Below are 143,227 nucleotides of genomic sequence, written 5' to 3' on the forward strand. Positions count from 1 at the left end.
CAGTGTGTGGCGAGAGGCGGATGAGCCAACCAGATCACGCACAGTGGGTTCAAAAGGCGACAGGGGCTCCGTGCCAGGCTCATGCCCTCCCTGGGAACAGCCCCAGCGTCCGCCCCAGGGCTGTTAGCTGACTTCTTTGCTTTTCAGCTCAACAGTGACATCGTGAAACTTGCACGGTTTGCCCTTTCGGCCCACTTTACAGGAAGAGGATATCCTGCAGAAATTAAAGAAAGGTGGGATGTTAAACAAAACCCCATAAATAAGCCCCTGGCATGCCTTGGTGACTCCTCCTGCCACTAGGTCCAAATGTCATGTTTTATTTCCAGTCAATGGTCAGAAAGGGAAATCACTTACGAAATGCCCAACCCCCAAAGTAAGTCCCCAACATCATGGCACTGTCCTGAAAATAATTTGGCAAACTAGCAATATCTACTGAAGCCGAACATGTCCACATCCTATGTCCCATCCGTAGGGACACACCCAGCAAAAATGCAGCTGCATGCCCAGCAAAAGGCATGAACCAGGATATCCCCAGCAGCCTTATTCATGTAAACTACCTCAATTCCCATCAACAGCAAAGTTGATTAGAGAAATTGTACATGGAACACCTTGCCAGTAACAGGAATAAACAATCTTCAAGCAACAATGTAACATTGAGTGGAAGATACCAGAAACAAGAGAATACACTTTGTATGATTCTGTTCTCGCCAAGTATAAAACCAGGCAAAACTAACCTCTGCTATTGGGAGTCTGGCTAGGGGGCACCGTCGGAGGTGTTGGGGTGACTAGGAGACCCAGGTTCTCCTGAGGGGCTGTCACCTTCTGTTTCTGGATGTGGATGCTGCTTACATGGGTGTTTTTCACTTTGTAAAAATGTATTCTATACTTAGGATACTTGCATTTCATGGATGTATATCATTCTTTGATAAGAAGTTAAAATTTTTATTGAAAAAGGGAAATCCTGGGGCTCCCAGGTAGCTCAGTCAGTCAGGGTCAGACTACGCAGTTTCTGCTGAGGATCATGAGATCAAGTCCAGAGTCAGGCTCTACAATCAGCAGAGTGTCTGCTTAAAATGCTCTCCCTCTGCTCCTCCCCCACTCACATGTGCACTCTCTCAAATAAATCTTGAGAGAGAGAGAGAGAGAGAGAGGCACCTGGTGGCTCAGTGGTTGAGCATCTGCCTTTGGCTCAGGTCATGATCCTGGGATCCTGGGATCAAGTCCTGCATCGGGCTCCCTGCTTCTCCCTCTGTCTATGTCTCTGCCTTTCTATCTGTGTCTCTCATGAATAAAAAAATAAAATCTTTAAAAAATAAAAAAATATATGTTAGTACATAATCCTATACCAAAGTGCTTCCTTATGTGTTCTGAGCACTTGACATGGATTAAGTCATTTTTCCTCAAGGCATTTTACAGATGGGGAAACCAAGGCACAGAGAGGCCAAGTAACTTTCCCAAGATTCCCCGGGGAGTAAGAGACAGCGCTTGGATGTGAGCACAAGACTTTTTCCCAACAAGCCAGGTGACCCTGGAACCCGGATCATAATCCATACCCATGACTTGGTGGTATGTGGAAGACACACATGTAAGGAGGAAACAACGGTTGTCTCCAGTGCCCAAAGAGCCAATAAGACAATCCCCCCAACCAATCTAATGAGGAAATGACACAAAAGCTCCTCGAATGGTGTATGGGTGAGAAGGAGGGGAGTGCATGGATCTGGGAAGAGAAAAGGAATGAGTTATCCAATTAAGATTTCACTTTCAGGAGTGAAACCCCAAATGCAGGTGGCACACGATGGCATGAACACTGCAAGAGCCTGGGTTGATTTTTTTTTCCCCTTTCCTTTTTCCTCAAAGCCACGAGGCGCCAGAGGGGGAGGGAGGTGAGAGCCCACACATATCCCAGCATGCCAGCCTGTGCCCTGCAGAGCAACCTGACTTGTCTACCGCTTCTAAACAGCTGGAAAAATGTCAAACTGTCATCAGTGATTAAAGTGGGATTTTCCAAAGGTTTCAAAAATATTTCAGAATTCAAGACCTTATTCCTCTTGCAGAAGATAAATCCAAGCAGCATTCCTTTAGCAGATGCATCATGGGACCCGTTTTCCCAGCTGGATGTCTTCTCTGGGTTCCCGGGGTAGTAGAGGGCAGGCTTGGCCTTTGCTGTAGTTCTTTTAAAGATTCAAATAGGTCTTGTTGGCTGCTTCCAACCAACCACGATGCATGGGAACACATGCAACAGGCCCCAAGCTGCCCCAGAATGCATGTAACTCTGAAATGTGTTTATGGTGGGCCCATTTGCCCACTTCAAAAGCCTACAAGGCTCCTGAAGAATGGACCTGTGCCTTGTCCACTTCTGTGTGCAAGGTCAATTACACCACCTTCAGGGCTCAGTGCCAAATAAGAAGATGGGCTCCTGGTTCGAACATTAAGAATTTCAAGATTGCCGGGGTCCCTAGGTGGCTCAGGTGGTTAGGCCTCTGACTTGGTTTCGGCTCAGGTCGTGATCTCAGGGTTGTGAGATCTGGGCCCCAAGTCGGGCTGACCAATCAGAGTGGACCCAGCTTGGGGAAGGCCTTGCTATGCTATGCCTTGAGCCCTTTGGTCACTGGGACACTGGACCAGGGAAAATACAGAACAGCTGGGGCAACAGGAGAGCTCTAGGAGGCTGAGGGTAAAGCAGTAGGAATGTTGCCATATTTTAACAACCAACAAACTGTGCATGTCCAGACCCGCTGGATACCTGCCTCCTCATAATTACAGAGTCCTCCAGGGTGGTCCAGACGGTGCACTGCTAATTCCAATCCCTAAAAGCCAATCTAAATCCACAAACATTTGGCATACCTACAGTGTACCATAGACTGAGGAAGTACCTGAGGAGACAGTAGACAAAGAACAGAATGGGGCATTCTGGAATATGATTGAGACTGGGCCTGGCACACAGTAGATGCTCAGTTAATACCTATGAAATTAAGCTAACTGAAATCAGAAGCCCCACCCAAGACATCCAAGCCCTATTAGACCCACTGTTCTAGATCCACAAGGCTTTGTAGTAGTTACCTATCATTACAGCACAATTATTCTAAAATACATCAGCTTAAAACAGGGATCGGCAAACTTTGCCTTAAAGGGCCAGATAGTAAATATCGCAGACTTGTGGGTCATATGGTCTCCATTGCAACTACTCAACAACTCCTGCTGATGGAGCAGGGAAGCAGCCATAGACAATGTGTACACCAATGGTCCGTTTCTCTGTCCCAATAAAACTTTATTTACAAAGACAAGTGGCCAGTCCACAGGCGACAGGCTGCCGACTCCCAGCATCCAACAGCAAACATGTATTATTTCACAGTTTTTGTGAGTCAGGAATCCAGGTGCAGCTTAGCTACGTGCTGGTGGCCCAATATTCCTCACAAGCTTGCAATCAAGTGGTTAGCCAGGACTGCAGTCACCCGAAGACTCTGCTGGGACCGACTAATCTGCTACCATGCTCACCCACACGGCTGCTGGCAGGCCTCAGTGCCTTGTCCTGCGGGCCTCGCACAACGCGAGGAGCTACTTGTGTGTGAGAGATTGGGAAAGAGAGATTCAGAAAGTGCCCAAGACAGAAGCCACAGTCATTTTATAACCTAACATAATCTCAGAAGTGGCATCTCATCACTCGGGCCATATTTTATTCAGTAAAAGTCAAAGTAAATCAGTAAGTCCAGCCCACACACAAAGGGAGGGCTCTCCAGGAGGACAGGAGCTGGGGATTAGTGGGGGTCACTAGAGGCTAGATGCTGCAGTCACTCATCTTGTCATTCATATAGTAAACATGCTTTTGCACCTACACCCGCTCAGGGTAAGCACTGGGAAGAAATATCCTGGAGACAAGACACACACGCCCCTGGCACTGCCAGCTTATATTTTTCTTAGAACTGACCCTGTTATAATAAATGAGAAAGTGAGGGGTGTTTGGGTGGCTCAGCTGGTTAAGCCTCTACCTTCTGCTCAGGTCATGGTCCCAGGGTGCTGGGATCAAGCCCCACGTGGTTGGGCTCCCTGCTCAGCGAGGAGTCTGCTTCTCCCTCTCCCTCTGCCTCCTCCCTTCTGCTTGTGCTCTGTCTCCATCTCTCTCTCTCTCAAATAAATAAATAAATAAATAAGTAAAATCTTTTAAAGAAAGACAGAAAGAGAAACAAAATTAGAAAAGAAAAAGAAAAACCAACCTGAGAAAGATTCCTGCATAATAAAAATGATTTCCCAGAACTCACAGATGTCTATCTAGCTCAACCAACAGTCCTGATAATAGAGAGCAAAACCGCAAATGCCTTCTGGAGCCAGAGAGACAGCATGAAAAAGTAAAGACCCCGCCCTTCCCACCTTAGAGCACAAATGTGTTCAACAGAGAACCTTGGGTCCCATCTCAAGAGAGCTATGACCCCCATTCAAATCCAGCCTGTTGGGCTCTGCCAAAATGTGGATCCAGTGCTGTTGGAAGTGATTTTTCAAGAAAAGTCTTAGAATTGGGATTTTATGTTAGATCTCTTAACTTTTTAAATATGGGCGATGGTGAGAGACTGTGTATGGCTTCTTCTATTCTCTGTCTCGGCTAAGCTTCCCCCCGGTCTCAGGTCCTAAGGCAAAAGCTTACATGCAGGTGGTTTACATGGAAAAGGATTCCAGAGAGCAAGGACAGGGAGTGAGGGGGGACGGAGGAGAGCCACACAAAGTCTTGCTCTTAGACTGACCATTGCTGTGGGAGCCAGATGCTGCTAACCCTTCTGAGGCACTTAGGGCCACTGGACATCGCCTGCTCCAGGACGGAAGGTGTCAGGCATCCGTCCGCTGCCTCCCCTTTGATCAAGGGAGCCCCACAGGTGTTCATTCCCCTGCACTTCCAGCTGGCATGCCCCTGGGGACCCACAGCTTGCCGCTGGCACCCCAAGCCAATGCATCAGAGGAGCAAGAGGTGCACTGTAGGGCTGTCAGGTGAACCTGCTCTTGCCTGTGGAAGCAGCGACTGCAATAGGGTGAGGCTGAAAGTATTTGAAGTGGGTGCAAGACTGGTCCCGTCCAGTGGTCCCCCTGCAGGAGGCACGTATAGCCTCTTGCTGTTGAAGTCAAGCTTGGCCACGTGATTGTCCTGGCCAATGAAAGGTGATCAGGAGCAACAGGTGTCACTTCCAAGCATTCGCTTCGAGAGCCACTATGTGACTCATTGTACTCTCTTGATCTCTGTCACCGGCAGGCAGCAACACTCCAGATGGGAGCTGCTCTGTCACCCTGGGTTCAGGAGTAAAAATGTCACGATCGGAACCATCGCTAATGACACGTGGCCTGGGTGATTATCAGCCATTCAGGTTGAAGGATAGTTTGCAACCGCAGTAGAGCCCAGCCTAACCTGACTGATGCAGCAACCAAACCAAAAAAGAATGTTAAAAGTGTGCAAGGTGATCGAAGAGTGCAGGCGTTAATGCCCGGGACACCACAATTGTGACCTCTGTCTTAGAAGAACAAAGGTCTAGCTTCACAAGTGAACTACTGTGGTCCTTGAAGCTCACTTTGCCAGCTGTGGGTGTGGGGAATGGAGGGCTCTGCTGCGGACCCTAATACCGTGTTCTTAATACCATAATACCATCAGCAGACAAGAAGGCTTTTGGAGCTGGCCTTGCTCCAAGTTGTTCATGCTAACAAGCACACAGAGATGATGAGATGGACATACCAAGCAGAAATGATGGGCAGAGTTTAGGCCTATGAGAGTACATGGGGTTGGAAAGTAGAAAGGAGGCATCAAGCCAAAGGGCTGAATTTCATGACCTCCCTCACCACTGAGGAAAGGGACAGAGACTCACGTATTCACTTCCTGTAAGTTCAGCAGGGCTTCCCAGATCAGCATCTTAGGTTCAGCAATATCATCAAATAAATATCAGCATGCAGGCTGAGTACAAAACACTTGAACACAAGGACTTCTTCCCTCACCACAGGGCCTTTGCACATGCTGTTCCTGCTGTTCAGAACACCATGCAATGGAAATACAATGTGAACCACAAATGCAACCTTAAATTTTCTGATACCCACATTTAGAAAGGTAAAAAGAAACAGTGAAATTAATTCTAAGAGTCATCTTTACTTAACAATATATCAAAAATATCCTCCTGGTTTCTCTCTCTGTGTCTACTTCTATGTCTTTTCTCCTCTTCTTACAAGGACACTAGTTTTATTGGACTGAGAACCCATTCCACTCCCGTAGGACATAAAACTCCAGCATACGTTTCTTTTTTTTTTTTTTAAGATTGTATTTATTTATTCATGAGAAACCCAGAGAGAGAAACAGAGACATAGGCAGAGGGAGAAGCAGGCTCCCTCAGGGAGCCTGATGTGGGATTCGATCCCAGGACTTCAGGATCATGCCCTGGGCTGAAGGCAAACGCTCAACCACTGAGCCACCCAGGCGTCCATCCAGCATACATTTCATTTTAGCTAATTATATTTACCATGGTCTGACTTCCAAACGAGGTCACATTCTGAGGTTGTGGGAAAGAGATGAATTAGAGGAAGACACTATCCAACCGGGTACACCCGGTATTACTGTGTTGCTTTATAGTACTTGATGCTATCTTAATTTGTCCTGCTTGTTTTCCTGGTTAGTATTTCATTGCCCCACTAAAATGCAAGCTCCAGGAGAAAAGCTAGCTCCTCACTATCTGCTGCTCTTAGCACTGTTTCTAGCCCACAGAAGGCACTCAATAAACATTTGCTGCCAAGAGAAATGGAGAAAAGGAGACAAGGAGAGAAGAAGCAGACCTTCTGGTTTGATTTTTTTTAAGGAGGACGGGGAGAGGGAGAGAGAGAGAGAGAGAGAGAAAGAATCTCAAGAAGACTCTATACCCAAAGCAGAGCCCAACACGGGGCTCGATCTCACAAACCTGAGATCATGACCTGAGCTGAAATCAAGAATTGGTCGCTTAACCGGTTGAGCCACCCAGGGGCCCCTGATTTGATATTTTTAAGATGGTCCATGGGAATCAAGAAAGGGCTGATGCTCTGGGGGCTTCCTACAAATGGTGGTTTGGGGACAAGCCTTCTATTCTCTTCCCAGAAGATTTAGAACAGGCCCAACTAGGGCTCTCGGACAACCTCTTAGAGCTATTCATTCCAGTGTCTCCTAGGAACTTGCCCTCAACCTCCCAGCTGTTCACCAGCCCCCCTTGCCCCCCCTGTCCCCCCTTGCCACCCCCTCCCCGTGGAAAAGCAACTGCCAGCTGACCAGAAGAATGGCAGAGACAAAAGGAAAAAAAGGGACACTTGCAACTCCTGCCCAGGTGACACCTTGTGCCACTTTCTTCTCTTCAGAGGAGCAGTGTCTACCTGCAAGGGTGTCTGGTTCATACAACTGAGAATGCAAGCAGTACCAACACTCTGCTGCCTACAGGTCATTGACAGAAGGGGCTGGGTAGGGACTGGAGTACCCTGGAATGTGTCCAGGTAAACGGGCAGCGGCCATGAACTCTAGGTTATGTGTTCACAAGGGAGAGGCTTGTGTTTCTTAGCCCTCCAGTGTTTCAAACAAACTGGGATCTAGATTTTTTAAATAAAATTACCTAATTAGCAAGTGTTGGCAAGCAATTCAATTTTTGAAGAACTCAGTGGAAGCCAACCTCACCATTCCCTCCCCCCTAAAAGTATGCCTATGGCCCCACTTCTAGGGAATGGGTCCTCAGTGTGTCTTTAACAGTCCAAAATTGCCAATCAGTGTGGACAGGAGCAAAATGGTACTCTGGTCTATAGACTCATACAGGTAAGGCTCAATCAAAAAAAGCAAGGAACAGGTTCCAATACCTACAGTTAGGCCTAGGCAAGCCAGAACACTTTCACCCCTTTCCTAAGCAGAGATAATGCAGCCTTGACCCAGGTCCCCTCCAAATATTTGCATGAAATATGAGGATTAAGGTGAAGGGAAAGCTCAGCAGCCTGGCTGTCCTTTTCTTTCCCTCAATCCAGGGACTACTCTTTGCTTATCTCCCTTCCAAATTCCCAGCACCAACCTCCCGAAGTCCCCAAAAAACCTTCCTCCCAGAGGGATCATAGTTAAGAATATCAGATAAGTCCAGTCTGGTCTGGACTCTCTATGCTTCAGTTTCCCCATCGCTAAGATTAGGGCTAGGTCTTACCCAGCTTTGTGCAAATTAGAGACAAGCACTTTTCTCCCAGGGCAGCCCTAAGCCAGGGCACCAGCTTGATGAATGCAGAAGGACTGGACTTCAGGACCCTCTTAAAGGCCCCTCAGCTGGATGCCTTTGTTCAGTGAGCAGCCTGCACAATCATACATGGCCACCCTGGATAGTTTTTCCTTTGTAGACCTTCTATGTGATACTGTTGAACACACATTATTTGTGATAATTAATAATTAATAATTATATTGCTTGATAATTAATGCTTGATACAATTATTTGCAAATTAATTATAACTCAACATTTTTTTTAACCCTAATTTTTTTTTTTACATACTCTTCAACAGAGTATGAGTTTACATTGGTAAATCTTAAACCAGTGCAGCTTTTAGGGTCCTCAATATGATTTCAGGTATCTTGGAGACAGAGAATTAACATTGTTGAATAATAAGAAGCATTCCCTCTTCAATTCTCTCATTTTCTTCCGAAAGAGATTCGGTATTTAATACTTCCAACACTTGCTAATGATTACACACACACACACACACACACGCACACACAGGTCCTCTAGAAGTCCTTCCCAAGCAAGCAACATGGCTCGCATGTTTTAGATTGCCTGGTTTTAGTTGTTTTTTATCTTTCCCCATTTCCCTTATGGTAAGAGCTACTTTTCAATTTACAGTAGCAGTATCAAGTTTTCTTTCCAAAAACATGTATGTAAGTATTGAAAACGAGTCAACTGTAGGGAAAAAAAAAAAGTTAAACAAATAACAGTAGAGGTGGTAGTGGAGGGTTTGAAGTTTGGGAAACCCGACACCACCCTATTCCAGACCAGGCCAGATCTGGATGTTTTCTCAGCTTTCCCGGCTTGAAGTTGGGAGGAGAATGAGGGATCAGTGTAAACGTCTGACACCCCGAGGTCCCCTGCTCCACTGTGTCTGGAGCTGGGCCTCCGCGCCCTCCTGACTTTCCAGGACTGGGTTCCCTCCGAGCTCAAGTCTTCAAGCACTTGCTCCCTGGAAGCTCCTGACTCTCATAAACCTCCACCTCTCCGAGAGGCATGCCTGGGTCCTGTCTCTTGAGCTCTGGGGACCTCCTCAGAGAGGGACGTGCCCCTCGAGAATGAATGCGCCCTCGGGGTGGGCTCGGGAGGGCCCAGGGGCCTGCGCGCAAGCTGCCCAGGCCCGGCGACCGCCCCGCGCGCTCCCCGACGACGGAGGGAGCCGAGCAGGGCACACAATGCGGCTGTGTTCGATCCCGCGACGTGTCACTCACAATCGCCAACAATTTATTGCCATTAGGCGTCGTTGTCAGGCGCTAATTTCCTGGTGGCGCTCCATCACAGGCCTCGGAGCACCAGGGGAGGGGGCTCAGAGGCCCACGGGCCCGGGGGCGCGAGGGATCGGGCGCGAGCCAGGCGGGGGTTCCCGTAACGAGGCTTTAATGAGGGGCGCGCGGCCGGCCTTTGTGGAGGAGCCCGAGGAGGCCGCGCGCCCCCGGAGGTCACTTCCTCCCCGGGGCCCGAGCACCCCGCGATCCCGCTGAGGGCCGGCTGCGGCCACCAGGCTGGGTGCCCACTGCGGGCCCCCCGGGGGCCGCGCCACCCTCGCCCGCCGCGGACTGCGGCCGGAAACGCAGTCTCTCCATGCAACAATGCAAACGCGCTCATTACCATCTCCTCAATATGCATGAAGAAAATGCGCGAGGCTGGCCGAGCCCCATCACCCGGCGCTGGCCTCGGCATCCAATAAGGCGACAAATTCATCTCCCAAGATGGATGAGAAGGGGGCGCCGCGGGGAAGGAAGATCCACGGAGGGGAGGGGGGGAGACAGGTCCTGGAGAGGGAGAGAGGAGAGAAGAGAGAAAAACACACGCAGAGGAGAACCCGAGAGCCAGACCGAGGAGCGGAGAAGCACGCAGACCGGGAGGAAGGGGAGAGAGGGAGAGAGAAGGAGCGCTGGGGGCGAGGCAGGGGGAGCGTCACACCCGCAGGCAGAGACAGAGACAAAGTCAGGGCAGGGGGGAGGAGCCCGACGGAGAAAAGTGAAGCGCAAAGTGGTCCAGAGGAGCAAATAAAACCCCGGAGGTGGGGGTGCAGGAGGGAGCGGGGGAAAGGGAAGGGAAAGGGATGATCGGGGAATCGAATGCCTAGAAAGTGGGGGAGACAGACAGCCGGGGAGCGAAAAACAAAGGAGAGGGCGGCAGGGAAACTGCTGCAGTCAGGTGGAGACGAGGTTGGTCGTGGGGAGGTAAAGGAGAATCAGATCACTTGCGCTGCGGGCCAGGTTTTCCATCCCGGCCATCCTGGGCGCGGCGAGTGGCGGGCCGCGGCGGGGCCCGGGGGCGCCGGCCGGGCAGGGGCCGCGCGGGGGGCGCAGCGCGGAGCCGGGGGCCGCCGGCCGGCCTCGCGCTCCTCCTGCGGCGGCCCGGCCGGCTCCCCGGTGCCCGAGCCCGGCTCGGGGCCCACCGCGCGCGTCGCGGCCCGCAGCTTCGGCGGCCTGGGCCGGGCGGCCTCTCCCCCGCCGAGAGCAAAGTTGGCAAAGTTTCTTGCAAAGTTTCCCCGACGCTCCTCGGGGCCCAGGGGCCGGCCTCGAGGCCCCGGCGACCGGCGGGGAGCGGCAACCCGTTCCGGGGCGGCTCTGCAAGGCCGCGGCCCCGCGCCTCCTGGGATCCCCGGGGTCCGGATTCCGGCCTGATGCAAATCCCTCCGGGCGCGGACGCCGGGCCACGCACTCGGGCGTCCGCGAGGCTGCTAATAGCGGAGAGAGAGAATGCGGAAGAGGGAGAGAGAGGGAGAGAGAAGAAAAAAATATTCTCAGCTCAATTTAAGTCTCATGGAAAGGGCTTACAACTGTAATTAAATCATTAAATTCTTGTCTACGCTTCACAGAGCGGAGAGAAATTAACTTCCCACCAACCTCATTTTCTATTTGAACATGAAATAATGATTTTCTGCCCGTCTAATTACAAAGCCAACATCTGATCAAGCCAGCATCCAGAGGGGATTATCGCATGCACGAGTATTAGACCTCATTACCAGCTTGAGTGCAAAATTATTACATCTTGTAATTGGATGGTGAGATTTATATACAGATCGGCCCGGTTTCTGTAAGATTGTAATTACAAGCTTCGTTGGTTAGCTACTTATCAGAACTTTGCAGGAAAACAAAACAAATGACTGAGGAAAACGAGCATTTCATTAACCTGTAACCCGAGCGCGGGGGGAGGGAGCGGTGGGAGCGTGCGCCGCGGCGTCTGCAGGCAGCGGAGGGATCGCCGGCCGCACTGCAGCCCCGGGACTCCCGGTCTGGGAGGGAAGGACAGAAGATGGGCCTCCGCGGGGAGACCCAGGGCTGCAGCGGCGCCCCCCGACGGGGACGCGCGCGCGCCGTGAGGCTGGGCGAGGCGGGGGCCGAAGGGGGCCCCGGTGGCGAGCCGCTCGCGTGCAGCGCGTGGCGCTGCCCCTGAGCCTGGAGGGCCGCGGGCCCTGGGCAGACGTCGGGCCGCGCGGCCCCAGGTGCGAGTCCAGCGAGCGCTGCCGTGTGCACCAAACGTGTGCTGCGGACACCCTCTGCGTGCACTGCCGCGCTCGGGGCCCGCGTAGAGAGAGCGTCTACAGCAAGCCTCCGAAGCGCTTTGTGCGCTGGGAACGTTGGAAGAAGGCAAAAAGACGGAGAAGCTTTTGTGTGCGGCGGTTTGTGCGCGCATGCCCTTCCCAAATCAACTTCCCGTGCACCTGCTTCTCCTCCCTGTGCGAGTGTCACTTTAACCTCATCCCTTGGATTAAAAATCTCTGGAGATGGCTTGGCTGTCCTCGAACCCGCGAGTTCAGTCCGGGGGCCGAGCGCCACTGGCCGGTCGAGTTGCGGAGCCAGGGCCACGTCGGGGCTCGGCCGCCTAGGACGCTGAGTCCCGACGTGAAGTGCGAGCTCCCGGGCCAGGGCAGGGCCGATCTCTGCTGGACATTAGGGTAGTGGAGAGGCCGCTTCTGCTCGGGACCTGGGGCTCCTGGAGGGACCTAATGAATGGAGGTTCTCGGGTACGCGAATGGGTCTAGGGTTCGCCTTCGGAGCCACGGGCGCCCCCGGACCTGCGTGGTTGGTTCGCAGAGAACAACCTCGCCCGGTCCCTGGCCTGTTTCCCACCTCCCGCAGCTCGACGCAGCCCAGTCGATAGCTGGTTAGGCGGGAGAAGCATCTCCGAGGCTCATAGTTTTCTCTTTTCCTTCTGGAAGAGCGGAGTTAAATAGCGAGCGTTTCATCCGGGCGTTTACAGCGCACCCCCCAGAGCCCCCGCCTCGGAGTCTGGCTCCTGGCTTGCTCCGTCCGATGCCACCGCTTTGTGCAAGCTCAAGGGTTCAGGGCCGTCGAGGCTCGAGGTCTGACGCCTAGGAAGCACTCGGGGAAATGATGTTACCCTCAATTTTGTAAACCCTGAGATCTTCCTTGAGAAGCTGAGCCCAGGATTCCCGAAGCCACTTGGCTGAGAGGTTTAACTGGAAACGAAATCAGGCGCCGGGGAAACATTTCAAAGCCAGAGCTTCCCCTGGTATCTCCCCCTCTGGGGGAGATTCCAGCTAAGGCGAGTGCCAGGTATCAGACAGAGAAGCAGGTGGGGAGGGGATATGGGAAAGAGCTCAGCCCAACGTGAGAAGGCCACACGTCCGTTTCCCCAGTCGAACCCCAGACGGGTCGCCCTCGAACCCCAAACTGGTCTCCCCCAAACTTTCCCGTCTCCTCACCACCACCACCACCACCACCACCACCTGCATTTTTCTCGGAGCCGCCGCCCTGTGCGAAGACCGGTGAAAGGAGCCGGGAGTGAGGGGTGGGGTCAGAACTGGGAGTTCATTCCAGAACTGCCCAGAGCTGCCCAGACCAGAGGGACAGCCTGGGGCCGGGACTCTCCGATCCCTCCACTCCGGTGGAATTTGGATTCAATTCCTCCATCAATCGGCGCGGCGGCCAGTTTCCGCCTCGCAGCCGGGGCTGGCCACTCCAGAACAGTCACCGCCTCCGGCTTGTCCCCGGAGCGCGGCACCGCTGCAGGCCTGGCCTGGGCGGCGGTCGCGGCCGCGGCCTAAAGCTTTCAGCCCGCAGTGGCCGCGACTCCGGGAATTTGAATCCCGCGGTGGGCTGCACGCCCTAATCCGTGGAGGCGGGCGTTGGGGTACTGGGATTTCAGGTTTGATTTAGGAAATATCCCACTGTGAAACTCAAAGCCTTGCCTCCCATCCCCACCCGAGAGGGCGATAGGATCTTTGCAGAGAGAAAACAGTTGGGCACGGTGGCCGGAGAGCAGAGGAAGGGGCAGGGAAACGAAGGGTGTCTACGGACCGAAAACACCAATAGACAAACTTGTCGAGGCGCTCTCGGAAAGTTCCCGGAGCCTTCGCCACCTGGCTTTCTGCTCCTCCCCCCACGCACAGCCGCTTAGGGCGCCGCTGGGCTCCGCGCTCCGGTCGTGGCTCCCCGGGATCCCCAGGGGTCCGCACTCCAGCCCCTCCGAGGGCAGAGCGAGCCATTTCCACCAGACATTCGCACCCGGACACAGGCCGCGTTCAAGGAGCTGATTTCAGGGTTTGGTCCTGGGGGGGAGGGGGGTGCTGCTTCGCTCCCCCGGGCAATGAGATGGCCTCTGAAGCCTCGGCCAGAGGCACCCCTTCCCCCCTCGCACCACTCTTCTAGTTCCTTCCTCTACGCCGCTGAGCGTGGCCTGGAGTCTAGGGGTGCGAGACGAAAAGGGGGCCCGGAGCCGAGGAGAGCCCCAGCGCCGGCCCCGGACCGAATTCTGGTCCCGACCCAGGCCCCGCGCGGCGGCGGAGGGGGGGGGCAGGTGCCGAGGGGCAGGCAGCCGGGAGGGGCCCGCTGACCCCGCACTAACCCGCCGCCCCGCGCCTCCCGCGGCCCCTCCCCGCGCAGGCCGGAGGGGGCGGGCGGGGACTCGGAGCGCCCGGGCTCGCGGCCCCGCCCCGCCCCGCCCCGCCCCGCGCGCAGTATCCTCCGGGGTGGGCGGCCTCGCCTGGAAGGCGCCCCGGCGATTGGCGACTCGGGAAGGAGACGCGAGGAAAAGTCGAATAAGAGGGCGCGACGTCAGACCCGAGATTTGGGGAAGGGCAGGGGAGGAGGCGAGGGCGGGGACGGACACACAGACACAGCCTCAGACCCAGATGCACGGACTCACACCCCCCGCACGGCACCTTGAGTGTCCCCAACTTTAGGCCGCCTGAGCCCGGGGCGCCGAGGCCAGGGCTGGGGGTGGGGGGGAGAGCCGTGGGAGTTGACAGAGTGAGATAAAAACAGGGGAGAAGAATGAGCGAAGGGGGCCGACAGGGGAGAAGAGGAAAGGAATAGAGAGGACGGAAAAGCAGGAGAAGGAAGAGAGTTTCCGAGCGTCCAGGAGAGTGCAAGAGCCCGAAGGAGCGGAAGCGATCCTAGGGGGAAGAGGAGCGCGGGGAGGGCGGGGAGGGGAGAGGAAGGGCGAGGAGGAGGAGGAGGAGGAGTGAAAACTAGAGGAGGGCGAAGGAAGCGAGGCGCGACACTGCTCGGGGAGAGGAGGGCAGAGAGGAGCGAGGCGCGGGCAGAGGCAGCTCCGGCTGCGAGAGGAGGGAGCGCGGCGCAGAGAGGAGGGGCTTGCGGGCCCGTAGAAATGTCAATCAGAGCCCGGAGCCCCGGGAATCTCCGCCAATCTGTTCGGACCTGACCTGGCTCCTCGCCGCCGCCGCCGCCGCCGCCGCCGCCGCCGCCGCGGAGCAGATCAATAGGCGAACGCGGAGCGCAGCAGCGCGGGAGGCAGCGCGGCCCCAGCCCGGCCCAGCCCCCGATGCGCGCCGGAGCCCGCGGGCGGCGCTGAGCTGGGCGGCCCCGGGGGCCGGGCCCCCTCTCCGTCCGTGCCCCGCGGGCCACCATGTCCTTCCCCCAGCTCGGATACCAGTATATCCGCCCGCTCTACCCACCCGAGCGCCCGGGGGCCGCCGGCGGCGGCGGCGGCGGCAGCGCGGGGGCCCGGGGCGGCCCGGGAGCCGGAGCCTCGGAGCTGGCCGCCTCGGGGTCCCTGTCCAACGTGCTCTCCTCCGTGTACGGGGCGCCCTATGCCGCGGCCGCAGCGGCTGCCGCCGCCGCCCAAGGCTACGGTGCCTTTCTGCCCTACGCCGCCGAGCTGCCCATCTTCCCGCAGCTGGTAAGCGCCCAGGGAGCCGGGGGGGGGGCGGGGGGAGGGTAAGAGTCGGGGCGCGGGACAGGGTGAGCGCGCGGCAGTAACGAGCGGGGCCCAGGCCGGGAGGGTGGAGGCGGAGACGGCCGGGGCTCACCCGCGCGCCCTCCGCGCGTGTCCCTTCCCTCTCCATGTGCGTGCAGGGCGCGCAGTACGAGCTGAAAGACAGCCCGGGGGTGCAGCATCCGGCCGCGGCCGCCGCGTTTCCGCACCCGCACCCCGCCTTCTACCCGTATGGCCAGTACCAGTTCGGGGACCCGTCCCGTCCCAAGAACGCCACCCGGGAGAGCACCAGCACGCTCAAGGCCTGGCTGAACGAGCACCGCAAGAACCCCTACCCCACCAAGGGCGAGAAGATCATGCTGGCCATCATCACCAAGATGACCCTCACCCAGGTGTCCACCTGGTTCGCCAACGCGCGCCGGCGCCTCAAGAAGGAGAACAAGATGACTTGGGCGCCCCGCAGCCGCACCGACGAGGAGGGCAATGCTTATGGCAGCGAGCGCGAGGAGGAAGACGAGGAGGAGGACGAAGAAGACAGCAAGCGCGAGCTGGAGCTGGAGGAGGAGGAGCTCGTGGGGGAGGAGGAGGACACGGGGGGCGAGGGCCTGGCGGACGACGACGAGGACGAGGAGATCGACCTGGAGAACTTAGACGGCGCGGCCGTGGGGCCTGAGCTCGCCTTGGCCGGGGCGGCGCACCGGGACGGCGACCTCGGCCTGAGACCCATCGCAGACTCCAAGAACAGCGACTCGGACGACAGCTCGGAGGGCCTGGAGGAGCGTCCGCCGCCGGTGTTGAGTCTGGCCCCAGCGCCACCGCCGGTGGCCGCGGTGCCGCCGTCCCCGCCCTCGCCTCCTGCGGGCCTGGACCCCTGCGCTCCCGCGCCCGCGCCCGCCTCGGCCCTGCAGAAGCCCAAGATCTGGTCCCTGGCCGAGACGGCCACGAGCCCGGACAACCCGCGCCGCTCGCCCCCGGGCGCTGGGGGCTCCCCCCCCGGGGCAGCCGTCGCGCCCCCAGCCCTGCAGCTCTCGCCCGCCGCCGCGGCCGCCGCGGCTCACAGACTCGTCTCGGCGCCGCTGAGCAAGTTCCCCGCTTGGACCAACCGGCCGTTCCCAGGCCCGCCGTCGGGCCCACGCCCGCACCCGCTCTCCCTGCTCGGCTCGGCCCCTCCACACCTGCTGGGACTTCCCGGAGCCGCGGGCCACCCGGCCGCGGCCGCTGCTGCCTTCGCTCGGCCTGCGGAGCCCGAGGGCGGAGCAGGTGACTACGGGGCGCGGGCCGCGGAGGGCAGGGGTGGGCTCGGGTCGCGCGGGGGCGGGCGGGGGCGGGCGGGGGCGGGCGGGGGCGCGCAGGGCCCCGGGGGCGCAGGGCGCTTTCCGCGGCCCTGACTGCGGGACTGGAGCGCTCTAAAGGCCCTCCTTTTTCTTCCCGGCTCCCCTTAGATCGCTGTAGTGCCTTGGAAGTGGAGAAAAAGTTACTCAAGACAGCTTTCCAGCCGGTGCCCAGGCGGTAAGAGACCCCGCGGTGCGGGGGGGGGGGGGGGGACGGGGATGGTGGGATGGGCGAGGGGGGGAGGGCCAAACGCGGAGGCACACGCGCGCCTTTCGCCCCCGGGGGAGCGCAGCCGGGACGCGCTTTAGAAAGGGGCCGGAGCGCGGGGCCCTGGGTAGTCCCCGCGGGCGCACAGCCGGCCCCGAGGTCCCGGTCCTGGCCCCCGGGCGCGGCCCAGGGTGCGGCTCGCTGGGCACCCGAGCCCGGCGGGCCCCTGGAGCGGGCGGCGGCTCCGGGAAGCCCACCTGCAGGCCTCCCGGCCGGGCCCCGCGATCTGCCGCCCTCCCGCCCTCGTGTCGGTGAAGGCCGACGTCCACAGCTGGCCGGCGTCTGACACGGAGGCGCCTCCCAGCCCCCGGCCTCAGCCCCAGCCTGGGTCTCCGGGCCTGGGCAGCGTCGGTGCTCCGAACTTGCCTTTGCTACCATTGCTTCTCTCTTCCAGGCCCCAGAACCACCTGGATGCCGCCCTGGTCCTATCGGCTCTCTCCTCGTCCTAGTACTTATTTTTAAAAATTTTAAATCGTTGTAATAATTGTAAAAAAAAAAAAATCGCTCTGTATAGTTATGACTTGTAAGCATGTCCGTGTATGAATACCTTAAAAAGAAAACTAAACAAAAAAACAAAAAAGAAAAAAAAATAAAACAAGTCCCCCTGAGTCCTCCCCAAGTGGCTTCTGTACCCCACATTAGCAGAGTTTGTGAGGGTTTTTGGTTTGTTTTTGTTTTTGTTTTTGTTTTTTTGGTTCGGTTGATTTTGGGGGGTGGAGTCTCCGTGAGAATAACCGTGTCTGACTTTTTTTGTATATACAGAAAAATGTACATATGTGTGAACCAAATTGTACAAGAAAGTATCTATTTTTGGCTAAATAAATGAGCTGTTGCCACTTTGACTATAACCCGCCTGTCTGCCCCCACCCCACCCCCCACGACCGATGGGCTTGGTTTTTGTTGTGTTTTGTTTCATCCACTCCCCCCACGCCCCCACCTTTGAGGAGTCGCCGGGATAAGCGGAAAAGGAGGAGAGTCAGGACCGTGTGATCGGGAGAGCGCAGAGGCCGAGGAGACACAGCAGTGGCGGGCCCTGGGGTTGCCGCTGGAGGTGAGGCAGTTGGAGGGAAGTACGTGGGGCGCCCCGTGGGAAAGGGCAGGGGAAGCCTCAAGATGCCCTCCGAGGAGCCCGGGCAGTTGGGCCCACCTGCCTGTCCGCTGGAGCCACCGAGGGTTCTTGGGGCCTGCTCCGATGACAAAGCAGAAAGACTCAGAGAAGGGTCTGGATGCAGAAGGGTTAGGCTGGAGGTTCTCATCACTCTCGGCCCCATTCGTAGAGACAGGCACAACTGAGGGGTTCTCAGTCTTCTGTAAGGGCATGTGCCGGCTCAGTTCAAGCCTCTTCCAACCTCATTGCACCCTAGACTCCTCCTTACAGATGAGAGGGTGCCGGGTGGTGGTAGCAGAGGGTGGGTACCAGGAGCCTAGGGATGAACATCCTTTCCTCTCAGGGACTGCGCCCAGGGCGAATTGAGTTGGGGGACCCGTGTCCTGGTAGCATCGGTTTGTCTTGGCACCCCAGGGGGTTTTCCGCAAGTGCTCCAGAACGACGGCTGTCTGGGGGTCCCGGTGGGAGGGGGGCGGGGGGGTTGGGCCGCTGTACCTCTGCAGCCGGGACTCAGGCTCCCAGCCGTCCAGGGGTGGGCGGCCTGGGGGAGGGAGCCGAGAAATTTGGGGCTGGAGCTCCCTCTACAGGACAAAAGGGCCACTCAGCGCCTACCTCGGCGGCCTCTCCAGCCAGGCCGGCGGCCACTAGCCCCCTCCTCCTCCTGTTGTTTTCTCTTTCAGTGGCCGGCGGCCCAACTTTGACTTGAACAAGTTGTAGGGAGCGCCAGAAGAGTGCCGCCTCGGGGCATGAAGCGGAGGGTACCTCTTTTTGCATCTCCTTCCTCGTGATTAGTTAGTAAATTTAGAGGGTGGCCAGATACCAGGCGTTTCTCACCCACTCCCACCCCCTTGTGCGGAGCCTGTGACAATCCTGCAGGTCTCCTGGGAGGTTTGGGAAGCGCTTGCATGCCTGAAGCCACAGAACAAGGCAGGCATTCTATTTATAGTACCCCTTCCAGGTTGGGGAGGGGGAGCAGACCTGGATCCTAAGTGCCCAGGCAGCTGCCTGCATGGCCCCCAAGGAACCTCACTGAGGCTGGGGAGTCTGGGTGTGGTGGCCCCCCAGGGGCAAGGGGGAAAGAGGGTCTGTTGGCATCCCGTGTGTTAGTAAGTGGCCTTTCCCAGAGGACTGGTGAAGCAGAGGCTGCTTTCTGAGCACAGACCTTCCAAGCAAGGCTGGGGGCTCCCCCTCTAGCCCTTTCCCCAGAAGTGGGAGATGTCTCTCCGGGCTCCGTCCCCTCCCAGCTCTTTATTAATGGTGTTCATGGGATTCAGATGCCTTCCCAGATCTCAGGTGGAGGCTGTGGTTCAGCTCAGGTCCTGGGCAAGGCTCCCTGCCCCATGGAACAGGCTCCAATCGTCTGGGCCTGGAACCTCAGAGACCAGGGCCCCGGGCCAGACAGAGGTCTCTGCTGTTAGCCTGAGTGCCTATAGGTGGGCAGCCCCCCCCCCCACCCCGTAGCCTGTCCACTAGTGCCACCCGAGCTCCACTGTGGCACAGATCTAGTTCCCCGGTCTATGTACGTCCTGTGAAACTCTGGGCAGATAATTAACTTCTCTGCACTGTTTCCTCATCTGTAAGATGGGAGTAATGCCACCTACCTCGCAGGATGTGCGGGTGAGATAAAGCTCGTCCGGGGCTGGCCTGGGGTCACAGGGGTAGATAGCCCTGGTCTGATTAATACTCTATTCCAGAATCTCAGACGGCTCTCTTCAACTCTGGGCAATATTTCTGCCCATACACAGCCTTCAGCCAGAAGAGTGAGGTGTCGGCCATCAGGCACCACAGGACCCAGTTCAAACCAGGGAGAAAGGAACATCCTAGGTCAGGGTGGTCAGGGAAAGGGTGAGAAGGCAGGCAGCCTCTCTGCCCTGAGCACCCACCAGGGGAGGAGGAAATGCCTCTGTTCACAGGGAGGTGGGTGTGGAGAGGCCAAGCTTGGAGAGATCTGACTCCCTGTGCTTGGCGTCTCTCTGGTGTAAACCCTGAGGCTTGCCCACTTCGTCAGGATGGTGGCCCTCCGATGAAACAGTCCTGCCTCTACGGAGCAGGCAGTGTGTGTGTGTGGGGGGGGGGGGGCAAGGACAGCTGGCAGAGATCTGGGAGTGGCTCCATGTAGCTGGATCTTCTCCATCCCACAGAACACATGGGCCCTTCCCATGGCCCCAGATTGACCCCCATAGGATAACTTCGATCAAAACAAAAAAGATCCCATGGGCTTTCTAGCCAAAAGAGGGAAGAAGAAGCAGCTCCCCTGCCCATTTCACCATTTCTGCATCCTCCTCCCCAAGCCATCCCTTCCTCTCCCTCCTCTCAGGGATCCTAGGAACTCTCTCCATCCATACTTTATTGTGTGGACCTAAAATTTTAAAAGGGAAAAATAGGCTGGAGGGAGTACAGTTCAGAGAGAGAGAGAGAGAGAGAGGAGGAAGCCAGAGAGAATAAGGAGTAATAGAGAAAGAATGTCTGGGAATCTTATCCTGGGTCCTGATTAAGCTTCAATTAGAAATAAAATATGTCAATCACTCCTCCTGGAAGGGGTTCCTGCTGTCGGGGCTGGTTATGCAAAGCACGCCATGGTGTGTGGGGATAATCAATTAGGTCAGAGGAAGGAGTGTATGTCACCGCTTCCCTCATTATCTGCACGGAGCTGGAGGTGGGGGTGCATCACCGAGCCAGAGAGCCAGAGGAGAATAAAATTATCTCCCTAAGTGATGGCCCACCTCTGGGACTGGCACATTCATGATTTCCAATTGAATTTATTTTCACTGGAATACAGGGAGGAGGAAGCGGGGTCCAGTCAGAGGGCGACCTGGAAAAGCTACTGCGGTAGAGGCTTCCCCGGAGAATAAAGGGGGCTCCAGCCACTCACCTGCTCCAGGGGAGGCACGAGGAGAGGGCAAGGCCTCCCCAGCTGGGCCGATGGTCTCCAGGCCACCTGGAGAGTCCACTGTCTCAGGCCTGGGTTTTGGAAGGTGAGCCATAGGGATTGAATGCTTGGATAGGAATTGGATGTCAGACATCTTCACTGATTTGTTGGGACTTTTCATCAGGAACTCTGGCTGTGGGCCTAATATTTGTATCCTTCTAGAAATGTTGTCTGTATCTTCTAACTCCTAGCTGCATGTACCCTCTACTTCTGCCAAATGAAAGAGGGCAATCACGGGTATGTACAAATTATGTCTATGGGGCAGAGCTAACTTGAGCTTGAGGGGAGGCAGTGTCATCCCGACCTGGGCCTCCACCCTCACCATCTGCAAGGTAGAGGGGATTGGAGTCGATGAATCCAAGGTTGTCGCATGTTGGGCGTAAATAGAGGGAGCCCATAGCCTCTCTGGAGACTGCCTCCTGATCCTGATTAGCCACTGTCAGCGGATCCAGCCGGCCAACGTGACCACATTGAAAATGTCCATCTATTGAGTGGCCAACCTGGCTCACTTGCAGCTCCTGCTTCCCTCTCAACAGATGCTCCAGCCCCTCTGAAGACCATCCAGATTGTTTGCACGGAAAACCTCACAGGGCACCTCTTTTTGAGCGTGGGAGAGGTGGGTAGCCATGGCAAGAGGTCCCTAGGTAGAGCAGGGGTTCTCCGCTTGGCGATCCCCCCTCTCCCAGGACATATGACCATGTCTGGAGACACTTTCCATTGTCCTGACTGTGGAAGGATGCTGCTGGCATCTCATGGGTGGAGACCAGGGATGCCGCTGACACCAGGGATGCTGCCCCACAGACACTGGCCAGCCCTGACAGCAGAGAATTAGGAGGTCCGAAATGTCCATAATGCCTCGGTCAAGAAACCAAGAGGGTGAGGGAGGGGAGAGGCATCTGGGGCCATTAGAGCAGCGTGTTTTCTCCCAGAAAACTCAGCTGTGTGGAAGGGAAACATTAGGGGAGGATGCTAAGTGGGGCCACTTTTTGCTCTTTAAAACTCTGGGCCCTGGAAGGGGGCCGTGGGGATGGGCGAGCACAAGCACGCAACTTTGCCAGCCCGGGAAATAGAAGAGTAGGTCTCTGCTCCCTGAACCGCTGGAGGTGGGACCGTCTCAGGAGGGAGAGACAGACTCCTCTCCAAAGAGGATGTGTGTCTGGAAAGTTGGGGCCTTTCTCCCTGGATATTTATATCAGGAGCAGGTTACGGGAATGTTCTCGCAGATGAAAGCCTAACTCCTGTGGTTTGGCTCATAATAATTGCCACCTCTTAACTGCCGCCAGCCCTTCCTACGCATAAATGTCTCTATTTATTTACTTGCTTATTTTACCCCAGAGTGGGTGTGGGCGTGTGGGTGTGGGTGCATGGGTGTGTGTGTGTGTGTGTGTGCACGGGTGTGTGTGGGTGCATGTAGGAGTGCGGGTGTGCGTGCATGTGGGGTGGGGGGTGCGTGTGGGTGTGTGTCCCGTGTCAGGGAGCAGGAGGGAGACAAAGGCAGGGTAAGGTCTTACTCTGGCCCGGCCTGTCTAGGACGGGAAGGCTGTGATTTCATGGCTTTTGTGCTGGTGGGGAGCCCTGCATTCTCCCACTGCTCTGGGCCGCTAACAAGTGGGCCCGTAGCCCTCCGGGACCTTTGGAGTGCACTCATCTGAGAGATTGTGCTTTTCTCAGCCGCTCAGATTTATTTTGCTAAAGTTACAGGGCAATTATGGAAATGCGCCCTTTGAAGCTGGGCTGATTTCTCTTTATTTTCTTCTCCCTGACAAAGCAGAGCTTCCCTGCCTCTTGTGGGCTTTTTTTCCCCCCTGCTTGCTCTCTCTCTTTCTCTCTCTCTCTTTCCTCTTTTTTTTTTTCCTGATAATTATTAGATAGCGGGAGTTTCCAGGGGTAATTTTAAAAAAATCTTTTGAACAGTGATAAAAATGTGTGTAGATTAAAATGACGTTACTATTATTTTGATATTATGTTATGTTTTTTTTTTAATGGGATTTTGACGGCCAGCAGGGGAGAAATGAATTAATGATAGCAAGAGATAGGCCTCATGCTCAGATTGTGGGCCTGTGACATGCTGGCCTGCCTGAGGCCCCGAGTGGGGAGACCCTTGGCAACCTGGCAGGCCACCTGGTTGGCTCGAAGACTGGCCCAGCCTCCTGGGGCTCCCACTGGGCCCCCCAGAATGCAGAGCTCCAGGAATTTAACAGGATGAACGCCCTGCTCCCCCTTTCCTCACACCTCGGGGAGAAAGAGGCCCAGACTCAACAGAGCTGTGTTTTCTGGGCTTTGTACATTATTTATCACTGTTGCACAGAATCTGGAGGCTCTGTGTGAACCAACCCAACTTATTTCTCTCTTCCCACCCCACTTTGCTTGACTTGACGCTGGGGTGTTGAGGAAAAGTGTCTGAAGCCAGATGGTGTCCACCTCAATGCCGGGGAGGCCTTCAATGCGGAATGGAGCCTGCTTAGTGTTGGGGGTGGGGCTCAATTTCTATTTTTTAGAGTGGCTTTGAAGTTTTCTTTGTCCATATTTTTCTTTGCTCCTTCCTTCTTCCATTCTTGTCTTTGGGGTGAATGGCTCATGATCTGTACACAAATGCTGACAGGAAGTCTCGCCCCCTTCAAGAGCTGGGCATTGGCCTCAGTGGCCGGAGTGGAGGCCATGTCACCTCCTATTTCCTTCACCCTCTTTCACAAAATAAAATAACTAAAATAAAACAAATAAAATGGGGTTGAGTGCTTATTATTTGATAGGCCTGACCATTAACCATGCTAACTGCTTTCTATGAATTTTAGTTAATGCTCACAACCCCTCCTCAGGGAGACCTGATAAAGAAATGAAGGCTTAAAGAGGTCAGTTTAAGAGACTCTTCTGGTATGAGGAGAACATTCCATAGGTATGTAGCTGTCTGGATTAAAGGGGTAATATAAGGGCACCTGGGTGGCTCAGCTGGTTATGCATCTGCCTTCAGTTCAGGTCATGATCCTGGGGTCCTGGGATAGAGCCCCATGTCAGGCTCCCTGCTCAGTGGGGAGTCTGCTTCTCCCTCTCCCTCTGCCCCTCCCCCCTGCTTGTGCACTCTCTCTCTCTCCCCCTCTGTCTAAAGAAATAAATAAAATCTTACAAAAATAAATAAAAATCAAGGGGTAATATACATTTGTTTGTACAAGGAGCTGGTGTGATTGCCTCGGGGAAAGGACCCAGGCAGCTGAGGGTCAAGGACAGGAGGATTGTTTTTCAGTCTCTATCCATTTGCTCCTTTTGAACCGTGTGACTGTGTTAATGCCTCAAGAAGCTTTTTAGATTTTAAATGACTAAAATGCGTGAGAGAGAGTGAGAAGATAGACAGGCACACAGAAAGCCACTTCCCTGGATCCCACAGCATTCATTTATTCACTGACCCCTCTGGTAACCCTCCAGTACCACCCATATGTGCCAGGCCAGGCACCTTGGGTGCGGTGGTCCAGAGGGTGGGCCCCGCCATCAAATTGTCTTGGTTTAAATCCCAGCTCCGCTACTCCCTAACTATGTGACCTTGAGCTATTGACTGCACCTCTCTGAGCTTTGCCCCCTCATAAAACAGAAAAAAAAAATCATTATAATTTTACCTCCTGCATAGACCATTGGGAGGATGAAATGAATTCATGTGCACTTAGAACAAGGTACCATGCAGAAGGATTTGCCTCGTGCATACTAATTACCTAGTCTATTACAAATGTTATTTGCGTTAATGGTAACAACAACGACCCTGGGCAATGGGCATGATTGTCCCCCACTTTATAGGTAGGTCAGCCCAAACTCAGCCACTTGCTCAATGAAGCCGATGAGGGGTAGAGTCAGCATTCTGACCCCGTGTGCCACTTGCTTGGGATTCAGGGTAGAGTGCCCATTGGCTGTGACACCACTTTGCTCCTGCCCCACCTGCTTACCTGATCCATGTGGACCTGACCCTGTCTTGCTGGGGCCAAGATCCTAGGAAGCCCCCACACCCCGCCTCCCACTGCAGCCCCCCATTTCCACCACAAAGTCAGCAAATTGCAAGGGCATGTGAATGGCTGTGTCACAGACACCACCTTGAGTCTGTGGCCTTTAAATTAAAATTTTAAAGTAAGTACAGGACAGGATGAGGATCTCTGTCCACCTGTTCAATTCCTCCTCACCTTCGGTCCTGGTGGAGAGGGGCTCTCAGGACAGTTACACGCCAGTGGCTTGTTGTAAGAAGTCATCCTTCCAAATCTCTCTGCATGTGCTCCTTGCAGCAGCAGCAGCAGCAACAATCTGGGAGCGGTTAGAAATGCAGAAGTCCAGGCCCCTCACAGCTCCACTGAATCAGAATTGGTATCTTCCTAGATTCTCTGGGGGACGTGGGTGCATATGAATGTGTGAGAAGCACTGGTCCCTATGCCTTTCAATAAAACATGTGGCCCTTCCAGAACGGAGACAGGAACCGTCTCTGAGACTTGGACCTCTGTGGGATAGGCAGGATGGAGGATGCACGAGGGAGGGTGGAGCAAAGGGGAGGAAAGGAAGGAATGAGAGGGGTCAAAGGAGAAGGTACAAGGCTTCAACATGAGGCTGAATTTATCAGGACTAATGACATATTGTGCCCCTTCCTCTATTTTTAATCATGTTCAAGGTTGGCTGTGTGTAACAGCAGGCTCCTCATGGCCACAGCTTCTGCCCTTCCAGATATTTCATGGCATGTGGATATATGTAATTAGAAAATGTGGGACTTTATTAACAGGAGCTGATTCCTAACAGCATGCTTCATAGTGATCCCCACTAAACTTGGGCGATCTCATGAAGGGAGGGGTGAGTCAATATGTTGGCATCTACTGCTACATAACAACCCCCCCCCCCAAAAAAAAAACACACGCAGTGGTAGGAGAGAACAAGCAGTCATTCTGAAACATGTTCTGTGCATCCGGATTTCAAGAGTAGCTTAGCTGGGTAGTTCTGGCCTGAGGTTTCTCATGGGGGTTACAGTCAAGATGTCAGGGCTGGCTGGAGTCATCTGGAAGCTTGGCTGGGTCTGAACATCCAATTCCAAAACAGTTTGCTCACACAGCTGTGGGCAGCAGTTCTCAGCTCCCTGCCACGTGAATCTGTCCACAGAGCAGCCTGAGTGTCCACAATATGGCAGCCCTCTGCCCCCAGAACAAGGGGCCCCAGAGGGACTGAGATAGAAGGCACAGTTCTTTTTAATCTCTCTTCAGAAGTCACACTGTATCATTTCTGCAATATTCTACTAGTCAGCCCTCTTCCATATGGAAGGGAACTATGAAAAGGCATGAATATCATGATGCAGAGATCATTGGGGCCATCTTGGAGCCTGGTTTCTACAGTCACTGACACATATGTGTGACTTAACTCAGCACCAGCTTTCCTTTTGAAGAAAAGACATTCCTGAGATCCTGAGCATCTGAGTGCCTGGGTGCCAGAGATAGAAATCCAGTTCAATAGCCTTTTCTAAAAAAAGTTTTTGTTGGTTCATGTAACCAGGGAAGCCAAGAGTGGAAGAAATAATAATAATAGTGTTTATTGATCACATGCTATGAGCTAAGTGCCTGCTTTAACTCATTTAATCCTCACAAAGATTAAGAACTTGAAACCATCAGTACTTTATTTCTTTCTTTTTTAATTTCAGCATCTACATCAGTGTTGGCCATCTTCTCAGAATTTCCCAGGTGGCAGGTATACCATCACCATTAACTCAGTGTCCGTGGCCTTGAGAGCTGGTGATCCAAACAAAGGGAAAGAAAGAAACAGTTTCAATTGCTTCATTTCAGTTATAAAATCCCAAGGAAGAACTCTGATTGGCTCAATTTGGTCATGTGTTCATTACTGGGCCAATCACAATGGCCAGGGGTGTGGCAGGAAGAGGAAGTCCCTTGAAGGAAGATAGGGTACATCGTAGAAAGGGCAGATGGAAAGGGTGCAGGATGGGAGAGGGAAAGAAGATCTGCAAAGAGGTTTGGGATGCAGGTGATGAGAGAGCCATCCGTCAGTACCTCAAAGGCCAGGATCCCAGGCTGGTTACTGCACGAAGGCCAAAATCAAAGGCAGACCACCTCAGCCCTTTCCAACCAGCAGATTCCATCTGACCGAGATGGACATGAGTCATGGCCCAACTTCTGGAGCTTCCCCACCTGAGTATCATCCCTAGGAAAAGAGCTGAGTGAAAGTACACCTGGAGATTCTGACGTCAGACCCAAAGTGGGGTACAAAAGTGCACATTCCCTTACGTCTTATTTTCTATCTTAGGAGCTTGCAACTCCGTAATATTTCCCTGTTTGTCTTTTTATAAAAGTAGTTTTTCTTGAAAAGATCTTTAGAGCCCCCATGGGCCCTATGGCTTTGATACCTCCTGTGGAACTTCTGGGTACCATGGAGGTCTGCTGATGTGACTCAAGAAACTTGGAGGCAGGGGTCAACAAGAGCCAGATCCCAATGTCTTGGGAGGGTGACAAGGGAGAGAAGAATGGGGTTGGTCTGGGGGAGCTCCTAGGGACTCGTGTTTTGCTTAAAGTCAGTAGAATTTTAGGGCTTGGCATCCCCCCTTCTCTTCATGGTCCCTCTACCTCTTTTCCCCTCTGACACTTGAACCTGAGCTGAGGGATACACTTTGTCCTGGGAATTCTCTCGGTGCTTGGTGCATCCCAGAGCCTCATGTTACTGAGCACTAGATAAATATTCACCAAGTGACTTGCTGCGTTGGAATTTGATGATAAAATCAGGCTCTTCCTAATTTCCTTTTGGGTCGTTAGGACAATCTTTTGCAAATATTTTCTAAAATAAGAATTATTAAATACTCTAATTATAAATACCATTCTATAAAAATAGCTTAATAAGTGCCAAATAGAAGAAGTTTAAATACAATTATAAAGTGTAATCATTCTATTTTAGTACATGTGCTGCCGAAGTGAGCACTAAAGTGTCATCATTATAAAAGAGTTACTAGGGTACTAGAGTTACCCTTTGTTCAGGTTTGCCATATGACAGTGACTTGTTGTCATGCTTTTCTTTGCCAAGTCAGCAAGAGAGTCTGGTTTGAGGGCAACAGTTATTCCATTTGTCCTGTGTCCTCTCCCTGCCATGCCTGAGCAACCTCAGATATATGCCAGCCCTTCCCGAGCTCCCAAATATTAAGGTGGAGTCAGGACTGTTCTTGAGGTCACTCAGTAAGGTTGGGACTTGGAGTCCCTGTCACATGCTCTCACTGATTTTCCTAAGACGCTCCCTTATTGTCCACATAACAGTCAGGCCAAGAGGTCTCCACACCAGGGTCTGTCTTCCCAGCAAAGCTCCTGACCTTTTGTGTCCTAGAATACAGCAGAAGAACAGGATGGCACAGCCTGGCTGGAAATAGTACTTGGGAAAAGGCCATAGACTCAACCACTTGCTCCACAGCATGCAGAGGGGTCATTGCCAAAAAATATAATTATCCAGAAATGTGGAGCAGAGACACTGCAGGAGAGAGGGGCTGAGCAGAAGGATGAGAGGGGAAGGGAGGCAGAGGCAGTGCCGATCTGATGGGTGGGCAGTGTCCCTCTCCATCAGTGGTGAGCTGTGACCAGGGGCGAGGACACATCCACAACTAAGGTAGACTGGTCTGTCAACTATGACCTTCTAAGAAAGCTGTCTCGATGATTCAACCCTTCCAAGAAAGAGGCCCCTTCCATCCTGCAAAACTGTGGATGTTCATCCTCACTCTGCAAAGGGAGAATCAGACAATCTCTCCTAGAGGAACCCACCTGGGTAGGGTCCCGGATCCTCAGATGGGATATTTGTGATGGGAGCAAAAGATGGGTGACCAGTTTGCCTGTGGGGAAACCACAGTGGAATATTCTCATCTCGCTGCCTCTGAGGTCTTTGGCTTATAGATTTTCAAGCATCTGCTGAGCTTCTTCTGAGTCAGGTTCCACTCTTGCTCTGGTTCTCATTGGTGTGACAGTTACAGCACATTGGTATTTCTCTTTGCTCCAGCAATACCTTCTTGAAGTACAATACAGGAGTATTAGTGGCAGGTTATAGGACCTCTCTGAATTGATACTAGTGTCTCCAACCCTGAGAACACGTCATAACACACACCAGCACATAAGTGTGACATTCAAAATATTTAACAGCTGGGACCTCACTGGCATCAGAGCTGGCAGGGTCCTGAAGACTCCTGCTGTGTGCCAGGCATTGACAGGTCAGTCTGTGAGTCATGGGAATGTCTGGGAGGTCCCAGGGTAGAACCAGAGCAAAAGAGGGGACACTTGGGGATCTCAGGGCAGCACTCTTTACCAACTGCCATGGAACTATTTCAGGATTTTCAAAACAGAAAGAATTGGATATCCACCTACAGAAGAAGAAAGTTGTATCCCTTTCTTATTCCATACATAAAAATTAACCCAATATATCAGAGACTTGACTATAAGAGCTAAAAACTATACAATTCATAGAAGAAAATATAAACATAAATCTTTGTGACTTGGGGTATGCTAAAGCCTTCTTTAGATATGACTCCAAAATCACAAGTAGCAAAAGAAAAAAAAAAAAAAGAAAAAGAAAAACTTGACTCCATCAAAATGTAAGACTGTGGGGATGCCTGGGTGGCTCAGCGGTTTAGCGCCTGCCTTTGGCCCAGGGTGTGATCCTGGCGTCCCGGGATCCAGTCCCACATCAGGGTCCCTGCATGGAGCCTGCCTCTCCCTCTGCCTGTGTCTCTGCCTCTCTCTCTCTCTCTCTCTCTCTGTGTATCTCTCATAAATAAAAAATAAAATCTTTAAAAAAAAATGCAAGGCTGTGCTACTATAAAGGACACCATCAAGAAAGTAACCAGAGAACCATAGAATGGGGGACATAATATTTGCAAATTATATATCTTATAAGGGAATTGCATCTAGAATATATTTTTCAAAAACTATTACAACTCAATAATGAAAGAAAAATAACCCAATTTAAAAATGATCAAAGGATCTGAATAGACTTTTCTCCAAAGATAATATACAAATGGCTGATAAGCATGTGGAAAGATGCTCAACATGATTGATCATCAGAGAACTGCAAATCAAATCCATGATGAGACATCACTTCACACCGTGAGGACAGCTGTAATCAAAGAGTCGAATAATAACAAAGGTTGGACAGGATGCAGAGAAACTATCACCTTCATAGTTGGTGGGAATGGTGCAACCTCTTTGAAAAATAGATCAACAGTTATTCAAAAAGCTAAACATTGTTTTTATATGACCCGATTTCCATTCCGAGATATATACTCCGAGACATGAAAGCACACATCCACACAAAGCTCAGAATCTTCAGAAGTAGCAGTATTTGTAACAGCCAAAAAGTGGAAACAGCCCAATGTCCATCACCTGATGAATGGATAAACAATATGTGGTCTGTCCATACAATGGGAATACTATTTAGCTATGAAAAATATTGAAGTCTTGACATGTGCCATGATGTGGATGAACCTTGAAAATGTGTTAAGTGATAGAAGGCCGTTGTAAAAGATTGCATACCATATGATCCCATATATGTGAAATACTCAGAATAGGCAAATCGATAGAAACAGAAACTGGTTTCCTAGGGTTGTTCCAGCTGGGAAGAAATACAGAATGACTGCTAGTGGGGCAGGGTTCCTTTTTGAAACAATGCAAATGTTCTAAAATCTATGTGGTGATGATTGCACAACTCTGTATTTTAAAGTCTGCTGAATATTGTACATTTTAAATAGATGAATTACAATCCATGTGAATTATAGCTCAAGAAAGTCACTGGATATGTCCCACTGGGGCAACACATAAACATACTACTTAAAGACACTCTCCAAAATGTTCAGACACGCATGCCTACACGTATGCACACATACACACTAAGCAAACACAAGAAGAAGGAGAAAATTGGTTCGACACCAATAGCTGTGAATATTCCCCTCTAAGGCTCCTCTAAGTGAATTTTTGTTGCGAAGCTTTGGCATAAGAGGTCTTGTTGAAAACACATAGAATTTTATCTCCCCCAAAGAATAAAAAGCTTTTATAACCTCAAATAATTATGTTCTGGAACTTTCTTATATGGCAAGCTCCCTGAGTCGTCTCCATAGCCTTCGTACAGTAACAGGATTCCATAGGACAGTATTTGCAGGGAGACCTGCCAGGGGCTTATAAAAGCCTGGTGCTGTTATCCCCTCAAAAAGCAGACAACTTCCCCCCGAAGCCAGCAAACTGCTGTCACCTCACACTAACCTACGAGAGGTGGTAGGGGAAGACGTTTTCCAGAATATTACAGTGCAGGGATGCAGCTCTGAGTGCAGGGAAGATGGAGGCTTCAGTGACACACCCCATGGCTGGGGTCGGGAGCCCCCAGTCACACACCATGTGGGAGACTTGGAGAAGGCTGGTCCACAGGCGGATGAAACCCATGTCTTCATCAGGAGGGCCCCCCAAAGCTCTGAAATGCACTCACAGGTTAACTGCCATTCCAGGCAAGATGGGTCCAGGTTGGAAGGAAGGCCTTCCTTCTCAATGGCTCGTCCTTGGTACTGCTGCCTGAGGTCACAACCATACACTCTGCTATGATGACAGCTGGTATCTGACATTTGTTGAGCACTCTGATAAGCATCTACAGGCTTATCTTGTTCTAGCCTCAAAGCCACTCACTCAGGTCAAAGCTATCATCGTGCCCCCTCTGCAGGTGGAGCACCAGAGTCTAAGGGGGACAGGGTGAAGGTCTGGGCCCAGGTCTCTGCCTAACACCGTTGCCAAAGTCCTCATCACTTATGCTTCAAAGGCAGGTGCTCTGACCCATACTTACAAACTAATAAATAGGGGAGGGATGGCAGAGGAGGGAAGAAGCTCGTTCTTTTCTTTCCTTGGCCACAGTGAATTACTGCTGAACTCAGCTTTCATTAGTGAATTACTGTCAAAACTCTTGAGAAGCAACATTTTGGAGGACAGAAGGGTGGGGGACAAATAGCCCCTCCAAGATAAAAGGAGAGAACAAATGGAGTGGAGGGTATCTTTCACTGAAGAAGTCTTCCTGCAGGTGTTTAGGAAGACAGGAGGACCAGTACGTTAAGTAAGATGGGGGAGCACAGACGCCCTCAAAGGCTGGGCCAGCCCCTTGCCCTTGGTCGCACGGGGACCCAGATAGATGCCTCCTCACCTAAGGCTCCACGAGCTGTCCCCTGACAGAGGGCACCCCCTCCTTTTCTCTTCCTTCTGCCTGTGCGCATGTCAGAGACCCGTCCTGTAGATGAATGAAAAGGGGTTGAGGAAACCCATTTGCCCAGCCTTGACCTTACCCTGAGTTCCTCCATAGATCCACACGAAATGGCAAGGAGACCGCAGGCCAAGAAGGAGCCCCAACTGGGGCCAGACACACTGAATTCAAGCCTCATAATCAACCCTAACAAGCCGTCCACTTGGGTTTCTTTCTTTTCATGTTTTTATTTTGACATACTTCTAAATTTACAGAAAAATTGCAAGGATCGTACCAAGAATTCCCGTAAACCCTTCACCCAGATGCCTCAAATGTAAACATTTTACCATATTTCTCTCTTTCTCATCAACGGATAGATAGCCAGAGACAGGCAATACTTGTTTTAGGTACTTATCTTTCACTTGTATAGATATATGAGTATATCGGTATTTAGATTTATCTATATTTACACAAGTGATAGCTATGTAAATACAAAGATCTCCACATAAAAATATTTATATATGTATACAGTACACATATACAAGCCCATATCTACCATATACACATGGATGTGTATATATGTCCAAGAATATATGTAATTTACACTATGTATATATATATATAAGCTGATACTTCCAATTCCAATCCAGCAGGGCCGAGTTCGTCAGATCCTTGTGCTCTCCGTACACGTCCCTCCTTTGTCAGCGAGAAACCTGGCTACTATGATGCACCATGTCTTCCCTTATTAGCCCAATCCCAGAATACACAGCATTTTCAGAATTGCTAACCTCTACGATTACAAAAAAGGAACCAACTTTCAAGAGCTAAAGATTCACACTGAGCTCTTTTGTCTTTCATCCAAACGCTGTTTCAAAACCACCGGGCTCTGCTCTCCCAACCCTTCCTTTCAGTGTGGTTTATTGTTTCATTTGAAATATAGTTCAGTTCATTTGTTTTCGCTTGTACCTCATTTTAAGATTTGCCGCCAACCTTGATGATTTTACTCCCTTTTTTTTTTTTGAGTACATGACATTATTATCATGGTTCCCAAAGTCAGAATTGAACCAAAAACATATATTAAGAGAGGCTTTACTTCCTCCCATTCTTTCTTTTTTTTCAACCCCCTTCCCACCCACTTCCTAGAACTAACCAATCTCATTAGTTTCTGTTTTATTCTTTTAGCTGTTGTTTTCTTGGCTTTGTACAAATATTTTCTTTCTCCCTTCCTTTTCCTACACAAAAATAGCATCCTGCTTGAGCAATAGGTCCTGGAAATCACCCCCACCCACCTAAGTCCCAGATGTCATCTTCATTCTTTTGTACAGCAGCGTAGAACTCCACTGGGTGGACAGCACCACAATTGTTCAGCAAGTCTAGTAGTATTTAGATTGTTTCCAATATTTTGCAATTACAAACAATGCACCAAGACATAACCTGGTGCATTATTTTCACATTATTGAAATGCCATCCACTTTTAAGTGTTATGTAACAGTAGGGATTAGATCCAACTCCATGTAATAGAAAATCCCAAATAACAGAAATATATAATGGGTTATTCCCATATGCATGACAGAAGTCCAGAGGTAAGCAGTCCAGGGTTGGCACAGTGGCTCCTTCAGGGCCGTCAGGGACCCAGGCTCCTTCTGTCGTTGTATTGTTCCATTCCTAACGTGTTGTTTCCATCACCATGGTCACCTCATGACCCAAAGTGGACCTGACGCTCCTGCCATCACATCTGTGCCCCAGAAAGAAGGAATCAAGGGCAAAGAAAAAAGGGAGGGCCTTCCTCAGGGATTATTCTTTTATGAAGACATTCTGGAAGAATCTCTCAGCAATGTCTACGTGCATCTCATTGGCCAGGATTTAGTCATGTATGTACAAGGGATGTTGAGGAAAATAGTCCTATAGCTGGCCACAGTACTGCCCTCAGTGATTAGGGCTCTTTTGGTGCAGAAGCAGGAGAGAATGGGTATTGGCCGGGCAACTAGCAATCTCTACCCCATGTTACTACAATTAACTTTGTAGCCCTTCCGTTCTACTACACAACCTGTGAATCTTCTGTGAACAAGAGCAAACAGACAAAGTCACCTCCCTCCCTAGAGTAGTTTGGGACAATCTTAGGAGCACTTTCATCACACCCAGCCAGTGTGAGGCCCTTCCCGCTTGGGGACCAGAAGCACCCTGGAGAAAGCAGCCACTGGGGACCACCTGTTATCTACGCCACGAGGAGGGTCAGATGTTTTCACGAGAAGAGGAAATACAATGATCCTTCAGCAAGCAGAGGAGATAAGCCCAGAAGCCAGATGCCACTGTCTCTCACCAGGCGCGAAAGGAACAATGTACTCAATGTTACCCGGAGAACCAAATGTATCAAGAGACATTAAAAAAAGTCCCCCGGTTTGTCCCAGGGGGATAGGAACTGTCCTAGGAAGCAGCATTAAGTGTAACCTGAATAATGTCAGAGGGGCCAGAGGAGGCAGCGCTTCTGGGGTGAGTTTGGGAGCAGAGGTGGGGAGGGAGGAGCGTCGGTTGGGACGAGCAGGGGACACAGCTGCCAGACTCAGACTCAGAGACGAGGAGGGGAAGGGGACTCCCAGGGTGGCACGGCGAGAAGCACCGGGGTTCTGGTGGTCAAGGGACCCCGCCTTGATGGGTGACAACCATAAAGTCACTTCCCCTCTCTGGGACCTCCGTTTGCTCACCCACAAACTGCTCTCTAGTTTGGAGCAGGTGGGAAGAATTCAGTGATGGATTAAAGCCCAGCAAGGAGGTGGGGCTCATGAACAACTAGCCTATCTTGTAGTGTGCCGGCTGCCGGGCAGTCCTCCCGCAGGTAGCAAAATCCGGTCACCAGACCCTGCTACACTGGACGGAGCCTTCGAGAAGGCAGGAGAGCACGCGCCTTCCTGGGGGAGGCCAGAGTCCCCTGTCTCCCTGGGACACAGTTAAAGGATCTGCCTGTTCTCACGGCTGAGCCTCGTTACCCCCTGCTACGTGAGGCCGGAGCAGGATGGCCCCAGGGGCCGAAAGAGGCCAGTCCACCTCAAGAGGTGGGACATTTTCGGTTTCCTGTTTCCTGCTTCAACATGCTGGTTCTAAAGGAATTTTGTCCCCAAGGCACTGTTCATTAAGAAATCACTTTCCTCATACTCAGGACTCCTAGGATGTCAACCTGTAATTTAGCCTTGTCCCAGTGTCCACTGGACGTGCAGCCCTGGACATGTCTCAGCCTCTGGAAGCGGCCCTCCCTTCCCCCTCAGGGTGTTTTGAGAAGCCAACAAAAGCTCTGCTCTCCATGGTTAAGTACCAGAAAGTGCTCATGCCCATAAAACCAACTCGTGTGAAAAAAAGCACATTCATTCTTGTCCATTAAGCTCTTGAATAAGCCAAAAAGAAAGAAAGAGAGCGAGAGCGAGAGCGAGAAAGAAGAAAGACAGAAAGACAGAAAGACAGAAAGAAAGAAAGAAAGAAAGAAAGAGAGAGAGAAAGAAACTACCATGTATTGAGCACCGATAGGTCACCGATCTGCTAAATGGCAGAGCTGAGATTCAAACCCAGTGCTCCATCACCCCAAACCTAGACTCTTAAAAAGTTAGGCCTTCTGGCAGAGGGCCTTTCTGAAGCAAGGGCGCAAGATGGGTATCCTGTGGCGTGGGTGTCCCCAGGAGCCTTCCTCCTCCTGGGCGGTGCCCCCCTCCCTTGAAACCCACACTCCTCCCTTCACTTCTCGGCCACAGTAAAAACCAAAGTTTATTTTCGTTCCCTCCCTCCCCATGTTAAAGGAAAGCAGAGCTTGGGCTCCACATTCCATTCTAAATAAGGGATCGGAGGACTGTTCAATCTAATTAAGATGATTTGGCAGTTTGGAAAGCCATATTTCACACACACACGTGCACACAGGCACACACCCTGTGCACACGCACACACACCCTGTGTGCACACACATGCATGTGCACACACCCTGTGCACACGCGCACACACGCACACACCCTGTACACACGCGCACAGACCCTCTAGGCAGCCCCGGCCCATCATCCCCAGCTAGGAGCTCTGCCGCCAACCTGGGGCCGCAGAGGCGTCTGCCCTGCCACTGCTCCTCTGCAGGGTCTGGCGACGGTCCGCATGTCATTGCAGGGACTGGTCGCTCAGATGGGGACAGTGAGTCACCCGGCTCCTTCTCCCGCCTATTGATTGCCTTCTGGGACTTCCACGGCTCCCGGGCCCCTTGCGTGCTCCAGACAGGAAGGCAGCTGTCACTTGTGAGAAACTAGGGTTCCTTTTTTTTTCATAATTGAGTTTTTATTGGTTGTTCTGAGGATCAGTACAGACATTTCAATTTGTACACAGTTCTTAACGTAGGTACCCAAAATCTAAAAAATCATGTGGTTGTGATTCTTTTCTAAAAGTTATTCCAGTGAACTTCCAGCTTAAAATTTGGAGGCAAATTTTCCTTAACAGTATAGAAACTAGGGTTCTGCCTCTAGGACGGCATCAGCTGGAGGGCAGGGTGCAGGCGACCACTACCAAGGGCGGCGATGGGCTGTAACCACCCACTCAGTCTGAGGCCTCCCGTGCCCTCCTTGGTGATCAGCCAGCGGAGGAAGGGGGTCCTCTAAGACCGCCCTTCTCAATACATGGTCTGTAGACCAGCATGGAGGCGTCACACAGGAGCTTATTAGACGTGCAAACCCCACATTAACACATGCATAGGAAAGTTTGTGAAACTCTGCTCTCAGATGAAAACCTGGAGGCCTCTGCCACCCACCGCCCCAGATGCAGATTCCTTAGCTTTCAGGGCTGACTACCCTGCCAAATAAAGAAAAAGCTCTGCAGGAAGAGAACTTTGGGAAATATTATATTCCATGTTCTTCTCCAGAACACACAAAACCTATCAGCACATTAGAGGCACTGATAAGTCCTGCATAAAGGAACATTTACTTTTTTGTTTAACTGAATGCCTCCTAAATTTATTTAACCACTAAATATTATTTTCATAGAACACCCACTGATGGAATATATTTGGGGAAATATTACCCTTACTTGTAAGAGGCAAGCACAATTCCTCGTATTATCTTTGGGAAAAGAGCAGCTGTGGTGTCCTCATGACAGTACATCTTAACAACCAGGTCTGAGACCTCAGGATGTCCAAATCAGGAACCTATTTCATTTTTTTTTTAAGATTTTATTTACTTATTCATGAAAGACACAGAGAGAGAAGCAGAGACACAGGCAGGGAGAGAAGCAGGCTCCCTGTAAGAAGCCCGATGCAGGACTCAATCCCAGGATCCCAGGATCATGACCTGAGCCAAAGGCAGATGCTCAACCACTGACCCACCCAGGCACCCCTCAGGTACCTATTTCAAGGGTGACAGGAACGTTTACATCACTTACCTTTGACTAGGGCCACACCCAAGCCTCTTCAGGATTCCAACCTGGATTCCCATGGTCCCTCAAACTTAACATGCCCAACCCAACTGCATTCCAGAATACTTACCTATACCAACAGGAATCTTCTCCCAGGCTCCAGAACTGTGTCTTTACTCCCCTGACCCCTTATTGCCCCTCACTCCTCCCCCACCCCCTTTGCCTTGGCCCCTCCATCTGATCAATTGCCAAGCTGACTCTATTTTCTCTTTGTCACGTTTGTCATCTCTTCCCACTCTGCTCCCTCTCCTTATGACTAAGCAGGCGTCTTGTCCCTTAAGCACCTCCCTGTCCCGATTTCTCCATAATTCATCCTGCCCACTGTGACTAGAAGGATTTCTCAATGCATGGATGTGCTCTGTCATTCGCCTGCTCAAACAAGTTCAAACAATATCATCACCATCAGCATCCTTGGGGATGACATTTACAAAGCGCTTGCTTTGTTCCAATTCTCTTCCCATTTTGAAGAGGGGGACGTTGAAGCACAGAGAGGGTAAGTAACTTGTCTAAAGCTCCACATGAAGTAAACGGTCCCAAGAAGATTTGAGGTTTAGGAGATATGGCACCAAAAGCTTGGTGGTTCCTCCTTGCATGGCACTACCTCCCTTCACAGACCCTGGGCTGAGGTCTCCCTTGGCCTTCCGTTAGCCCTGTATGTCCCTCCTCTCTCACCCAGGCCAAGCTGCCACCATAGTGGAGTATGGCACCATTACTCATCTCCATCCATCAGCACCACCATGAAATCTTTGCTGAAACACATTTCCTCCGCTCCCAGCCCCACCACCCTCCATCTGTGTTTACTAGAATCCTCTCTCATCCCGAAGAGATGGCCAACTTTTAGAGGCCCTTAGCCTCAAAAAGGCTTAGTTTACCTGTGTCTCCTTTTGCCAAGCCTCCCACAGGGTCGGTGGCCCTCTGTCCCCTCCAGTCCATCCTGCACCCTGTTTTAAAAGATCTGGAGAGAGCTGGAAAACTTCTTATTATAGAAATTTTCTACCATACACCAAAAGGAAATAACATTTCAATTCAGCACATTATTTGTTGGGCACTGCCAACATCTGGAGCCGGGTGAGAAAAACTTACAGCCTGGAAAGACAGGGTGTTCTTTTATTTAAACCCCATAATATCCCGTGAGGTCATTAAACCATGATCATTCTCTTTCTATAGAGGAAGACTCAGAGAGGCAGAGACAGTTTGCCAAGGTCACACAGCAAGTAAACGATAGAGCACAAAGTCCCTCCTGAGCAAATTGCCTCACGGGATTTTTTTAACGTGTTATTTTTAATTGCAAGAGGAATATAAATGTGTAAAAAATAAACCAAACAAATCTCAAACAATACCAAAGAGCATAATGGCAAAATGCCTCCATTCGGATTCTGAAATCACTAATACTGTATATTTCTAGGTGTTTGTATAGATCTATAAATGTACACGTATATCGTATGTATATGTGCTTATATCCTACGTACATACCACCCACCCACATAGGCAGGTGTACGAATACTGAAGTAGTCTGTGCACGAGCTCCTGAACGTTTGCTCTGTGCACTCAGCAGTCTCTCCCAGGCATTATTCTAGGCTGGCCTGTGTGCTTTGCACCAAGGCCAGGATTAGTGAGAGCGGAGAGGCGCTGGGCACCTTCATGACGTCATGAGCACCTCCTGAAATTTTGCATCCGAGGCAGGTCTTTATTTCCACCCCAGTTCCCCACCCTGCCTTGTACACATTTTATTTAATCCTCAGAGGGAGTCCATGTTGTCAGAAAGTATTGTTGACCCTTGAACAATATGAGGGTTAGGGGTGCTGAGCTACCACACAGTCGAAAACTCAAGTATAGGTCTGACTTCCCAAGAACGTAGCTACTAATGGCCCACTGTTGACCGAAGCCTTACACTCGCAGTTGATAACGTGCATTTTGTAGGTGACATGTATTCTCTATTGTCTTCCTATAATAAAAGAAGCTAGAGAAAAGAAAACATTATTCAGAAAATCGTAAGGGGGTGCCTAGGGGGCTCAGTCAGTTAAGTGTCTGCCTTCAGCTCAGGTCATGGTCCTGGGGTCCTGGGGTCCTGGGATCGAGTCCCGCATGAGGCTTTCTGCTCAGCAGGGAGTCTGCTTCTCCCTCACCCTCTGCCCCTCCCCATCTCTTTCTGTCAAATAAATAAATAAAATAAAACAAAAAAGAAAAGGAAAGAAAGAAAAGAAAGAAAGAAAGAAAGAAAGAAAGAAAGAAAGAAAGAAAGAAAGAAAGAAAGAAAGAAAGAAAGAAAATCATAAGGAAGAGAAAACACATTTCCGGTCCTGTACAGTCTGTATCAGAAAAAATCCACATGTAAAGTGGACCTGCAGAGTTCCAACCCATGCTGTGCAAGGGTCAACTGTATGATGATGATGGTGGTGGTCTCTGTGTCACAAATCGGAAAATAGAGATGCAGAGATATAAAGAGATTTGCCCAGCTTGAGTCCAGGCTGAACCTCAGGCTGTATGCACAGTTCCTAAGTCCTGGTCTACACCATAGGGCCCCATTGGAGCCTTTTTAAAAATGTTTTATTTATTTATTCATGAGAGACACAGAGAGAGAGGCAGAGACATAGGCAATGGGGAACCTAATGCAAGACTCGATCCCAGGACCCTGGGATCATGACCTGAGCCAAAGGCAGACGCTCAATCACTCAGCCACCAAGATGCCCTCTGTTGGATCCCTTTAAGATTGAGGAGTCGCACCAGTGAAGCCTCCCCCTGGCAGACAGCTCCCTGAGAAAAGCAGGGGGGCCAGAACACTCTCGAGGAGGGAGGGCTCACAGAGGAGGTGGCATTTGAGATGAGTGGTGCAGCACGGCTGGGATTGCAACAGGTGGCACGTTGGGGGCGGGGGGGGGGGGGGTGGCGCCCAGGGGAGGGAACAGGAGACACAAGGGCCTGGAGGTGAGGAAGGACCGGAGCTGTTCCAGGACAGTCGGGTTTGGCTAGATGGGGTCAAGTGCTCAGAAGGCAGTGGGGAGGAGGCAGGAGATGAAAGGCGTGCCAACCCAGGGGCCCCCCTGGGCGGGGTGGGAGGCCTTCACCCTGTTGTGCGCAGGAGCAAGGTGACTTCTCTTAAGGCTGGAGTGGGCACTAAGCCTCTGCTGTGCTGGCAGCTGCCCACATCTGTGTGCCTCGGCCTGGAGCAGGCCATTGCCTTTTCTCACTGGAGAAATAGCAAGAGAAGCAGATGAGCCCCTTGGGCTGCTGGCATCTTTCTGCCTTATATTTTGGCACAAAGGCACTCAGCTCTAAAGCATGACCCAGAAAGTTCTAGTGAGTCACGCGGTGCGGGCTGAGTCCCAGGGGTGCAGCTGGGCGGTCATATGGCAGGCGCTGGTGTCTGGGTCCCGGGCGAGGCCAGGGCAAGAGGCAGGTGTGAAGACAGGGCGTGCCCCGTGCACGTGATGGTAGGAAAGGGCCCCTCTCCTCCCTCGCCCTCCACGGAAAAATCTTCACTTCTGCAGCCCTCGCAAGCATGAGAATTTCTTCTGAGGGAGGCTGGAATGCCCAGGTTTTAGGAGAGCAGGCTCTTTCTCAATTATTTGTGTCCAGACTGCCCTTTCTGTGGATCATCTGTGGAAAATTGTTAATCCCTTAATGGGCTCCAGAGCCACCCAGCTTGTTTTGCTGCTAACCCCCATCATGCACTCGGCGTGGCCTCCCAGAGTGTCTGTCTGGCCTCTCCTTTGAGATCTGTATCCTCGGCCCAGAGAGGCGTGTCGCGGCCAGGGCAGAAGCAACTGGATTCACAGCTCAGCCTCACACAAACAGCTTCCCCCCATGCCTCCCCTCGGCCCACTCAACTACCTCGTGGCCCTTCCCAGGCCACTTCCGGCTGGAGGTTCCATGGGAGGAGGCCTGCCGGTGCCCACCCTCGTGGCCTCACTGCCAGGCATCCAGGAGGTGCTTGCTAAATTACTAGAAGAAATGAGATTTTCTAATGGGGCCGCTGCCAAGCTCCCCCAGCACTTGACACCTCGGTCACCTGACAAACACCATAGGCCTCTCCTGGGCGTATAGGGCCAACTGAGTTTTCTAGGAACTCCCCAACAACTGTTTCTTCTTCTTCTTTTATTAGATTTTATTTATTTATTCATGAGGGACACAGAAAGAGACAGGCAGAGGGAGAAGCAGCTCCTTGCAGGGAGCCCAATGTGGGACTCGATCTGGGACCCCGGGGTCACGCCCTGAGCCAAAGGCAGACGCTCAACTGCTGAGCCACCCAGGCATCCCCATTTCTTCTTTATTATAGAAAAATATGTATAACATCAAATTTACCATTTTACCAAGTTTAAAGTACTACTATGCAGCCATCAAAAAAAAAATGCAATCTTGCAATTTGCAAGGACATGGATGGAACTGGAGGGTATTCTGTTGAGTGAAATAAGTCAATCAGTGAAAGACAATTATCATATGATCTCACTCGTATGTGGAATTTAAGAAACAAAACAAAGGATCATAGGGGAAGAGAGGAAAAAAATAAAACAAGAAGAAATCAGAGAGGGAGACAAACCATGTGAGATTCTTAACTCAGGGAAACAAACTGAGGGTTGCTGGAGGGAAGGTGGGTGGGGGGATGGGGCAACTGGGTGCTGGGCATTAAGGAGAGCACGTGATAAGATGAGCAATGGGTGTTATATAAGACTGAGATATATATATATATATATATATATATATATATATATATATATATATCACTGACCTCTACCTCCAAAAATAATAATACATTATATGTTCATTAATTATGTGTTAATTAACATTTCATGTTAATTGAATTCAAACAAATTTAAAATAAAATAAAATAAATAATAAAGCACACAATTCAGTGACTCTAGAATATTCAGTGATACACAGTCATTGCCACCATCTAGGTTCCAGAATATTTTCGTCACTGCCCACCCTACTCCAAAAACCCTATAGTCCAAAACCCTAAACCAAGGCAACCAGTTTCTGTCTCTATGGATTTGACTATTCTGAAAATTTCATATAAATGGAATGCTACACTATGTGTTTTTTTGCATCTGTCTTCTTTCACCGAGCATACTGTCTTCAAGGTTCATCTTTGTTGTAGTGTCTAGCAGCACTTTGTTCCTTTTTTGGCCAAATAATATTCCATGGCATGGATGCACCCCAGGTTGCTAATCCCTCCACCCACTGGGGGACTTTCGAGCAGCTTCTATCTTGTAGCTATTGTGAATGCTGCTGCTATGAGCCTTCGCACACAAGTTTTTGTTGGAATATTTACTTCCAATTCTTTCAGGTATATATACCCAGGTGTGGAATTGCTGGGCCATATGGTAATTCTATGTTTAATTTACTGGGGGAACTGCCAAACTCAATTGCCACCTTTTCCTAAAACACATTCATGTTGATCCTAGGACATTCAGAAAATGCCTGCACAGTAAAGCAGAAGTTAAAATCACCTGAAATCCTGGCACTGAAAGATACATATTGTCAACTTTTCTGAACATTTCCCACCATGATTCTTCAAAATGCCTTAAATATGAGGCACCTGGGTGGCTCAGTTGGTTAAGCGTATGCCTTCGGCTCAGGTCATGATCCCAGGGTCCTGGGGTCGAGCCCCACATCGGGCTCCCTGCTCAGCAGGGAGCCTGCTTCTCCCTCTCCTTCTGCCCCTCCCCACTCCCAATTGGTGCTTCGTTCTCTCACACTCTCTCACTCTCTCAAATCAATAAAATCTTAAGGAAAAAAAAAAAAGAATGCCCATATACATGGTACACCTTCTGTTGAAAAGTTTTTACAAAGACAGAAAAGCCACTTAATGCCACCTTCTTGGTGACAGTCAAGGCTATTTAAAAGTGCAAGGTCACCACTCCTCTCTTCCTTTCCTTTATTTTGCTCCCTAGCCCTTCCCTGTCTTCCTTATCTCAATAGCGCTTAGTGTAACCTGTCAAGGCTGGAGTTCTCAACTGTTTTGCTCACTGCCCTGCATGCAGTAGGGACATGGTAAGTGTTTGTCGAATAAATTCATATTCATGAATAAACAAAAATGCAGTGGCCAATTTAAGAGTGAACACTATTTTATTATTTTTTATTGTTTTTTAAAGATCTTATTTATTTATTCATACGAGACACATAGAGAGAGGCAGAGACACAGGCAGAGGGAGAAGCAGGCTCCTCATGGGGAGCCGGATGCAGGACTCGATCCCAGGACCCCGGGATCATGCCCTGGGCCAAAGGCAGATGCTCAGCCACTGAGCCACCCAGGCATCCCTGAAGAGCTATTTTAACTGTGTTTGTCAACGTGCGGCAGAAATGGTTGTGTATTATTCCCCATGGGTGAGCAGCCACCCTGGAAATCTCTGCAGCCGGCCTCCTCCTCTGAAGAAGGATGACATGCCTTAACCTGGCCTTGGACACGGCCCCTGGGAATTCCATCAGCTGGGACCAAGGCCTTGCCCGCCCTTGAACATTCTGGGTTCTGTTTTGCAGGAGAGGCCCTGCTCATTTCCATCACAGTCCTGGAGAGGCCTGGAAAAGACGGTCCCGAAAGATCTCCTAACAGCCCAGAGCCCATTTGGTCCTAATTTCAGGACGGGCTTCTTCCGAACTCCAACCGAAGTCAAGGGTGCCCAGGGGAGACCATGTCTCTGCCTCCACCTCCCTGCCCAGGTCAGAGCAATTCTGCTGGCCACCTTGTCACGGGCCCGCTCCGCTCCTGATATTAGTTACAGATGATGGCAATTAGAGGCCGAATCTCCCTGGCTCCTGGTCGAATATTGAGACAGGGCTACAGCTATTTTAAGATTTTAAGCAGATTTATACTTAGCGCTTCAAAGACGGCCAGGCAGCAAGGAAAATATGGTAACTGTTGCTTTAAATTATAGCTATCATTACTTCAAAAGGAGATTCAATCAGAAACCACTGAAGACTAAAACTATTTACATCTCCTGACACTTAAAAGCAAGCGAGCAGTTTTAGCCTGTCAGCCTTGGACATGTTGGCTACAAAGAGAGAGGTACCTCACTGGCCAGCGAAGGAAAACATTTGCAAGGAAGCAGGAACCGAGAAGGGATCCTGGGGGTCCTCCCACTTGCCTGCCTCTCTCTCTCCCACGGTCTCGGAGGAATTCAGGGTCTGGGGCCCGCAGCAGTCTCCAAACGCCTGCAAACCGGGCTCTCCCCAAGGCAGGGCAACTGCCCTTTCCTGTCTGGCCTCTGGCCTTCGGTCCCAGCCCTGGGGAAATCCTGTCTCATCCCATTAATGTGAGTCCCAGGACAGGACGGTCCCCTGCTTCTTCTGGGCTAAGCTGCACAGACAGGACAGGAGGGCTGGGTTATGTATCAATCAGAATCTGAGCCGCAGACGGGGCTCAGAAGTGTGGGCGCTGGAGACGGACTCCTCCGGGATAGACTGTGGGCTATTTAATTTACTAGCTGTGTGACCTCAGAGAAGCCACTTAACCTCTCTGAGACTCAGCATCCTTATCTGTAAAACTGGGGTATTGCACAGGATTTCTGAGAAGCTTAAACGAGACGGTGTGCATAAAGCATTTTATTAACGAGGATAGCGCTAGATGCCGTAATACATAACCCCTCTAATTGCAGCATCGCGACACAATGAGATTTATTTCTCACTCATATGACAACTCAAAGAAGGTGCTTATGGTCCCTAGGCAGCTTTTCTCCCTGTGATGATCTGGGGATTCAGGATCCCTCCATCCTGTGGCTAGACCATCTCCTAGTGTTTCAGAGTCCCCCGCGGCCGGTCTCAGGCAGGGCAAGAGTGAGCGTGCCAGGTGCCAAGGACACATCTTGGAAGATCCATGAAGGCAGCAGTCACCTTGCCCTGTGTGTTAGTGCCCCTGAGAAGCCCCCCTTTCCCTCCCAGTCTGAATTAGAGGTCCTCCCTACATGCTCCCTAGCACTTGTGCTTCTCTGTATCCGTCGCAGCCCCTGGAATGTAACTTTGCAGGCAGAGCCTGAGCCTCTGTTGCTCACAGCCAAATTCCAGAGGGACTTTGCACCTGGCACACAAGAGGGGGTTCAATAGACGCTGGCTGAAGAATTTAAGAGTAAGATCCAGAACCTTGCCACATTCCTGCACACGGCAGATGCAGATCAGCGAATGGTGCTTAACAGGTGATTAGTGAACATTAGTAGCTGGTAAATTTAGAAAAAGGATATACAGGCATTCTCTATACTAGAGGCTAACTATGGCCTGTGGGCCAAATGCAGCCCACCACCTGTTTTTGTAAATAAAGTTTTATTGGAACACAGACCCCATCTGTACATGAGGAGGGCTGAAAACCATCCCTGGATGGGCTGCTGCCTCCTAGGGGGAGCTCCACACAGGAAGAGCTCACTTGTTGGGTGGACAGTGGCTGTCACCCGCCACAAGCACTTAGTATACTGTTTTCCATTAACATTGATATTATTTTACTTACTAGTGTTTTATTTTTTAAGATTTTATTTATTCATTCATGAGAAACACAGAGAGAGAGAGGGGGCGGGGCAGAGACACAGGCTGAGGGAGAAGCAGGCACCATGCAGGGAGCCCAATGTTGGACTAGATTCCAGGACCCCAGGATCACGCCCTGGGCCAAGGGCAGGTGCCAAACCGCTGAGCCACCCAGGGATCCCCCCTTACTAGTGTTTTAAAGCAATCTTGGAATTGCACAAAGGAGATGCAGGGAGATGTGTGATTACTGCAAGGTTACAGCTGGTACACGGCAGAATGAGGATTAGAACTAAAGTCTCTTGGCCTCTGACCCACCCTGGAAACTAGGAGAAAGAATAAGAAGTTTTTACTTTGGGGCTTTTTTGCTTTAGACAGGCAGGGTCCTTGGAAGTTTCGCTCTAGGTTTCAGGAAGCCGATGTTTCAGGGCTGCTGGCCATTTTGCGGGTTGGAAGAAGGTCAGCTCTGTTTTTTCTGGGTTCTGGAATAAAACCTTCCCAAACTGCAAGGCTCATCTGCAATTCCTAGCCCAGTATCACTTGCCCCCACCACCTATGTGATCTGGACCCTTTTTCCAACAAGAAAGTCATGGCAGGTGCTGTGGCCAGGTGGTGTTCTCCAGGTGAGAGCTGGTGCCTGCCCATCCCTGGTGAGAAGGTATTAGAAAAAGGCCTCTTCTCCCTGCCCTGACCCATGGCTCCCTCTGCCTCCATCCTGCCCTGGGCTCAACCCAGCCCCTCCCTTGCCTCCATGCCCCGGGTGGCCTAAGTAGTCACACACACACACACTACATGGCCTAAAGGACAGCCACAGTGGGGCCCGTGGTGGCAACAGATGAGTCCCTTTCAGTTCTAGAGTTTTTTAAAAATGAGCAGTGTGGGGGGCAGCCGGGGTGTCCCAGCGGTTTAGCACCGCCTTCAGCCCAGGGCCTGATCCTAGAGACCTGGGATCGAGTCCCATGTTGGGGCTCCCTGCATGGAGTCTGCTTCTCCCTCTGCCTGTCTCTGTCTCTGTCTCTGTCTCTGTCTCTGTCTCTCTCTCATGAATAAATAAATAAATAATCTTTTTTAAAAAATGAGGAGTGTGGGAGACAGACCCCATTCTCTAAGTGGGTGCAGTTGTTGGCCTGTTTTTCTGATGGGACGCCTTCATTATCATGGAGACACACCCTCAGGCTATCAAGGGTGCACTTAAACTCAAGGAAGCCTCACATCCTGGCTGTTTTCTGGCAGAGGAGTATCACTGTAGAACCATCAGATGTCCCTGAGGGGCAGCCATCGATTCCCAGAAGGAGCCAAGCCAAGGCTGAGACCCCGGGTGGTCCAGGGTACTGGCTCTCACCCACACTGCTCAGGGCCCTAGGGAACTTAGGTGGACCTGGAAGCACAGCAGGCAGGGAAGATGGTCTCCCAAACAACACGGCTGTAGGCAGAACCGGACAGTGCTGGGCATCCGTGTGTCCCGTCCCCTCAAAGCTGCTCCCCACTCTCCCCTCCCTGCTCTATGGCCCAGAAGGCTGATCCAAATAGTCAGGATCGTTCCCACACCCTCCCTGCTCATCTGTCCCTCGAACCCCCAGCTATCAGGAGACTGGGGCAATAGGGAGCCCAGTGAGGGACTAGAAGGAGGGAGGCAGAGAGGAAAGGAGGAGAATGAGTTGGGGCAGTTACCTGCCAGCTCCCTGTGGGGCATCCAAGACAGGCCGGGAGGGGGCTCAGCAGGTGGCTCGAGAAGACCCTGCCTGTACAATTCTCTCATCTGGATTCTGATAACGGCTCCCTCCCTTTGTCCCTTTGGGCTGAGGGGCGCCACAGCCCTGCTGTCATACCTTGCGTTTCTCAGCATCCTTGCCCACATCCTTGCAGATAGTGCCTTGTGAAGCCTTCCTCAAATGATCCTGAGTGTCAGCTGCTGCAGGCCTGACCTGGTGGTGACAGTGCCAGCCCTCGCCAGACCCTGGTTTCCATCAGCCCCCGTGACTGGCACAGCCCTCCCAACCTCATCAGGGAGATGGCTGTGAAATACGCCCCCCTCGGGAAGGGATCAGGGAGACCAGGGAACCCCGCCCCTGCCAGGTGGGCAGGAACCCCAGGCATTCCAGGAAAGGCCACTCTACAAGTAGCTGATAGCCGTAGATCTTTCTAGGCAAGATGCTGGGAGCATTTGGGCCACAGTGAATGGTGGGGTGGGGCGGCCAGGCTAAGGAGGACTGAAGGAGACGGTGAGCCCTTCCCTCATCTTCTTACTACCCCCGGGGAATTCCGTGTCCAAGCGGTCGTAAAATACCCACCTGATTTAGGAGGAAATGGTGACAAAAGATGTGGCACCACCAGGAACACTCGTCCTCGTGATAAGTCGTGGAGGATTTAAAAGGGTTGCTGACATTTGCCGTTATGTATCTTTTCATTAGAGGTAACTATCACTTTAAGCAAATTGTTTCAGGGCCTGGAATGTAGCAATAAGTGATCTAATTAGTGTAGGCTGTAATTTAGGAAGGTTCATTATGTCACAGACATTATGACTCCTGGGTATTACTAAAGGACTCATTTGTAGCCCTTCGAATGATTTTCTCATGAACACACATAATGTCACCCATCGGACTAGCACGGAGCCTTAAGAAGATCTACTGGACGAAGCTGAAACTCCAGGCTTTTTTGGGAACTAGGTTTCAGGATAGGGGTAATAAACGGGGAACAGGTAGTTCAAGGAAAACCGAGTTTCGACAAGAGCAGCATGGAACCCTTCAACTCTGCCACCCAATGTCAAATACGTCCCTTAGGACGAATGTGACATTCGTTGTGAACAAAGCAGCCTCTGACATCTAAAGATTTTAGCTCTTTGGGAGCCAGAGAGTCTGAGAAATGGCTGGCTTTGAGGTTTAGTCATTTTCTTTTGTATTCTCAGTCTCCAAAGAAAGAAAGCACAATGTGATACCCACAGTCACAAAAATAAAACATGCTGTCAGCTGAACCGCCAACTTGGGATTGTGTTACTGGGGCCAGGCCGAGGCTAGCCCGCTACTGTCCACCTACCTGTTTGCCCTTTCGTCCTGGGCATCCAGGTAGACTACATTTCCCAGCCTCCTTTGCAGTTCGGGTGGCCATGTGACCCAGCTCTGGCCAATGGGAAGCGGGCAGAATTGATGGGCATCTCTGCGGGGCTGGGCACATCCAATCTTAGCGCTGAGCTCCTGTTTGCTGTCAGGATGCAGTTAACGGGGTGGAGGGTTCCGTGGGTGCAGGGGTTGATGAGAGCACCAGCAGATGGAAAGGCCCTGAGTGACCTCGGGAGGGTCTCCTCCTCCATGGATGGACACGGGGCATAGACTGGACTAATCCCATGCCTACGGGGCCCCATTAAATCCTTGTTCCTCAGCACCCCCAGCCAAGATCTTGAGCAGCTCTTTTTATTTATTTATTTATTTATTTATTTATTTATTTATTTATTGGTGTTCAATTTGCCAACATATAGCATAACACCCAGTGCCCATCCCATCAAGGGCCCCCCTCAGTGCCTGTCACCCAGCCACCCCTGCCCCCCGCCCACCTCCCTTTCCACCACCCCCCCTTGTTCGTTTCCCACAGTTAGGAGTCTCTCCTGTTCTGTCTCCCTTTCTGATATCTCCCACTCGTTTTTTCTCCGAGCAGCTCTTTGTGTTGCAGGAGCAAGGCCATTCTTTTCCCGGCCTCTAAATATTTTTTTTAAAGAGTTACAGAAACTTCACCAATTTCCAAAACTTTCAACTTTATGAACATTCACAGACAGGAACAAAGCCGGGGTCCAACACGGTCAGATCTGCTCCCCGGGAACAATAGTCGTCAAGGGCAGGGAGTTAGTCGCTTTGCTTCTGATTGGATGGGCGCGGATGGTGGGGCTGGAGGGAGGCAGCATTCTGAGTGCCCGGCCAGGGTCCCGGGGCAGGTGTAACCTCGACGGATCGCTTGCACACACATCCAGGAGAGAAAACTAAGGAAAAACTTCCAGGGGCTATGCCAAGACCAAACAGCTAGGAAGGGCAGCAGAAGGAAACCCTGCTCTCCTATTTCTGCTTCCTCCCCGTCACCCATGTGGCGGCACAGGACAGCATGTCCACGGAGCAGCTGTTTTTTGGTGTGATGACCCTCAAACGGTCAGCAACTGTGGATAATTATAACCACAGAGGAACCACGTTCCCTAATGCATGGACCATAAACCCATCAGTTGTCTGGAGGCCACAGAGGGATTTATAAAAGGCCATTCGTCTAATTAATAATTGGTCCGCTGCCAACTTAAGTGGTTTGGTGCTGTTAAGTGTAAGTATATTTTTAATGTAAGGAACTTATTCCCATTAGCTGTCTTCTCTTTTGAAAATATGGCCAAGTGAGAGGCTGAGATTCCACACGCTGAATCACCTGGATTTGCTGGCCTCTTAAGAGTTTACCTGTCAGGCCAAGTTTATTTCCCACACCATGCTCCAAAGGACAAAGCCCATCTTTCATGCAATAAACATTGAGGGAAAATCCCGGCAACGGCAGGCTCATCCTTTGGCACTTTTTTTTTTTTTTTTGGTTCCAGGCCTGCCTGTGTAAACGTTGCCTAGCTCACAGCACAAGGCGCCATGTGTAGAGCCAGACCTTCTGGGTGACTGTGTGACCCACACAGACAATTAGGATATTTCCCGCCTTTGTGCTTAAGGGAGAAGCATCTCTAACAGACATCACTGGGGGAGGCATTTGTGTCTTGGTTTGTTCAATGTTTTGAGGGTCCCAGGGGCGACTTGGTGCTATGGAACTCGTGCCCACCCCCCAACCCCTTCCCCGGCAACCCCTGCCTGAACTCATATGTTGAAGCCCTAACTCCCAATGTGATAATATTTGGAGATGAGGCCTTTGGGAGGGAATCAAGTGACCCAGGGTGGAATCCTCAGGATGGGGTTAGTGGCCTTATAAGAAGAAACAACACGAAGAAAGAGCTGTCTTTCTCTACTAAACAAGAAGACCATCTGCAAGCCAGGAATCAAATCAGCTGGCCCTTCGAAGTAGGGCCTGCCAGCCTCCAGAACTGTGAAAAGTAACTTTCTCTTGCTCAAGCCACCCAGTCTAAGGTATTTTGTTAGAGCAGCCCAAGCTGACTAAGACACTTGATGAGGCCCTCTTCCGTCTGCCAGTTACCCTGCTGAGCGCCCTGCAGTTTATGGAATAAAACAAATCCTTTTTCCCTTAAGGAACAATGGCAGTAATTTGCTCTTGGTGATCCTTTCAAAATATCCCCAAGAATGTTCTCCTGAGCCGATCGCAAATCAAAATTCCTCCAGCTGATTGTGATTTAACAGTATGAGTTATTGAAATGTTTCATTTGGTCCAAAGCTTGCATCAGCTGCTTGATCTGATAGATTTGAAACAAAAGAGGAAAAAATGTTTTTCCATCCTCCTAGGACTTTTCCAGACTTGCTCTGCTTTTGCCAGGCTGTGATCTAATCCTAGAAACCTCTTCAGGACTGCTTGGGCCTAGGGAGAGTTATTTAAGGCAGGCCGGCTGCACACTTTGCAAGTGGCACTCAACACTCATCCATAATCAGATGCCTGGGCCATAGGTGCCTCTTTTTAAATAGGGCTGCACTTTATGACTTCTCACTTGTTTAATCCACCCTCTACACATTGGGAAGTTTCAGGAAAGCCTTTGCACAGAGAGAGAAGATTGCTGGTTTGGGGAAAATCAACCCAAATCCTTTCTCTAAATGTGAATCGCCTTTATAAAGATGTTAAGCACATTAGACATTTTCCCTCCAACATCCAGCTGTTTCTTCTAACTGCTTCCAGAGAACCCAGACAGAACCAGAAATGCTCCAAGGGGGAAAGAGCCCGGAATCACTAAAAAACAGCAACAGTCCCCTCCTCCAGCCTCCAGTGGAGGGGCCTCGCATCTTCTGGAGACTCCTCCGCCCAGCGAGCTGCCCTGTCACACCTGCACAGGTGTGCTATCGGCGGGGGGGCCCCCGCCTCCCCCCGCAGCTGACTCGCCCACCACCCATTCCACCCACTCTCGCTTGTGTGCAGTCAGACCCAGATGTAAAGCAGATTACGGTGTCCGTATTCTTTACGAGAGAAAACACGAACACGGGTCTTTGCCGCATTCCCTGCAGCGAAGCCAAACCCATTCGAGAGAACCTGTGGGAGAATGTCACCCGAAGAGTCGGTGCCCAGCAGCTTGCTTTAGACGACGGCGCCGCAGGGCTGGAAACATCTGGAGTGTGCAGAAGAGGCTCATCACTCTTCGAGCTGGAAAAACACGCACAGCCTGAGCAGGCTGCCAGGGACCGAGGGGAAGGCTCTCGACTTCCCAGCTCACCCGAGCCTCTCGAGGTTAATATTCCAAAGGCAAACACTGCATTTGAACACCACGTTCTGTCTTGAGCCTTCACTCTGCTGAGTAAGTCACTTGATGCTTTTGAAGCAATTTTGAGGCCAAAGGCAGAGAAAAGCCTGCAAACAAATGATAGGACACTCAAAGCAATGATCCTGCTCACGTGTGCCCTTGTATGCTTGGACAAGTGCCTCCGAGCCCATTCTTCTCTTCAGGATCCTTTCAGCAAAGCTGCCCGTAGAGACAGGATGGTGACTGGCATCCCCATTTTATGGATGGGAAAACTGGCATACACGGCCCTGGGAGGGATCTTTGGGAAAATCTCCTGCATTGGGCCTAAAGTCCCAGTGATACCTTGATGCCGTTGGGCTTAAGGAATGCCACCGAAATCATTCTTGCCTGCTCTGCCACCCAATAGCACCAGGATCATGTCTGATCTTAGCTGAATGCCTTCCTGTCCCAGAATCCCGTGACAGAGATAATAATCATACTTGCCCCAAAACATGGGTAAAAGACAGAATTCTATCAAACTCTTGAAACAGTACCTGGCACATGGTAAGCACTTAATAAATGTTAATGATGGTGATGGTGGTAATGATTTTGAAACCTATGCTTAGATAGATTTCTAGAAAAAACTAAGTATAAACTTGTCCATCAGAATTCCAGATAAAAGAAGATTATAGGGGATCCCTGGGTGGCGCAGCGGTTTGGCGCCTGCCTTTGGCCCAGGGCGCGATCCTGGAGACCCGGGATCGAATCCCACGTCGGGCTCCCGGTGCATGGAGCCTGCTTCTCCCTCCGCCTGTGCCTCTGCCTCTCTCTCTCTCTCTGTGACTATCATAAATAAATAAAAAAATTTTTTAAAAAAATAAAGAAGATTATAATTGGATGATGCTATGGGCTTTTAATTTCTCCCTTCCAAGATCAAATATTTAAAGAGGTTAGACTTGACCTTCTCACTTCAATTTTGGTACAGGGTTCTGGTTATATTTGCAAGGTTCTTGGGGGTGCCTGAGTGGCTCAGTAGGTTGAGCATCTGACTCATGATTTCAGCTCAGGTCATATTCTCAGCATTCTGAGATCAAGCCCCACGTTGGGCCCTGAGCTCAACAGGGAGTCTGCTTGAGGTTCTCCCTCTCCTTCTGCCCCTCCCCTGGCTCGTGCTTGCTCACTCTTTTTCTCTCTAAAATAAAGAAATAAATCTTAAAAAAGAAAAGAAAGGTTCTGAGTTGAGATGTCAAAAAAAAAAAAAAAAACTCCTCTGCTATCTGTTCCTGAATACGCCAGCACTGATGCCTCAGGCTGTTAGATCAATTGAAGAATCTCCCTGCACTTGGCGGCAGAGGTAATAACTAACTTTCTGCCAGGGAAGTAAAGGAAATCCAGAAATCTTTGACCTACCTCTTTGTGTTGGTATCTAACATTTTACTGTTTCTTTGACATCAAAAACCATCTGGAGACCCAATGGCAGAGCCTGCTGGCACTTCCAGTGTGTGTGTTCTCCTCGCCTTCCTGGGCACACAGCCACCCTTACTGTCAGCTATGGCCATAGGGCTGAGCTCTGGCGGATAGAATATAGGCAGAAGGGATGTGCACCACTTTCAGGCCTCACATAGTTGATCCTTATTTTTTTCTTTCCTCATGTACCAGCAGACTGGAAAGAGCTCCATGGACTATTAGAGGGTTGAGTTTCAAGATGGAAGGAACCAGAGCCCCTGAGTCACTACACGTAGGAAAGCTGTCCATCAATCAAGAACACTTATTTTAATCATGAATAAGAAATGAACTCAGGTTGGGGTGCCTAGGTGGCAGAGTCTGTTGGGTGTCTGGCTCTTGGTTGTGGCCCAGGTTGTGATCTCAGGGTCATGGGACCAAGCCCCACATCAGGCTCCAGAATCAGCTCAGAGTCTGCTTAAGATTCTCTGTCTCCCTCTCCCTCTACCCTTCCCACTTGCGCTCTCTCTCACTCTCAAATAAATAAATAAATCTTTAAAAAGAAGGAAAGAAAGAAGAAAGAAAGAAAGAAAGAAAAGAAAGAAAAGAAAGAAAAGAAGAAGAAGAAAGAGAAAAAAAGAGAAAGAAGCTAACTTATATTAACTACTGGAGTTTGGGAGAAATGGTTTAAAAAGTCTGCCTGCCCCTAACTAGAGTAGCTCCCAATTGTGGCAAACTCTAAAGCAGTGACTTAGCTAAGTACACACAGCTAATTAGGGATTTAAGCTTCAACTTCTTATCCAAGGCTGTCACCACTAAAAGCCCATTAAAAGATGTCATCCACTAGTGCCTGACACATAACAGGATCTCCAAAGTTGATGGATGAATGGATGGATAGATGGGCGTGTAGGCTATTGGAATGTATGGATATATGGGTTGAGGGGTTGGTGGATGGATAGAAGGATAGGTGGATGGATGTGTGGATGAATGAGTGGTTGGATAGATGGATGGATGGGTAGGTGGATGGATGGGTGGATGGATGGGGGTATGGGTGTATCGATGGATAGATGGATAGATGGTTGGGTAGATGGATGGATGGATGGGTGGATGGATGGGTGGGTAGGTAGGCAATAACCCTATAGTCATGTATCCATTAAACTGTCTTCAGTTCACAGGAGAAGGAACAGAATGAGTTTGTTTTTCTTTGGGGTGGGATGGGGTTTCATGATCAGCCCTGAGATCTCAGAGATGGGCAGTCCCATTCAGGGTTGTAAGGCCTGACCAAGGGCTGGTGAATGCACACTGGAATCAGTAGGTAAATCAACCATTCAGACTCCCTGGGGTCCTGATTCAGTCTTCTACGTGGTGGAACACACTGCCCCCCAAAAAGACAAGACTAAATAGACACAAGCCCAGAGAACTGAGGCTGGATTTTTTAAGTGGCTGGCTGGAGGAGGGTCTGCCAAATATGAATATGGTGTTTATCAAGAAACAGAGGGCATATCAGCCAGCCGGGCCAGCCCCACCTCACTTGCCACCTGCTTATCTCCCACCCGCCCCCCGTGTATGCCAGTTCACTGTGTTGAGGTGCAGAACACTCAGACCTCCGCTCTGCCCAGGACCCCCCCTCTGCAGGGCTGCAGGGGCTGAGCTCCCCACGTTCAGCTCTCTGCAGGGATGGCTGGGCTCCCCTCCTCCCGGGGACGCACCAGCCTCTCCGCCTCTGGCAAGCAGGCCCTTTCAGCCTGTCTTTATGTCCTTATCAGGGCTCCGCGGCAGGCCCAGGTGCCAGGCCTCATTCACTCAATTACCGTCTTCACGGGACACAATGCTCGCTTCTGAAAGCCTACACTGGGCGCAGATAGAGACACTTTCATGGCAAGGATTCAGAGCTAAATCCTCTTTTGATACTGTCAGAAACTCCCTGCCAAGCTGACACTGTATGTTAGAGGGAAAAAAAGCTCAACAGCGCAGAAAGCCGAAATTAAATTAAACAGGATATTAATACCTAGTAGTTAAGGAAATGATATTTCCTTTTCTTGATTTCTCTCTCTCTCTCCCAACGCTGGAGCCAAAAAATGCATCCCAGCTCAGCTGAGCCAGCCGGGCCTCAGGTTTTCGAAAGCACAAGCAAATCCCCAACCATGACTGCTCTCAAGGCAGATCTTCCTTGGGGTCCCTTGGCCACCCCCAGCTCGCCCCCCCAAAACCCAGGCTTTCCAGCTCCCCTCCGTTCTACTGAAGGACAGTCTGTTGAATCCCTCTGAAGTGGAAGGAAACTGATACTCTCAGTTCAAGTGGTAAGATTATGGGTGGGACTTTTTTTTCCTCTGCTGTATTCTAAATTTCCAAAAACTATGGCCATGTTATTTTTATAATAGAAACTGTATTTATGTTTTAAAAGGACAACCCCCTATGCCCTCTCTTCAAGTTCAGAGCTTTGTGCTATTTCTTGATCGCATGCTTGGCAGCAGATCATCACTGATAATAACAAGCTCAATTGTCATTGAATCTGTATTGAATGGTGTCCATTTGGCACCTTCTGCGTGCCAGGCCCTGTGCTGAGCACTCGTGTGAATTGTTTCATTAAATCCTCATGACAGGTGTGTCAGGTTAGTAACTGCTACCATCCCCACTCTAAAGATGATCGCACACCCATGTTCAAGGCGGTGTCATTTACAGTAGCCACAAGGTGGAAATGGCCCAAATGCCCATCAAGGGATAAACGGATCAACAAACTCTAGCAAATACATACAATGGGACAGGAGTCATCCTGAAAAAAAGGAAGGAAATCCTGACACTTGCTACAGTGTGGATGGACTTTGAGAGTGTGATGCTAAGTGAAAGAAGCCGGACACAAAAAGATAAATACTGTCTGATTCCTCTTGTGTGAGGTGCTCAGAGTGGTCAAATTCGCAGAAGACAGGAAAATAGAATGGCGGGTGCTGGGGGCTGGGGTGGGAAGAATAGGAATTTTTTGTTTAACAGGTACAAAGTTTTAGTTTGGAAATGATGGAGAAGTTCTAGAAGTGGATGATGGTGATGGCTGCACAACTGGAATGTCCTCAATGCCATTGAACTGTACACTTAAAAACAGTTCAAAGGAGGGACACCTGGGTGGCTCAGTGGTTGAGCGTCTGCCTTTGGCTCAGGTTGTAATCCTGGGGTCCTGGGATCGAGTCCTGCATCAGGGTTCCCTGAAGGGAGCCTGCTTCTCCCTCTGCGACTCTGTCCCTTTCTTTGTGTCTCTCATGAATACATAAATAAAATCTTTTTTTTAAGATTTTTCATTTACTTATACATAAAATTGTTTTAAAAAATGTTTCAAAGTATAAATTTAGCATTATTGTCTATGCTACCACAATAAAAAGAGGGGGAAGAAAAGAAATAAGAAAAATTAAGACTCAGAAAGGTGAAATGACTGGTCTAAGGATGACCCTGCAAGTGGCAGAGGTAGACTAAACCATGCCATATCCATGGGCTCACCCTGCCTGGAATGTGCACACAGGTGCTGACATGATACATCTCTCTTATGCGCCAGACCTTCCCTTGACTCCTGTCACTGTTTCAAATACAATCCAGTTTGGAATACTATTCAGCACGAAAAAAGGAATGAACTATAGGCACAAGCTACAACATGAACAAATCTCAAAACCGTTATGCTCAGTGAAAGAAGCCAGACAGAAGAGGCAAAGCTCTAAAGACAGAAAACCTGGGGCGGGAGTGTGCAGAGGGGAGGGAGGAGTGATGTTAAATGTACATAAGGGAATCATGCTGGTGATAAGAATGCTCTAAAATAAATTTTGTGAGGATTGTACAACTTGATAAATAAAGGCCTTGGGGTGTGTACTCAAAAATTGTAAACTGTAGGACATGCAAATATGTCTCAATCAGTTATTTATTTAAAAAAAATACAATCCAAGTTCTTGGGTAGCCTACAAGGCTCTATAGATGCTTCTCTGGTCACTTTCTTCTACTTCTCTCCCTCTTATTCACTCCACTCAAGCCCCAGTGGCCTCTCCCTGTTCCTTGAACATCCAAATGTGCTTGTGCCTCAGGCCCTTTGCACTTACAGTTTGCTACTTCTGGACGAACACTCCCTCAGATGTGTATATGGCTTTCTCACTCCATCCAGATCTCTGCTTACATGTTACCAAATCAGAGGGACCTTCCCTGATCCCTGTCTAAACTAGCCCCTAATCTTTCTGTCCCTTTAGCCTGTTTCATTTTCCTTCTTAGTATGTATCGCCTCCTCTTGACCTATTATGTCTTTGTTTAGTCTCTCTTGACTTAACAATGTAAGCCCAACAAGAGCAAAGGCTTTGTATGTGTTTGCTGCTGGCTCCGCCTTGTCTGCAGTAACTTGCCCTGGTCAGCCTCAGAATCACACCCAGGTGTAGACAGACCTTAGAGAAGAGCCGAGCCCAGCCCCTTCCAGAATGGCTTCCCCATGATGTTTGGCCAACCATGGGCAGACAGATCCCTGAAGTGCTAAACATGGAAGGGCTCTGAGAAGTTCTGTGTGGAGCTTGTTTGGACTGCTTATAACCTTCCCTAAATGAATTTGACCCCAGAACCCTTCCTCCCTCTTCCTTCCCCTCACTGAGCTATAGAAGATGCAACACCCATAGGGTCCTGGGGTAAACTTCCAGAGATGCCGTGTCCAGGCAAGCCTTTGTTTTGCAGGTGAGAAATTAGTGTCCCAGAATGGGAGAGGGACTTGCCCAAAGCTGGGGACTACAAGCCAGGCTTCCCAGCTCCCAATCCCATCATCCTTTCCTTAGTAACCTTTGTTTTTGACCTTCAGGGATACACGACATTGGCTGGATGCAGAAGAGGACCAACGTGCTCTGTTTCCCAGAGTTCGCCCTAGAGAATGGGAGAAATACGGAAAAAGAAACATATGACTCTCCCTGTAGTGCTGTGACTTTACCGGGTTCACCAGCATTTATGAGCACTTACTATATGCGAGGCTCCACCAGTATTTATTGAGCACTTACTATATGCGAGGCACTGTGCCCACGGCTTCAGGCACTTCAACTCTTCTCATGGTATGTGAGCCCAGTGAGGAAGTCCCACTTTACAGGTTAGGAAACTGAGGCTTGGCGAGGCTCACTGACCTGTCCAGGACCACACAGCAGGGAGTCTGAGAGCCTGGATTCGCACTCCAGCTTTCCCAGCCGCTAAGATCCACTGCCTCCTCGGACCAGCTGCCTCTCACTGGTCCCCACTGGAGCCCCCCTGCCTCCACCAAGGTTAAGAGCTTTGCAAATCCCCCTAGGGAAACTCTGCCAGGGTCTGTAAGGAACAGATCAGGGAAAGGGCAGCTCCTCTACTTCACATCCTTTCATGTGTTCCAGACAGGGCGGGCATAGGGACAAGGCAGGTGACCTGGGGCACAGTCCGGGCTTGTTCTGGAGATCTCCTCCACTCACTTGTGGCCTTGTGGGGTGTTAAATAATGAAAGGTATAGGTGGCGGAGGGGGTAAAGAACACTGTTCTCAGGCCTCCACATGTGCAAGTACCCTTTCCCTGTTTGTTTTCTCTCTTCTAGTAAAATGAGCTTCTCTGACAACCTCCTGGCACGGAACCCTGCGGAACGGAGACCAGCAGAAAGATTGATCCCCCATAAATCAGTACAGTTCAGTCTAACAAGCAATTATGTGATTGCAACAAGCGCTGTCAGAGGGGGCAGACCGCGGCCCAACACGCAGCCGCAGCGTCACATGATCTGCCCTCGCCGTTGCTGGGGTTTTTTTTTTTTCAAACAAAAATAAATTCTCCAAATTCATGAAAAATAAAATAAAATAAAATAAAACCCCAACTGGAAGTAACAGATGGAAAAGGTGGAGCAGCAATAACTAGTGGCTCAAGAGGAAACGAGGGGAGGCCGCGCTCCCCGACCCCCACCCCACAGAACCCCCCTGCAGCTTCCCCACCCCACCCATGTCTGAGTCACCCCCTCCCTCGCCAGTCCCTGCTCTGTTGGGTGTCTTCTTTTCTAAAGCTTTGCTATTTTGTTTATCATGGATTTTTCGCATTAATTTTGATTCTAAGAAAAATATGGCATTAAAATATTATTTTATCCTGATCACTGGGTTTTCTGGCTCCTATGCAAATTTTGTCTCACCTGCCTCATCTTTGACTCAGCCCTGGCTGAACGAATGCACGGGGCTGCATGGAGACAACCAGCGTGCAGGGCGGCAGTGCTAGGTGCACTGATTCAGTGCAGGCGAGTGGGACAGGAGAGGACAGAAGGCCATGCAGATCCAGGTCAGCTGGATCTTCTCTCCTCCCTAAACCCCATGAGTCTAGACAAACCCCAGGAAAATGAACCCCCATGAGGACTAATTCTCCCGTGGGCAGCAGAGCACAGGTGAGAATACCGGATCAACTAACCCTCATAGGATCTAGCCCCGTGCTCTGCGCATTCCTGAGTTCTCTACATGTGCCTGTTCATTAATTTCCCCATGACTCGTGGGTATGTCCTAGTAGGACGAACCATACGATATTGCCACTAATCGACTGTTTCTGACTCACACTGATGGCAGTTTCATGTCATGTGGCCTGAGAGTGTTATCCCCATGTCACTGATAAGCAAACTGAGCCATAGATGGGGAAGCTAACTTGCTCTAAGCCCCAAGGTGGTGGAGCCAGGATTGCAACCTGGGCAGTCTGGCATGGGGCCCTGCTCAGAATCATTCTCCTCAACTCCTGCTCCCCCTGTAGATCCTCTCACTGTCATAGTAGGTCCTGTCCCTGATCAGGGCTGGTGGCTTTATTTTGTAAGAGGGGTGGTGGTGCATGCTCTGAGAGATCAAAGAAGAGCTGCACAGGAGCCTGTCCTAACTTAGGGCAGTTTGCTTAGGACCAGCAGCCCAAGCAAAGGGGTGCCCTGATGCCTCCTCTAGGCAGCCCAAAGGACTTGTAGCCTCAGCTGGCTTCTTGGCTGCAGGAATGTGTGTGGTGAAGTTTCAGGCCCCTGGAGCCCAGAGGTGATGGAGAAAGTGGACATACCATCATTTCATTATTTGTGGTGGTTGGCCCAGGGCAGGGGGCCCACAGGGAATGCGCTGCATTCGCTCCTGGAGGACAGTGGTCCCCTGCAAATGCAGTTCCAGCATTTATGGATGAGGTACACCAGGCGGCATTCCTAACCTGAAACTCCCACCCAGCCCAAATCCAGCAGCAGCTTTCCTACGATCTTGGAGGTTTCTAGACAGTGGGCAACTCCAGGCGGAGCTAAGGTCGAGCACCCAAACCACAGCCCTAGAGTCCCTGGGGATCCACTGAGCACAGATCCAAAGAAGCACTGGATGAGCACACTGGTCGCTTTCACGTGCCAGCCTAGAGTGGAACAGAGGCCCAGGACCAGAGTTCAAGCCGTGGTGGGAAGGCTCGAGGGCTGGGCACAGTTTTTGTTATTATGACTCCTAAACCTACCAGCTTCGCAGTGACGATCAGCAGTCAGTCCCCAATAGGCCTGAACTCAGCCCCTGAGAGGACAGAGACCTCAGTGGCTGCCTTCCTATCTGGGTGCAAGCTGGTGAGCGCACACCATTCAAACATTCCTTCCCTCCTCCCCAAAGGCCATCTGGGCCCAAGAACTCTTATCTGATGCATCAAAGCCTCCCACGAATGCTCACCACCACTACCATTTCTGATTTCGTAGTTAATGTGAGGCCTCTGCGTTGTAGCCTGGCGGCAGAGTCCAAATGAAGAAAAACTGCAGATTTGCAATTGCTTGTCTCTCCCCATTGTCTCCCCAGTTTTGGCAGGCAGACGATGTGAGCAGGACTCAGGGAGTTAATATTTGAAGCTCCTTCCCTGGTAGCACCAGCTCCCCGCGTCTCTTTTGTGCGAGTTTAATAAAATAAATTTTGAATATCAATAAAGTACGTCCTATTTTTCTTGGCATGTCCCGGCCCTGCTCCATCCTTCTATTGCAGAAGTCATGCTACAGACAGATCACTTTTCCACAGATCATTGATGTGGTGCCACGAGGGCTGCAGATGATTTGCTAAAATGCTCCAAAGGTATTCAAATTTCTTTAAAGAAGAAATTCAATTTATGTGCATTTATATTACAATGTCTGTCAGGAAGAAAGGTTATAATCACCAGCATATTTTAGATTTACATTTTCTTCTGTACATGAGGTAATGGTATTAGAGGGAAACTTTGAAGCTTAGGGTTGAATTGGACGCATGGTCCTATTTTCATTGCTGCTAAAAGCAGGTTTTTGAAGTTCTTGAGGAAAGCATATGTTAGCATATGTTAGAGAAATATCAAGAACAGGAGGCTGGGTGGCTGAGAGTTTAAAACATTTGTCTTTCCTTCTGGCCTCTCCATGTGGGGCACAGATAGGCTATGCCTCTACACCTCGACCCCTCCGGGAGCCATTTGGAGTGTCAGCGCCTGACACAGAGTCCAGGAGAAATGAGTGTGTGCCAAGGCCACTGCCCTTCCTCACCCTGGGAAGGCCCAGAGAGCCAACTCTGCGGTCCAAGGAGGGCAGGGAGGGGTGAACCACAGATTCACCCAGGAAGTAATCCTTGATCCTGGATATTTTTAAATTACTTCCAGTGCTTTCTTCTGGGAAAACTTCTAGGTTTTCCCAGGAAAATTTCTTCTAGGAAACTTCTGTTTTCAATCCTTTCACCGTCCAATGGGCCAGTACAAGCAAGATGGTGGCTGAGCCTACGTCATGTAAACAAAAGACTGGCGTCTGGGATTCTTGTCCAAGAGCCAAAGCTGGTTACAGGCACAACCAGGATTCCAATCCAGGGATTTGGTTCCATGGGCCACTGTGTTAATCCAGTTGCCTGGGGCCATCCAGATGGAGACCACATTTAGTGTCTTTAGCTATGCTCCCTAGACAAGGATCTGTGGGAAGCTGAGTGAACAAATGTCCTTTAGTGATCCTGACCCGATGCTCAACATCTCCCTCTTCTGCTCCATAGCTAAGTCTCGGACACCTGGCTTTGCTGCTTCCAAACTGCATATTTAAAAAATTGGGCCAGGGAAGGATGATGTTTTCTCAACTTCCTGTCCATGGTTAAGACTACATATTTTGTTTGATGGGTATTTCTAACTGAATGTCACCACCTCTTTTATTGTGTTTCTTCCTAATGTAAAAATAATAACCACCGACTATAAAACATTTAAGTTTACACTCAATTATAGAATTATGGGAGAAAAAGGAAATTAAGATCAATCTTAATTCTATTTCCCAGAGGTAACCATTGTTAACATTTTGGTATATAACTTCCTGTATATCTTTTTTTTTTAAACATTTTTTTTAAATTCATTCATGAGAGACACAAAGAGAGAGAGGCAGAGACACAAGCAGAGAGAGAAGCAGGCTCCCCACAGGGAGCCCGATGTGGAACTCCATCCTGGGACTCCAGGATCATGCCTTGGGCTGAAGGCAGGCACTCAACCACTGAGCCACCCAGGCATCCCAACTTCCTGTATATCTTATACACACACATATATATAACATGTTGAACATGTTTTATATAAATACATTTTTCATAAAAGTGAAATCATACTAAATTGTTTTATTGAGATGCTGGTTCACAACAGATTATGAGCATCTTTTTATACCACTGATTATCTTACAAGAGAATTTTAACGCTGCATAGGATCCCCTCTATGGTTGTACTTTAAAGTATTTAACCAATCTCTTTTTGTTGGACATATAGGTTATTCCCAATTTTTCATGAATATAATTGATACCATGATGGACTTCCATGCAGCTAAATCTCAGCTCATAGCCACAATTATTTACTTAGGACAAATCAATAAAAGTGAAATGTGGGGGGCGCACAGGATATGTATATTTTTAATTGTTTTGGTCAAGATTGCCACACTATCTCCAGAAAGATCATACTACTGACTTTTTCCATCAGCAGTGAGTGAGAGTCCATGTTTCATTGACTTAAACTCTAACTTAATTGGTTAAGAAAGCCACTTTTAAGTTATTATTCCACCTGGAGAAAGGTAAACAATGTATTTCCTGGGAGCTCAGCCTCTTCTGGGAAAATAGGAAAAAATTACCTTAGTTAATGTAGAATTTGGGGAGGCTTTCCATAAGAGAGAGCCCACAGCTTGTAGCAGGTGCTCATGTGATACCAATGAGCCTTTTAGGGTGATGGAGACCTAAGGTTGGTATTTTACTTTCTGACCCTCCAGCAATCACTTAAACTTGGTAGGATGGAAATTCCTGGCTACAACGTGACAATGAAATGGAAGGCTTTGTTCTGTGTTTTAAGAGAAAAGAAAAAATAAAATAGGAGTTAGATGGAAGAGCATAATATGTGTCCTCCTCAAAGCCATGAACAGAGAAATGGAGAAGAGAGGTTAGTAACTAAAAGGAAAGACGCAAGGATTGGCTTAAAGGAACAATAGTCTTTCTCCCGGTTCTGTGGCTTGGCTGAGCAGCTCTTCCTTGGGTTTTCCCTGGACCCAGTCGTGCAACACAAGTCAGCTAGTAGGTGTACTAAGGCTGGGAAGTCCCAGCTGACCTTACCCACCCTGGCTGCCACTGGGCACCTCAGGACCCTCCAAGTGGCCCCTCACCCTCTGGAAGGTGGGACTGGCTCCCTGGCTTGGCAGTCTTGGGGAGGTGTTCCAAGAGAGCCAAGGCAGGAACTGCGAGGCCCCTTAGGGCCTAGGATCCAAATTTGCCCAGCCTTGCTTTTTCCAAAACGTATTTTTATTGTGATAAAATTCATGCAACATAGAGGTTACCACTTTAATCATTTTTAAGTATATAATTCAGTGACATTAAGTACATTCATGTGGTTGTGCCACCATCACCATCATCCATCTCCAGAACTTTTCCATCTTCTTCCCAAACAGAAAGTCTACCCATAAAACACTAAATCCCCATTCCCCAGTCTGCCTAGCTATCAGCAGCCACCACACTACCTTCACCTCCAGGAATTTGACTACTCTGGGTATCTCCTAGAAGTGGAATCATACAGGGACACCTGGGTGGCTCAGATAGTTGGGCGTCTGCCTTCAGCTTGGGTCATAATCTCGGGATCCTGGGAGCAAGCCCCACAGCCAGCTCCCTGCTCAGCAGCAAGTCTGCTTCTCCCTCTCTCTCTGCCCTCCCCTTGCTTGTGCTCTCTCACTCTCTCTCAAATAAATTTTTAAAATTTAAAAATCTTAAAAATCAAAAGAACTGGAATCATGCAATGTTTGTCCTTTTGTGACTGGTTTATTTCACTTAGTATAGGGTGTTTAATCCATGTTGTGGCAGACGTGAGCATTTCTTTCCTTTTTAAGGCTGAATAATATTCCAATGTATGGATATAACACATTTTGTCCATCCGGCTATCCAAGGACACTTGGGTTCTTTCCACCTTTGGGCCACATTCACTTTGGCCACATTCTCTAAGTATAAGCAAGCCCAAGACCAGCCCAGAAATAGACCTACCGAGTGCTGGGAGGAGCAGCAATATCACACTGGGAAGCCCATGGTGCAGGAGACCTGGTTTGTTGGGGCCATTCTACAATGCTCATCTACAGGAGCCAACAATAGCACTGACAGCCGGAAAGATCCTGACAGAAGCACAAGAAAATGTAACAGGTTATGAGTGCAACATCCAAAATGCTGGTGTAAAAAATAACTTTAGCACACACAGGAACGGGAAAGTGGGTGTGTTCACGGCACAGAGCTTCTAAGCCAAGAGAACTACCAGTACCTTCCAGTTCAGAGACATCGTGAGCTTAGTGCTTGCTTATGAGTTTAATCAAAATGAGCTCTGCGTAATGAGCGTGTTGGTCTGTGCAACGGCTGAGATGGAATTTGTGGGAAAAGAGGCAGGGATAGGAGGCAGAGGCCGTGAGTTCTAGCCTCCTGGACCCCCAAACAGGAATCAGCCATGCTATTTCCCCAGAGTTAAGTCCATACCTTCTCTGGGGTTGCAATTTCTCAGTAGTAAAATAAAAATCACCACCTCTATCTTGTCATGAATAGATGAACTCATGTTTGTAAAAGTCGTTTAAAAAAAAACACATGAAAAGAAAAACACGATTATGTCTTGCTCCTTCCTCCTTCCCTGGGTGATGTCTTTCAAGTAGCCACGTGCTCTTCCCTGGTGTCCGATTCTCTGTTCCTTCCCATCTGGGGTCCCTGACAATGGGCTTGTCTTTGCTTCATCTGCTTTCTCTCTGAAGTACAGCCAGGTGCCCCCAAAAGACTAAAGAGCTAAGTTTACCAGGGCGCTTCCTGGTCCATTTCGATTTCAAAGTGCGCTGCGGGTTCTGGATGCATGTTAAACAGTAACCCGGTCCTCAGCCCAGCGGCCCAGCTGCCCCTGCTTCCGTGCTGGTCACTGTCTATTTTCCTGTTCCCCTGCGAGAGGTGAACGACCGGAGGAGCAGAATAGAGGCTGCTGCCTTGTTGTCGCTGCCCCTCAGTTATAAGGCAGGAGGAGACACAGTCTCCCTGAGCCTCGGTTCTTCATCTGCAAAATGGGGTGATGCAGAGCCAGGATTAGCGTGAGGCCGAATCACACAAGTGCTGTCTTACTTAAAATCTTGATAGTTTGGCCACCCTGGATTTTGTGGGGGGTTTTTTTTGCATTTACTTTTTAAAAATCGCATTAAAATTGTTTCTTGGTTACTGAGTTCTTTGGCACCCCCTTCAATCTTGTATCTGTAGTGAGGGTCTCACTCACCTCACCCTGGTCTTGGCTCTGATACCAGTGCTGATCTCAAGGGCATGTCGCAAGGGTTAAATGAGGTGACACATGGGAATCTGTGATGGGCACACCGGCAGCACCTGACACAGTGAGCTGTGGTTTGCATCACCGTGCTTATTTCATCTGTCCCCATGCCTGGACAAGGAAACTATGGCTGAGAGTGGTCCCACGACCTACCCAGGGCCACCCAGCAGTTCAACACAGGTCTGTGTGACTTCAGAGAAATCCTTCTAATCCACCCTCCTCCATGCAGACGGGGTCATGGTGGCAGGGGATGGATTGGGAGGGCAAGAAAGAGTGGACTCTTTCCAGCCTAGACAGTCCATTTCATTTCATGTCACTGTCCCTGGAAATGGGTTCTGTCCAGAAATAAGCTGAGGTGTCTCTCCCTATGGCCCCCCAAACTCAGGTCAGGTATAACCATCTGCCATCCCCTCCCATGGTGCCCGGTTCAGATCACAGCAGATGTCACCCTCTGTCTCCTGCACCAGGCCAGGATGGGGCTCCTCCCACGCAGGCACCTGGCCCACTTTGCTCACACTCTGTCCTGGTGACTCCGAGCAGAGCCTGGCACCAAACAGACACTCTAAGAGCACTGGCGGAAGGGAAATGAGTGCAGGGACAAGACAACAAAGAGAGCCTGCACTGAAGTCCAGCAATCTACTGCAATACCAGGTTTCTCCTCTGCAAACCAGGGGCCGTCACAACACCTACATCATGGTCTCTGTAAGGGTCAAAGAAGTAAGACGCCAAACCCAATGCCTGGCACATAGAAAACACTCAATATGTAATAATTTGGATTTTTTTTCCCTCTTGCATCCTAGAACCACAGAGAAATAGCCCAGAGTTTCTCAAACGCAGCACTCTTGACATTTTGGGCTGGAGAATCCTTCATCATGGGGGCTGCCCGGCACATTACAGGATGTACAACATTGCTGGCCTCCATTCACTAGATGCCAATAGCATGTCCCCAAGTGTGACAACCAAAAACAAAATAAAACAAAATAAAAACAAAATAAAAAAACATCTCCAGATCTTAACAAATGCCCCCTGAGGGACAAAATTGCCGCCGGGGTTGAGATTATTGATGCAGCCCCTTGACAGATTTTTTTAAAAGATTTTATTTATTTGGGGGGGTTGTCGTGCGTGAGCGGGGGGTGGGCAGAAAGAGAATCCCAAGAAGACTCCATGTTGAGTGGAGCCCAATGCAGGGCTCAATCTCACGACCCTGAGATCATGACCTGAGCCCAAATCAAGAGTCAGATGCTTAACCAACTGAGCCACCCAGGCACCCCGACACAGATATTTGAATGAAAAATGGATGATTCTCAAGAGGTTCTTGTTTGCTGAATACTCTGCAATATACATGAGTTTGAGCTGGGTGGGTAGATATTAAAAGAAAAAGAAAAAGAATAGCGACAACATTCTGATCACAGATGGCAGTAACTGAGGGCCTCCCGGGGTTCCGGTGTATGTTGACTAGTCTTCGGGCATCACCTCTAATCCCAGTGGCAGCCCCGTGGGGCAGGCATTACTAGTACATGTTCCAGAGGAGGAAACTGAGTTTGCAAGAGCACCAGGTGACTTGCCCAGGGCCACAGACCCATGAGTGGCAGGTCTGAAATGCCAAGCTGCTGGGTCCAGCTCCAAAAATTGTGTCTCTCCACAACTCTGTTGTGTCTTTCCAGAATCTGCCCAGCTACGTTCCAATTTCTACTTGAATAATCTCCATTGGACTGTGTATCTCTCCACCTCTCAGCCTCCCTCCCCCACCAAATGGCCAAGAATGAAAATATCTGAGAAAATAAGCCGAATTTCTAAAAACTTATATCCAAATGTCTGGAAGGCTCTTGCATGGGTGATCAAATTAAGGGAAAGTATGCTTACACAGGAAGGGCCCCTGCCAAATTGAATTCTTGCTTGCCGCGTTGTTTTTGGACGAAGAACAGGACCCTCGGAGTATGGTTAGAGCCAGGATGATTCTGCACCCAACAGCCCAAGAGCAGCACACAGGCTCCTGAGGCCCTGGCCACACGACCCTTCTGCCTTTAATTTCTGAAACTCCCTTAGGAAAGTATCTCCACTTGTGTCATCCAGAGCCACTTGGCCCTTCTGCAGGTTCCAGCACCCGCCAGCCAAGATGAAGAGGGGCTGAGGACACCGAGGCTCTTATCATTGCTACCTTGAGTATGGTCCCTGGATCACCCGTGGCGGCAGCATCTGGGAGCTTGTTAGAAATGCAGGTTCAAAGGCCCAAGACCAAACCTGCTGAATCGGAAACTCTACAGGAAGGGCCCAGAAATCTGTGTGTTCACCAGTCCTTCCGGAGACTCTGATGCCACTGGTCTTGTCCCACACAGGGCTTCAGCCCTCTCCTTTGATGGGCTTCACTTGAAGGAAAGAGGTCTCTCCAATTTGGCCAAGATAAAGAATATGGGATCTGAGCAAGGGAAAGGAGTTATCTGAATCTTGGATGCAAAAGCATTTAGAAAGAAAGGGATAGAACAGGAAGAAAAAGGAAGAAACGAGGAGGCCTCATGGTCAGGATGAGCTGCTTCAGCAGGGTCACTGTCCTGGCAACTAAATAGAGGACAGAGCATCAGAACTCAAAGCGACCAACATCTACTTTGCTCGCCATGTCTTCAGTCCCATGCACAGAGCTGTCAGGGAGATCTAAGTCACAAATCAATGCTGTCACTTCCTTCTGAGCCTCCCCATTGACCTTGGGCTAAGGTCTGAAACTCCCTAGGCATGCCGCCCGTAAGCTGGTCCTGCCTCCTCCCCGGTGCCAGCCCCCGCCTGGCACTGAGAGCCCCAACACTACCAACTGCTATCACTTCCCACACTCTGCCTGGCCTGTCTTGGTCTCCAGACTCAACATGCCTCTCCCTCTGTCGGGGCTTCTTCATCAACAGGTGTGTCTCCTAGGTACCTGCTCCCAAGAAGTCAAGGCCAGAAGTCAACGGCTGTGTGGACCCTCCAACCCCCAGCCAACTTGGCACAAAAGATATCTATCTGGCTTCAACTCTTCCGGACCTTAAGGTCAAAGATAACCCATGGTGACAATGGCATGCCATTCGGTGATGGCTACCGGGAACTGTTCAGAAAAAAGTTGGCACCGTGTGGTATGCTTAGTTGGTAAAGGCAGAAGTCCGGGGGTCTGATGCCTTGTACTAGAAGAAAAAATTATCATCCTGCATCCCACCATTCCAAACCCTTCTGGTCCATCACTGGGGCGTACCTTTTTTTACATTCCAGGCTCCTTTGTTATTTCCAGGCTGACTCCCTTAATCGCCACCCAGGTTGAGCCTCAGAGTAGCAACCACCTGCATATTAAGAAGCCACAACCCATTTTCTAGAAGAAAAAAAAAAAATCAGGTTTTCACTTCAGCCCTTACTCCTGAACAAAGATATTTGGTAATCACCGCTCAACTTGCTTTAATATTTAGCCAGCATCTTGGTCAGGGAGCACTCATTTTTCATGGACCATTCATTACAACGGTTCTCCACAATCCAGCACAACGCTGGGCTATCTTTTTCCAACCTTCCAAAACACAGTGGACCTGTGGTTTGCAGTCTACTCATTGTGGCCCAGAACACCAAGCGTCACAATCCTGGGGAACACCCAAGGTCAGAAGCCTATACCAGCCACAGGGGACACCCAGCAGTGGGGAGGCCCCTTGAGAAATGCCTTATGGGAGGGAGAAAGAGGGGCAGTCACCCGGGGCGGGACAGCCTCAAGAGAAGGCCAAGAGCAGAGCCAAAACAGTTGAGTGGCGAGGGGGAGGCTGGGTCTCGTGCCAGCTTATGAAGAAGTGACACATGTTTCTGCTTTAAGTGATCAGTTTTTACTCTTAACATTGAAGATTAAAATTAAGTGCATTACCATAGATCAGTTTACAGGGATTTGCTACATCTGTTTTGGAAATGTAAAACAAACTGAGTAACATCATTATGCGTATTACCAGAATTGGAGAAAGGTATCAGTCACAGCCCGGCTGCTCGGCCCAAGCTCCCCATCTCAGCGTTTCTCACGCGCGGCGGGAGGAAGACGTGGGGCCAGGAGGGGAAGGAGGAGCCCGCGCTCCGGGCCAGTGCGGACGCGCCGCGGCCAGGTCAGCCCGGGTCAGCGGCCCCCGCAGGAGCCCCGCCGCGGCTGGCCCGGGGCGCTGGTGTCCCCCGGAGGGGGGAGTTCGAGTCCCGCTGCGGGAACGAGCGCGTGCTTTCGGGGCGCTCCTCCCGCCGCTCCCCGGGAGAGAAAGCGAGCCTTCCGAGGGGTGCTGCAGGGTCCCCTGTTTATCCAAGATTCCACGTACAATCCCATAGTCAAACACCCGCCTGCCCAGAGCGCCGAGTGACTGCCCACGGACCGCCCAAACCCAGACATCTGCACCGAGGCGGCCTGCTCCGGGTGGATGACCACCGCCGGCCCGATTCACCCCTGCAGCTCCCCGGGGCAGCCCCGCCCTCGGCCCGGCCTGATTCACCCCTGCAGCTCTGGGGGGGGGCAGCCCTGCCCTCCGCCTGATTCACCCCTGCAGCTCCCTGGGGGCAGCCCCGCCCTCGGCCCGGCCTGATTCATCCCCGCAGCTCTGGGGGGGGGGGGCAGCCCTGCCCTCCGGCCTGATTCACCCCTGCAGCTCCCTGGGGGCATCCCGCCCTCGGGCCTGATTCACCCCTGCAGCTCCCCGGGGGCAGCCCCGCCCTCGGCCCGGCCTGATTCACCCCTGCAGCTCTGGGGGGGGGGGGCAGCCCTGCCCTCCGCCTGATTCACCCCTGCAGCTCCCTGGGGGCAGCCCCGCCCTCGGCCCGGCCTGATTCATCCCCGCAGCTCTGGGGGGGGCAGCCCTGCCCTCCGGCCTGATTCACCCCTGCAGCTCCCCGGGGGCAGCCCCGCCCTCGGCCCGGCCTGATTCACCCCTGCAGCTCTGGGGGGGGGGGCAGCCCTGCCCTCCGCCTGATTCACCCCTGCAGCTCCCTGGGGGCAGCCCCGCCCTCGGCCCGGCCTGATTCATCCCCGCAGCTCTGGGGGGGGCAGCCCTGCCCTCCGGCCTGATTCACCCCTGCAGCTCCCCGGGGGGCACCCCGCCCTTGGGCCCAGCCTGAATCACCCCTGCAGCTCTGGGGGGGGCAGCCCCGCCCTCGAGCCCGGCCTGATTCACCCCTGCAGCTCTCGGGGGTGGGGCAGCTCTGCCCTCCGGCCCGATTCACCCCTGCAGCTCTCGGGGGTGGGGCAGCTCTGCCCTCCGGCCCGATTCACCCCTGCAGCTCTCCTGCAGGCGCCGGGCTCCGCGGCCGCCGACTGCCTCATCTGAATTTGTATTCGGCTGACAAACGATGTGCGCCCCCGCTTTATCTGGCTGCTAATATTAAATATGCGCGTGCAGCAAAGGCCTCTTAATTTGCTCGTTTCTCCCGGTATGGGGGTGGGGGGGTGGGGGGGGGGCTCGGAATGAACACGCGGTCCGGAGGCCCGGGGCGGGCGGGGCCCTCGCGTTGTGTCACCGGGTCCTCCCCGCGGCCTTGACTTGTCCCTCAACGTCCTGCTTCAAAGTGTGACCCAGTCGCCGGCTCAGCAAGCAGCCTGTTTATTATTACCTTTGATAGAGAGGCTCATAACATCCTGTAATGCGCGTGCATTTTTTATTCCGTTTGGCTTCTAGACACTAAAACCGTTCGGGACCTTTATTAGGATGCACTCAGCCGCTCTTTGGGATGAGGCTGAGGTGGGATTTATGCCTCTGCGCTGCGCCGTGTGCAGAGCAGCAATAATGCCTGTTTAGCAAGCACTTGGTTCCCGTGCGGGATGATCGGCCGTAAAAATTAAAGGGATACAAAGATAGATAAAAAGGAAAAAAACAGAGTGATCTCTTCAAGTGGGGCCTCCAATAAGCCATCGCACAGGGAGGAGAAATTCATTTTTTTTTAAATATTTTATTTATTCACGAGAGACACACAGAGAGGCAGAGACACAGGCAGAGGGAGAAGCAGGCTCTATGCAGGGAGCGGTCGAGGGACTCAATCCCGAGTCTCCAGGATCACACCCTGGGCCGAAGTTGGTACTAAACCGCTGAGCCTCCCGGCCGCCCTCTATTAGGGAATCTTACTCTCTAGTTGCATGGGCCAGGCCAGGGGGCCAGGGGCTCTCAGAAGTCAGGCTGATGGCCCCGGGCTGTCACTTGCCAAGGTACTTCTGTGCCACCCCGCATGGACTGAGATGCCTGCATAGCCACACTTCCTTCCCATGTTTCCCTAATTCCTTTCAACCCCAAAGGCCTGTGGCCTTGAGATAGACGGGAGCCTGCGAGACGGCCAGTCACACGCCAGGGCTCAGGCCCCTCTGCCGGCCAAACCAGATGGACTCAGCGAGACGTGACACGAGTTCGAAGCAACTTCCCGACATTTGGCTGGGTGTCCAGGCAGCCGGCAGAGCACGCATGTTCCCTACATGTTGGTGAGGTGCTTGCTTCCAAGGGCAGACATGATCCAGAAAACCCTTGGAAAGCATCCCCAGGAAAACCTGCCCCTTCGGGAGCTGTGTGCCAGGCAGGACAGCCGAGGGCCAGTGTCCTTCCCTGTGGGAAACGGGCTTGGAGGAGGGAGGTGAGTTGTGAACGGGAAGGGTGTCCTCTCCAGCCGCCCCTCAGCTCGCCTCACAGAGGCAGGGGGTGCACAGCGAGGAGAAGCAACCCCATTCTCTAGCCCCTGCAGCTGGGTTCTCGGGGACTAGACTGGAGGCTTTGCCCTCTGCTTCCACCCCAAGTGAGGGCATGCAGGCTAAATGCGAGGTCCACAAGGCCGGCCGAGCTGCTGGCACCCACCCTGCAAGATGGCCACCCACCCACCTCGCTGCTCCCCCTCTCTGGCTCTCACCCCTGCATTCCATTGGCCCCCAGAGATCATCTTAAAATAGAAATCAGACCAAGTCACTCTATCACCTGTTCCAGCCCTCCCAAGGCTTCCCATCACATGCAGGAGAACATCCAGATCCTTCCCAGGGCCTGAGAGGCCCTCTGCAATGTGGCTTCTGCCTCTTTCTACCATTTCACTCCTTCCACTCTCTGCCACATCTTTTCGATGGTGGCCACCCCGGCCTCCATTCTCTGCCTCTTGCCCTCCACACTCCAGACTCTGGAACTTCACATATGCTGGTCCCCCTGCCCAGAATGCTGTTGCCCAGATAGGTGCATGGCTGCCTCTTCATCATACAGATTCTAGCTTAAACACCCCCTTCACAGAGACCTTGTCTTGCCTCCCAGGGGAAATGGGGCCCCTATCTTGTTCACAGCACCCTATTTTAATTATCAGCATAGCATTTAGTGCTACTCCCCCCCCCCTTTGTTTATTTATTGCTGTTGTTTATTCAGCCTCCCTGTGCCAGGATATAAGCTATTTCAGAGCAAGGGTATCACCTGCTTTCTTCACCCCTGTGTGCCTATTCCTTGAGTGGGGCCAGGCACAAAGTCAGGCTTAATAAATAATTAGTTGTTAGATGGAGGAAGGGCAGTGGATACCACGCAGCGGCAGTATAAGCACTTCACAAACACGATCCCTTGTGACAACCCTGGGCTCTGGCTACCAGGCTGTTATTATATCCATTTTACTTTCACCTAGGGGAAGGACTTACCCAAGGTCACACATCCTAGCAAAAGGTGGCAGTGAGGACTCATGCCCAGGGTCGTTTCTGATCCCAGAGCTGGAGTCCTCGACCACCAAGTTACACAGCCTCAATTTGTGGATGACGCACAAGGACATGGTGTCTCCCCAGATAACCCGAGTAGAAGGCAAGTTGGGCTGTTTTATAAGCGCTTCTGGGCAACTGGGCCTGTAACCACTTCCCTGCTTTCCCCATCCCGAGACTACTCTGGATTCCTGGCCTTAGCAGTGCCATGTATAAATTTAGCTTATGTGCAGTCCCCAGCCTAATGCAAGAAAGCATGTTCCCTTCCCACCCCTCCCCTCTTATGCATCCCCAACTACCTTTCTAGACCTGCCCAGGGCCCCCTCTCTGTGCCTTCCACCCTCATGCACATGCCCCGAGTCCCCTGTCCCAACTTCTTGTGGGTCCCACTGTCCTCTTCTCACTCCCACCCTGAAGTCAAGGACTCCTTAAAAAAAAATTCACACAGCACAAACCATAGCAGGTCATGAGAAAGCGATGGAAAGAGGAACAAGCTTGACTGTCAATCAAAAAATGTTTTAATGGATCCTCTGGCTTCCGACAGCTTTCACTACGTGCCTGTGGCTCATTTGAGGAATTATTCTCGGGTACCATTTGCTCTCCTGGCACCGCATCTCTAGCACGTGTATTAGACACGTCCCAGGGCGGAGTGTTTTGCTTAGTTACAGTGGATGACGAATGTTTCCACAGCTGCAAACAAGACACTTTTGCTAAGAAGTTGGGGCTGTCGGAGAGGCATGAGGACCTTATTATTGGTGTTTGAATGAAGAAAGAGAAGGAGAGCGGCAGGGATTCTTCTAGAAAGGCACCAGGGCAAACAGCAAATCGAAGAAAAGACAAATACAGTCGGCCTCTGCGGTGTCTCAACAGGCCCGGTGTTTATCTGGGAGCATACTGAGTAATTACATTAAAATTGGCAGAGACCCACTGTGTGCCCCAGTCTGAAAGCCATCCTGAGGACCAGCATATACCAAGGTCTTGCTACATGCCTGGCGTGGGTAGTACTTCACTTGCTCCTCAAGACAACTCAAGTTACAGATGAGGACACTGAGGCTCAGGAAGACAAAATAATTTGCCAGGGCTTGGAGTGCCAAATGACATCCATCAGCCTCTTAGCTACCCTGCTAAAAGCTTTATCCTCTACTCTGCACATTTAAGTTAAGGAAAATGTTTTTCAACTCAGTGGTACAGAATCACCTAGGGCACTCTTTTCAAAAAACACCAATGCCAGAGCCTAGCTCAGACCAAATAAATCAGAACCATTGGCAGTGGGCCCCTCCCAGGCAATGGTATTTTTGGAAAGCTTTCAAAAAGGTGGTTTTGAATGTGCAACCAGACTTGACAGCCACTGCAGTGGTTCTCAAAGTGGGGTTCCCTGGACCAGTAGCAGCAGCACCTGGACACTGGTTAGAAATGCAAACTCCAGAGCCCTACCCTAGACCCATTGAATCAAAAACTCTGGTAGAAGACAGAGCCCAGCAACTGATATTTTAATGACTCCTCCAGGTAATTCTGAAACATGCTAAAGCTCAGGACATGGTATGCTGATATCTCTTTGAGATTCTGATTTCCATGTTTTTTTTTTTGATATCTTCCCAGAAGTGGGATTGCTGGATCACAGGGTAGTTGTACTTTTGGGAGGGAACTTCCACACTGTTTTCCACAGAGGCTGCACCATTTTGCATTCCCACCAACAGTGCTCACATGTTTTAATTTCTCTGTATCCTCACCAGCACTAGTCTTTTTGTTTTTTGAGGGTTTTTGTTTTGTTTTGTTTTGTTTTTGTTTTGGAAAAGCTGCCTTAACGTGTGTGAGGTGACATCTCATTGTGTTTTTTGTGTATTTCATTTCCATGATAATTCATGACATTTTTTCATATACCAGTTGGCCATTTGTATACTCCCATGTTCATTGCAGTGCTATTCACAACCGCTAAGAGGTAGAAACAGTTTAAATGCCCGTAGACAGATGAATGGATAAAGAAAATATTGCATAGACACACAATGAAATACTATACAGCCTTAGAAAAGAAGAATATTCTGCAATGTACAGCACGTGGATAGACATTGAGGACATCATGCCAAATACAGAAAGACAAGTACTGCATGATTCCACTTAAATGAGGTATTTAAAATAGCTAAAATCAGGGACGCCTGGGTGACTCAGTTGGTTAAGCGTCTGACTCTTCCTTTTGGCTCAGTTCATGATCTCAGAGTCATGAGATGGAGCCCTGCAGGCTCCCTGCTCAGCATGGGATCTGCCTAAGATTCTCTCTCTCCCTCTATCCCTACCCCTGCCCCCGTCCCCAAAATATATAAATAAGATAGCCAAAATCATAAAATCAAAGACTGGAATGGTGGTTACAAGGGGCTGGAAGGAGGAAGAAAAGATGAATTATTAATCAACAGGCATGAAGTTTCAGTTAGGTAAGATGAACAAGCTCTAGAGAACTGGGCAGCATTGCAGCAATAGCCAGTGACGACATAAAAATTGTTGAGAAGATAGAGCTCATGTTGTTTTGTGTGTGAATATTCTTATCACAATATTTTTTAAAGATTTATTTATTTATTTACTTAAGAGAGAGAAGGAGAGCATAAGTGTGGGGAAGGGCAGAGGGAGGTTCTTAAGCAGGCTCCATGCTCAGCATGGAGCCCGACTTGGGGCTCAATCTCATCCCCCTGAGATCATGACCCGAGCTGAAATCAAGAGTCAGATGCTTAACTGTCTGAGCCACCCAGGTGCCCCCACAATAATAAGGCATATTTTAAACCCACTGATCTTGGGCCTTTGGCTCAGGTCATGATACTGGAATCCTGGGATCAAGTCTGTCATCAGGCTCCCCACAGGGAGCCTGCTTCTCCCTCTGCCTGTGTCTCTGTGTGTCGCTCATGAATAAATAAATAAAATCTTAAAAAAAAATAATAAACCCACTGCTCTTTCTAGAATATAAATTCCAAACAGGCAAGTTTTGTTCACCCCTGTATTCTCAGCATTCAGCACCAAAATACTTATAATGTGAACGGATGGATAAATACTGCTTGCAGTATGACGCGGATGCCGCTTCCCTTACATTAAGACAATCTGAACCGGTAAGGACTGAGATCCTACTTTGCAAAGCTAGTTAAGGATTCACTTCATTGGATTTGTTTAACTATCTATATTGGCAAGATGAAAATCTTTGCAGGCCAAAAGCGGTTAGTCTGTTGTTTTTTTTTCTTTCGAAACAAGCTACAGGGAGAATGAAATTAACACCAGCCACAGTTGGTAATTGCCCGCCTGGCCCTGCTGTGATTAGTCCTGGTTAAGCAGGCAGGTAGCTAATCTGCAAGGCTGTTTTATTTTCTGCCATCACCGCCCCCCAGCCCCCCCAGCCCCCCCAGCATGGAGGACTGCTCATTATTGACAAAGACCGAGAATTTTCCCAGCAGTTCAGAGAGTCGATCCCGCATTCTTCTGCCCAGCCCAACACTCAGACCGAGCTGTAGGTCTGATGTAGCTTCATCAGAGAGAATTAACTAGCCTTCCCGCTCTACTCATTAAATGCTGGAAATGCGCTGTCTTTCTGCAGTGGCCTCCCTCCTGCAGGATTCCCTTTCCCCAGCCCGACTGCGGTTTTACCGTGTGTGTGAAAAATGGCTGGGAATCGCAACAGTACTGCAAGGGAGCAATGATGAAATTTGTCCCCACAATTAATGTGTCCGTGATTGGCAGAGGGGAGGGGAGGGAGGGCCGGAGCAGCGGGTGTTACAGAGCAATCAGCAATCAATGGCGGGAAGGTGACCTGACACCGCAATCCTCTGCAATCGGAATCAATATCACTCGGGGCTCCGGGCTTCGGGAGCCTCTCTCCACCTCCCCTGCTTCATCTCGACAGAGTTGATTCTTGTATAAATACCTTAAATAAATAGCACGAGGAGAACACCCAGGGATACTTGAAATTACGTCCATATCGCGCCAAGGCAAAAAGCGGGTTCCGCTGGGGAGATCTGTCTCTCAGAACCAAACAAGCTTCTCCTTTAAAAACCCTCATAATTGGTTATTTACACACACCACAACTTCGCATTTAGGCTGCATCTCGATTATCATAAGCATTTCCAACGTGAAGGACCCGAGCGCTGACTGCGCAAGCTCCTCTAATTTCTGACAGTTCTAACTGGAGCTGGAGAGAAGCGGTGATTGATCTGCTTGGGATTTGAATGGGATACCGCCTGTCTCCAAGCCAGGGCTGTTTTCTGGGAACATGTGTTGTCTTGAAACCCTGGCTGACACTCTTCAGGAATCATAAGGATTATAGGGGCCAAGATTTTTGTGTTCCTTACTGGCTTGCCTCCCACCCCCAGCCCTTCCTCTGGTAACGGGGAGGGAGGGGATTTTGCTGAGATTTTGTTGTGGAAAAACAATGCGGCCCCATGGATAGGGGTCCGCTCTGCAGGTTGGCGAGAAGCAACATCAATTACATGCAGATCAATTTAATCACAAACGCCAGAGCAGATTGAAAACAAAGGCACTCCTGGAGCCCGTGGGGCCTGCGGGATGCTAAGGGAGGCAGGTCCCCGGGGACCTCCTAGAAATGCTCCTATTGATGGGAGCCTCCTAGCGGGGAAGGATCCTGGAGCTCCCAGCGGCTCTACCGCTCTAGGGCATCCTGACCGTGCTCCTTCTCTCCTGGTCCACTACCGCCCCCAAGCTCCCCCCCCCCTCCCGGCCCCACCTCAAGGCCTGGCTGCGGAGAATCCTCCTGAGAGCTGGGGAGTCCATCCCTACACCACCCTGATCCACGCGCCAACAGGACAACCAAAGTGGCCCTTTAAAAATTATACCGCAGGTCTTGGTACACCTTTGTTTACCACCTGCCAGTGACTTCCCCTGGCATTTGGAATGACAAGGCTTGGTGGCAGCAGCCCCCGTGCACCTCTCATAGACTATTCTCCCGCTCAGTCACTATACTCCAGAGTCTACAGCCTTCTTTCTGTTCCTTGAACACACAAAGTTTATTCCTACCCCAGGGCCTTTGCTAATGCTGTGGCCTCCACCCAGACTGCTTTTTTGTGCTTCTCCTGTCTCTTCACATGGCAGGACATAATGTAACATGTAATATATAATATAAGATGTGTTATATATTATACATCATGTATATTTATGTATGTAAATATCTTAGATCTGCCTCAGCTCAAATGCTACCTCCTCAGAGAACCCTTCCTTGGCTTCCCACCTCAGGTCACCTCCCAGGCCCTTGTCCACCCCACGATAGCCATTCTCTAGCACATCACCATGGCATATTTTCTTCATAGTATGATCTCACCTGTGTATCCGTCTTATCCATTTCCCGCCGGCAGAGGCTGGCCTCTCCTGCTCAGTGTCCTACCCACGCATCTCAGGCAGTGCCTGGCACACAGTAGGTGCTCAGGAAATATTTGGGGGAAAGAAAGAATGAATGAGCTCCAGAAAGGAAGCTCAGTGGCTAGACACCCCTCTGCCCTAAGTCCTGGTCCTGCCCACTTGATTACCAATTTCTCCAATGGCAAAATTAGGAGCCCCACCCCATGAAGCTCCCCGATCAGAGATGCTGGCCGTGTTGAGGACCCTACTGCCAGCCCTTTCCTTCTTCTGTCTCCTTCTGCTGGCTCAACCCCAGTGCTTTTTGGAGGCCCAACTGAAGACCCAGGAGGCTTCCAAAGCACTTGTGCCACCAAAGTGTCCTGTCCATTTAGGAAGGCCTGGGCCCCAAGCTTCCAAAGCCCTATATAGAGTAGTCTACGGACCCTTACAATGTCCTCACCCCATTCTGGTTCCTTCTATCCCCTCTCATCCATTTGCACCAGCCTGGGAGCTTCCCTGGCATCCCTCAGGGTCTTTTGAGGGGACTTACCCCACACAGTCAGCATCTTTGCTCCCCAGTCAACACAACCACCAAAAACAGCCCCCAGGGAGAAGAGCCATGTCCCCAGCTTTATTTATTCCAGAGGTTTTTGTTTTTGTTTTTTATAATTTTTTTCCATTTTTATTTATTTATGATAGTCACAGAGAGAGAGAGAGAAAGAGAGGCAGAGACAGAGGCAGAGGGAGAAGCAGGCTCCATGCACCGGGAGCCCGATGTGGGATTCGATCCCGGGTCTCCAGGATCGCGCCCTGGGCCAAAGGCAGGCGCCAAACCACTGCGCCACCCAGGGATCCCAATTCCAGAGTTGATGTCTAGATTGCACAGCAGCTCAGAGCATGGGCTCTTAGGCCTGCTGTGGCCCTGCCACTTACTAACTGTGCAGCCTTGGTCAAGCGGCATAAGCCTCCGTGAAATGGAGATAATAATACTTAAAGAAATTAATGCTGACCATATTGTAAAGTACCTGCCCTATTATACCGCGTGTGGCAGTGGTATGGCAAACACGCGTGTACACACGCCCACACATACTAGAATTCTGTGATTCTCTTCTGTTGGCATTAGTTTGTCATATCTGGTGCCCCATATAAATGAGCTCTTTTCCCCACTGTCCTATAGCTATACATTCGTAACTTTTTTTTTAGCATTATAGCTTTTTTCTCGGTAATCTGCCTTAATTTTAAAGGCATCTTTTTTTTTTTTTTTTTTAGAGCAGCTTTAGTTTCACAGCAACTTGGAGAGGAAAGATTTCCCATGTGCCCCCTCCACACACACGCACAGCCTCCCCTATCCTCAACATCCCCCACCAGAGTGGGACATTTGTTACAACTGATGAGCCGATAGCACATCCTTAGCACCCAGAGTCCAGAGTTTGCATTAGGGCTCACTCTTTGTGTGGGGCATTCTATGGGTTTGGCCAAGTACATAAGGCATGTATCCCATCGTTCTAGTATCACACAGACCCTTTCCACTGCCCTAAAAATCCTCTGTGCTCTGCTTAGCTATCCCTCCATCCCTGCATGGTGTTGTCTTTTCCAGAATGCCGTGTCGTTGGAACCATATAGTGTGTAGTCTTTTCAATTGGCTCCTTTCACTTAGCAATACGTGTTTTTAGGCTCCTCAGTATCTTTTAATGGTTTGATCGCCCATTTCTTTCTGGTGCTAAATAATATTCCATTGTGTGGATGGACCATAGTTTATTTATCCATTCACTTCCTTTTTTTTTTTTTTAAAGATTTTATCTATTCATGAGAGACACAGAAAGAAAGAAAGGCGGAGACATAGGCAGAGGGAGAAGCAGGCTCCATGCTGGGAGCCCGATGTAGGACTCAATCCCAGGTCTCCAGGATCACACCCCGGGCTGCAGGCAGGCACTAAACCGCTGAGCCACCCGGGCTACCCTATCCATTCACTTCCTGAAGGATATCTTGGTTGTCCCCTCACCTTGGCTGAGGTGAAGCTGTTCTGTGAGCTTTCCCTGTCAACTAATGCCTTTGTGATCAAACTGTACAGTACTTTGTACATTTGGGGTTTTAAAATTTTTTCTTATGCATTATATCAAATCTACCACTGCATGAGTGGAAATTAGGACTTTATATAGTTATTAGACATTGTCATATTTCTTCAAAAAAAATCTCTCCTATAAACCATAAGAATAAGTATTTATAAAGGTGCTATAAACATCCATGTGCAGATTTTTGTGTGGATATAGTTTTTCAACTCATTTGGGTAAATACCAAGAAAAGTGATTATTGGATCAGATGTTAGCATTTTGTAAATTTAATTTAATTAATTTAATTTTTAAATTTTCCTTTATTTCTTTTAGACACATAAATAAAATCTTTATTTTAACATTATAGCATGCACAGGAGCAGGGGAGGAACAGAGGAAGAGGGAGAGAGAGAGAATCTCAAGCTGAGGGCAGAGCCTGACCTAGGGCTCAATCCCAGAATCATGAGATCATGACCTGAGTCCAAAACTAAGAGTCAGCCACTTAGCCAACTGTGCCACCCAGGCACCCCAGCAAAATAGCATTTTAATCTTTGAATTGTTCTCATTGGTTTCAACCACTCATCCATTTATTCCACACTTACCTCCTCGAAGGGCCTATCTGAGGGCTCGGTGCTAGGTCCTAGGGAAATGATGGGCATATAACAGACTTGGTGTCCACCCTTGGGGAATGTACAGTCCAGTGGAAGAAACAGGAGACAAGGAAACAGGTCAACATGTCATCACCGATGGGATGTGCATCATGAAGGGATTGTGTGGGCCAACAGAGACAAAGCAAATGAGACTAGATTCAGGAGGGAGATGTACTTAGCCAGAGCCATGAGGGAGGCCCCTGTGAAGGGGTGACACCAAAGTCAGGACAAGAAGGGAGTGCAAGAGTTTCAGTCATGAGAAGGGCCCAGGGAAAGAGATTCTGATGGAGGGAATCAGGAAAAGAACTGGTGCATCCTAAAAACCAAGAAAAGCCATCATGGGGAGGGGAACTGGACTGCAGGGTCATATGAGTGCTTCTGGACAGTCCCTAGCCCCAGCTGACTGGAAGGAGACAGAAGCGAGTATGTCTTCCAGAGTGCCATCTGCCCAAGCACCTCCTCTGCCATCTGGGCATGCACAAGTCTTTAAAGCCCCTGTGCTGTGCACTTCTGACCCTGCCCAGGCCTAGGAGCGACGTGGGATAAATCACACCGATTGCAGAGGGAGTGCAAGTAGTCTCAGCAAGCTCAGGAAAGAGGCCAGATCCTCGACCACCACCTCGTAGTGAGGAGGGCTCTAAACTCCACCCAAGGCCCTTGCATAACTCCTCTTCAGAAGAAGGAAAAGCAGAGATGCGTGTGTCATGTGCTGCCCAGGCTCCAATGGGGCCATGCAACATCAAAGGAGCCTCCTGTGCTAGTGCTCTGAGCCCCTGGCTTCTCCGCAATGGGAATGTCGCCCATGAGCCCTGGGCTGGGCTATTTCCTTCTTCACCACCAGAGATTCAGGACCACCACCCCCTTTTCCCCATAGCAAACACCCAGCTCTGCCTGGGTTCTTCTGTTCTCAGGGCAGTAGGCCCAGTTACCATCCCGTGTGTTTCTGGGGAGGCTCCTCTGGCTGCGTCTGAGGACCCTATCTGTTCCTGTCCCTGAGAACTCTCCCTACTGAAGAAAAAGGAAACAGGAGTTTAATTCCTAGCAGGGCACTCCCTCCAAAGATGGGTGGCACTGTAAATTACGGTAATGAGGGCCTGCCTTACGAGTTGCAGAGGAATTTATACCTCTCAAGTAAGCATACCGTCGCCATTCTGCCCAAAATACCACTTCCATTTTCCCTATATTTCACCATTAGGGATGCATTCCTTTGTGTTGACCAGATGCAGTATTAAGATACAGATGAGTGGGGAGATTGGGGGAGGTCCATAAGTCATGCATTCACCCGTGTAAAGGGGAGGAGGCTATGGATCAGTAGTTCTCAACCCTGGTGTATATTAGAATTATCTGGGCCACACTCCTGAATAATTGAAACTAAGTCTCTAGAGACAGGGCCCAGGCATCTGTAGTTAGTGAAAGCTGCCCAGGTCCTTCTGATGCTATGCAAGTACCAACAACTGCTGCCATGAGCAAATCTTCACAATATATACTAGGGGTCACCCAGTAGATGGCTTGCGCTTTGCAGGTTGAAGCCAAAGGAGAAGCCAGCCACTGTTCAGCTGGGGCCACACCAGATTCTCCTGGCTGAGCTCTCTCAGCTGGCAGGGGCCATTGGCCTGGTATGAGATGGATCTCCTGGCCTACTGGGGCCTTCCCAACATTCCCAGCATAGGGGCAGGAGCAAAGGACTCTGGGTTATATGGGGGAAAGAGAAGAATTTACTGATAAATGAGTGTGGACACGCAACCAGAACCCTGAGCAGCAAGCTCCCTTCTCTGGCAGGAGGGGGACATTCTAACTCAGAAATCAGGAGCGAGCACCCCGTGCATTTCAGTGTAACACATACCCTGGTCCCGCTGCCTCGGCAGCAGCCCGCCTTGAGGGATCCAGGGGAAATGAAAATTAATGGGGTGGGGAAGGTAATCAGCAGTGAGTCCCACTTTTGTTAATAACCACCCTCCATCACGGGTAGAATGAGACAGAGCGTCCATTTGAGGCCAGGGTCACCTTGGGAGAAGAGGGCGGGAGCCTAGGAGGGGGTCTCTCTCCGGCCGGGGCCTCCCCAGGTCACGGAAGATGGCCCCAGCAACACACTGGCCCTCTGGAGCTTCTGGGCCCCGAGTTTGCTTTGAAGAGGGGCTCCAAGGGCTCCAGAGAAAGGTCCCCGGCCCGCGGGGGCGCCTCCCAGGCCTGCCTTTGCTGAGTGGTCGTGCCCACCACCGCTCTGCTTTTGACCCTGAGACACTGCACTCCCGGGTTGCTGACCCCACCACGTCTAGCCCCTGCTGCCTCACCGCCACTGACACAGTCACCCTGAAACACAGAGACACTTTGTGGTTGAAGGTCCTGCCAGCAGGAGGGCGGTCCCCAGCCTCTGAGTCTCTGAGCCCAGCCCCCCCGCCCCCATGGTACCTTCCCGCTGCCAACCACCCCGCCCTGCCCTGCACCTAGAAATCACCAGGCCCTATAGACAAATTGCTCTCCCAAGTTAGCTCTTTGTTTCCAAAGCCATTTTCATCTCCCATCTGCTTGCTCAGCCTCCCCTGCCAGCACCGTGCTGCTCGGATGGGGAAGATGGGCGCAGGAGCCCTGATCGCAGGGCTTGGGCCTGTGCTGCTGGGCCCTGGGAACCCTGCCATGTGGCTGATGTCGCTGGGGGGAGACCCCGCAGGTCAGCAGGGCAACGGAGCCATCTCAGCCATTTCCCATATGCCAGGCACTGGAACGAGCCACATGGATATAGCACCTCACTAATTCAGCCCCCGAGCCAGTCAGGTCAGCACGGTGCAGTGGGGTTAAAGCTTGGATTCTGGAACCCGGCTTTCTGGCTTCAAATCCCTGCTCTGCCACTTACTAGCTGTGTGACCTGGGGCAAGGGACCAATCTCTCTGGGTCTCAAATGCCTGCAGCTGATCTGTGACACACAAATAACAGCACCTGACATCACTGTCGTGCAGTGCCAAGAAGGCCGCATACATAAAGAGCACTTAAAAACAAAGTCAAGGGGATCCCTGGGTGGCGCAGTGGTTTGGCGCCTGTCTTTGGCCCAGGGCGCGATCCTGGAGACCCGGGATCGAATCCCACGTCGGGCTCCCGGTGCATGGAGCCTGCTTCTCCCTCTGCCTGTGTCTCTGCCTCTCTCTCTCTCTGTGTGACTATCATAAATAAATTAAAAAAAATTAAAAAAAAAAAAAAAAAAAAAAAAAAAAACAAAGTCAAGGGTTGCTGGAGGGGAGATGGGTGGCAGGGCCAGGGTAACCTGGCTGATGGGCATTAAAGAAGGGCGCCTTGATGGAATGAGCATTGGGTGTTCTAGGCGACTGCTGAATCACTAAACTCTACCTCTGAAACTAATGATACACAATTTTTTAAAATTTAAATTCTGTATTAATAAAAAATAAAAATAAATAAAATAAAAATTTGAAAATTTGAAAAACAAAAAGAAAAAACAAACCAAAAATTTTTTAATTTAAAAATAAAAATAAATAAAATTCAAAATTTTTAAAAATAAAAATAAACGTGAAATGAATCTGTAAAATAAAAATTTTTTAAATAAAAAATAACTAAAAGTAACAAATTTTAAAAATTAAATAAAAAATAAAATAAAAATTCAGAAAATTTTTTAAAAAAGTAATAGACGCTAAGGAAAAACTAACTAACTAACTAACTAAATAAATAAATAAATATTAAAAAATAAAACAAAGTCAAGTGTGTTAGTCTGGTCAGGCTGCCATAATAAACACACAGAGACCCATGGCTTACACAACAGAAGTTTATTTCTCACAGTCTAGAGGCTAGAAGTCCAAAATCAGCTTTGCTGACTGATTTGGTTCCCAGTGAACTTACACTTACAGAAAGAAGCCAAAGAAAGGACAGCACAACTTGAGAGAGGCTGAGAGACAGAGTCCCAGTGACATTGTTTAAGCTCCTGGATATAGCTGTGCCTGAAGCCAGAGTTGTGAGATTGAGCCCTGAGATCATGCTGGACCTGAGCCCTGCTTAAGATGCTCTCTCTCCCTCTCCATCTGCCCCTTTCCCCTTTTCTCACTCTCAAAAATAAATAAACAAGCAAATAAATAAATAAGCACATATGTACATACATAAATAAATAAATTTGTAAAATAGAGTGAAGAAACAGAAATTGGAAATTCTAAATAGGTTAGAGGCATTCAGGAGCCAGCTTGCAAATGACAGTCTTACCGTCTCCCTCTGTCATGCGGAGCCCTAGCATTAGCCAGAGGTGTATTCTAAAAATGGTGGAGCGCTCCCCAAATAAATGTGGCCACTGGCCAGGCTGGGCCAGAAAAGACACTGGGATTTTCAGCATCGCAGTTTGGAGGCGCTGGGCTCTTCACCGCCCAGAAATCAATGCACTATCACAGGGAGCCTCCATTTGAGAGGCACATGGCACTGACTGGGGGTGAGTCGGGCTGCAGATAGGTCAGGCAGGCCTGAATGAGCTCCTGGCCGTGTGCCCACCAGAGCAGGCTGGGTGCAAATGCTTGATTCCAAGCAGCTCATGAGTCAGGGGTCAGTAGGTAGTTAGAATGGAGATCGGCCCTTCTCGGCCCCCAAGCTCCACTCTGGGCCAGGGGCAGGACAGGAGCAGATGACCCAGGGCAGGTCTGGGCCCCACAAGGATCTGGAGCCTTCACCCACTCAAGGGAAGAGGAGTTTAAGGCTGAGGGTCTGGGCCCCTGTGGAGACTGAGAGGAGGGGTGCCCCCACACACACACAATTCCCTTGCCCCTGAGAGTCTGTGGGAGAGGAGAATCAGAGAGAGTCCCCTTGGCCATGGTAGCCCCACCCCTAACCCCAATCAGAAGTAACTCCTGCAAGGAGGACCTGATGGCTAAATTCAGCGCATCTTGAGAAACTCCTACTAGGACAGAAGACAGGGTGGGGGTGCAAGCAAAGGCAGAAGTCAGCTGAGGCGGGTCTGAGCACCAGCCTGAGTAATGGATTGGGCCTCAGAGAGTGAGGGGTTCATCAGCAGGCGAAGCCCAGGACCCCTCGGAAGAGCGGCCGGGTCGCTGCTCATGCACTGTTCCCGGATCAGCCCAGCTCTGCAGGATGGGAGGAGGGCGGCGGGGGCTGCCCCCTTCATCACGGGCCACCAGAACGCGCTGGCTCTCGGTTCCACTGGGCTCCTTTAATACCCGAACGGCACAGCCTGGGCCCATCAGGGCTCTTGGGTGACACGCAACAGAGACCAACCCTGGCTGGCGAGCTCGGAGGGGCACTGTCTGGAAGGCTGTGGGGCAGCTCTCGGAATCAGGAAGGACTCAGTGCTAGGCTCAAAAAGGCAGAGGAGAGGGACCCGGGGGAGGCGGGCAGGAGCCCGTACAGAGCCTCCTCGGTTCAGAACTCAGCCCCAGCCATTTTTCATCCTGAGAGAGTGAGTGTGAATGGCTGACCCCCGGGCGTGGGCTCACCCATTGGCCAGAAGGGAGGGGCGGTGTCAAACCCCGGGAGAATCTCATTGGCTGAACTCGAGCCGCTGCTCCACCCATTGGCCAAGCACCTTGATTGACGGTTCTGCGGATAGCTGCCAGAGGGAGGGGAGTGGCCAGTCCCCGGAAGTAAAGCTAGAGGTCTTACCGGAAGTGGAGGGAAGCGGGAGGACCCGTGGACCTGAGAGACGAAGGAAACCCCAAGTGGCCGTCGCAAGGTCAGCAACGCCCAAGGATCGGAAAGGCCGTTTTCCTGACGCTTCCAATTTACTCCGAATCTACTCGTGCTTCATCAGGTGGTCAGAAAGCATCCCTCCAGTGCTGCCGCCGCCGCCGACGCCGTCGGGGAGAGGTCAGGGGAGCCCCCGCTGGAGCTGCGTTCGCGGGCCCCCCCCGTGGGCCGGTCAGTGGGCCGGACGGGGTGCTCCTGCCATGGCTTCTCGCCCACCGCGGCCGCACGAGGCGGTGGACTCTGGATGAGGACACAGGCCCGCCACGGACTCGCCCACCGCGGCCGCAGCGCCAAAGCCCGGGGTTGACGGTGATGCCGCGCGGACCCCCGTGGCAGGGTGGGCCCGGCGGTGGGCGACACGGAGGAGGAGGAGGAGGAGGAGACCGTGTGGGGGGACTCAAGGAGCCGCCACGCTGAAGAAGGAAACCCAGGCCTACAGTCAGGTTGTGTCTCATCCCAGGAGTGACCACAAAGCCCAGGCGCCACTTGGCGGATGTCCCGGCTGAGCTCGGGACGGAGGGGCCCGCAGATTCACAGCTGTGTGTGCCCAGGTAGCATCACGGAGTTCTCTGACCGACCTCGGGCTTCCCCTACCCTCCACCGGGTATCTTAAAACACAAGAGCCAAAATCAGGGAAAGCTGAGTGGATCTCCCATTTATTGAGCACCTCCTAAGGGCCAGTGCTTTCCCTACAGCATCCCTAAGTCTCGGGACAACCCTGAGAGATGGACGTGCTGGCTGGCTCCACCTTACAGTCCAGGAGACGGAGGCTCAGGAAGATGAGCTGCGATCGGCGCCCAGGAGCAGCTAATAACCAAAATCCTGGCTGGAGGGCACGTGGGTGGAGGGGCGAACGGCTGCCAAGGAGCCCACTTTTCCTTCCTCTGCTGGCACAGGGACCAGTGGCACTGGGTGGCCCTGCCGCGTCTGCTGGGCACAGGATCCGTGAGCCCTGGACACCTGCCCTCGCTAAGTTATGGCCTCGCTTAACCAAAGTTTGTCAAAGGGCAACCCTGAGAGAAGAAACAGACTTATCTCGCCAGAGCCCTGCTAAAATCCCAATAAGCCCGTTGCGAGCTAGAGATTGAAGTGCGATTTTGGCATCTCTCCTCTGGTGTGGAAAGAGCTTACACTGAGTCATATTTCAAAAAGGCACAACTGACACAGTATAATCTCTGGTCTTAACTCCCCCTGACCTTGAGAGAGCAGCAATAAAGCCCAGGGGCTGCGGGGCTGGGAGGAAGGCGGGCTGCCAGGAGAATCTCATCAGGCCCTGGCCCTGGCAGCGATGCCACGTCGCCGCAGGGGAGCGGTGGGGCCTCTCCTGCCATCCCCGGGGCGGAGACAAAACTCCCAGCCACCTAGGGGCAGCCGCCTCCTCCTGGAGCCCCATCGCCTCCCTGACTCAAGCCCCCTCAGCAGCCACTCCCAGGACTCACCGCCACCTCCTCTCCTCCTCCTCCTCCTCCTCCTCCTCCTCCTCCTCCAGGTCTCCCCCTTCCCACCCCTTTCTCTCTCCCAGTGACAATAATGAAGCTGAAAATGTCGCCAGAAAAGGCATCGATCTGTTTATCTATCACTCGCTAATCAAAAGTTTCCTGCCTCCTGTTAAAATACCAATGATTTCCTTTGCGAAATCAAACAGGTCTGTTCTCAGAGACGGGAGCGCGTCAGTGGAGACAGTTTAATTACCGCCCGTGATGCCTCTTCCCTGAATACCAATCTTTCCTAAGTTACATGATGAACACACTTTAGGGGAAGAATTAAATCAAAAAGCAGGAACTGACTAATGGTGGGCCGCCTCCCGTGGAATCGGGCTTCCGTTATGCGCTCTGTCCTCTCCCCGAGGCCCCTGTGATCCCAAGCACCCCACCCTAGGGAATCCCAGCACAGTGCAGGGGGGCCTACTGTTACACCCCCAGTCCCCTTGACACATAATAAACGCTAGGCTGAAGCCTGGGGGCGTTAGAGGCAAAGCCTGGTGCTACATTCCAGTCCTGGTTCTGGCCACTTAATTTCTAGGGGCCTCAGTTTTCCTGCATGTAAAATGGGCATAGTGAATACCCACATCAAAGGCTGCCGTGAAGATTAAATCGAACGCAACAAGCCCAACCTTGATCATACGAGAGGTCAATTAATGAGAGTGGTTATTAGCATTTCATTATAACATTAATTAGAACATTAAATGTAACTGTAAGCAGATGTTTTTCATAGATTGATATCATATTCATATAAAATATGTGACTGCAGTTTTCTGTTAAGTAGGAACATGTTCTGTGTTTTTGGTCAGCTTAATATTTTTCTGTACCTCCTACTTTCCTATCGTCAGATGTTACTTTCACAATAAAGAATTTAAAAACATACATGACCACACACTGATACGTTTTTATGATTTTAGAATGTTGTTATAAAATGTAATTAGCACGGGTGCCTGGGTGGCTCAGTTGGTGAAGTGCTTGCCTTTGGCCCAGGTCACGATCCCAGGGTCTGGAATTGGGCCCCATGTTGGGCTCCCTGCTCAGCGGGGAGTCTGCTTCTCCCTCTGCTGCTCCCCCTGCCCCCAACTCATGCTCTCTCTCTCTCGCTTTCTCTGTCTCAAATACATCTTTTTAAAAATTAAAAAAATAAAAATATAAAGTATAAGAAGTAGTCAGCCTCCTTTATCTCCTTTATTCTTTATGAATTATTACAGGCACAGGGAACAGCATACACCAACGCACGTAAGCACTGCTCCTTCCCTGACTGCCTCCTGATGAGACGAAGAAGCACAGTCACTTACACGACGTTCAAACCTCCCTCACCCCTCTCGCTGTCACCTCAGTGTGCCTCGATGAGCCTTTTCACCTCCACGTCGTCCTTCAGAAGGGTGAGCATGTCCACACCACCAAAGGGCTTGCTCCCCAGGCTCACCCAGAGTGCTGGCGGGGGGGGGGGGGGTCCCTCTCCTGCTGATAAGCTCCTTTTGACAGGAAGAAATGACTACAACGTGACACCATTTATGGAAAAGAATAGACACACAGTTTTCAGATTTTATATTCTCAAAGAAAAATGATAACATTATGTATAAAAATAAAAATAATTCCCCTCTTCTGTCTGGAAAAATGGTAAGGCCCACGGCCCTCACATCCCTCCACCACCATCCCCACGTCTCCCATTTCTTTCTCACACACACGCAGGTGTGTGCACACGTGTGCTCACATACACACACACACACACACACACGGCTCTCTTCCTGTCCTGATAATCTCCCACCTTCTTGTGTGGATGGAAGCCGGGTTTCCCCTGCCATTCATCACACCCCCACTGATGCCACTCTGGACTCCCGCATCAGGGGACCAGCTGCAAGCCATGTCCCCAAATCGCTGACTCTAACCTTTCCTGGCCAGTGACCTCAGGAAGCATCTAAGCATTTGGAAATGAAGCCTGCTGGGCCCAAAAAGGGAGTCAGGTTTAGCCCTGGTGGTGGTGGGGGGGGGCTTTCTGGGCTGGTTCCCCCAAAAGGCTTATCCCTGGGGCAGCTTCTTGACTTCCATCCTGCCCAGTGTCATGAGTGATGCCAGGAGGAGAGAAGGGATGCCCTTCAGGCTCTCCCAGCTCTCTCTGGGCACTTGCTGTCAGTGCCCTGACACAGGGGTCCTCTCCCAAGTATTCTCTTCCCATCAGAATGCAGCTAGCAGGAAACCGAGGCTCAACTGGCTTATTCCCTGCCCCCCCCCCCTGAGCCTCCAACAGAAGCTAGATGCACTCTTCCTTTAGAGCTTTGACCCAGGAGATCCCAAAGCGCCACGTACAAGAATAAGGAAGAAGACACTTTCCTGAGACTCTACCAGAAAATTCTAGAAGAGACTAAAATGTACCACACAATTCAACAGATATGCCTCGGAGGGCTGGCCCCCGGAGGTGCATTACATGACTGTGGACCACAGGCAGCGGTGACCAAGGCAGGTCTCCACCCTCAGGAGGCACACAGCCCTGCATGGACACCAGCGCCACTGCTGGCAGCTATGGCCCCAGGCTGAGAAGTCCCGTGGTGGGCAGGCCAGCCATTTGGGGGCAGAGAGGGAGTTTTCAGCAATCAGGTGAGGCTTGGGGGGTGGGGGCTGGGAAGGGTGTGCAAGGGTGGAGGGCAGGCAGGGCACGTGGCCCAGGGCCTGGGGAGCCCATGTGAAAGAGCTACTCCTGAGGTCACTGGGGGAGCCATCGGGCAGCTCTGAACACAGCAGTGATGTGACCCTATCCCCACCTCACCTTGGCCCCACGTGGTATTTAAGAAATGCCCCCAGGAAGCGGATGGTTTGGTCCTGCGATTAGGAGTGGCTGGCATCCCTGCCTGTGACCAGTTACCAGCACTAAAAACAGTGTCGCCCTGGGGCGGGGAAGGGGGGGAGACACTGGGTGCAGGCTTGTGGTGGGCCTCCACTTCTGGCCTCCATCCCTGCCTCCCTCTCTGCGTCCCCTTCCTCTCCATGTGTCCTCCCTCTCTCCCTTCCTCCACCCTGTTTTCTGCTCTCCCCTCATTTCTGCCCCTCCTCTTTCCCCGCCTCCCTGGACAGGTCCCCCACCCACCTTCTGAGCACCTCCAGTGCAGCCACCAGCATGGAGAGCGAGCGGGATGTCATTTATTTTTGTGGGCTCTTCTCACTGTTGGCACACACACAATTCCCACCCAGCTCATAATGTAAATATGACCTTTCTGATATTCATTATCAATTAAAGGAACAAATCTCCTTCTCTGAGCAGCACAAGAGACCTTTCCAGCCGAAGAGCACAAAAGGACCCCTCGGGCTGGCTTCCATCTCCATCCCATTCCTGGGCGCTGTGTGGGTGGGGTGGGTGGGGTGGGTGGGGAGGCAGGGCAGGCCGGCTAGACAAATAGAAACAAACATGGGTGGGAAGTCCCTGGGAAGTCAATGCTGCAAATGCCTGGGGCCCCCCAGCATCACAGAGGCTCCAAGGCAAGTGGGCTCCCCAGTTCCTTACCCTTCTTCCCCTGCTGGGTCCCCGCGGGAGGACTCAGGCCCCCCACAACCCCCCTGAGCTGCAGCCACCAGAGCTCCAGCTTCTCAGGGGTCCCCTCCCTCCCATGGCCAGGGCCTGATCTCCGCCCACGGGAGGAGCAGCTTCCAGGGCCTGCACCCTGGCACCTTGTGGAAAAAAGAAGAGTTTTCACATTTTATATAGATTTGTTTACAGAAGGTCGTCTTGCAAGGAGGTATACTTTCTCCCACTAGGCCCACGGTGCCCCAGCAACCCTTCTTCCCTTTTGTTATTCATCCTTCCTCCTCCTCTTCCTCCCCCTCTTAGTCATTCTGTTCTGGAAGCACCTTCACAGCTCCTTCCCAACAGCATTTCCCAGTTTCCTGCAGGAGCCAAACAAAAGCCTCGAAGGAGATCAGAAGCTGTGGGAACCCGCACTGGGCCCTTCCCCTCCGGTGCCCCCCAGAAGACTCCTGCTCCCTGCTGTGTGGTCAGGGCAGCTCACCTGCAGCTCTGAGGAGGGGCTGGGGCCCCAGGCAGCCATGAGAGCCGAGAGCCGAGCGAGGGGCAGGACGCCTGCCTAGGACGGTTTCAGGAAGGTGGCCTCAGAGCAACAGTCCTGCGCACACCCCAGCCCTCTCCTGCAGCTGCACCCCCAGCGCCTCATCCCAGATCCCCCCAGAGCCCCAGGCCCACACACCACCGCCCAGGAAGAAAACCCCGACCCCCGGTCGCCTGTTGCTGTCACAGCCCGGGCCTAATTGCCGGTTAGAGAGGGGCGGCAATCCGGACCAGGCCGTGCGGCTGGCTGGGCTAACCACACCCGTCTGGGGCGCCTGGGGACCATGCTGTGTGCATTAGAGGCTCCGGGTCGTGCAAACGGCATTGGGCACGGTGGTTGCCCAAGTCTGGTTCCCATTCCTAGAGCAGCGTGCCCACCAGCAGCCAGATTCCGATGGGGAGGCGGAGAGCAGTCTGCCAGTGGGCGGTGGAAGGCACAGTTGGAAAGCCGGGGCGACACAAAGCCAGGGGAGGTAGGGGTAGTGGGGAGAGAGGGTGAGGGCAAGAGGAGACCCAACACCCCCAAAAGGTTAGGTGGTTTGGCCTCCGTGTCAGAAACGTCCTGACCTGCAGCCCACTTTGTCTCCCTATTCGCTCTTGACAAGTGGATTCTCCAAGTTCAGTCCAAGGAGAAGAGGCAACAGCTCATGACCTTGAGTCAGAATCTGTTCTGTACCCTCCGAGGCCACAGCAGCAGGGGACACAGGGTGCTCATCCCACATCCCTTTCCAGATGATAGGCAAGCCAGGTCCACTCAGGCCTTCACTAGCTTCCCTCTAGAAAGAGCCAAGTCTCCCTTGGGGGCCCGCCCGCAGCCCCGGGCAGGCCAGGAACCCTTCCTCCAGCCTCTGCCTTCCTCCAGCCTTCCCGCCGGGCCAGGTGCACTCTGGTGACACCACAAGGCCGCCGGGGGTACTGTGGAGGGGAAACCCGGACTGGGCTCAAGAGGGGCACACAGCACCTAGAGGGTACACACACACACACACACACACACACACACACACGTATTCACATATGCATACACCTGCGTGCATGCACACACACGCCCACATGCATATGCACACACACCCATACACACACTCACGTGCACACTTGAATACACATGCACGCACAGGAGTGCACATGTACCCAAGAGAACAGCGTGTGACCCACACATTTGCCAACATAGCATGGGCCCCTCTGTCTGGCCACATCTCCCCTCCCAACAGCCTTGGTTGACTTAAAATGTGACCCGATTTTGGGAGCTGGCAATAGGAAAGGGACTCCAGAAAGCTTCTCCTACATCATCCTGCCTCAGGGCACGACTGTTCTCTAAGCCACCTACCTGCTCACTGTCCCTTTACAACCCCTGGGTCTCTTGCCATCGGGGTATGTCCCAGATTTAGAAAACGAAGAATGGGAACATCCCATTCTTCATCCCATGTTCCCATTGGATGGGAACATCCAATGTACCCCTTACCAGGAATTTAATCGATGGATATGCCAGGCATTTTTCCAGATTTTATTCATTGCAGCATTACTTATATCAGCAAAATAACTGGAAACCACCTTATCATCCATCACCAGGGCCGGGCTGAGTACAAGGTCGTGTATCTAAGACATGACAACCAAGTATCGACTAGGGTAACAGGGATGGTGAGACTCGGCCCTTATCCCCATGGAGCTCGTTGGCCATCTGCACGTGGCCACCGGTGGCTGCTCTCACCCAGAGGCACAGCCACATCCACATGGGGCATGTGGCAGCCAGGATGGAGCAACAGTGGGGAGCTCTCCCGGGTTAGGAATACGGTATCAGCAGCAGCATGGAACAATCACTGTGCCGGCTTCCTTTCCGCCTTGCTGGGATGAAACATGCCTTCAGCTGAAAGTTCAGCTACCATTACAAGCTTCCCCGCTGAAGGGAGCATTACAGCCCAGACAGGGGCCAGGAAGGAGTCACTTTAGCAATTACATTTGCTATCCATTGTATCTGTATCATTAACCTCATTAACCTCGGGGCAATTTTTAAGCCCAAAACATTGTGGCTTAAATAAACAAGAAGTATGTATTATCTGGCACAGTGTCTCTAGGTCAAGAATCTGAGAGCAGGGACTGAGAGCTGCCCTGGCCCAGGGGCTTGTCATCTGGCTGCAGTCAGGATGCCAGCCGGGATTGTGCTCATCAGAAGGCTTGACGGGGCTTGGAAAATCCATTTCCGAGGTGGGCATGGATGCAGCTGTGGACAGGAGGCCCCAGGGCCTTCCCCCTCAAGCTGCTTGAGCTTCCTCACAAAATGGCAGCTGCTGTCTCCAGAGCACGTGGCCCCAGTAAAAGGAAGCTGAAAGCCACAGTGTCTTGCGTGCCCTGACCTTGAGGCGGCAACCATCATTTGCACAGTATGGTATTGGTTACGTGTCCTTTCTATTTAGTAAGCAAGGGAACTACTCAAGGGATGACTACCAGGAGGTAGGGCTCACTGGTAGGGCCATCTTGGAGGTTGGTTAGCACGGTAAGTAATATTCAGATTTGGCGACCCTGAGCACCACCACCCTGATCTGCCCCACCCTACCCCTGGTCTCTGGTCCCCTCATCTGTCCCACAAATGTTCCCACTTGCAATCATCTCTCAAGTTTCCTTTGGAAAAGAAGAGATTGTAAATTGATTTGTTCATTTATTGAAATAGTACCCCTACTATCGTTCTGCATTGAAGGCCCTCATACCCTCTCCCATCTCGTGTCTACCGCGTCCCTTTCACACCCTATGTTCCTCCTAACTTCTATGACCTAAAGATCCCTAAATGTGGATGCTCACACCCGCTCCCTGCAGGCTGTATGTTTTAAAAATAGCTGTGTGACCTTTGACAGGTTTCTTGACCTCTCTGGGCTTCCCTTTCTTTATCTGTAAAATGGGGTGACTAAAAGTACCTGCCTCTCTGGGAATAAAGTGAAATAACACATGTTAAGTACTTAGGACAGCACCTGGCTTGGAGTAAGCACTATTAATATTCTCATTGTTGTGACCCTGTCAACACCTTATCCTCCCCTGGAAACCCCCTCTTCTTTTTTTAAAAAAATATTTTATTTATTCATTTGTGAGAGACACACAAGAGAGGCAGAGACATAAGTGGAGGGAGAAGCAGACTCCCCATGAGGAACTGGATACGGGGCTTGATCCTGGGACTCTGGGATCACACCCTGAGCCCAAGGCAGATGCTCAACCGCTGAGCCACCCAACCCTCTTTTCAACTCCACTTATCAGCATCCTACTACCCCTTTCCATAAAGCACCCCTGGATCTCCTCACCATCTCTGCCAGAAATGAATCTCCAGTCCCCTGCACTACTGGAGCCCATTCCTGCCTTCCTCAGCCTGGTGACATTCTGTCTTGTGACACCCAGCTCTTCACCCTCTCAATCCCACCCCACCCTCACCCCACCCACAGCTTAAATGCCAGCTCCTTGAGACTCCCCCAAGCCTCCAGCACACAGTGGGGGTGAGTGGGAGTCCCCCTCCCGGAGGATCGGTGAACAGATGTTGAAGAAGACCTGGGAGAAATGAATGAATAGAGACAAGTGGGGCACACCTGAATCTCTGCAAGATGAGACTTTGATGCTGCTTCCTTTTTTCCAGAGCCTGCTTTCTCAGCTACAAAAGATAACTTTAAACTTTTTTGAGTGCACCATTCAATAGCATCAGGTATATTACATTGTTGTGCAACCATCACCACCATCCTTCTCCATAAACCTTTCATCTTCCCAAACAGGACTCTGTCCCTATCAGACAGTAAGTCCCCATTCTCCCCCCACATTTCTACTTTCTTTTTCCATGAACTCAACTCTGCTGTGTGCCTCATATAAGTGGAATCAAATAATATTTGTCCTTTGTGTCTAGCTTATTTTTCTTGGCATACTGTTTCAAGGTTGTTGTAGCACATACCTGAGTTTCCTACCTTTTTAAGGTTGAATAATACTCCTCTGTGTGTTTGTATCACATTGTATTGATCCACTTATTCATTGATGGACTTTGGAGCTGCTTCCACCTTTCAGTTATTGTGAATAATGCTGCTATGAACATGGGGTGTATGGATATCCGTCCCAGCCCCTGCTTTCAATTCCTTTGGATGAACACCCAGACCAGAATGGAATTGCTGGATCATATGGTAAGTCTACGTTTACTTTTTTTGAGGTATGCCACACTGTTTTCCACAGCAGCTGCACCACTGTATACTCCTGCTGGCAATGCACAAGAGCTCCAATCTCTGCACATTCTCACCGGCACCTGGTGTTTTCTGCTTTGTTTCATTTTCTGGTTTTTAATAGCCATCCTCATGGATAAGAAGTGCTTAAGTCTTATCCTTTATGGCTCTTGCCATTATTGGCCAAGAAAAACTTCTTGGTGCCTGGAACATAGTAGCTACTCCATGAATGCTGGTAACTTCCATTATGTAATGCTTTGGCTCATGGGACTGTCACTGGGAGGGAAGGACACTAAAGGCCAGTCATTGGCTCAAGAGGCAAAGACTCCACTTTGCACCCAAAGCCAGATTCCTAAGTGTTAACCAGCACCAGCTCTGTCATCTTTCCTTTTGCCCCTTTGCTAGGTGACTCAAATACCACACATCTGCCTCTATTTGTGGCCTTGGTCTCTTCTGTTCCCTAACAACCCCTTGAAGAGAAGTAAGCGACCTCACCAAATGTAGTGATAGGAGTGACCTAGGAATCAAGGAGTCCCCGGCCAGAGCTCTCAGAGACAAGTTGCTGAGGGATCAGCTTGGGTTCAGTGTTCCACAAGGAAGCAAAGGGTCTCTCCCAAGACCAGTTTATGAAGCACAGTTTCAGAGGCTGGTGAGTCCAGGTCATAGTCGCTCTGCTTTGCTTGGTGCCCTAAACTGTGTCAGAGAGCTGCAAAAGCTCTCTCCTTTTGCATTATTCTCTCCAGTTGAGCTGACTCTCCAGGGCACGCTCACTTGTCTCCTGGAAGCTCTCAAACCAGGGGCCATATGGTGCGGTGGCTAGATAAACCTAGGTTCTCATCCCAGATCTATCTCCTGCCAGCTGTGCCAACTGGATGAATTACTTCACCTTTCCTAATCTAGGTGAGGGGGGAAGGGTGAGAACGTTCCATGCCCCACCCACCCCTTCACCCTCAGCCACAAGGGTAAAAATCTTGCCACATCTGCCACCCTGAGGTGCTACAACAGCTCTGGCTTCATTTGGAGGGAAAATTCTCATGGACAGATTGGGATTTTCATCATAGAATCTCTCCTCACAAAGATCCCCAGACCTGTTTACAGAGGTGCTACACGAGGCAGAGTCCTCCTTTTTTAAGGACAGCAGAGCTTCTTTCTTCATCTGGTTCAACTCAAAGCACTGCCTTCCAGCCAAACTCAGCTCCAGGAGTGGCCTTCCCTACTGCAACCCCAAAGGAGCATCTTCAAATGTACCAAAGTGATTGGGACTTGGATGTTTCTAGTTATTGTCAACAGTGTGATCAACATTTCCAGCTGAGGAGGGACCCCCAGCACATAAGTCATACAGAAGAGCACCTGCTCCAGTTGAGATGGGAATTTGAGGGGTCATAGTAGGAAAGGGTGGTGATTGGGTATAGGGAGTGATGTGTAGCTAAAATTGGTAACATGGTTTTGTTTCCACTTCTTTTTTTAAAGATTTTATTTATTTATTCACAAGAGACACAGAGAGAGAGGCAGATACTCAGGCAGAGGGAGAAGCAGAGGGAGAAGCAGGCTTCCTTCAGGGAGTCTGATGCGGGACTTGATCCCAGGACCTCGGGATCACGACCTGAGCCAAAGGTAGGTGCTCAACCCCTGAGCCACGCAGGTGCCCCTGTTTCCAATTTTTTTAAGTAATCTCTATCCCTAATGTGGGGCTTGAACTCACAACTTTGAGATCAAGTATCTCATGCTCCCTGGAATAAGCCAGCTAGGCACCCCCTGTTTCCACTTCTTTAACAGGTATTTTTTATGTACTGCAAATGATACTGCTCTCCTTTTGTAGAATTCATGTATTTTCCTCTGAAATAATCTATTTAAATAAAAGAGTAATCCTTTGGATGGAAGGTATTAAGTAAATAACTATATAGTACTCAAAAGTGTCAAGATGGCCATCAAGATAGGGGTGTTTGGAGAAAGGGACCTAGCAGGCCAAGTATGATTACAAAGAGCGCCTTTACTTCTACATATTTGCTTCCATCAAGTAATTAGTGCCAGTGATTATACAGAGTGGTTCGGGCTGTGCTGGGCTGTGCTATTGCAGTCTGCTGCCAACTCAACACAACCGCCAGCCATCTCCTTCCCAGGACTCCTGGGCAGCTGGGACTACATTTCCCAGAACCCCCTACGCAAGCAGGGGTGAGAACCTGTGAGAAGTTCGGAGGTGGGACCTGCAAGGTGGAAGAGAGGTCATTTTTCTTTGGAGGCAGTTGGCAGCCAAGTGCTTAAGATGATGTGGGGTTTAAGCAGCTTTCCAGAGAACTTCAAGAATGACTTACTTTGCTACAGACTGAAGGAGTGAGGAGGAGCTTCCTAGATTTTAAGAATTGCAGGAACTTGCCGACAAACTCTTGAATAATCACTCACATATGTGCTAAAATGACATTATAGGAGCTCTGGAAATCAGTCAAAGATCCACAACAACCTATCCCCAACCAAGAAAAAGTCACATTCAGCTGGTGGAAAATATGGTCTTTTTACTGGCCCTTGCCTGGCATTGCATGGTACAATTTAGGGGAAGAAGTAGCCTGACTCCCAGTTCCCTTCTAGAGATAAGCAAGAGCAGGGTGGACCTAATTTGCAATGCTCTAACCTGTGTGGGGGCTGCCAAAGGGATTCGCCTCCTGACCAGGAGCTCACGCTCATGCTCACGTAAGGATTTACAACCTGGATCTCAGGCAGGAAGTGGTGAACGTGGCTCAGGAAAATTCAAGGGGACTCCAGACCTGCAGACTCCCGACGCCAGCGATTATTGGTTGGGGAAGCAGGTAAGGTCTGAGAAGAAAGTGGAGACATTTAAAAGCAATCACCTATATGGAGCAATACACAGGCCCAGGGGAGACCTATGTCCAGAAAAGCCCTGAGAAGACCTCAAACTTTCATGTGAGGCTGATCCCCAGGCTCGGTACTTGCCCTGCTGGTTAGTGAAGGTCCTGCCTGCCAGTCCACAAAGACTGGAAGAGGTGGCTGATTTTTTTAATACCCAATTTTAAACAAAGATCATGAAGTTTACAAAGAAACAGGAAAACACGGCCCACACAAAGGAACAAAATAGATCTCCAGACACAGTCCCTGAAAACATATGGACCAGACTTGCTAGGCAAAATCTTTACTTTTTTTAATGTTTGATATGCTTTAATTTTTACATATTATTTAATACATGCTATTTAATAAACATATTATTGATCTTACATTGTTCCCCCCCCCAAGTTTGCTAATATAATCAAGCTATTAATTCAGTTTTTTACTTTATTAATTTGTGAGCTCTAACATGCTTTACCATTTCATAATGGTTGCCTCAACTTTCCAACACATAGGCCTCTACCATTATTTGAAAACATGATTTTTCCCTTATTAGGATTTAAAGCTACACCAATATTTTTATTTAGAATATTTTCTTATTTACTTGGAATACTTTCATTTTTCTCCCTCTACTAAATTCATATTTTCCCTGATAAGGTCTTTAGAATGTGTTTACTTCTCTGCACTCTTTTTTTCTATCCATAACTCTTCTTTTTCTTTTTTTTTTAATTTAAATTCAATTTGCCAACATACAACATTTAGCGCTCATCTCATCATGCGCCCTCCTTAATGCCCATTACCCAGTTACCGCATCACCCACCCCCTCTCCCCTTCAGCAACCCTGTTTGTTTCCCAGACTTAGGAGTCTCTTATGGTTTGTCTTCCTCTCTATTTTTTCCCCACTCAGTTGCCCTCCTTCCCTTATGGTCCCTTCCACTATTTCTTATATTCTACATATGAGTGAAGCCCTCTAATAATTGTATTTCTCCACCTGACTTATATCACTCAGCATAATGGGCAAAATCTTTAACAGAACTGTCTTAAACATCATTTTGTATGTCATAAGCACTATGAGTGTGCATGCCATGGCCTGATGTGCGTCTCCCTCAAACCTTATGACCTTGGCACATTACCCATCTAACACACACAAAAAAACCCTATCTGAAATAGGCTCTAACAGCTAAAAGAAAACACAAAGAACTAAAAGAAGTCAGGAAAATAATATGTGAACAAAATTTGCACATGAACAAGAGACTGAAACGATTTTGAAAGAACCAAGAGGAAAATTGGAGGCTGAAAAATAGAGTAACTGGAAAATTTACTCATGTGGTTAAGAGAACAAGCAGAGGAAACAATCAGTGAACTTGAAGAGGAGTCATTTGAAATGATGAGTGTGAAGAGCAAAAAGAATGAAGAAAAGCAACAAGAACCAAAGGGACATATGAGATACCACTAAACAGGCTAACAGATGCATCATGGCAGTCCAGGAAGGAGAAGAAGGTAATAAAGGAGCAGAGAGTTGAAGAAATTATGACCTCAAAGTCCCAAATTTTGAAAATACATGGATCTACCTATCCAAGAATCTCAACAAACTTCCAAGTTTATTCAAGGAAAAATATGCATGCCCATTCATCCAAAAATCTGGCTTCTGAGGAATTTTTCCATATAGAAATATGATCATCTTAAACATGAACATGGGTGGATAATCAGCTGCAAGTATTTGTCACAGCCATTTTGTAATTGTGAATAGTTGGATCAACCTATACTTTCAACAAGGAGTTTGGGTAAATAAATCATACCTGTAAGATGGGACATTGTGCAGCCATTACAAAATGTTGACAATGTCCACAATTGAACATAAAGAAAAGAGAGGGGCTTATAGGCATTCTAATTTTTGTAATGCAATATATATGTCTATATATGTAACAAGATTTGGAGAGATAGCCATGAAAGAAGGAATAGTAGGTTTTGTCTGAATGCATGGGATTAAGGATGTGCTTTTGTTTTCTTCATTTTGCTTCCGTTAAAAAAAAAAAAACAGCTATGAGAATAGCTAGGATAGAAAAGACAAAAAATAACAAGCATTGGCAAAAATATGGAGAAAAGGGAACCCCTGTACACCATTGGTGGGAACATAAATTGGTGCAGCTACTGTGGGAAACAGTATGGAGATTCCTCCAAAAATTAAAAATGGAACTACCATATGATTCAATACTTCCACTGCTGGGTATTTACCCAAAGGAAAACAGTAATTCAAAAAGATATGTGCATCCTGATGTTACTGTTGCATTATTTACAATAGCCAAGATATGGAAGCAACTGAAGTATCCATCGGTAGATGAAGGGATAAAGAAAATGTGGTATATGTATACAATGGGATATTATTCAGCCATAAAAAAGAATGAGATCCTGTCATTCGCAGCAACATGAATGGACCTAGAGGGCATTACACTAAGTGAAATGAATCAGACAGAAAAAGACAAATGCTACATGATTTCCTTTATATATGAAATCCAAAAATCAAAACAAATGAACAAACAGAAAAACCCAAACAGACTCTTCAATAGAGAGAACAAATGGGTAGTTTCCCAGGGGGTTATGGAGGGAGGTAGGTGAAACAAGGGGATTAAGAGGTACCAACTTCCAGTTATAAAATAAATAAGTTATGGAGTCAAAAAGTACATACAGGGAATCTAGCCAATAATACTGTAATAATGTCATATGGTGATGGATGGTGACTACACTCATCATGATGAGCATTTTTAAAAAACTATTGGATTTATAATAAGAGATAAAGCAGGCTATTTTAAAATGTGCCACATACCTAGGAAGTGTCAGAAGTGGGATTCGAACTTCTTTTGCTCCCAGTACACCATGCTGCCTACTGCCCCAGCACCAAATGCCCTGCTGTTGAGTTTCCCTTCACTTAGAATGGCCTCTTTCCCAGGGGATGCCTCCCACCACGATGTCTCAATGAGGGCTCCCTTCATAATTTAAAGTGCTTTATCAGGCCTAGGGAGGATTTGTCAGCTGAGAAAACCTAAAGTTTCATCACTCGGTGGGCTTTCTAATCTAAATTAGCTATTACAGAACCTAGCTTTTTTGCTTCTGGACACTAAACCTCAACCATCATTTCATTTCACCTGCAAATAAGAAAGCCACACACTCTGCAAGCCACACCTGCTCCATGCCCTCTTCAGACCTCCTTCACCAATCATGAGTGCAAGAGCCACATATCAGGATGACCCAATGGTTAAAGCTGAATATTCTCATTTCTGAGTTTGTCAAGGTGTCTTCACAAATTTCCTCCTTAATTTACATAATTTCCCCTAGCATCACCTTCCCCCCAAGGGGCTTTGGATATCAAACATAAACAGGAAATACAAGTCAGTCCCCTCACCTTTGCCAAAGCCTAAATGAAATCAAATAAAAAAAGTAATAAAATAAAATGAATGATGATCATTACCTTGCCATGGCTATTTCAGAGTAACAAGGTCTGACAAGTATTAATTCACCATGCAGCCATATACATGCCCAGATTATATGATGCTATACTCACTTTCCAGTACCGGGGACTGAGATGTTTTCATCCCAAAGAATCTTTAGCATTCAAGTTTAGGAACTTTGAACTATGCAGTCAGTTTCTGCAAGGATAAAATTCCACCAGGAAAGGGATTCAGACAGAAGTCAACTGATGGATGGCTCCCCTCGGAATCTGCAGCTTTTAAAAATAAAATCGATCTCATCACAAATCCAGGAATACTTTGTCACCAAGAGTAGAAAACAGGACCACTGGAAAGCCGTGTACTCACAAACGATGCTAAAGCCTCGAAATCACGAACTAGGGAATAGCAAAGAAGCCTATTTTATAGGTGAGGACAGATGTTTTCCTGGCACACTCTTTCAAGTTTCAAGAGAGCCCCAATGTCTAGAGCAGCAATGCCATTGGTTAGAAAACTCAGCTTGGGTTCAACAGGGCAATGAAGGTGATCTTCTCTGGGCCTGGGGTTTCCTAGGAAAGAGCTCGTCTTATACTAATAAGGCAGGAGCAACAAAAGTACACAGTCAACCTCTGGAAAAGAAGGAAAAATCAAGAAATGAAGGAAGCCCCAGGTTTCCAGGCAGAGGCTGAAGAATAGAGTCGACTCTCTGTAGTACTACTAGTCGGGAGATACAAAATAGAAGGATCCAGAATCAAAGTCCTAAGAGTGTAACGTCCACCCACAAGAACTACTTTTGTATTCCTAGCAAACTACAACCTTACACTAAAACTTCTAAAAGGGAAAATGTGTAGGTCAAACCCATACCAAGGGAAAGCAAGGAAAAAAAAAAAGAAGAAAACAGGGTAGCGGGGGTGTTGTCATTGGACTCATAGGGCATCGGGTTTGTGGCTGCCAGCCTTTCCTTTTCAGGGGTTATTAAATTTTTTGAGATATATATATTATTTATATATAAAATATAAGTATATAAGGACCTATAATATATAAATATGTAAGTATATGTAATATATAAATATCTGTACGTATATATAATATATATTCATAGTCCAAAATGTGAAAAGAAAACCATAAAATTAAAATTAATCGGGGTTTCATTAAAGTGTCTGCAAAACTTAATGTTATATCAACCTTATTAATGGCTAAGTTTAGCATTCATAAAAATTCCATTATGTTGGAAAACAGTTTGAAGGGTAGATATTTCTCCCTGTGCAGGGATTCCTAGGAGCAGCGATTGCCAAGAGATCTCAACCATCATAAACAAAACGGAGGTACTCAGAGCCCAAGCATTCCAAAGGCAAAACGATGTTTAAAAATCTGGGCAATCGTAGCAAACGTGCACTGCAATAGGAGTGTTGTGAGGCGGGGAGGGGTCTCGGAAGGTAAGGGTGCCTCCGCGTCAAAGCAGCCCTGGCCCTGGGCCACCTCAGAGCCCGGGAGGCAGCAGCCAGGGGAACTGGCTCAGCAGCACCCCCACCCCAGTCCCTGGTCGGGTGGCCCTAGTGGCCCTAGTGCTGCCCGGCTCCCAGGCTCCCAGCGCCTCCCTGGCTAAGCTCCCACCTCTCTCTTAAGCTTCTATCACAACAACAGCCCCAGGGCCAGACCCCTAATTGTCAGCTTCTTCTAAGTGCCAGGAAAAAAAACCCTCTCCAGTCCTCCTCCCCCCTCCCTAGCACAAGCCCAGGGGGTCAGGCAGGTTCAAAAGGTGAAATAAATGAATCTTTACACATTATAAGGACCCAAGCAACATTCTCTGTGGCATTAATGCCTGAAATGGCAGCAAGTAAAAGCAGGTGTGCTGGGCGCCCTGTCAGCTAATGACACTGATAAGCTTGCCATGCCCGGTTCTGCTTCATTTCAAACAGACTGCTGGAAAAAAAAAAGGAGGGGAAAGCCAGAGCAGAAATAATTGCGGGAGCTTCCAGTGAGCTCAGAGAGCCTGCAGGCAGAGACCAACGTGCCTGATTTCATCCTCTTCCTTTTATTTCTAGAACCTTAAACGTTCTGCTATTATAAAAGTCATCATGTCAGCCTTCTCCCCAGCCTCTCCGCTGCCCATTTTCAAATTGTATCAATTGGTAAGGCTTTTGGGCTGAAGGATTTTCATCTTGATTTATGGTTTCTGTGCTTTAGAGAGGAAGCAAGCCCCACTGACCTGATTCGAGCATGGAGGCCGCCGTCCTGGGCACGTGTCTATAATCGGATCCTCCCGAAAGCCGGGAGAAACCGGGCAAGGCTTGGTGTCTCTTGTTTCCCTTTTCTTTCCTTTCCTTTTCTTTTTTTCTTTTCTTTTCTTTCCTTCCTTCCTTTTTCTCTTTCTTTTTTAAAAATACTATTATTAGGAGAGCAAATGGCAGGTGAACAGCACTGTCATCAATCTCCAGCTCAAGTGGGTGAAGGGTAGTCTTTGATCCTTAGCAGTGATTTGGCGGGGGGTGGGGGGGGGCAGGCTCTCGGTTCTTCAGGGTACTGATGACCACTGGCTTGGGCACCCGGACCCGGGAAATAAGGCCCAGCGGGGACCTGGCAGAGGGGCTGCTCCAAACTACTACCTTCTAAGCAAAGAAACCACAGGGTTGGAGAACAAGTGCTGTGCTGGCCTTTTGAACCAGAGGGCTGCATACGCAGTTAAAAATGAATAAATACCTACATACATACATACACACACGCCTAAATGCCCATTTCTGCAAGCCCACGGGCGTCTGGGGAGCGCTCCCACGTCACTCTCCAAGCTGGCCAGTGGGGGCCCCAGGGCATGGGGTGTTAAAATGTTCAGCTGAGTCATGGGGAGGGCTTGGGAACAAAAAGCAACAGTCCTCTTGGCACAGTGTCCAGCCACCGGGGCTCTGGAATAAAGGCTCTCCTGGCTTTGTCACGCAGAGAGATGCGCGCTGTCCCACCTGTCACCCATCGCCCTCGTGGGGGCAGCAGGCAGGAAGGGAGCCAGGAGATAGGGGACCGAGAAGGGGGTCCCTCCCCCACCCTGGGGGGCTGCGCGGAGCGGGTTGGGAGCCGGGGCAAGCTCGGGCCAGCGCGCGCGGGGAAGGCCGGAGACCCTGGTAGACGTCAGGTTGGTTCAGGGGCTGCTCGGTGCGGGCGCAGCCAAACGCACGGGTAAGTTCATCAGGCACCTGCTCTGAATTGATCGCGGGGCTCCAGGGATGAGGATGGGCGCGCCAGAGACATAAGGCCCCCCTCCAAGGTTCCCCACAGTCTCTTTCTTTGCTAATTGTCTCCAGTTAATCTAAGTGTGCCTGTTACAGGCCTGTTGACTTCCAGCTTTGCTTTTCCAAGCCTCACCTCAATAAACAAACAAATAAAAATTAAAAAAAAAAAATTCACACCTCCCGAGACTGGAGCCCCTTGCAAAGGCGCCAGCAGGAGAGGTGGCTCTCTATGGCCCACGTCAAACTGGCGAGAAATCAACCCTGGTGTTGAGAGACAGAGAAAGAGAGAGAGAGGGAGAGAGGGGGGGTGGGGGAGAGAGAGAGAGAGGGAGAGAGAGGGAGAGAGAGGGAAAATGCTAATTGTACCAGGGACGCTGACAGACTTGACAGTGTCTTCATTGAGAAATTGCCATCTGAAGTTCTCCCGGGCTCCTTCAGACACCGGAGGAGAGGCAGGAGGGAACCTGACAGGAAGTGAGGATTCGAGACTTCAAATACAAACATTATGAAAAACAAGCAACATCTGCAAACAGTAAGTACTTATTTATATTTTATGGAGTGTGTGCCTGGGATTCTGACAGGTTTTTAAACAGAGACCATATTAGGCCCATTCAGAGTGGAGAATGTCCCTTTTAAAAATGCATTACCCCGCTGCTCGGGCAGGTCGGCGGGCTCTGCAGGCCTCAGGTGAGCCCTGACCCCGCCCGACCTGGTCTAACAAAACACACATGCGGGTTTGCAATGGGACCGTTTACGGCTCCCCTCTCAAGGTCAGCGCAGGCGGGCGCTGGAGGGTTAGTATTCAGCAGGCTTCTCCCTCAGCTGACAGAGCCGCTTTGAACTTTTCCCTTTTGAACAAATAGGACGGGAAACCGCAAAGAAACAAGTGCTGGGAATCATAGAAGAGAGTGCGCGCCGCAAATAAATAAATAAGCCGCAAATAAATAAATAAGTGGCCAGCCGTGTCCCCGGCAAATGAAAGGCACCACTCCTGGATTTCCAGTGTCTCCCTGCATTTGGGGCAGATGAGAAACTTTAAAATAAAAACAACAGAATAAACCGGCTCTCTTTTTCTTCCCCCACTCCGAAGGACGAACCCTTTATTTTTGACAACAAATAAGAAAGCAGTTGGCAGGTATGGTGTGCTGTGCACCATGAAATATTTAGTAAGGCGGTAAGGACTCCCCGGACAGCTTAAGAAAACCACGATTATATTCAGAGAGAAAGCCATGAACAAACAGAGGGGGGGAATACAAAGAAAGATAAAGGAAGGCCTTTCATCAGGACTTCCTGTCCAATAATGCAGCCAGGCTTGATCCATATGTTTTGAGAAAAATCAAAGTGTCACAACTATCCAAAATGTCAATAGCTCCGGTAAGGAATATTGTCTAACATTTTCTATTACACCGTTCAAGAATTTGCCTCCCAGCACAATTTGGAAGAAAACACTCTTTTATTTCAAAAACACTCAAAGAAAAGAAAGGAGTTGGGGGGGGTGGGAGAAGGAAGCGAAACAAGGCGCATTTCAGTGCCGCGTGTAATACAATAATGCTCTGGGCTCCCAAACCAGCCTGAAAGCCGATCCTCTGATGAAAGTGAGTTCTCCTCCACACCTCTCCTCTGTTCTGTCCTTTCTTTGCAGACACTCTCGCAAAGGCACTTCCTGGACAGTTGGATGTAACCGAGCAATCTCCGTGCAGCAGGAAACCAGAGAAGGTGGACTTTCAGCAGCCCTCATATTTGGATAATCCCGCATAATGATTTCAGGGCTGCGTCTGGAAAGCTCCACTGGCTCCCCTCCACGCTAGGCGCCTGGCCCTGCTGGTTGACCCCCGTTAAGGGAGGGGAGAGAGAGAGATCCTGGTGTGTAAACAAACAATTTATTGCTGCTTCTGCGAAATGTAAACAAAGTCCACACCCCTTGCCCGGGGGATCAGTGGGCCTGGCCCAGTCTAGCTTGACAGCACAAGTGCCCTGCGCCTCCGAGTCGCCTCCTCAACATCCTGGAAACTCTAGAGGGAAAAATCCCGCACGAGTGGCTGCTGTCTGCGCCTCGTGGAATCTTAGAAACAGGCCTCCGACAATCAATATTACTGACAAATTAATCTCTGCGAATAAACTGTTGTTAGCTTCCAGGCTGTCCCGGTGCCCGACATAATTGTTTCAGTGAAGTTGAGGCCTGCGTGCCCGTTTGTTGGTATTTGTCCTGGTCGGCTACCTGTGGGCAGCCCTCCGACTGGCCCGAGGGCTCTGGTCTCATCAGATGAAATCCTCCAGCGGCCCTGACCTTGCTGCTGTCCTTCCGTCTCTGCTAGGCCTTTTTCTCTGCTTCCCGACAAATTCTGGCCAAATGCTGAGAAGATGCCCTTCACCCACCTCGCGGGAGGGACAGGGCAAGGGGGTGGGGCGGGCCGTAGTTGTCTACATTTCTGCCCAAACTCAGAACTTACCAGAAGCAGTTTGCAAGCACAAAGTGAGTCAGGCACTCCATGGCAGGGGTTCCAAATTCTCCTTTAAAAAAAAAAAAAAAGATTTTATTTATTCATTTGACAGAGGCAGAGTATAAGCAGGAGGAGTGGCAGAGGGGAAGGGGAGAAGCAGACTCCCCACCGAGCAGGGAGTCAGACGCAGGGCTTGATCCCAGGGCCCTGGGATCATGGCCGGAGTCAAAGGCAGACACCCAACCGACTGAGCCACCCATCCGACTCCCCTATTTTTTTTTTTTCTTAAGGAATGGAAAGGGCACATGATACCTCTGTGACTTCGGGATTTCTAAATGTGTGTGCAGTGTTGGTGGGGCGGGGGGATTCTTATCCAGAGCTAAAATTCACCCAGTCTGCATCAGTATTAAATATTGGGATGCCCTGCACCACCTGCTACATAGCCCTTCCCCCCAGTCCCTCTGTGGCTTGTCACCCTGGCTTTCGTCCAGAACGCTCTACTTCCCTTAATTCAGCACCTAAAGGGTTAACGTCTGGCAGAGCAGAAGGACCTCCAGGACACCCCTGCCCAGGACCCATTGGTGAGGGCCGCTGCCCACTGTTGTGTGGTATCTTGGTATAACCCTGCCTCAGTTCCCCACATTCATTGCCAAGCCTGAGGTCATGCGGCCTTGCCCTTGGTGGAGTTCTTCAAGAGAGCTTTTCCTGAGCCCTCCCCTCCTTGGGACCCAGTTTCCCACGGACCTCAGTCTCCACGCAAGACATGGAGGGATGCTGTGGACACCCAGGGACAGCAGAGCAAACAGGCGAAACTCAAACGCCTCTTGCCCGAGCCACAAACAGTCAACAGCAGCAGAAATCAACAGTCACAAGGGTATAATTGTCATTAGTATGTAAATTCTAAAAGCTCAGTCAAAAATATCAATACCTCCCACTTAATTTATTACTATATAAAGATGGATGGTAGTGGAGCAGAGCATTGATTTTCAGAGCCCTTAAAAAAAAAAGGCGGGGAAGAAAATAGTCAAAGACAACTTAACACAAAATGCTGTGTCTCAAAATTAATCATCGCGCCTTTTTAAAACACACACGCACACTTACAAAAAAAAAACACTGTACCGACAGCGCGGGTGGTTCAATCTTCCTTGATTGGCTTTTCTGAAAATGAAGAAATGGAAGAGGCCATTTCTGCAAAGAGCCCTCTCAGAATGGATTAGATGTAAAGACGGGTTAGCATTTTTACTGTATCGACAGCCGACCATTAGGCCAGCGCGCTCCAGCCCCGCCGCCCAGAGCAAATCGAACAGAACAGAACGGTTGTGGGCCGGGCGGGGGCAGGACGACCGCGGCTGCTCCTGCGGCCCAGGCTGTCACGCTCCTGCTCCCGCCGCCTGTAATTACGCCACCGCCTTCCTATTTACCAGAAAGTGTTCCTAGGAATAGTCGTGACCGCTAAATAAAGAAGTAAATTCATCATCAGCTTTAAAACTGTGCCGGGGAGCCCCGAACCCCGGGGACTGTGCCTGCGTCTGAAATGACGCCGAGATCAGAGCAGAGTCGTCCCCTGTGCTGGGGACGGATGGGTCACTTCTCTGCCTCTGACATTTTGAGATGTTTGCATTTATAAGGAGGGGGAAGGGGGGGCAGGGAGGGAAGGAGAAGAGGGAGAGAAGACAATAAAGATGTTGAGGCCGGAGATTTTGGAAGTGGATCCCCAGGCCCTTTCGGCAGCGGCAGCGGGACTCTGCACTGGGAACCTTCTCCTGACGACAGCGACCGAAGCCTTCTCTCAGCCCGGCCAGCCGGCGTCGTGTCTCTAAGTCTCCCGGAGAGATTTCCAGGAGAACAGGCGAGCCCACGGCTTAGGGTACTAAGGATGTTGTCTGTCTCCTATTTCCCGAATGCCCAGGACCGTCTCTCACGCTCCTCAACGAACCCTGCAAACTACAGATTATTACCTTGGGCTTTATTACGGCATCTGCGAAAACTTCTTTTTTTTTTCATAGGGTTGCTCCACTAATAATCAGGCTACGAGCCAAGGGCAGTGCCTCACATTGCTCGGCCTCGAATTGGGCACCTTTTTGAGGAGCATTTTATCCGAGGGAACCCCAGTCCCCGATACAGGCTGTTTATCAGGGTCCATGCTACCAGGCTGATATTTCTAATTTATCGAGATGCTTCAAAGGTATTCAGCAGGAATCCAGTTCTCCTCCTCACTTCGCTTGTGAAGTGGAACTGCGGTTTGAAAGGAACATCAACTTGCTAGCTGTCTTCCTGCTGTAATTGGATTTAATTCATTATCTTTCATTTCAATAAAATCACAGAAAAACACAGGGATATAAATGTGTAGGCTAATTGCTTATGGAAATTCCGGGGCCGTACTTGGTATAAATTTACCTCTTGCACGAGGAAGACACAGTTGTGTCATTATCGTGGAATTTTACAACAATATGTAATTATAGAGAGAAGCAGGTGTAATTAGCAAGTCTTCCCACAAAGCAGGTAGCATTCTTGGTTAAATATTTACAGCTGCGCCAACAGCCAGTAATAATGAGAGTTTTCTCAGCCGCACGTTACAGAGCATCCAACAAATATTATGAAAAGTGGTCATTATCAGCCCGGCAAGCACTGCTTTGCCTTCTCGTTTGCCAGAAATGCTTCTGTGTGGTTGCTGGACGGGAATCCGGGCTGGGTCGGCTGCGCGGTTTCAATGGTGATGAAGACAAGTAACTAAGATCTCTTCCCTTGTTGCTGCCGAGAGGAGCAATTAAAGCTGCATATTTAGAGATGACATCAGCCAGGAGTCCTGCGCAGAGAGAGAATGCCTGGCTCTTCTCCCCTTCTTTCTTCCCTCGTCCCCTTTTCTGTCCAAAGCAAACCCACGGGAAACTGCAAAGGTGCAAAGAAGTCTGCAGGCTTGCACACTCCAAACCGCTGGCCAGGGGTCAGGCTGACCTGCAGCTGGGGCACAAAATAAAATCAACGCCACCCACCCTGTGCAAACACCCTCTGGGGCTCTTTATTAGCAAATGATACGAACTTTGACCCAACCCAAACAACATTTAATATTTTCCCCCCAAATATTTAAAAAAAAAATTCATTCTGGGGCTCGAGAGGAGTCAGGGAGTCTGCGAGCCGTAATTTGACATCTGAATTATTCTGAGGCTAATATGGAAAGCTATTCACAAGCTTATTTGGAGACGTGTCAATCAAGATAGCACTTGTGCAGGGAAGATGGACCCGGGCTTAGGACTGCAGATAGCTTTCAGGGAACCACAAAATAAAAGGAAGCCAAGCTCTGATGATTATGTTACGTCTTCATTCTTGACGATGACATGGTTTTTTCTTTCTTTTTTTTTTTTTTTCTTGGTAGAGAGTACAAATGTAGGAGAGCAGTGTCCCCGGGATGTGCCTTTCTCCACACCTGTAAAAACATTTTAACGTTTATTAAAAATGATAACCATAAACAACAAACATGGTGTCGGAACTCGCCTCTGTTAATTTCAAGGCGCTGATTAAGATTTTAAGCAACGCTTCTAAATTAGACTGTCAGGCTGCTGTCTCCGACGCAGGGTTGTTTGAGCAAGCAGCCTTTCTGACTTGATTGTGAGCCGGGCTAGCAACGTTCAATGTTCTTTCATTCATTTTCCATGAGATGGGGGTGATTCAATTAGCCCTGATTGTCCATGAGATGTGGCCCAAAATAAAACGGCTGGGCTCTGACATCCTCCTCCCGAGGTATTTCCCAGCTGACAAGTAACAATGTTAATTACCCATTGTTATGATCTGAAAGACACCAGAATTTTAATTATGTAAATTTGAAGCCATTTTGTTCATAAGACCAAAAAAATAAGCAGACAGTGTTTTTCACAGAGGGAACTGTAATCCCTGTTTGGAATCTCCACAAACTTAACTGCAGTGTGTGTGTGTGTGATGTGTCAGAGAAGAGTCCACTCCATCCATGCCTGAGCACCTGGGGATGACTTCCTCCTCTAGAGACAAAGAATAGGGCATTGTCTTTGACATTCTGTTTCTCCTGGCATCATTCTTGGGAGGCTCTGACAGCCCGTTTGTGGGGCCATGTCTGCTAACATAGAGGGTGTCTATAATGGATGGCTTTGCAAAACGTAGGAAACCCTTCCAATCTCAATACCTGTGAGGCCCCGACCATTGCCCAACAGAAATTACACCCGACACCTTCGACAGGTTCCCCCCACCCCTGGGTACCTTGGAAACATTTTTTTTGCTAACCACCAAAACCCCAGTTAGAAAACTTCTGCTGGCTGGAAAAAAAATAGAATCATATTCTCTTTGGAGCAATGGAGAATTCAGGAACCTTCTCAGTTCCCCAGAAAACACTTTATTCCAGAATGATGTGCTCCATGACTGTTGCCTTCCTCCAATCATCATACCCTGCATCTCTAGGAATCTATCAAATGTCCAGGAGGTATGTGGTACCCAAGAAAAACATGTTGGGTATTCCTGGTGGTCAAGCTGTACCTGATGTCAAGCTGAGACACTCCAATCTTCCCGGGGTTACGTGGTGGTATATCTCTGTGCCTTGGGAAAACTAATGGGGTAGAGAGAAATCATGTAACTCATCTAGAAAAGAATATAAAATTTTATTATTATATTAAAATGAACAGTGATAAATTATGGACTAGAATTTAAATTTATTGATTTTTAAAGACGAACAGGAGACATTTGAACATTTGAAAGAAAATGTTTCCCTGGAGTCGATTGCCTAACTCATGTCTCCATCACACCCTGAACCCTGAGAGGCTGAGTAAAGGGTGGTCCGAGTTCAACCCCCTTTGCTGGGTAATATCAGTGAGAGAGTTTGGAAGGTCTGGTATGTCTTGGCCCTCAAAGAGATTCCAATCTGCTGCCTTTTCCTCTGCTTCCTGGTGTGATTAAAAAGATGAACCAAACTGTGTCCCAGAGGACCTGGTCCTACTAATGGCATACTCTTTAATACAAAGGACCAGAATGAGAAGAGAAAGCTGGGGAGAGCAGGGGTAGGAGAGAAGGGGTAGGAGAAGGTGTGCTTCACTAAAAGGTGCTTTTCACATCAAGAGCCTGGAATACAAGTAGCTGGACTTAAAAAAAAAAAGATTTTATTTATTTATTCATGAGAGACACAGAGACAGAGAAAGAGGCAGAGGGAGAAGCAGGCTTCCCGCAGGGAGCCTGATATGGGACTCGATTCCAGGACCCTGGGATCAAGACCTGAGCCGAAGGCAGATGCTCAACACTGAGCCACCCAGGTGCCCCATAGCTGGACTTTATCTGCAAGGTACGGAAACAGAGACCTCACCCTAAAACTTATCCTGCTTTCAGTAGGATTTTGGCAGAGTAGACTAGATAAAAACCTAAGAATAGCTTATAAGCAAGCTGGCCACAAGATGATAAAGGAAAGGAAGTAAAGTAACTGCCACTAATTGAGCACTTATTAGGTGCCAATTTATTACCTTCTCAGTCGTGGTCACACGCCCATTTTCCAGAGTGAGAAACCAAGGCTTGGGGGGACTGAGCCTCTTGCCCAAGGGACACACCCAACAAGTGATGGAGCCTGTGATCTCCACTGGCCACACTGCCTGCCTGGAGTGCAATTCTGTATTCCGGGTGCTTGAAATTTGGGGTGCCCGTAGATCTGGCTTGGGGAAGAAGAATCAAAATGGAAAAGGTCTCAACTAGAAAGATACAATGTAACTATTCCCAGGGGGTGACTTCACAGCCTCCTACCTAGGCCGGCTGTGCCTGTTGCCCTGTCTCCCTTCTCAGCTGCTGAGAAGCTCCCACCTCGCGGATCCCTCCTTCCTCATCTACTCGCTCTTCCTGAAATGTCAGACTTCCTCCAGGTTCCATCCAAGACTCTCTCCTCTTCTCCCTCTGCCTCCTCTCTTTCTCCACCTCAGCGCTGCTGAGGACATTCCAGGCTGAGTAGACTTTGCTGTGGGGGCCCGTCCTCTGCATTGCAGGATGTTAAGCAGCATCCCTGGCTTCTACCCCCTAGACGTGGGCAGTAGTCCCCAGGCCCCCGGATTGTGACGACGGAGAATGTATTCCAGGCGTTGCCAAATGGCCCGTGGGGGCAAAGTCGCCCCTGGTTGTGAACCACTGCTCTAGATGATTTTATCCATTTCTATGTGTTTAATTACCAACCAGGCATTCAGAGCCTGACCATCTCCCAGAGGGGCTTGTCCAGTCCAGCCCTCTCTCTCAAGCCTGGACTTACTTACTGTCACTTAAAATCAGACCTCGTCTAGCAAGCGCCACCAGCTCCACACACTCCAGACTGAACCTGTCATCTCCCCCGCTGATGCCCAAAGCTTCTCCTCCTTTAGATTTCCCATCTCAGAAACAGCATCAGAAAACTGGGAGTCACCCCTTATCTGCACCTCTCACCCCGTGTGCCCACAGGTGCACCTGCGCACATCCATGCCCCCAATCCATTACTACGTCCTGCTGGTTCTGGCTTCTAACCCACCACTTCCCATTTCCAGTGCCATCACCACCACCCCCCCTTCAAAACACCAGCATATCCTGCTAGAACAGGTGCGCTAGGCAATGGGCTGTCCTCCTCGGCCCTGCCCGCCCAGTGCCCAGTCCACGTGTGCACATCATCCACCAGGGACTATTTGTAAAGATCTGATTGTGGTCACTGCTCCACTTCCTTATGACCCTTGGGTGGCTTCCCGTTGCTCTCAGAAGGAAGCCCAAATGCCCAGCATGGCTGCAGGCTGGCCTTGCCCACCCTGCCAGACTCACCACCAGCCACTCTCCTGGGACTTAGGGCAATTGAGCAGGTGTCCAGCCAGCCAGGAACGTGGCTGAAGTCCAGCCCCACCAGCATCACCACCAGTTAACTGACCCCCATTCATCCTTGAGGACGCCACCTAATTTACCCTGACTTGGGTCCCTTGGCCATGCTCCCTGGGTGTCAGGATCCTCCCCGCCTCCCTTACCACCACTGTCACTGCCCTTGGACTATTTTATGTGCTTATTGAATTGTGGATCTCCTCCAGGCACTGAGCTCTGTGAGGACTAAGACCATGATTTCTTCCTACACGTCATCTACACCTCCATGAGCTGTTCAGTACGGTAGCCACGGTGCCTACTAGGCAAGTGTGACACGAGATAAGAATAAACACTGGATTTCAAAGATGTAGAACAACCAAAAAATAATGTAAAATGTTCCTGGATATTTCAGTTATATTGGGTTAAATGATTTATTAAGTATAGCACCTGCTCTGTTTACCTTTTAAAAGGTGGCTACTAGGGGCATCTGGGTGGCTCAGTTGGTTAAGTGTTTGTCTTCAGCTCAGGTCATGATCCCAGGGTCCTGGGATCGAGCCTCTCTTTTGGTTCCCTGCTCAGTGGGAAGTCTGCTTCTCCCTTTCCCTCTGCTCCTGCCCCCAATCATGTGCCCTCTCTGTCTTTTGGTCTCTCTCACATAAATAAATAACATTTTAAAAAATAAATAAATAAAATGTGGCTACTAGAAAATTTAAAACTACTCATGTGGCCCACATTATGTTTCTGCTGAACAGTATTGGTCTAGACTCAGTGTAATGTCTGGTATGTAATAGCAGTTTGTTTTTAATATACATTAATAAATAGAATGAGCAATCCCATCATCCACATTAATGATCTAAAATCCAAATCAGATCTTGTTGCTTTGTTATTTAAAATCCTTCCGGAGCTTCAGGAAGGAATTCAAGCTCCTCCCCATGGCGGGCAAGGTCCTTCCAGACCCCTGGATCCTGATGGGGACTCGAGCCTGAAGTCTTTGCAGGTGCTATTCCTTCTGCCTGGGTCCACCCTTCCATGCCTTCTCTGCCCAGCTGTTCCGGACTTCTCTTTAAGTCCCTCTCTGGAAAGTCCTCCTGAGTCCCATGGGACGGTGTAGGGAGCCCCACTGTATTGGAAGTCATTCATTCAGTCAGCCATTCATTTGCTTACTCCATTAGCTCCTGGGGGTGCAACAGGGAGCCAAGCCAGAGATGCTGTCTGTCTTCAGGGAGCCTACAGACCTGCTGCTCTCTCACCAGAGTCTGGGTTCCTGACAAGCACCACATCTTCCATCTCTGAAGCCTGGGGTACAGAACATGCTCTGTAAGTGTGGTTATAGATAACACAATATTGTCTACCCCAATGCCATGGGTCTCACGCTAACGCACTCGCCAGTGGGTGTGTTCCCACGCCAGCCTCAGCCTGGGGTGTGGGCCTCACCTTCTCTCTTCCTGACTATCCCTGGGGGGATGGGCTGGCTCAGCCATGCAGTTACCAGTTAGGCCAGGCATTTGCTCAGGGATTACTGGGCCCCTTCCAGAAGAGGATTACCTTGTGTCCAAACCCACTGGGCGTGGGAACAGCCTTCCAAATATTTGCTGAGAGTTTCTGACCTTTACCTTCTGTCCCACGGCCCCCCAGGGCTGGGATGTGAGCGATGCTACAGCAAGTGATTGGCAGCTCAGAGCTCCTCCCCTCTCCCTTCCTCCCCCCACCCCCAGAGGAGCCTCTGGTATTCAGTCCCAGCCTGGCTGGAAGGGCAGTGCCTCTGCTTAGTCACTCTTAATATTACACAGGGAATGCACGATGCTCTCCGTGTTGACTCTGCTAAGACCATTAATGCCCTTGGTGGCATCACTTTAATTTGCGCTCTTGAAGGAAGGCAAACTGCTGTCCTTGGAGCCTGGGAGGATATTGCTTATATTAAAGATGAAGACGGAGTGGGGAAACCAGCTTTGACCCTCAGCAGTGGATAGGAGGATGCTGAGGGAGGGCCTGTGGCTTCTGGAAATTCAAATCCTGCCACCCCCACCCCTGGATGAGCCACTTCACCAGTCCAAAAGATATTGACAGAGGTTCTCAGCAATGTTGGGGTTCTCCCTGCAGGCGAAGCCCAGGGGACTGAGCATCAAGGTCATTGCTGATCAAGGGGCAAGAACAGAAGAGGAAGAGCCTGGGCAGACACGCCCTCCCATCCAGGCTGCAGATGAGGGCAGGGGTAGAGCGGATAAGGAGAGAGCCTGCCCTGCTGTGGAGGGACTTCCAGGAAGAAGATACTAGAGCTCCTGAAAGCAGCCGTAGGAGCCATGGTGTGCTGGGAGCAGGGTTGCCCAATAAAATATAGGATGCCCAGTTAAATTTGGATTTCAGAAAAATCCTCATTTCTTTAACAACTTTAATGAGTCGTCTTTGATACATAAAAATTGTATATATTTAAGATATGCAACTTGATGTTTTGATAGATGTATATACTGTGAAAAGAGCATCACAATCAAGCTGTCGCCTCTGCGTTACCATGGGCGGGTGTGTGCCGAGATTTAAATCAAAATCTACCCTCTTCGTAAATTGCAAGTATACAATATAGCGTTGTCGACCATCGTTACCGTGCTGTACTTGAGGCCCCTAGAACCCACTCGTCTTGCACTACTGGAGCTCTGTACCCTTCGGCCCAAAGAAAATGTGGTATATGTTTATAATGGAATATTATTTGGCCTTTAAAAATTAAGAACAACCCTGCCATTTGCAACAACACAGGTGAACCCGGAGGATCTGCTGAAGGAAATAAGCCTGACACAGAAAGACAAATATTGCATGATCTCACTTATATGTGGAACTTAAAATAGTAAAACTCATAGAATGGTGGTTGCCAGGAATGGGGGGAAGGGGTCGGAAGGGAAAATGAGGAGGTATTGATCGCAGGACACAGGAGTTTTTTATTATGGCAAAATAAAGGAAACATAAAAATTATCATTTTAACCATGTTCCAGTGTCTATATATGACCCAGTGGCGTTATTGTGCTACCATCACCACCTTTTAGTTTCAGAACTTTGTCATTTTCCCAAACAGTAACCCATGAAACACTCACTCCGGGGGCCCCTGCCCCTTGGTTCCCCTATTCCAGACCTTTTGCATGAATGGAGTCATACAGCACGTGGTCCTTTGCGTCTGGCTCCTTATTACCTGGCATAATATTTTCGAGTCTCAGCCAGCCTGTAGCATGAGCCGGTGTTCGTTCATTGTACGGAGAGATCACATTTTCCTTGCCCATCACTCACCGATGGACACGTGAGTTGTTTCTACCTCGTGGCTCCTGTGAATGGAGCTGCTAGGAGCATTCGTGTAGAGTTTTTGATCGCACACCTGCTTCCGATAGTTCGGAGTCTATACCTCCGAAGTACGATAATGGGGAATTCCTGGGTCTTTCAGGAACCGCATGGGTCACATGTTGAAGAGCTGCCAGCAGCTCCTACTGGGTTGGCATCACTTGACATTCCCACCAGCCACGTCTCAGTGTACCAACAACTCCGTGGGATACAGCCGGATAGAGAGAGGGTAAAGGGACAAATGCAGAGCACACAGGGCAGAGAGTGAAGTCGGTGTGATTTGCTGCTGGCTGACTACGGGGAGCGGAAGACAAAGAAGTGTCAGGATGATGCCTGGGTTTCGGGGGGAGAGTGGTAGCTCTCACTGGGGTGGACATACCAAAGAGGACCTGGGTGCGTGGGTGGGAGGTCGAGCAGGGGCTCAGTTGGGGACATGTTCACATTCTCAGAGTGCCCACCCTGTTCCAAACCCTGTTTCCCAAGGCTTGCCTCCATGAGTGTATTCAATCCTCACCTAACCTTCCAAGGGGAGCTCACAGAGGGTTGGTAACTTTGCTGAGGTCACAGAGCTGGAGAAGTGGAGTGGCCCACTCCACTGAGGACAGGTATCTCGGACACAAGGGTTGTGATGCCACACTGCCCTCTCAGCAACCATGCCTCGTAGGAAACCCTGATGTGTCTACACCCCAGATGGGTGTTCTGTGCAATTATCATGTACCCTAAGCGAGACATTTGTTTCTGTTGTTTATACACTCCTGAATTATCTCAAGATTTATGAAAACAAAAAATGTGTTTTATTTTTATAATTAGAAAGAGGATAGACCTTTAAAAAAAAAAAAAAAAAGTCCAGCCAAACAGATGAAGTTGCAGGGAAGGCCAGAGGCCAACGGGCTTCTGTGGGATGAAAGACCTCCAAATAGGTGTCCTCGGTCTAGAAAAAGAAAGTCTAAGGACAGACAGGATCAAAGACCGAGACATTCAAAAACATGTGGCTGGGTGAATACCAAGTACCCTGGCTCCCCAGGACCACTGGAGGGGCTGGGCTCCCCTCGAGGCCGGGAAGAGGCTGTGTGCAGGCACATACAGGCAAGCACTACCCACATATGAGGGCCCTACAGTTTTGCCACATTCCCCCCAAAACTATGTGTCTCTGCTACACTATAAAGGGGGAGATTATAAATGGAGCCGTGGTTCTGAGGTAACTCCAGGGGTACCTGTGAAGTACAAGCTGGTGTGTCCTGCTTCCCGACCAGGCAGGTGGGGCCTCTGCTGACGGAGGGGCCCAGGCTCTGGCGGTGGCCCCACAGCGGGGTGAGGAATGCTTCGCAGACAACCCCCCATCGCAGCACCCCACACTCTTCGGCTTGTGCAGCTGACAGTTCCTCAGGGTGGCATAAAGTGCCACCAGACCCAGCTTCACCTCCCGGCACCTCACCCCCACCCCGAGGCTGGCTTCCCTGAGCCCCCTTAGAGAGACAGTCACCCCCCCACACACACACCCGGAGAAGGCGACGGGTCCCACACGGGAGAGAGCACCAAGCTGAGTTCTCTGAGGAAAGACTGGTCCAAAGCAGAAAAACAAAAAACAAAACAAAACAAAAAACAAAAAAAACCCTTCCCTTCACAAGATAACAGATAGACCACCAGGGCTCCCTCACTCCAGAGTGGTGGTGGCCAAAAATATATATAAACGGGCACAAGGAGAATGTGGGCATAATTCCAAGCGTCAGAGGCATGAGAGCTCCCAGTGAATCTGGCTCTGCCCACCCTGGAAGTCGCCTCAGAGCTGCCACCTCGCCCTTGGCACACCCTCCGGGTTACTGGACGTTAGCCCTGAGTCTACGGGATCCTCTCCTTCAAATGACTTCAAGGATCAAGGAAGTCCTCGTATCCCCAAGCCTAGCACTTGACACTGCAAACATTTATCATCCCAGGTTGGGAATCCTGGCTCGGCCTAGCCGGGTCCTCTGGTTTGGCATCGCTCACAGGGAGGAGCCCCCCTCGGGTGTCAGCCAGCGCTGTGGTCCCATCTCGAGGTTCAAGGGGAGGAGCCACCTCCAGGATCCCGGGTCCGCCTGAGCGGTGGCCACGTCGTTCTCTGCAGAGGGCAGCTCACAGCAAAGCTGGTTTCCCTCAAGGGGGGCAAGGTTCCTGAGGCATCTTAATGGTGACATCCAGAAGGCTACTGGGTATACAGGTCTGGAGTCTGTGGCGGGAAGGGTCTGGGCAGGAGATGCAGTTGGTGAGTCACCAGCAAGTAGACGGTATTTATGTATTTATGTATTTATTTTAAAGATTGTATTTATTTATTTATTCATGAGAGACACAGAGAGAGGCAGAGACACAGGCAGAGGGAGAAGCAGGCTCCCCGCAGGGAGCCCGAAGCAGGACTCGATCCCGGGACCCCGGGGTCACGCCCTGAGCCGAAGGCAGCCGCTCAACCGCTGAGGCTCCAGGCGTCCCTATGAGTGACCGTATTTAAAGCCACGGGAAAGCGTTGGCTCGCCCAGGGAGGGAGGCGGCTGGAGACGTCGGTGCGCTGCCGAGGCTCCTGTGATGTGGTTCTCCGCAGGCGCTGGCAGGGCGGCTGGCAGATGGCCTGAGCTGTCAGCCCCCTCATGAGCGGCATCTGTTGAGGACACCCAACGCTCCACGGCCTCGCCAGAGTGGCTGGTATCCGAGGGGGTGGAAGGGCCCAGTACCATCATCCCAACGCAGAGCTAGTCTGAGGGGTCATCCCAGCCTCCGGCTCTGGGGTGGAGTCGGGGCAGGCGGGAGGAGGCCTCCCTTGATACTGCACCACAGCCCGGCCCCTCCACCCAGCACTGCCTTGCCCTGCCTTCCCCTCCTCCTCCTGCCCTGCTCTTCCACAGGCAGGAATCCCAGGTGCCCTGCCGGCCTCAGACCCGCTGGCAGGGAATGCCACCTGCCTCATGAGCACTGGCCCCTCTCCCTCCACGCCTCCCACCCCCTGTGAACTTCCCATCCTCTCTCAGCTCAACCACGGCTTCCTCAGGGGAGTGCTGTGGGACTGTCCCTCCCTGCCACCAGAAGCCAGGGTCCTGCCATTATTGGCTTTCATAGGCCTCTGGGGTCCCCTCTCCTGGACACCTCTGCATTTATGATCACACATGGATTTCTAGGTTTGTTCGGCTGTCGTCTGAGTCTTCTACTAGCCCACAGGCCCCACAGGGTCAGGAACAGCGTCTCTTGTTCACCCCACATGCTCAGTCTCATCATGGGTCTGGCACACAGTAGGTCATCAGGCCGTACGTGTTTGACGAACAAGGTCCCTGGTAATGACAAATGTCGGGGCTCCAATCCAGGTGACATTTCTGGCTTGAGGAAGACCAACCTACACTATTCCACTGAGGCCAAATTCCTTCTCCCGTGAATACCTTCCTTTAAGGGTGGGATTTTTTGTTCTCATGGAAGAACAGTGAGCCCCCTGCCCAACCCTCCACAAAGAAGGGAAGGGCTCGCCCTGTCCCTCAGGCCAAAAAGCATGTGTCTCTTCCCACATGCACCATATCCCTTGTCTGGTCACCGCATCCCTACAAGGCCCTGCCCTGGGCTTGGCCCCAAAGTGGTACCTTGTTTTTCTTCCTTTGTACACAGGTTGCAGGGAGTGCTGGCAAGCTGAAGGCCCCATCAGGGCTGAGGGTTCAGCTCCTCTCATAATGGGAGGTCAAACGAAATGAAAACCCACCTCCCTTGCCCCATCATCTGAATTCCTACATTGGCTATGACATGGCTAAGGGGAAAATATTGGATTTATTTTTATGAGTTAGTCATCACCCTAAGGCCCTTAAGAGGAACCGGGCGAAGTGAATCCATTCAGAAGGTCGGGAGGTCATAGCTAACTTGTAAAAATAAATCCAATATTTTTTACTCTGTCTTATTAGATTTATATGATGCAGACATCCAAGGGAGGTTTGTTTAAAAAAAAAAAAATGGTCATTTCCCAGCGCTATGTAGAGTATTTCTTCCTAGCCTCCACCAAACACCCATTCCATCTCTAGGCTCTCTGCTGGTCGTCTGGCCAGGTGGCAATTTCTTGATTTTTAAAATAAAAATGGTTTGGAAATGAATACCTGAGAGTCTGCATGTCCCCTCTATCATTTCATCTCCAGAAACCAGCGCCAATATTTCTTCTGAGCCTGAAGTAGCTAAACACGAAGGTTGGAAAGAACTGAATACATCTATTGGGTAGCGCTACCGGCAGGTTCAAAAATTCACTTCCCATCTGAAAAAATGAAGCAGTAAATAGTGTGGGATCAAATGGACCCATTGCTGTCACTCAGGAAACAAACTGTGTCGTCCACAGGCTTCTCTCCTGGTTCCCAGCCTGGTGCTCCCTCAGCTGCCGTCTCCCAAGTGACAATGAGGAGCATGGGCCGCTCAGAGGTCTCTGGGGGACAGTCAGCAAAAATCCATCCCCATTCCTGGATACTTGCTCAAGCACCTTCCCCGTCTGCTCTCTCATTCCTTGCTCTCCAGACGTTGACTTTCTCTGCAACAGTTTGACAAGCCCAAGATCCAGGCGTGGGCAAGCCTGGGTTCTCCCGAGCCCTCTCTCCTTGGTGCACAGATGACTGCCATCTTGCTGTGTCCTCACGCGCTCGTCTTCTACGTGTGCACTCATGTCTGGTCTCTGAACTTCCTCTTGAGAGGGATGCCAGTCAGATGGGACTTGGGTCCAATCTAATGACCTCATTTTAATTTAATTTCCCCTTTAAAGATCCTACCTCCGAAGGCAGTGATGTTTTGAGGTACAAGGAGTTAGGGCTTCAACATATGAACTTGAGGAGACAAAATTCAGCCCCTAACAGCCCCAACCCCGCAGACTAGACATCGAGCTTTCTACTGACAAGGAGGGCCTGTCTTCAAACAGTGTTCGTGCTCGGGACAGAAGGGGCACCGAACCTCCACAGGAAGAGGAACAATGATGTGGGAATCATCTTTTCGTGATGAGACTGTCGAGTGACCCTCATCCTTGTTCTTTCACAGCTGCATTTCCTATTTTAGTTGTGCGTGTGAGCCCGCAGACACTACCTTCTCTCGGATCACCCCTGTCTAACTACCGAGCCACTTTGGACAGAAAAAGAAGTAACGAGATTAACTGTTTAATCTGCCAATTATGAGTGGTGGGAACGTGGAGAGTCCCCGTGGTTCGTTGCATTTCAACCTCTTTCTTGAAGCTGAATTATCCTGTGTTCTCAGGAGAAAAGCCATCAGTTTCTGCTCCGAATTTCCAAGGCCACTTTCCATCCTGTGATAAATACCCAACGCTACCCAGATTGATCCTGCTGGGCTGTACGTGTCACGGCTCCCCTGGAGAGAATGTGAGCAATAATGTCATCACACGACTCTCTGGCCGGCCAGCCCTTGCTCTGGCCTTCCACCACCCCCACCCACTCCTCGTGAAGGATTCAGTGGAGAGACCAGGGCACCCTGGTTAGGCCAGGAGGCCTGGAGGAAGGTGAGTCCTGGCATTCTACGATAGCCATCAGCCAGCGCTTTAAATTCTGACCATTGCAAGATTTGTTCACTCTCGGAGACAGGTCTCTATGCAAGCCAACTAGGCTGCTCTCCAAATGGTATGATTTTCAGGGCGCTGAAAGACTCTCCTGCACCTCAAAATTCCACCATCAAAGCCACTCCTTTGCTTTAAGGAGGTATTTTCCAAGGTGTGCTCTGTGAAGCCATGGGTTCATTTAAATCAGTATTTGGGGGAGGGTAAGGAAGGGTTCATTAAGGAAAGAGAAGGACACTACATTTTCTTTCACGTCGTCTTCCCAGATGCTGGCCTGAGGTCTGCCACGCAGCAAATTCAATAAATTGACATAGGATGACTGTTAAATAGTCAAATAAGTTTGGCAAGCAGCAGACAAAATCCAAATTTTGGGCTTTCTCAAACCTTCAGTGAGCTGACATATAGCTTAGGAAATGCCAAGAGAGGGGATCCCTGGGTGGCTCAGCAGCTTGGCATCTGCTCAGGGTGTGATCCCAGGATCCCGGGATCGAGTCCCACATCGGGCTTCCTGCATGGAGCCTGCTTCTCCTCTGTCTGTGTCTCTCATGAATAAATAAATAAAATCTTTAAAAAAAACTTCTTCAAAAAAAAAAAAAAAAAAAAAGGAAATGCCAAGAGAGGGAACTTCCCAGCAAACATTTATTTGGGTTTAATAATTTCCAAGCGCAGGGGCACCTGGGTGGTCCAGTTGATTGAGTGCCTGACTTTTGATTTCGGCCCAGGTCATAGTCTCAGGTCGTGAGATTGAGCCCCATGACAGGCTCTGTGCTCAGCTCGGAATCTGCTTGGGATTCTCTCTCCCCTCTCCCTCTGCCCCTCCCCTGTGCATGGGTGCTCACTCTCACTCTCATGTGTGCAAAATAAGTTAAGTAGGTAAGTAAATCAATACATAAAAATAAAAATTTCTCTAAAAAAGTGATAATATCCAAGGGCAGTTAACCACCTGACTGACTGATTCCTCTTGTTCTATGGCGGAATCGGCTTATAGATTAAGAGCTTCATATGCTAAAGAAGAGCACTGAAGAGGACATGAAGGGGTATAAACCTGATTTTTAAAATGGCCTTTGGGGGACACCTGGGTAGCTCAGTGGCTGAGCATCTACCTTTGGCCCAGGGCGTGATTCTGGGGTCCTGGGGTCGAGTCTTGCATCGAGCTCCCTGCAGGGAGCCTGCTTCTCCCTCTGCCTGTATCTGCCTCTCTCTGTGTCTCTCATGAATATATGAATAAAATCTTTTTTTAAAAAATGGCCTTTGGGGTGACTTGAAAAGCAGGTGTGCAGACAGGAAACCCGAAGATCCTCCCAGCCCATTTGAGGGACAGGATGCCTGAAGTTTCTGTCTCTAGAATATGCCCAATTCAAGGTCACATCAGGTCCGGGAGAGAACAGTAGAACGTTCTGGAGGAAGTCAGTTTCCTCAGATTTGTCACTGGGTCCCCAGCACAGCGGCCCCTGTCCAGGGCAGGTGGGTCTCCACCAGGACGGGGCAGTGAGCAGGGAGTGCTTGGGGACGAGGAAGGAGAAGACCCGGGAGAGCAGGGAACTGGGGCCTGGGAGAGCCATCGAAGGGGGTGGGGGTGCAGAGCTTGGACCCCAAAGAGCCCCAAGATGAATGTTAGGTAGCTCAGTTATGCCGTAGCCTGACCCTGCTCCCCGATGCCGCCAAATAAACCACCACCTCCTCATCTAGAAACTAAGGCCCCTCTTCTCCTTCTAGAAAAAAGAGACAGAGACAGACAGAGACAGAGACAGAGAGACAGAACAGTTCCCATCCCTCAGAGCTTCAATTTAGCCCCCCTCTTTGATGAGCTGCCGGCAGGATGTGCACAAAACGAGTGCAATTTAAAACTCCGGAAGCTCGGCTTTCAATAATTCCCTGCTAGGCTTCCGTCTGCGAAGAGTAAATAACACCACGGCTACAACCCTGGGAGCAGAATCACCAATAACAGCGCCACGCTTATAAACTTTCCCAATTTTCTGCAAATCTCCGCCGCTTTCTCTCTTGACTTGGGTCTGTATCAGATTTTTTTTTTTCTTTATTGAACATCTGCCTTGGGAGCCACTGTCACAAAAAGTAATAAACACATCAATCCAGAAGAAAAAGAGAGGATTGTGCAGTCCAAACTACTTAGCCAATCAGATTGGCAGCTGGCGGCCTGCAGGGGTGGGGCGGGAGCTTCGGGGACCCCCTTCCCGGGGGACCTTCGTGGGGAACCCCGCCCGCCGAGATGCGCCCAGCGCCTTCCCCACCTGTTAATTGCAGTTTCCAACGCTAATTGCAGATTTCAGCCTTTGTTGAGATCTCAAGCCCTGGGATTAATTTGGAAGTCTCCCGTTCAGCCAACCCGTGACAGCTCCTGTCTTGCCTTTGCCTCTTCCCAAATACTGGGGGGACAGTGCAAAGACGCGCCCCAGAATAAAGAATTCCTTAGGAAAATAAATCCAAACAATAAACGGTTGCCTCTCAGATCGCTACCCGTGGATTCTGCAAACATGTACTGGAGACGTGATTGCCGCGTTCACGGTCCCCGAAGGCCCCCCACCCCCCATCCAAATAACAACAACAAAAAATTATGCCTGAGAGGGAAACAAAAGCAATTTATGTTTTCCAGTTATCGTCCCAGAAATAGCCAATGATTACTTGCATACCGAACAGGCGAAATCAAATCTTTCACTACTGCTTAAAAAAAAAAAAATCCTATTACAAATTACATTTAACTCAGGTGTGTATAGTTTGCCAGTTCTTATCCAATTGTAAATTAGACCAGGGTTGCCTGTTGGGAGCGAAAAGTGGCTTTTGAAACATGTCTTATTGACTGGGTATAAATTACCTGCAGCAGATTTGTGAAGCAAATTTGAAGCAGGAGATGCCTCCAGGCAACACTGTATTGATTGTAGATTGATATTCAGCTGATTTTAAGGTGAAAAATAAATATTGTTTTAGCAGCAATTTAATTAACAAATCATTGCACAAATGGTAAGAATATTGTGTTGTCTAATACAGGGATTTGAGCCTTTTCTTTTTTCAATTATCTGATAAATGCTTAGTTTCACATGTAGATAAATTGTCTTTGGTTATCACTCTCTCTGTGAATCCGCATGAAGCAAAATCATGGTCCTGGACACCTTGCTCATTTTTCTTTAGACTCAAAAGTGAGGTTTTCTCTGCTCCTAAGTGAAATGAACGTGCTCTTCGTCAGCACTGGCAAAAACTGAGCGGAGTCGTTTTTAGCAGAGCCCTCGTGGGACAGCAGGAACCGGGGGCATCAGGAGACCCCCGGCCCGAACCCCGTCAAGCTAGCCCTGTCCTCAAGCTGTCATGTGATCCTGGGCACATCACTCCGCTTCTCCCAGCCCCAGTTCCTTGGTGGGTTGGATCTTCCCTAAAGTAATGGTGATGACCAGCTCTTGGAGGCAGAAGGCCTGGTTTCTAGTGTTTGCCCGTTCCCGTGGTGTAAATTCTCCCCCTCTGGCTGATTTGAAGCAACCAGTTGGACATGACTGCATGCATCGTTGGGAAGAGATCTTGCCAGCACCCCCAACCACCTCCAGGATAATAATGATGAATGTCAACATGGTTTTTCATTAATAGCATGTCCAGAATATCCAGCATTTCTCCTTTTGTTCTTTTAGGGGGGAAAAAGCAAAACAATGACAAAAATCATCCAATGTGGAGATAAACGTCTATAAGCATTCCCAGAAATCTTCCAATGAACTGATTTTTTAAAAAAATATCTTTTCTCCCTTGATACAAAAATATTCCATATGCATTGAAAAGAATGCAGGCAAATTCAGGGAAGTAAAAGGAATAAAAGCATGTGAATCTGTATATTGACCTCACCCAGGGATTAATATATTGGGGTATTGCTGATTCAGTTACTCCTCTGTGCCCTCTTTCTCCTTCTCCCTTACACACAGACTCACCCACACACACACACACACACACACATACACTCACACACAGACACACACTAATTTTACAAACATGAGATCAAACAAGCTTTTGTGAGTCTTGTTAACCAATGAAAATGTTATTATGTCATTAAATATTCCTGCATTATTTTAAGGGATGCATCTCCAAGCTTTCATCAATCAGTCCTTTATTTCTGACCTCTAGGCTGTTACCAGCTGCCCGTTCATGTGGGACGACTGTGGATTCATCTTGGACCAAATCTTTGTCCACAGCCATAATTATTGCTATGAATCAATTGCAAGATCAGGAGCTGCTATATCTACTGTTGTTGTTGTTTTTTGTTTTTTTTTTTCTAAAGATCAAACTTGTCACTGAAAGAAACCTGTTATTACCATCTCTATATAAGATCAGAGAAACCCATGATCTAGGGACAGGCCCTACATTGATTGAGTGACATAATATGGTTTCTTTTGTTCATATTTTTCATTTAGTTTAATTTTGTTTTGTTTTTGCAATGAAGAGCCAGTTAAGGGATTGGTTGCTGTCATCTCGTCCATCAGATACCACCGTTCTTCATAAGGGTGACCCGTAAACCTGGAAAAAGGGGCCCAGGAGGCCAGCTCCCCACCCCCTTGTCATTTCAGAGCAGCCGACCTGCGAAGGAAGGGGAAGAAGCCGGCACTGAAGCCCATGGAATTGTCCCCACTTGGAGCAGGGAGAAGACAGGAGGAGGGCAGGGAGGGCTCCGCACGCTTAGGAGCACCCACAGGCCCAAGGAAGGAGGCCCCCTGAAGGGCAATAGAAGCCACTCTTTTGGCATAGAAATTTACTGTGAAAAATAGACAGCTTTAGGACATTTCTGATTTGCCTTTTCAACAATATTCAAGAGGACATTGAAGCCAGAAATGAGACCAAGCAGGATGGGAAAGAAACAATCTGAGATAAGGGGAGAGTGAATGGAGAGAAAACACAATTGATTAATTAAAAACCATCATCTGAACAGCAGGTTGGATGCTGCAGAAAATCAATTTAATGAAGTAAGAGACAAATTCAAGACATCTTCCATTATACACGTGGGGACGTTTGATAGATACCGATTTACGGCGACAGAGAAAAATGACCAAAGACGCATTTGAAAAACTTAACGGTCGCCACTAACAGAACAAAAATGGAGTACCTCCTTCTAGATTATTTGTTTAATAAGAGGAAGAAAGTAAATGTGATATGTATTTTTTTAAAGGAAGGGAAATCAAGCCTAAAACACAAAACAAAGTAACAGAAAACCAAATATTACCACCATAATTTATAATAAGATTAGCTGTTAAATATAAAACTGTATACATGAGTTCACACTATTAAATTCAGAGATTTACAGACATAGTAAAAAAAAAGTTGCTATTTGGTTAAATGATCCTAAAAGAGAATAACTCAAAAGTATCACATAAGGATATAAAATATTTGAATAAAAAAGAATTTAAAAAAAGGTTTGAATAATAAGGTTGATTTAAGATATAACTCTCAATTTTGTTTCTTACCAAGGAGACCAAATTCTTTTAAATTTTGCAAAGAATCTTTATAAAAATTACCTTTGGCTTCCAAGGATGATGGCCTTAATGAATTCAAAAAGAATGATATTGCTCCTGACGGGTGGCTTTAAGATGGAAAATCGAGCCCCACCATTCTTTCCCCTTCATTTCCAAAATCCCATAGACATGTGTAAAGAAATCTAACGACACAGAACAAACTATATCTACCCCAGAAAACTGACAGGAATGCAACTAAGGGACCCCAATGTTATAGTAGTTCTAAAAAGTCTCAGAAAGGGGAGTGAAAAATAACCCAACAAGTGACACAGAGCCTGCATTTCATGGCAGCCATGGGGGAACCTGAGAACTCCTGAGAAGACTCTGACACCCCAGGAGGCTGGAGAACACTTCCTATCAGAAGGCGGGGCTCAAGGGGCACCCTGGGGGGCTCAGTCGGGTAGGGGTCTGCTTTCGGCTCGGGTCATGACCCCAGGGTCTTGGGCAGGTCCTACATCGGGCTCCCTGCTCAGCGAGGAGTCTGCTTTTCCCTCTCCTCTGCCCCTCCCCACTGCTCATTCACTCTCTCTCTCAAATAAATAAATAAAATATTAAGAAAAAAATAAAAGAAGGGTAGGGCTCAGGATGAGGATAGCCCGGGGACAGCCAATCGGGCACTCAAGCAGGGTCCTCGGGATTTCTGATGCCAATCTCACTGTGATCAATGATGGGAATGGTCACCTGGGGGAAGCCCCTGGTCTGTGGGCTCCCTGTGGCCCTGGGCTCTGGCCCCTTGCCCTCCTGACAAATTAAAGTATGAGGTGGTAAAGCCCCACAGAAAAGTCGTCATCATGTAATACACTTTTTCAAAGCACAATTTTCTCATAGCCTCCATATGAAAAATGCAGCATCTCCATTCTCTGATTCTCAAATGCTGAGCTGAGAGGTATAAAAAAGTTAGAGGTGTGGGGCGGGAATGAAAGCTGCCTCATCCAGTTTTCTCATTCCCCTCACCCTTTAGTAGGTTTTTCCAGGAAAAAAAAAAAAATCTAGGCATACTTTTTGAGTTGTTTTCCAAATTTGAATTGAATACAAATCATACATTTCTGATGTTTTTCCAAGCTTTGAGACATACATCATTTCTTCAGCTCCTTGGAAGAACCTTTTTAATTAGGCTCAGTACTATCGAGCCCATTTGACAGATGATGGATGAGAACACTGAGGCCCAGAGAAGTCAACTGGTTTGCCCAGAGTCACAGAGGGGTGGAGCTGACTCTTGAGTCCCCAACTTCTGACTCTCAGCCCACTGTTCTTGTCCTTTTACCGACAACCATAAAACCTTGACCCGAGTGACAAATAAATAAGAGCCTTGGCCACATTCGTGGGAGCCAAGATGGTTCTAAGTGAGTGAATACAACTAACAGGAGCAGCTATTACACGTGAACTTTTCTGTCCGGAGCTCACCCCGCTCTTTGACTCATTCTTCTCTCTAATGAAACGGGAATGTGGCCGAAGCTTCTGCAGACCCTGTCTTGTCCCTTTCCGGGGGGCCTGCCTGCTGGTCCACTCGTGGGAGGTGAGGCCGGGTGGCAGGTGACTCCCCTGCAGGGGCGCAGGGGGCCGGGTGGGCAGGGCCCCGGGAGGGAGGGCGGCCTGCTGACATCGCTGACGTCCCAGCGCCGCTCTGTGTGACTTGCCCGCGGCTGAGGACCAGGCTCCCTGAGCTGTGGACTTGGTTGGCTCTTTCGTCCGAGGCCTGGCATGAAGATTTATGTGCCTGGTGTGACCGCACTCACCATCCATCACGATTAGTTACAATAAAATCTCTCTTCGTGTTTTTAAAAGCCCTTCGAGTTACATTCCATTATGCAGTTAACATGTCGCAGATGGTCGGGCCATGGCTCAACCAGAGAACCATTTTTTGATCTCTGAAAAGGAGGGCAGGGAACAGCGCTTGACCTCCCCAGAGCACCCCCCCCCCAGCCCTTGAGCCTGGGCTAGAGGAGAGAGAACAATTAGAAGGGGGGCCCTGGCTTGCCCCCACACACACCCCCAAGAGCTCGGTGGCCAGAACGAAGCCAGTGGCTGAACAAAGCAGAAGGGCTTGGGTTACCGCCTGTCTCTTGAGGGAGGTTAACCTGGGTGCCCTCTGCACCCGGGAACATTCCCCCAGCCTCCCCTCCATGGGCCTCTCCAGGCCGGCCTGCGCCTGACTCGTTCAGTTAACACTGGCTCAAAACCCCTACTGGGAACTCCACTGTTGAGAGGTGAAGGGACGATTATTGATGGTGTCCCCCCAAATCTTGCCGCTCCCCACCCTGGTCTCAATGGCATGAGCTGCTAGCCCCTGTGCTCTCAGGTGGTCACTCCCGGGTCCTGTCACCGCCTGCTGCCTGCCGTGTGGCCCGCTGGGGTGCGGGAGCTGCACGATCCCCTCCCTTGACATCAGGCTTGGCCGTGTGGCTTGCTCTAGGCCTCGGCCTGCGGGCGGATGTGAGGTTGGCAGGAGCTTCAAACCGTTGTGTTCCTGCCGCTTTTCTTCCTTGTTTCCAATCCATCCCGAGACAGGCCGCTGCCTCAGGCTGAGGCTTCAGAGAGCCGATCCCCGCAGCAGCTCACGGTGACCTGCAGCCGCCCTGGGACCTGGTTTGTTTTATAAGCTGCTGTGATTCTGGGGGCACCACTCAGGAAGATCGGGGGCTCAGGCCCCAAACTCACCCCCCTAGCTCTTTCTTGCCCTCCCCCCCACACCAGTCTAACCCCAGTCGGGCCTGCTCTGCCGTTGCATGGTCCCCACGGCCCCGGCCCCATCCACGGCTCCTGGTCTCCCCACCTGTGCTCTGCTCCAGTTTGCACGATCGCTCTTCCCCGCAGCTGGGCATCAGAGGAGGCCACTGCCGTGTTTGACCTGCCTTCCAAGACTTTTCGTGGGTTTTTACAAAACAAGTCCAACTCCTTGCCTGCCCCCATGCTCCGTGTGACCAGGCTCTTCACAGCTCTCCACGGCAGCCCATCCTTCTCACTGCCGTGTTTGGGGGCATCTGCCTCCTGGGCATCCCCTCTCTTCCTCCGATGTGCCAATTCCTTTGCTGTCCCCCGATCTCCTCCTGTACTGTTTCCTGCACATCCGGCCACTTCTCCAGGAACCAGTGCAAACGGCGCCTCCTCGGAGAGACCTCCCCTGACCCACTCCCTCCCTTCCTGGCTCCATTCGGCACATTTATCATTACCTTGTTTGTTGGCCTATTTGCTTTCTATGTGCCCCTATACCCCACACTAGAATACAATCCCCAGGAGAGAAGGGACAATTGTCTTTTCCTTTGATGTGTCTCCAATGCCTGACATACGGGTGCTTGATAGAATTTGTTGAGTAACAATAACATTCACTGAGCACTTGGATGCGTTAACTCATCTAGAAACTTCGCATGTGTCAACTCTCAGAAACTTGAGGTAGGGATGATTACCATCTTCATTCTATAGGTGAAGATTGACTCCAAGGCACAGAATGCTTGTCTCGCTTGGCGAAGGTCACACAGCTAGTGAGTGGTGGACCTGGGATTTGAGCCCAGGCAACCTGCTTCTAGAGCCTGGACACTTAACTACCTCGGTCTCTTGAGCAGATCTATGGCTTCGTAGGACTTTGCCAAGTCACACCCAACCAGAAATGACACCATCCTGAGAAAATAGACACGTTGTTGGAAGGCAGCCACTCTTCCTCCTGCCCTTCTCAGGACTCCGTGATACTGTGAAAGGACGTGAACTCTGAGGCCAGACAGGTCTGGGTGGGCCCTTAGCTGTCATTCATCGAGGACTATCCATGTGCCTGTCACAGGGCCAAGGACTGGGCATGTGTTATGTCATTTCACAGATAGGGACACCGAGGTTTAGGAAGGTTGAATGCACTGTGTATGCTCAGAGGCAGAGAGAGAGAGAGAGAGAGAGAGAGAGAGAGAGAGAATATTCCAGCTCAGACAGTGTGACCATCTGACTGTGGGCAAGATACTTAATCCCTCCGAGTCCCAGGTGACTCATCTCCACAATGATACAAACGAGTAACACAAACTCGCAGGACACCCAGAGCACCGAGCGGTCCCCGGAAGGCCGTCCGACGGCAGCGACAAATAGCAAGGAGACACCCCCACCGCTGGGCACCATTGCTCATTAGAAATAACTGCCTAGGCCCGGCCATCAAGCAGTCGGGGATTCCAGAGACTCCCGAGAAAAGTATTGATCCGCTAACGACCCGCCTAAATCACTAGAAAGCCATCTGCAAACAAAACGCCCTTGAGAAATCATTAGTTGTCACCAGCTCCTTAACCTTCACGGCCAGTGGGGTCAGACGGCGAACTTCATTCCCCTAATGCTGTGGTGTCGCCGTCTCCCCCTGCCCGAGCCTCCCAGCCGCCCGGCTAACAGCTTCGGGGACAGGAGGCTCACCTTTCCAGACCCTCCGCTTCCCGCTGAAAAGGAATCCAGCCCAAGGCCGACCCCAGAGAGCTCCAAATCAGATTCATTTTCTCTAAATCCTAATAAATGAGAAGAAGGCAGGGTGTTTCATCTCCTGCTTATCAACCGCGTGATCCATCGTGGGGACATGGCCGGGAGGCCGGGAGCATGACAGATCCCTCTCCTTAGGGGGCAAATTCATCACACCTTCCATCTCCACCCTAAGTGCCTTCTCGGCCAACCCCGCCTGCCTTCGATCTACTCAGGGGCAGTCGGCCGGCCCAGCCACGGGGCGGCAGCTTAGAGGCTTCACTTGAAACACACCAGGAGTCCCCTCCTTGAGGTCTTAGTTCATTTATTTCCATTATAGATCCGGAACTGTGGCAGTGCCCAGGCCGCCAGCTGGAAGCTGACGGAGGGAAGGGGGCCAAGCAGGAGAGGATGAAGGTGGAGATGAAGGAAGCCACAGTCTGACTTCAGACTCCACGCATCAGGCTCAGGGATCTTCGTCAAGGACAGAGGGCAGGCTGACCTCCCTGAGCGACCACAGCATCTCCCAAGCTCTGCAGGGTCGTGATCGGCCCAGGCTCCTGCTGGTCTCCCCTGCTCTGGGACAGAGGAGGCCCCTGAGGGACCCTGTGAGGACGCTAAGTAGCTCTCTGAATGAATTCCAGCAGAACCCAGAGTCAGGGCTTTGTCAGAACCACAAGCCCTTCAGAGGGCATTCAAAGGGGGGAGGACCAATAGGGCTCAGACCATCTGGCCTGTGGAGAGCAGGATGCAGGAATGCCCCTGAGCCATCAATAGTAGCAGAGTCGGAGCATCTGGCTGGCTCAGTTGGTGGGCATGGGATTCTGGATTTTGGGGCTGTGAGTTCAACCCTCACGTTGGGGGTAGTGTTTACCTTTAAAATCCCCCCAAACCCAAAGAGTAGCAGAGTCTACCATAGAACTGGATTCATGGTCAAATCAGAAGGTCTCTCTGCCATGCAAAGTTGGCTTCTTGGAGGAGAATATGGTCACTTGGTCAGACCTTTAAGTCAAGATGCCAGCAGAGGATTTGAAAAATTGCAGAGGTGAGCTTAATATCTGTCTCTTTTAAATAGTTCATATTTGCTCCTCTCAAATGAGATGCAAGAGATTTATAATTGAATATAACCCTGACCCACAATTTATTCCTCAAACATCTTCCACCCTACCCACTGGGAACAGTTTCCCAGCTGCTCCCACAGTGCTACCCCTCCGCATTCTCCCTCAAGAACATTTTGAGAGCCCTGGTCAGCTCAAAAAGAGAAAAGACCACTCTTTAAAACAGAGAGATGCAGTTACCATCTGAATGTTGCTGAGTGTCGTCTTGGACAAGAAATGAAAGAGGGCCCTTAAAAAACCTTTGGACAGACAGGATACCGAAACCATAGGCAACCAAAGGAGAGGGGAAAAAATATATATACTGAAGTTCATCTTTGTGCTTCAAAATACACCATCAAAAAGGTGAAAAGACAACCCACAGAATGGGAGACTGTTTGAGAGTCAGTATCTCATGAAGCACTAGTAACCAGAATATATAAAGAGCTCTTAGAACTCAACAATAAAGATCAGAAATAATTCAAGTAAGACATGAGTAAGGGATTTGAATAGACATTTTTCCAAAGACAATCTACAAATGATGAGTAAAATACACAAAAACATGCTCAATGCCATCAGTCATTATGGAGAAGCAAATCCAAACTGCAATGAGATGTTGCTTCACATCCCTTAGGACGGCTATCATCAAAAAGAAGGATGGTGATAAGGGTTGGTGAAGATGTGGACAAATGCATTGCTCATCAATTGCTGACAGGAATGCAGAACGGTGCCGTTGCTTTGGAAAACGGTTTGGCAGCTCCTCACAAAGTGAAACATACAGTCACCGTATGACACAGCGATTCTAGGTATAGCCCAGGAGAACTTGAAGCACAACCACGTAAAAACCTGTACACAAGGGATCCCTGGGTGGCTCAGAGGTTTAGCGCCTGCCTTCAGCCCAGGGTGTGATCCTGGGGACCCGGGATGGAGTCCCGCATTGGGCTCCCCACATGGAGCCTGCTTCTCCCTCTGCCTGTGTCTCTACCCCTCTCTCTCTCTGTGTCTCTCATGAATAAATAAATACAATTAAAAAAAAAAAAACAAGTTTGTACACAAATGGCCATGGCATCATTATGCATAACAGCCTAAAAGTGGCAAAAACCAAAATATCCATGAATTAACGAATAAATAAACCAAATGTGGTTCTATCCATACAATGGAATATTATTCAGCCTTCAGCAGGAACGAAGCATGTTACACACTATGACATGAATAAACCTTGAAAACAGTATGCTAAGTGAAAGAAGCCAGACACGGAGGTCACAGATTGCAGGGTTCCATTTATATGAAATGCCCGGTATAGGTGAATCCATAGAATCAGAAAACAGACCAGTGGTTGCTGGGAGCTGGGGAGAGGGGAGATTGGGAGTGGCTTCTAATGGGTATGGGGTTTCTTTCTGAAAGTGATGAAAATGTTCTACAGCTAGAGAGTGCTGGTGGTTGCATAGCTTGAAAATGTATTAAAAATCACTGAACTGTATACTTTAAGAGGGTGAATTTTATGGTATGTAAATTATATCTCAATTTTAAAAAATGAACTCTTTTGGCAGTGATTACAGGGATCAAAGGAAGACTTAACCTTGAGAGGGGTACACTCACTAACTTCAGCAAAGCAGAAAGGCTAAGGGAGTCACCAGCCTGAGCAGGCCTGGCGCTGACTGAGCCGGGGAGGAAGGGGCTGGTGGATTGAAGGGGAGGGAGGGATGGAGGGAGGGCGGCCAGGAAGTTGCTGGCTTCCCAGGCAAGGTTCACCCGGAAGAGAGTCAGGCTTGTGTCTTTAAAGGTAAAGGAAGCTCCTCTGCTTCCAACTAGTATGAGCCTCGATGAGCCCAAGGAAGATGAACCAGTGTTTTTGTGTCCTTTAAAGGTTCAGACGCCGAGGGTCCCCCCGAGAGCATAGTTTTGTCCATGAGACATACACTAAGGTCTGGAAGCCAGGAGCCTTGGGTGATGGCCCCAGTTTTGACTTTACTCGCTGTCGAATAGCCCATGTCCTATAACTGTTTGGGATCTCAGCTTCCTTCCTCAAAAGAGAAGAAGTTAGAACAATTGATTTCCAAGATCCTCCTAGCCCAGGAAGGGCTAGGATCCTTGTTCCAGGATTCTGTAACAAGATGCCCCGAGCAAGTGACACTTTTCCTGTTTCCTGAAGTCTCATTTTTTTGGAATCAGGCTTTGATCATGAATCATATCATGTTATTTCCATCGTATTCCTCTTTCCTCCTCAAACTGGGCTAGAGGTTTGTCTAGCCGGAGTCTTGACTCCCCACAGGAGTCAAGAGAGAGGTGAAGCTCTTGGTAGGTGTTTAATGAATGTTTATGGGATGGCAGCTTGTAAAATGTTCTTTGGTATCCAAGCTAATGATCTGGTTTATGTCTGTACGGTTATGGAAAGCCTGGCCACTCTGTAGGTTGAGCACTAGGAAGTATTGTTGGTCTGAGACCGGACTCTGATTTTTTTGAGCCCTCGCTGCTTCCAGAGGTGGACCCTGGGACTGTTCCTTGGGAGACTTCATCATGGAGAGATTTGGTAAGACTCTCCTCACTGTGCGGGGGGGAATGGGGTCACCTTGCAACACATGCTTTAGATGAAAGTGCTAAGATGTCTGGTTTTTATGTCAAAGGCCAAAGGCCAGTGTCATGGAGTACAAGGCTTATCTCTGCAAGGAATTGTGATATTCACTGATTTTAAAAACCCACTTTCTCTTTTAAAAAAAAAAAATTTTATTGGAGTTCAATTTGCCAACATATAGCATAATACCCAGTGCTCATCCCAAGTGCCCTCCTCAGTGCCCATCACCAGTCACCCCAATCTCCCGCCCACCTCCCCTTCTACTACCCTTTGTTCATTTCCCAGAGTTAGGTGTCTCTCATGAAAAACCCACTTTCTCTTAAAAAGGTTGAGCAATGAAAAAAAAAAAAAAAAAAAAAAAAAAAAAAAAAAAAAAAAAAGGTTGAGCAATGAGGCCTTTGGACCAGAGGTGGGGAAAGAAATAACCTTAGGAAGGAGCTTCTTGCCTGCCAAGGAGCCCCAGTGCCTCTCTGGCTGTCATTCTGGAGCATGGCCAGAGCCAAATGGATGTCACGTCTGCAGATGGAATCTGAAGGCCTGGCTGTCCAAGACACCCCGGCCTAGGTCTCCATCAGGGAGCCTTACCCATGTCAGTCCTTGAAGATTCCACACAGACCCATCACTCGGCAGAGCCTTAAGAACATCCCAGAATTTTAGGGCTCCATTTCAGTCCTATGAAAGGCTTAGTTCCAATAAAGATGCTGAGTTTTCTAGTTGCACTTTCTGTGTTCTCAGGGAAACTTCTGGATAGAGTCATGCCATCATGCTGTCATCTAAAGAGCACGTCCAAGAGAGCCTGATTCCAAACACAGTAAACAAAACAGCAGCACAGTGGATGCCACCATGATTCAGGATGTGGCTTGTGGGCATGGGGCATCCTTTCCGTGAGGCACTCTTGTCTGTGTGATTTAATTTCAGGGGCACCCCACCCCGAAACCTCCTCCTCACTGAATTTTGAACTTGTGCCATCGGCAAGCTATTCCTCTGGGTGAAACCCTCTCTGTGTTTAAACAGGAGGTACTCCTGGGAGGTCTTACTCTCTTGCTAGCGGAAATGCATGCATTAGTGGGGGGAAGAGGGGCTGTAAGTAGGGGCATTTGCAAAGGGGCCTAAGACACAGGAAGAATCGGTGGAAAAGTCTGAATTCATCCATGTCAGACCTTTGCTTTGGGCTGCTTTCATACCTAGAGCCAAACGGAATGCATTTCTCTGATTTGTAGGGACTGTATGATTCCCACCAGGCAAACAATGGGTTAAGAAGAAGCGATGCCTCGGTGGCTCAATGGTTGAACATCTACCGTTGGCTCAGGTCGTGATCCCAGGGTCCTGGGATCGAGTCCTGCATCCGGCTCCCCACAGGGAGGCTGCTTCTCCCTCTGCTTGTGTCTCTGCCTCTCTCTGTGTCTCTCATGAATAAATAAATAAAGTCTTTAAAAAAAAAGAAGAGGAAGAAGTTTGGACCACAGTGAGATACCACTATGTACGTATATATATATGGACGTGGAGAAATTGGATCCCTTGTGCATTGCTGGTGAGAAAGTAAAATGGTGGAGCTGCTTTGGAAAACCGTATAGTGGTTCCACAAAAAAGTTAAAAATAGAAATCCCATGTGATCCAACAAGCTATTCCACTTTGGGGGATATGCTCAAAGGAATTGAAGGCAGAACTTGAGTAGCTATGTGTACACCCATGCTCCTCCCAGTAGTATTCACACTGGTTGAAAGGTGAAAATAACTCAAATGCCCATTGATGCATAAATGGGTAAACAAAATGTGGTGTACACGCACCATGGGCTATTCTTCAGCTTAAAAAGGAAGGAAATTCTGTCCCCTGCTACAATGTGGATGAACTGTTAAGGACATGACGCTAAGTGAAATTAGCCAGACACAAAAGAACAAATACTGTATGAGCCCATGTACATGAGGTGCTAGGAGAGTTGAATGCATAGAAACTGAAAGTAGGGGTTATTGGGAAGGTGGATAAGAACTCATTGCCTGATGAGTACAAAGTTTCTGTATGAGAAGATGAGAAAGCTCTGGAGATGGATGGTGGTGCTGGTTGCACAACAATGTGAATGTATTGAATGCCACTGAACCGCACACTTAAAATGGTTAAAATGGTAAATTTTATGTATGTTTTACTATACACACACATTTTTTTAAAGGAAAGAAAAAATTCAGTAGCTGAAAAATAGGCTTCCCTTCTCTTTCCTCTAGAAATACCAGGGTTATAACCAGGGTTCAGATTAGAGTAGAAGCTGTGTCAGTTAGAATAGGCTAGGCTGTTGCTAGGTAACAAGCATCCACTCCCAATTTCGCACCTTGCTATGCAGTCATCATGGGTTGTCAGGGGAGTTCTGCTCATCCTGCTCCTCCTGGCACAGCAGCACGTGCCAGAAGGAAAAGGATGTCCGAAGGGTCTTGCACAAATAAGTAAAGGCTTTGGCTTGAACACTACATGTGACGTATCTACTCAAAACTCTTTGGCCAGAACTGATCACATGGCTGTACCTGAGGCTGGGAAGTCCTATGACCGTGTTGTCTGCAAGTGGAGAGTCTGAAGTCTTATGCAAACACTACTAACGATTTCTTTAAAAGTATGTAGACTAGTCCAGGGGAATAAGGCCCCTTGCCCCTGCTCATTGCCCTTGAAATGGAGAACGTCTTCTGATATGTAAATGTTCACCCAGCCACGTCATTCATCTGGTCTCTTGTCCATCCACAAACCTCTTCTGAGAGTCTGCTAGATGGGCAAGATCTTCTTTGTGGGCCTGGTCACCTCTTGCCATCACAGATGGTTTCTGGTTGCCTCAAGGAAAGGCTCAATCTCCGAGTCATCAAGGCCTAATTCCTCATGGTCTTTGGTGGTCAATCCTCTCCAGCTCAGTCACCCAGGCAAGGACTCCTTCAGGGCTCTGGTCACTTCTTGCCACCTAAGATACTCTCCAGCTATTTCTAGGATGACTGAGGCAGCCACGCTCTGAGGGTCCACTGGTTACCCAGGAGGACAGAAGCTCTCTAAGCCAACACTGGAACGGCTGCCTCACTGGGCCAAGTAGAAGAATCTCCTCTAGAAGTCTTCTGTTTAAACTCTTGAGCAAACACTGAGCTGGGACAATGCATTCTAGGTCCCAAGGACAATGAGAGCACCTGTGCTGATGCATTACATCCGCCTGGTACACCAAGGCCAGCAGGTCCCAGCATGCCATTCATCCTCATCTTTCCCAGTCTCTTCTCTCACCTTTTGCATTTCCTTCTCTCAGCTCATTCTCCTGTGTCTTCTGGGGGCTTCTTTCCATAGCCAATGAGCCCCCCAACCTTCATTCATTTATTCTATAAGTGCTTACTGAGCATCTCCTTTGTGCCAGGCACTGTTCTAGGGGCCAGAGACAAAGCAGTGAACAAACCACAGACATCCCTGCCTTGGTGGAAAAAAATTGCCGCAATCCACAAGGGAAGATGGCAGCTCACCCTGAGGTGCAGCGGTGGGGATGATGAGGAGTACCCAGATTACGGACGTATTGGACAAACTCCACCATTCTTCCGGATGCTCCTCCACTTTGCCATAATCAAACCCTTCTCCGTAATGAATCACTTCTTATGAATGCCCTACTCTATTGCTGTTCTTAATCAATGGCTGCTTACTCCTTCACAGAGAAAACGGAGGCCTTCGGATGTAAAGATGCCAGCTCCCGTGTGTCACCGTCATGCTACTCATATGGACACGCCAGTCTCCACTCAGGATGAAGCTCTGCTGTTCAATCCAGTTCCCTCCCTTTCCAGAACAAGACTTCTTCTAGCATCTTTGAGCTTTCCTGAATTCTTCAGTCTCATCCTGTATGCTGTATTTTCCCTTCATCTCATTAAACATGCTCAAGATGATTCTCCTTTAAAAATTAGAATTTAGAATATTAAAATGATGAACTTTCAAATCAGTTTGGGAAAGTACTGTCTGTCCATTGACTGGGGAGACAAGACAAGTGGACACACTGTGGGGAGAGGAGGAAGAGTCAGAACCTTCTCTAACACATTCACGAAGAGAAGCGCAAGATGAATTATAGATTTGAAGGTACAAGCATAAAACAAAACAAAAAAGCAAGAGAAGAATAAGGGGAGCTTATAGGACAGAAACAAAGAAACAACAATGGAGAACACTGACGGATTTGACTATGTTAAAAATCCAAACATTTATTTATGATGAAATAGACCATATATGATAAGAGATTCCATAAACAACATTAAAAGACAAATGATAGACTGGAAAACATTATTTGTGACACATATAAGACAGGGATCATGTCCAAAATATACAAAGAGCTTCTGCAAATCAATGAAAAGAAGGAACTGAACTTTTTTTTTAATGACAAAGGATATGAACAGGCAATTCATAGGAAAGAATCAATGGCTCATA

The 143,227-nt window shown here is 49.9% G+C and overlaps 1 protein-coding gene, 2 long non-coding RNA genes and 1 pseudogene across 5 annotated transcripts; 3 read left to right on the forward strand and 1 right to left on the reverse strand.

Moving 5' to 3' along the window:
• The first annotated feature begins 14,306 nt into the window (after nucleotides 1–14,306).
• On the forward strand, nucleotides 14,307–17,818 carry IRX3 (iroquois homeobox 3). Its single transcript, XM_072750215.1, has 4 exons — nucleotides 14,307–15,335; nucleotides 15,512–16,631; nucleotides 16,814–16,880; nucleotides 17,365–17,818. The coding sequence occupies exons 1-4, from the start codon at nucleotides 15,063–15,065 to the stop codon at nucleotides 17,417–17,419; spliced, it is 1,515 nt and encodes a 504-aa protein (XP_072606316.1). The 5' UTR covers nucleotides 14,307–15,062; the 3' UTR covers nucleotides 17,420–17,818.
• Nucleotides 17,819–49,788: 31,970 nt separating this feature from the next.
• Nucleotides 49,789–106,350, reverse strand: LOC140597967 (uncharacterized). 2 transcript variants are annotated; one of them, XR_012000059.1, is made up of 3 exons: nucleotides 106,133–106,350; nucleotides 65,284–65,408; nucleotides 49,789–52,522 (listed from the first exon to the last, which is right to left on the reverse strand). It is a non-coding gene; the product is annotated as an uncharacterized lncRNA (long non-coding RNA). The 2 variants fall into 2 exon arrangements; XR_012000060.1 differs by lacking the exon at nucleotides 106,133–106,350 and adding an exon at nucleotides 65,761–66,089.
• On the forward strand, nucleotides 101,527–101,623 carry LOC112929677 (small nucleolar RNA U13; annotated as a pseudogene).
• A 489-nt stretch (nucleotides 106,351–106,839) lies between the features above and the next one.
• Nucleotides 106,840–111,059, forward strand: LOC140597968 (uncharacterized). Of its 2 annotated transcripts, none has more exons than XR_012000061.1 (3): nucleotides 106,840–107,091; nucleotides 107,526–107,676; nucleotides 108,787–111,059. It is a non-coding gene; the product is annotated as an uncharacterized lncRNA (long non-coding RNA). The 2 variants fall into 2 exon arrangements; XR_012000062.1 differs by having other exon boundaries at nucleotides 107,535–107,676.
• The last annotated feature ends 32,168 nt before the right edge of the window (nucleotides 111,060–143,227 follow it).

Source organism: Vulpes vulpes, chromosome 2 (assembly GCF_048418805.1).
Source record: "Vulpes vulpes isolate BD-2025 chromosome 2, VulVul3, whole genome shotgun sequence".
Classification (NCBI taxonomy): Eukaryota; Metazoa; Chordata; class Mammalia; order Carnivora; family Canidae; genus Vulpes; species Vulpes vulpes.

Excerpts from the sequence above, each read along its gene's own strand:
- IRX3 (XM_072750215.1), top strand. The coding sequence starts at position 15,063 with ATGTCCTTCCCCCAGCTCGGATACCAGTATATCCGCCCGCTCTACCCA. Across the intron at positions 16,632-16,813 it reads GGAGCCCGAGGGCGGAGCAG|ATCGCTGTAGTGCCTTGGAA; the intron begins GTGACTACGGGG and ends GGCTCCCCTTAG. Across the intron at positions 16,881-17,364 it reads TTCCAGCCGGTGCCCAGGCG|GCCCCAGAACCACCTGGATG; the intron begins GTAAGAGACCCC and ends TCTCTCTTCCAG.